At 31.4% G+C, this 134,810-nt stretch overlaps 16 protein-coding genes across 23 annotated transcripts; 9 read left to right on the top strand and 7 right to left on the bottom strand.

Moving 5' to 3' along the window:
* Positions 1-6,512: 6,512 nt before the first annotated feature.
* LOC126679911 (uncharacterized) lies at positions 6,513-8,580 on the bottom strand. Its single transcript, XM_050374932.2, has 2 exons — positions 8,307-8,580; positions 6,513-6,802 (listed from the first exon to the last, which is right to left on the bottom strand). The coding sequence occupies exons 1-2, from the start codon at positions 8,448-8,450 to the stop codon at positions 6,701-6,703; spliced, it is 246 nt and encodes an 81-aa protein (XP_050230889.1). The 5' UTR covers positions 8,451-8,580; the 3' UTR covers positions 6,513-6,700.
* Positions 8,581-14,672: 6,092 nt separating this feature from the next.
* On the top strand, positions 14,673-16,817 carry LOC126680321 (uncharacterized). The gene is made up of 3 exons (XM_050375426.2): positions 14,673-15,376; positions 15,474-15,526; positions 16,339-16,817. Exons 1-3 carry the CDS (start codon positions 14,800-14,802, stop codon positions 16,564-16,566), a joined length of 858 nt encoding a protein of 285 aa, XP_050231383.1. The 5' UTR covers positions 14,673-14,799; the 3' UTR covers positions 16,567-16,817.
* An 11,986-nt stretch (positions 16,818-28,803) lies between these two features.
* Positions 28,804-38,159, top strand: LOC126681124 (uncharacterized protein At2g33490). Of its 3 annotated transcripts, XR_007641331.2 has the most exons (12): positions 28,804-29,232; positions 30,161-30,233; positions 30,971-31,045; positions 32,060-32,121; positions 32,227-32,295; positions 33,454-33,482; positions 33,560-33,767; positions 33,867-34,103; positions 34,453-34,512; positions 34,753-35,743; positions 36,554-36,680; positions 38,069-38,159. XR_007641331.2 is itself a non-coding variant. In XM_050376521.2 (11 exons), exons 1-11 carry the CDS (start codon positions 29,119-29,121, stop codon positions 36,562-36,564), a joined length of 1,929 nt encoding a protein of 642 aa, XP_050232478.1. In that variant the 5' UTR covers positions 28,804-29,118; the 3' UTR covers positions 36,565-36,813. The 3 variants fall into 3 exon arrangements, 2 of the variants coding, with proteins under 2 accessions (XP_050232478.1, XP_050232479.1); XM_050376521.2 differs by lacking the exon at positions 38,069-38,159 and having other exon boundaries at positions 36,554-36,813; XM_050376522.2 differs by lacking the exons at positions 28,804-29,232; positions 30,161-30,233; positions 30,971-31,045; positions 38,069-38,159 and having other exon boundaries at positions 32,227-32,326; positions 36,554-36,813.
* Positions 38,160-39,253: 1,094 nt separating this feature from the next.
* LOC126683449 (probable inactive shikimate kinase like 1, chloroplastic) lies at positions 39,254-42,113 on the top strand. Its single transcript, XM_050379349.1, has 10 exons — positions 39,254-39,501; positions 39,600-39,640; positions 39,740-39,794; positions 40,453-40,525; positions 40,609-40,696; positions 40,861-40,943; positions 41,065-41,170; positions 41,427-41,505; positions 41,582-41,646; positions 41,876-42,113. Exons 1-10 carry the CDS (start codon positions 39,300-39,302, stop codon positions 41,942-41,944), a joined length of 861 nt encoding a protein of 286 aa, XP_050235306.1. The 5' UTR covers positions 39,254-39,299; the 3' UTR covers positions 41,945-42,113.
* Positions 42,114-45,041: 2,928 nt separating this feature from the next.
* LOC126680951 (uncharacterized) lies at positions 45,042-50,464 on the top strand. 4 transcript variants are annotated; one of them, XM_050376267.2, is made up of 6 exons: positions 45,044-45,396; positions 45,922-47,641; positions 47,759-48,007; positions 48,437-48,517; positions 49,108-49,692; positions 50,255-50,464. In XM_050376267.2, the coding sequence occupies exons 2-6, from the start codon at positions 46,361-46,363 to the stop codon at positions 50,309-50,311; spliced, it is 2,253 nt and encodes a 750-aa protein (XP_050232224.1). In that variant the 5' UTR covers positions 45,044-45,396; positions 45,922-46,360; the 3' UTR covers positions 50,312-50,464. The 4 variants fall into 4 exon arrangements, with proteins under 4 accessions (XP_050232227.1, XP_050232224.1, XP_050232225.1 ...); XM_050376268.2 differs by having other exon boundaries at positions 45,046-45,396; positions 49,111-49,692; XM_050376270.2 differs by lacking the exon at positions 48,437-48,517 and having other exon boundaries at positions 45,042-45,396; positions 49,111-49,692.
* A 3,560-nt stretch (positions 50,465-54,024) lies between these two features.
* On the top strand, positions 54,025-54,552 carry LOC126680645 (zinc finger protein KNUCKLES). Its single transcript, XM_050375795.1, has one exon. It carries the CDS (start codon positions 54,025-54,027, stop codon positions 54,550-54,552), a length of 528 nt encoding a protein of 175 aa, XP_050231752.1.
* A 2,771-nt stretch (positions 54,553-57,323) lies between these two features.
* On the bottom strand, positions 57,324-64,874 carry LOC126681340 (phytyl ester synthase 2, chloroplastic-like). The gene is made up of 14 exons (XM_050376885.2): positions 64,272-64,874; positions 63,003-63,054; positions 62,768-62,823; positions 62,466-62,621; positions 62,113-62,217; positions 61,049-61,155; positions 60,678-60,799; positions 60,266-60,374; positions 60,015-60,145; positions 59,502-59,871; positions 58,859-58,972; positions 58,630-58,715; positions 58,407-58,516; positions 57,324-57,823 (listed from the first exon to the last, which is right to left on the bottom strand). The coding sequence occupies exons 1-14, from the start codon at positions 64,732-64,734 to the stop codon at positions 57,633-57,635; spliced, it is 2,172 nt and encodes a 723-aa protein (XP_050232842.1). The 5' UTR covers positions 64,735-64,874; the 3' UTR covers positions 57,324-57,632.
* Positions 64,875-68,982: 4,108 nt separating this feature from the next.
* Positions 68,983-72,365, top strand: LOC126679886 (CASP-like protein 1F2). 2 transcript variants are annotated; one of them, XM_050374898.2, is made up of 4 exons: positions 68,983-69,426; positions 69,639-69,762; positions 70,622-70,673; positions 71,926-72,365. In XM_050374898.2, exons 1-4 carry the CDS (start codon positions 69,155-69,157, stop codon positions 72,138-72,140), a joined length of 663 nt encoding a protein of 220 aa, XP_050230855.1. In that variant the 5' UTR covers positions 68,983-69,154; the 3' UTR covers positions 72,141-72,365. The 2 variants fall into 2 exon arrangements, with proteins under 2 accessions (XP_050230855.1, XP_050230856.1); XM_050374899.2 differs by lacking the exon at positions 70,622-70,673 and having other exon boundaries at positions 68,984-69,426.
* A 487-nt stretch (positions 72,366-72,852) lies between these two features.
* LOC126680184 (uncharacterized) lies at positions 72,853-76,048 on the bottom strand. The gene is made up of 12 exons (XM_050375240.2): positions 75,867-76,048; positions 75,445-75,670; positions 75,192-75,266; positions 75,056-75,114; positions 74,832-74,967; positions 74,620-74,716; positions 74,465-74,531; positions 74,274-74,372; positions 74,084-74,173; positions 73,686-73,840; positions 73,494-73,595; positions 72,853-73,235 (listed from the first exon to the last, which is right to left on the bottom strand). Exons 1-12 carry the CDS (start codon positions 75,912-75,914, stop codon positions 73,067-73,069), a joined length of 1,323 nt encoding a protein of 440 aa, XP_050231197.1. The 5' UTR covers positions 75,915-76,048; the 3' UTR covers positions 72,853-73,066.
* A 256-nt stretch (positions 76,049-76,304) lies between these two features.
* Positions 76,305-82,901, bottom strand: LOC126683049 (zinc finger protein CONSTANS-LIKE 13-like). Of its 2 annotated transcripts, XR_007641582.2 has the most exons (5): positions 82,105-82,901; positions 81,219-81,422; positions 80,775-80,983; positions 80,493-80,665; positions 76,305-78,071 (listed from the first exon to the last, which is right to left on the bottom strand). XR_007641582.2 is itself a non-coding variant. In XM_050378866.2 (4 exons), exons 1-4 carry the CDS (start codon positions 82,831-82,833, stop codon positions 80,572-80,574), a joined length of 1,236 nt encoding a protein of 411 aa, XP_050234823.1. In that variant the 5' UTR covers positions 82,834-82,901; the 3' UTR covers positions 80,420-80,571. The 2 variants fall into 2 exon arrangements, 1 of the variants encoding a protein (XP_050234823.1); XM_050378866.2 differs by lacking the exon at positions 76,305-78,071 and having other exon boundaries at positions 80,420-80,665.
* A 641-nt stretch (positions 82,902-83,542) lies between these two features.
* On the top strand, positions 83,543-86,718 carry LOC126682851 (uncharacterized). Its single transcript, XM_056105993.1, has 5 exons — positions 83,543-83,791; positions 85,650-85,748; positions 85,833-85,941; positions 86,035-86,238; positions 86,337-86,718. Exons 1-4 carry the CDS (start codon positions 83,613-83,615, stop codon positions 86,149-86,151), a joined length of 504 nt encoding a protein of 167 aa, XP_055961968.1. The 5' UTR covers positions 83,543-83,612; the 3' UTR covers positions 86,152-86,238; positions 86,337-86,718.
* Positions 86,719-99,216: 12,498 nt separating this feature from the next.
* Positions 99,217-102,060, bottom strand: LOC126680102 (G-type lectin S-receptor-like serine/threonine-protein kinase At5g35370). The gene has a single exon (XM_050375150.2). It carries the CDS (start codon positions 101,909-101,911, stop codon positions 99,323-99,325), a length of 2,589 nt encoding a protein of 862 aa, XP_050231107.1. The 5' UTR covers positions 101,912-102,060; the 3' UTR covers positions 99,217-99,322.
* Positions 102,061-107,014: 4,954 nt separating this feature from the next.
* Positions 107,015-109,309, top strand: LOC126679771 (protein CYSTEINE-RICH TRANSMEMBRANE MODULE 11). The gene is made up of 3 exons (XM_050374748.2): positions 107,015-107,129; positions 107,233-107,518; positions 109,095-109,309. Exons 1-3 carry the CDS (start codon positions 107,087-107,089, stop codon positions 109,141-109,143), a joined length of 378 nt encoding a protein of 125 aa, XP_050230705.1. The 5' UTR covers positions 107,015-107,086; the 3' UTR covers positions 109,144-109,309.
* A 659-nt stretch (positions 109,310-109,968) lies between these two features.
* Positions 109,969-113,307, bottom strand: LOC126680852 (protein AUXIN SIGNALING F-BOX 2-like). The gene is made up of 3 exons (XM_050376091.2): positions 112,371-113,307; positions 111,018-111,513; positions 109,969-110,926 (listed from the first exon to the last, which is right to left on the bottom strand). Exons 1-3 carry the CDS (start codon positions 112,820-112,822, stop codon positions 110,159-110,161), a joined length of 1,716 nt encoding a protein of 571 aa, XP_050232048.1. The 5' UTR covers positions 112,823-113,307; the 3' UTR covers positions 109,969-110,158.
* A 12,812-nt stretch (positions 113,308-126,119) lies between these two features.
* Positions 126,120-126,926, bottom strand: LOC126679847 (uncharacterized). Its single transcript, XM_050374854.2, has one exon. It carries the CDS (start codon positions 126,850-126,852, stop codon positions 126,304-126,306), a length of 549 nt encoding a protein of 182 aa, XP_050230811.1. The 5' UTR covers positions 126,853-126,926; the 3' UTR covers positions 126,120-126,303.
* Positions 126,927-128,685: 1,759 nt separating this feature from the next.
* On the top strand, positions 128,686-133,818 carry LOC126682403 (long chain base biosynthesis protein 2a). Its single transcript, XM_050378066.2, has 12 exons — positions 128,686-129,028; positions 129,120-129,185; positions 129,805-129,893; positions 130,015-130,160; positions 130,254-130,378; positions 130,463-130,556; positions 130,750-130,913; positions 131,614-131,775; positions 132,235-132,361; positions 132,481-132,647; positions 132,739-132,846; positions 133,358-133,818. The coding sequence occupies exons 1-12, from the start codon at positions 128,900-128,902 to the stop codon at positions 133,451-133,453; spliced, it is 1,473 nt and encodes a 490-aa protein (XP_050234023.1). The 5' UTR covers positions 128,686-128,899; the 3' UTR covers positions 133,454-133,818.
* Positions 133,819-134,810: the final 992 nt, after the last annotated feature.

Raw genomic sequence — 134,810 nt, 5'->3', positions numbered from 1 at the left:
AACATGAACTAAAGATTATGGTGAGAAAAGGGGCATATATGCACATGGGTTTTGATTCTTGTACCTAATTGCAAAATTAAAAGAATTTATCTCATTGATTAAAAATATAATTCTACATATGGAATCTGTATGACTTTAAGTTGTTTCTTATTAGTAGTTTTTTTTTTACACAAGACCCCATAAACTTTTTCTTTTTTTGAGAAAATAAAACAAAAGGACTCTTTTTAGGGTTTCATGTATATATTACTTTAATTTTCATTGAAAATAACCCCAACATAATTAATGCTAAATCTTCTTCCTCCATATAAAAAAAGAGGGATTTTGGTTTTTGTTGAGAAAAGGAACAAGACAGAAATACAAAATGTATTTTCTACTAATATATTTTCAGGCTTTGGTATTGCAAACTAGTTCTCATGGGGTAGATGAGTATAAGATTCCTTGTGTCAACCAATTATAGACAAAGGAACAAATATATCTATTGTTAATTTATTTTTAAACCATTACTAATTGGGGTGCATTCAATTTGCACATAAATTTTAAAATCAAACCGATTTGAATTTAAAAGGGAATAATGATATATAACCCAACACTTTTAATTCATTTTTTGTACCGCCTGACGTGGCAATTAAAGAGTGGATTGATTAAATTCTGTTTTTTGAGATATACACTTTTAAGTGGAAATTGGACGAATGAAACCTTTCCACATAAGGTGAATTAAAAAAGTTGGGTTAAATATATGGATTATAAAGCATTTTTTTAAAAAGAATATAAAATTTGTGAAATCAATTAAATAGTTATTTCATTTTATTTTGTAGTTCTGTTTTTAGTTCGATTTGTACTAACATTTAACATAAATATTTTATTTGTAAATTATAATAAAATTCGTGATCCGATTTGCATTTAATCCTTTTTTAAAAGGCTTAATAGTGTCAAAAATCAAACTTCTCTTACTTTTTATAAATATATTTCAATTTGATAACTTCATTGCAATTTTATCTAATATTTTTTAATCAATTTAACTATTTTAATTTTTAGTTGAATTTCTATACTAATTCTTTAGTTAGCAAAATTTAACTCTTGATCTAAAAAATTAAGAAACAACGTCAAAATTTAATTTTAGATACCCTAATTTTCGATGGTTGAAACTAAAAATGAACAAAAAAGACAAATACAGATATTAACTAAGGTGAAAAATTGACACAATTAAATTAATTGAAAAACATTGAACACACCTGCAAAGAAAATTGTCAAATTGGGATAGATTTTCAAAATTTGAAATTTTTGAATAAATTTATAAAAAGTCGGAAAATTTAATATTTTGTTTTTGCACCTTTAGATTTAAAAAAATAAAATTATAAAATACAATTTTTAAAAAAATAAATAGGACATAGGAGTACATAGAATTTCCCTTTTCCTTACTTCAATATGCTTGCCCACATAACCTTTCATATAAGAGAATATGGAAAAGAGAAGAAAATAAAATAAAATCACTAGAGGAGAACAACCCTTGTAAGAGTAGAGAGAATAGGGATCAAAGTATATTTAGATATGTAGTGGAAATTGAAAGATATAAAGAATTAGAACATTTGATTAGATCATTACAGCCGTTTGATCTCCAAAATAAGGCATCCCTATTATACTATGTTTTCACAATTTGGGACCCTATCAAAAGTTCAAGAGTCAAAGACACTTCACATGTAATGTACACTCACAATATTGCAAATTAACATAATTTGATTAATTTTATGACTCATTATATATAGTAGTTTCAATTATTGGTTTGATTAAAATTATTGATCAAAATATATTTTTAATCAATCATGTCAAAAGTTTAGGGAAATGCCACCAAAATTCTGTTATGACGAAGCATTACATCTTATGTTAATATACATACATTACCTCATATAATTAGAAAAAAAAAAAACTAATCACTAAACATATCTCACATTTTTCGATCTTATTTTATTTATATCTAAACTTTTTTTTAAAAATATCAATTTTGATAGAATTTCGATAAATACAATTCAATAGTAGCCAACTAGACATATTTATATAAATAAAAAGGATACTTTTTTTTATATATTTTTAATATACGGTTCAACTTTTTTTAGCAGAAAGTTAGATACTTATCAAAATTAGAAGATCGGGCTTATTTAAAAAGAAAATTTAGTAATTGGATACGACTGAAATATACTTATCAAAGTGAGACCGAAATTGACGTTTTAAAACGATTGAGATATAAATGAAAAAAGTTAAAAAGGTGGATAAGTTTAAGTGATTAAGCCATAAAAAAAAACAACTACTACTTTTTCCTTAAAAGAAAGATATAAAGTGTTGCTAAAATTCTGCTATGCATGAATGGAATAGTGTCCCCTTTCTTTGACAATGATGAATAAAAAAAAGGTGCAATATTTATAAAACTTATTTTTCCTGAATTCCTATATATTTAAAAACCGTTTCAAATTTTAAAAAATGCTACTAAAATTGTTGAATAGCAATGATATGGAATCATATCTTGCAAAATAAAAACTTTGGTGTAAATTAATCATATTGGACACACAAAGTATAATAAAGTAGGTGTAATTTTTGTAAAGCAAAATCAATATATACTCATGTGATATTGTCAAGAGCAAAAGTCATTGGTAGCAAAGATATAATGTTTGTGTGTGGTGGAATGAGAATTGGCGGAAGTAAGTATTGGAAATTGCCGACCAGAGGTTACTTGCAGTGCAGGTTTTAGAATCATCTACTTAATCAAAGCAATGGATGTTCTTTTTTTTTCTTTGGAGGCAATGAAAATTTGGTTTTTAAGTGTATTTTGCTGACTTTAAAAGCTCTACAAAAAAATTTGGTCAATTAAAGTCATTTCTTGTAGGCCATAACTAATTCAAAAGATTAATGATTAGTGCCTTTCTTATTGTCATTGTCTAGTTAATCATTTGAAGAAATCTTGTTGAAGTATTTGAAAATGAACTATATTGTAGGTTTCACATTTGAGGGGAAAAACATCTACTTGTTTTTTTTTTATGATGAAGATTTACCCTCCCGAGCCAAGACCAAAATCACTGTCAAATCCTAAAATGTGAGCTGCGATAATTCCAGACTATAATGGTCAGCAGTTCAGTCTCAAGCATCTATTTGTATCTTTGTTTACAAGAATGAATCCAAGTCGGATTCTTTCACTCAAGAAGATGTTTTACCAAAGTGAATCCTAGTCGGATTCTTTCACTCAAGAAGATGTTTCTTCATTCACAACGAGTCGGATCCCCTCACTCAAGAATATTTGTCGGCCTCATTTGCCTGAATGGTATCATACAATACCCGACCATCTAGTTATTGGAATAAAAAAAGACGGAGGGATAAAACAACGATTTGATAACTAGCTCATTGGGATAAAGATAGAACCCCGTAGAAACTTATAAGAAGTTTTCTCCTTATACGGTTCGAGAAAAAGGATTTGTTGATGCCTAATCAACATATATGATATGGTTCTGAATAAACATATTCATTAGGTAGCATCAGAAGTAACCTTTCATATGCACATTATCATCAATTCTGTGCACTAAACTCAACATCTACCAAGTAAAGAAAAACAAATATGATGCTGTGCCTTATGTAAGAGTTTCATAGTCTTTGAAGCAACCTCATTTGAACGTAAATAAGAACGAACAGATAGGACGATAATGGAACAAACGAGGATTTCACTTGCATCGATACGCTAGAGCCATCTTTTTCTACAACTCCACCAGCATCAGCTGCAGAAGTTGAAGGTTCAGGTTCAACACATGACCTTAACACAGCTTCATTCCGAAAGAATATGAGAAGAAACACGGCATATGAGCAACTTCAAGAACTCTAAGAAAATGCAAAGGATCCCTATTGATAGACCAAACTAATAGCAGCTTATTTAAATTTCTTAAAACAATTTAATTGTCTAAAATAACAAAGAGGCAGGAAAACGCTAAAGTTTAAAATAAAAGAAAATGGCTGCAAAGGTTTAAAAGAATAGTGCTAAAGTTTAAAAGATTCGACAGAAAAGACACCCTGATAAAACCTGTTAACCTAGAGAGTTTGAGAAACAAAATTACAAAACCCTCTGTAGCATGGACACGGATATGAGAAAACGGGACACTTGAACATGAACAGGGCGAAACTTTTTTATATTAAAAATGAAGTTTCGTGTCCCAAACACTAAGCTTCCGCCACATTTCCGAAACAAGAAATGTTGATTGAATGAAGTGTTTGTGCTACTTAGACGAAATTCAGTAAGAACACAAATAAGACACAAAGTTAAATCCAGCAAAGATGCTGCTAATCGTAAGAACACAACAGCAACATAACTAATTAGGGTCGGATAAATCAAATCCCTCTCTCTAGTGCAAATGATTTACGGCTACATCCGATATCAATCAATTGAACTAATCAAAATTTGAACAAATGCTGCAATGTCTAAGTAGCTAAAAGAAATAACCACATAAAAAAAGAATTATCTAACGATTAACGCCTAGCTAGCACACACACTTCATTCAATCTACATATCCTGCTTTGATAACATTTCGAACACACAGACATTTCGTCCATGAAACTTCATTTTTTATATAGGAAACCTTAAAATGACACAGTTTCCCCGTATCTGTGTCCAAGTGCCCCATTCTCCCGTGTAAGTCCGTGCTATATAACAGTAATGTAATCTCATAATTGCAGACAAATGATAAAGCATTAATCAAAGTTATCTAATTCGACCAAAATTCAAGATAACATAGTATTAAACCCTAGCAAAAGAAGAATAAAGATTCAGGGCCTGTTTATATTAGTGTAGAATTCATTTTATTTCGTTTTGTTTCTAAATGAATTTTATTTGAAAATCATTTGAGACTGAATTTTTATATTTGGTTTTTCGAATTTTAACTATGAATTTTATATTTCGAGTGTAAATATAAATTTAAATTGTGAAAATTGATTTGAACTAAATGCATATTCTGTAGAAATTTAATAGAATTATATAAAAATTGTGAAATTCTTTTTAACCAAAAAAACCCTTAATCTTTAAGACATAAATCATGAAAATAATACAAAAAGGTATTAGAAAAATAGTTCATGAATAATATTTTTGAAGGCAAATATTCAACTTTTTATCTTTTTTCGTTGTTATTTTTGAATTCAAATAGACTAATAGAATTTGCTACTTTCATGTATGTTTTGTCAAGAAATTTTTATATATTGAATTTAATAGGTGAAATTCAGTGTCGTGTAAAACTATAATTTTTGAATTGGGATTCTCTCAAGTTCAAAATGAACTTGAGGGGGTCATGTTTATGATCTACACCGTTTATTGTAAAATGAACGGTGTAGATCAAAAAATACAATTTTAATCAAATTAATCTACATTGTTTATTTTACAACGAACGGTGTAGATCGTGAACATGACCCCTCAAGTTCATTAAACTTGAGGGAATCCCAATCCTGATTTTTAAATAGGCCAAACCCATTCTCAAGTCCCTCTACTCTTCACTTTTTTTTTTCAAAAATTCCCTCTACTTTAATTTGTCATTTTTGTGTCCTCTATTCTCATTTTCTTGGTTATAAAACCCCTATATGGACGGATTGCGGAGAGTGTGTCACAATCGCCGTTGACTCTAACAAAATGACTTTACACCTAATAAAATAATTAAACAAATGACATGTAGAGAAAGAATATAAAATACATGTAAAATTAAAGGACCTGCTAAGGAATTTTTCCCTTTCTTCTCTAAAGTCTTCAACGTCTTCATCCATTACTGGTGTCTAAATTCACATCTTCATCCATTACTTTTCCTTCTTTACCATAATCGTCTTCGCCGCTCTCATTACTGGTGCCGCTGCTGGTATCGTCTTTTTCAGCCGGCAGCCACTTTTTCCACCACCTTAATCTTTTGCCATTTCCTTCCCATCATTTCCCTTTCTTCTCTAAAGGTGGATTAAATTGTAGGTTTCACATCCCAAGGGGGAAAAACCCATCTACTTGTTCCTTTTCAAGAACGAATCCAAGACGGACTCTTTCACTCAAGAAGATATTGTCGATCTCATGGTTTCATACAATACCCGACCATCCATTTATTGGAAAAAAGAAAGACGGTGAGCTAAACAACAATTTTATAGATAGTCACCGGGATATAGACATAGAACCCCGTAGAAACATATAAGAAGTTCCTCCTTGTCCAGTTCGAGAAAAACGATTTGATGCTATAGTTGTTGATGCCTAATCAACATATGTGATATGGTTCTGAATAAACATATTCACTAGGTCGCATCATATGGATATTATCATCAATTCTGTGCACTAAACTCGGAATCTAACCAGAAAAGAGAGAAAATATGAAACTGTACCTTAAAATTAAATCGCCCATTTCTGCTAATTCGCAGTTGCATAGTCTTTGAAACAACTTCATTTTAACATAAAGAAAAAAAATGACACTACTGGAACGGTCGACGATTTCACTTGCATCCATATGTAAAGGTCGACAAAGACAAACTTGTGTTTGGAAAAATGTTAAATATATGTTCCAGTTTTATGGTATTTATCGTATAAATCTAAGGAATCCTTTTACAGTAGAGTGATTGACAAACCAAAAAACAAATTCAAAACCTAAATAGTTCTAGACAAACACAGGAACAAAACTGACTTTATGAAATTTGTCACTATTCTCACTCATTTTGCAAGTTAAGTTTGGGTGCCAGAGCCATCTTTTTCTACAACTCCACCACCGTCAGCTGCAGAAGTTGAAGGTTCTGGTTCAGCACATGACCTCAGCACAGCTTCATTCTGAAAGAATATGAGAAGAAACACAGCGTATGAGCAATACTTCAAGAACTATAAGAAAATGCTAAGGGCCACTATTGATAGACTGGAAGAATAGCAGCTTAATTAAATTTCAAATTACAATTTTTTTGTCCAAATAACAAAGAATCAACAAAGAATCAATAATAGCGCTGAAGTCTAAAAGAGAACAGCTCAATAATAGCGCTGAAGTCTAAAAGAGAACAGCTCAGTTGGTACTTCGAAAAAAACTAACAAAACATGTCAACCTAGAGTTTGAGAAACAAAATCCAATAAGAACACAAATGAGACACAAAGCTAAATCCAGCATAGATGCTGCAAATTGTAAGAGCATATCAGCAGCATAAGCAGTTGCTTCTCCTTCCACAGCGAAACTCACCTCACCTTAACACTACCTTAATTCCAAATTATTTGAGGTCAGATAAATCAACTCTCTCTCCATACTGAAAATGATTCAGGGCTGCATCTTTCGAAATTTATTTTTCAATAAAGCATTTTGAATCTGATTACAATGATTTCAGCTTAGTTATATGAAACTTGGGGTTGCTACATGCAAGATTTGACTCTTCCAAAACCCGCAGTTTCATGGCTCTCATATTAACTAACAAACAACTCTTATCAAGCTATATGAGTCAAAGTAAGCGACAGAAAATGTGCAAATAAAAGAGCAGAGCAGAAGTCTTATAAACATAGTCTCTATAGACATCCCCACTAACAAGGGCCAAACTGGTGCAACCCATGAAATGATGAAATAAATATCTATAGATAATAAAAGTAAAGAAATTCAAGAAATACAAAACAGCATAACACCAAAAAAATAGTGTTTTCTATCTCCTCACTTGGTCCTACGAGGATAAATAGAGATACTAAGCCCGCTCAGCCCTTTTAAATCTGTCTCTCCAAAAGTGAAAGTATAGCAGGTAAGCTCTCCAGTTCTCATTGTGAGTGAATATACTGTATACATAACACAGAAGCCCACAACTTAACCATGCAATCGAGTACAAATAGCCACAAGCATGAAGCCATAAACCAGTTACTCAGTCAAACTTCTCTCTGATATCGCCTCCTAAATTATTTCGAGCAAATACAAGAAAAGAGATCAAGATTATGATAGGCAAGGAAAAGGTACTCCCTGAAAGCAAACTTAAAAAGCAGAACTCAAGATAACTTTTCATCATCCAATTATACGGTTTTCTCCTACCAGAACAACATAATAATGAGATTTTCTCCTACTCGTTTAATAACACCAGTGTCACGCATTTAATAGAAAGTTCACAATCCTATGTTCTCCTTGTAGAGAGAGCATTCCCCCTTTTAATCAATTGAACTATTATTTTAAACAGAATCAAAATTTGAACAAATGCTTCAGTATCTAAGTAGCTAATGATAAAGCATTAATCAAAATGGCCAAATTTGAACAAAATTGAAAGAGAACCCTAGCAAAAGACGAGTAAAGATTCAATTAACAAAAGGGTATTGAAATTAAAACCTGCCAAACCCTAAGGAGACGTTTCTTGGCGTTGGCTTTACGAGTGGTGGTGAGTTTAATTCGTTTCCAAACTAAACCTCCTGAGTCGTGCTTCTTCACTATCTCCATTACTCTTGTTCCCCAAAATGCCCCTACGCCCGCCATCTTTCTCTTCTCTCCTGTCGTCTCCGCCTCTGGAGTCTGCTCTTCCCGCGGAGGACCTAAGAAGCCAAAAGAAACAAGGTTTTTGGCCTGGGGTTTTGCTCGTGGAAACGACGTCGTTTATTTATGATAGGCTTTTTCACATTTTATGCTGTTGTGCATTTGTCGAAATTGATAGAGTAAAGGTCAATGCTACTATTAAATTTGTGTCTCGGAAGTAAATAAGTTTATTTTAATTTTTTGGATTAGTCAAACTTAAAATAAGTTTGTTTTAACTTTTGGATCAATCAAACTCAAAACTCTCTTAATTTAGGTCAATTAATAATAAAATTATACACTTTAAAATATGGACTTATTTGATCTCGAAACACAAATTTAGGGATCACTCAAAAATTAAAATAGACTTATTTGATTTCAAAAATATAAATTTTGGATCTAATTGATAAAAAAAATTAAAATTAATTTATTTGATTCCGAGACATAAGCTTAATAGCCGCGTTGACTTTTTTGTTCAAAATGAGTATGATTGTTTTATCAATAATATTAATCATTTTTAAATCATTATTGATGGATACCGAATCCTATTCTACTTATAATGGAGCCGAGTCGCAGAAGATATATTCTCAAACGACACTAGACTCCCGCCCAAAGGGCCGAATCCACCGGATCCGCCTTGACTGGAATACATCATTCGACATCATAAAAACCGAATCCCTGAGGACTCGGACAAAGCACGTCGACCCCGGGATTCGGATAAGACCAAGATCTACGTATATTCGGAGTATCTGTCCTATTTGGATACAAATTCCAACTTAGGAAGATAGCCTCCAAATTAGGAAGACGAGACTGTTTAGGAATATCTTCCTAAATAGGACTCCTGTCTGAATAAGGAAGGACACTCCTAAACAGGGTCAAACCCTACTAAATAGGAATCACTTTCCTACTACAACTCTACAAGGTATACATTCGACTAATATAAAAGGAGCTTGAGGTATGCCTAAACACACAACTTAGAACAAATACAATTATTCTCTCTTAAGCCTAAACTGACTTAAGCATCGGAGAGCTAATCGGACAAACCGTCCGATTAGCCATCTACACTGTTTTGCAGGATTAATGCCGTCGAGATGCCGGAATCCATCAATTGGCGCCGTCTGTGGGAAAAGCTTGAAAACTTCAAAATTCAAAAGAGCTTTTCTGAACTCAAACAAATTCTCATTGAAGGATGGCATCCGACGGGACTAATTCAAAACAACAACAAATCTAATAGATCTGCTATATTGGAAGTGTCAAAAAAAAAAATCAACTGCCATCGAAATTAATTAAGCTATTAAAGAAATTAATTACGTTTATCAGTATTTGGTTGGCCGATAAAATCAAGCATGTTAAAAGGAATGGGGAAGCATGCATGAATTGGTGGCCAGGGAAGCAACTTGTACGTGATAAATAAAGTAGGCGATGAAACAAATTGGGATTGAAGCAGGCAGGTCACATTACATTAGTAATTGGCCAAATTCAAAACAACACAGGTCAAAAAACGAAAAAAGGGAGAAAGTGATTAATGGCGAAGGAAGCGGGTCGCATGTTGGCCAAATTTAAAGAAAAAATAGGATCACGTCCGACATTGACACATCAAAAATATTATCCTGCTATCAACCGGATCTAAATCACGATAAGTTTTTTTTTTAATTCGTATTTCAACTTATATTTAATCACGTTTAATATTTTTTATACTCATTGGAATGTCATAATGCATGATGAATCTTTTTATATATTCTGAAATTTTGCATGCTATATATTAAAATTTAGTTATTAATTTTGGTTTCAAAATTAAAGAAAAAATAAATCAATTATTATTTTAGTTTAATCCACACTTTTATATGACTTCAAAAATATTATGTCTTTAAAATAAAATTCAATAAATATATTATAAAATATATATATAAAAAGGAATAAGAAGGCAAATATGGCCTAATCAAGAAGGCATTGCGCCTAAAAAGGCTCGATCAAAAAATATATATTGCATGACTACAAAAGACTAATTAGCTAAGAAGGAAATAATCAAATGTAGTATATGTAATCATTAGTTTCCTTTATCAAGTAATAGATTTACTACTTGAATATACAATATCTTTATGAATAAGAAAACCGTTTAATAAAAATTTATAATTTGAGAATGGACTATATCCTACATAATTTATATGAGATCGCTTGCTATCTTGAACACAACTCTATATGATAAATTTTTATTATATTGTGAAGTCCATGCAGACATAGAAAATAAAAAAAAAGGGAGAAGAAATATTGGAGAATATACTGAAAGAAAAGACGAGATGTCCTAAACACCAGAAAACTAGGCGAACAACGCCCAACAAAAAAGGAAGAATGAAAACGGCCCAAGAGGCGAAAAACGAAGACATGATCTAAAAAATGGGCATAAATACCCTTTGAGATCGGTGTATTTGTGGGGGAGCTTGAAGGATAAAATACAAATTCCACGAAGAATGCGATCGAGAAAAGAAAAAAAAGACAAACAATTAGCGGAAGCAAATAACTCAGATCTAATGATTACAAAAACAAGAAAAAATCCAGAAAAAGGAAATAAAGCGAGAGATGGTGGCAACAGAACTCCTACAAGGAGTAAAAAAATATAGAAAGCATAACAAAAATCGGTGGCAAGAAAAGAAAAAATAAATATAAAGGCCGAAAGAAGAGAAGAAATAAGAAATCAAATGAATTTTATCCAGAACAATAATGAAGATGGAGAAAGAAATCAATAAAAAGAACACCACTTGAGATCATGAAGAACCAAGCGATGTAAAAATGAAGGAAAAGACCTCGGACAAAACGAATGAATAAACAAAGAAGGCTCCGCCAAAGAAGAATAAGCCAAAGCTTAAACAAGAAGAGACTCGCCTTAATAAGGCTCGGTCAAAAAGAATAAACAAAGAAGGCTCCGCCAAAGAAGAATAAGCCAAAGCTTAAACAAGAAGAGACTCGCCTGAATAAGGTTCGGTCAAAAAGAGTAAACCAAGAAACAACAAAAAAGAAAATAAAACTTGACAAAGAAGACTCATCAGGAAAACCCCAAGAGGGACAAAGAAAATAGATTCGTCTGAACCTTGAAAAAAAAACCAAGAGGGAAAGAAGGATGAATAAGATAGAAGTCAAAAGGCCCATCATCAAGTATAGACTTTTGGTCGTACCCGATGGTGTCAATAGCCCGTCGTCAAGTATAGATCTTTTGTCATACCCGACGGTGCCAATCGCCCATTGTCAAGTATAGACGTTTGTCATACCCAATGGTGCGAACTATCTTTAATTCATACAACGCAGCAAAGCAGACAGGAATCGGAATAAATAAAGGCGAAACGCCGAAAAACCAGAGTATAGATTTACTCTAAAATAAAGGCGAAACGCCCAAAAAACCAGAGTATAGATTTACTCTAAAATAAAGGCGAAACGCCCAAAAATCAGAGTATAGATTTACTCTAAAAATAAAAGCAAAACGCCAAAAACAGAGCGAAATATCAAAGATCAAAATCAACTCGAAGCAAAATAAAGCGAAAGACGAAAATGCCAAGAAATAGAGGAATGCGAAAGAAAGAAAAACGCCGAAAAATAAGAGAAATGCGAAAGAAAGGCAAAATGCCAATCAAAATGAATGCGAAAGATCTCAAAACAAAAGACCGAGTCTAAAATGATTCGGGTAAAAATAAGGCCAAGTGCCAAAATAAGGAGACTCACTCAAATCAAAAGAAATAAGGCTACATGCCCAAATCAACGAATCACAAACAACTCGCCCAAATCAGAGGAACAAATCTTAGTAAGGAAGGCAGTCCACCCGAAAAGAATTAAAATCAAGGAAAGTCGACGAAATAGATTGAATGACCTGATCTCAAAACGGGCATAAATACCCTATGAGATCAGTGTATTTGTGGAGGAGCTTGAAGGACTCATATCTGTCCAATGAAGAAAACAAAAGGAACAAAATGAAAAAGAATTGCAAACAAGAAGAGTCACCTCGAAAAAACAATTACTCATTAAAAGAGTAAACATCAGCTGGAATAAAAGACTTCGAGTAATGAAGATAAAGACAAGCACAAAGAACACAGAAATATTGAAATCCGAAAACCAAAAGTAAAAGATGAAATACAACAGTTTAAAGACAAAAGAAGATAGAATGAATGGACACATGTCCTACCTTCAAAAAATAACGAATAGATGAATGACACATGGCGAAAAAGGAGAAAAACTGGAATCTTGCTCGAGAAGTAAAAAGGAACGCCAAAATACAAAACGACTCGCCTCAAATAGAGCTGAAATACTCCGAGGCATAAAATACCATGACTTCAGCTCACTTGCGGGGGGGGGGGGGGGGGGGGGGGCTAATGATGGATACCGAATCCTATTCTACTTATAATGGAGCCGAGTCGCAGAAGATATATTCTCAAACGACACCAGACTCCCGCCCAAAGGGCCGAATCCACCGGATCCGCCTTGACTGGAATACATCATTCGACATCATAAAAACCGAATCCCTGAGAACTCGGACAAAGCACGTCGACCCCGGGATTCGGATAAGACCAAGATCTACGTATATTCAGAGTATCTGTCCTATTTGGATACAAATTCCAACTTAGGAAGATAGCCTCCAATTTAGGAAGACGAGACTATTTAGGAATATCTTCCTAAATAGGACTCCTGTCTGAATAAGGAAGGACACTCCTAAACAGGGTCAAACCCTACTAAATAGGAATCACTTTCCTACTACAACTCTACAAGGTATACATTCGACTTATATAAAAGGAGCTTGAGGTATGCCTAAACACACAACTTAGAACAAATACAATTATTCTCTCTTAAGCCTAAACTGACTTAAGCATCGGAGAGCTAATCGGACAAACCGTCCGATTAGCCATCTACACTGTTTTGCAGGATTAATGCCGTCGAGATGCCGGAATCCATCAATTATGTATCGTTCAACACTAATAAAAAATTGATGCTTATCAATCGAATTTGAATTAATTATCGTAGATAAATGTTAAATAACTAAATCAAAAGGTAAAAAAATATCAAAGATTCAAATTTAATTTTTTTTATTTGATGTTATGAAGTTTAAATTTTATTAATTATAGTCTGATTTGAATACTTTAATTTTAGTTATTATTAAATATTTTAATTAAATTAATCAAAATTAATTTAGTTGTGCAACGATATCGAATGATTTAAAAAGTAAATATAAAAAATTATTCAATAATTATCATGTAAGCAAGCCTAATTTGATTGATTTGATTAAATTAGACTTCTCTATTATTGAGATAATCTTTTAATTAAATAGTGATTGACAAAATTTGAATTTAATTTACGATTAAGAAAAGTGATAACTATTTTGAAGTTTTTAAGTTGTTAAATAAAAATGAATAGACTGAATATCAAATTATGCTTCAAATATCTTATACACGAAAAACATACATTTTTAATTAAACAAATAGTTTGGCCGGTCTTTCAACTTGTGACCATAGTCAAAAAATTCACTCTCAGATATTTTAATCAATTAAAAATAAAACTATGTATTTTTATATCAATTAAAAATAAAATTGTACAATATAAAAAGTTCAAAAAACCAATATAATCCAATTTTATCTTTAATTGATCTTAATATATAGAGTATCGTCTTTAATTGATTCAAAAATTAAAAAATCATCCTTAATTGATTAAAATAATTGAGAGTGTGTTATTTGATATTGAGTCACAGTTTCATGGACCAGATTGATCTTTTATTCAATTTTAATGTAACAATATTCATTTTTGGAGACGGAATAAATTAGTTTTCAATTTATTTCTTCAATGTAATTTATGTGGATAAAAGCTTGTAATCTATTAAATTGGATTAATTGCATTAGCATATACTAATATAGCAATTTTTTGTTGAACTGAAAAATGGGAAATTAAAATTAGAGACTAACAATAATTAAAAAAGCATAACCTAAGACACCAAAAATAAAAAATCTCAATTAAATGTTATTAAAATGAGACAAGTGGATAAAGTAGGCATAAACCTATGAAAAACAATTAAAATGTTGTAACGGTTTTAACTGTCATTAACTCATCATATCAATAAAACCCATCATTTCTTTAGTTCAATCCAAACCAAACCCCGTAACCTTCGTTGGATCTCTCATTTATTTTTTTCATTATAACATAATTAAGGCTATTCTTAACAACTTTAATCTTGAGTTAATTAACACTAATCTTTTCTATTTTTCTTCATCCTCCTTCCTTAGCTCCCCCATGTATTGTCCTTCACCTTCTTCAATTTTGATTTTCATGCCCTAGTTCAACTTTCTTCATGGGCTGTGGCATTTCCAAGTCAGAGCTAGAAGAGACGGGGCACGGACATCAAATACGATCCCTTCGTCGAAAGAGTATTAACATTGAAGAGAAAGAAGATGATCAATCCGATCATTCTGTCGCGAGTCGCCCTAGAAAAAGTATTTCTTCATTGGCGAGCGACGGCGGGTTCTTGAGGAGGGTTCTTGGTTCGATTGAGAAGGAACGGGGAGCGGAGAGAGACTTAATTTTAGATTCTAGCGATAATAATAATGTCGGGTTGAAAAGTATTTCGTGTTCGTCCTCTCTAACAAAGGAAATTAATAATAGCAATTCCTTCTGCTTCAAGCAAGTCGAAACTACGGAAAAGGAATGCGCTACGGAGAAAGAAACGACGACGGAAGAGAGCATTGTCGCTAATAATAATAATAAAGAAGTGGAGAAACATGAAGAGATTAATTATGGTCGTAAGGAGGAATTTATAATTAGGCCAAGTAATTATAAAGAGGAAGCTAGCATAATGTTTGGTCCTGGTTCTCCTAGTTTCAGGGTATATTGTGCCCATGATGAGTTCATGGATACATCATTTCAAGAAGGTGATTTTTATTTTGGATTAATTGTATATTTGAAATATTTAATTATTTTAGGCAATTTTGTTTTTCAATTTAATTGATGAATGATTGATTTTTGTAGATATTGGTGATGAAGAAAGAGAAGAGATCAAATCAACAAAAGAAATTGAGAAGGTAGGCTTATATTCCAATGTAGGTTTATATATCATTTCTAAAATAATTCTTAAACAATTCAAAGAAATTATGAAATATTTTTTAGCATGGAGTTGATTCGGGTTGAAACCTTACAAATATCTAAATAACTTCAATACCAATTCAATTGATCTTTTTATTAGGTTTAATTGATCAGAACAACCAACATTCCAACTTTTTATAGTTACACTAAAGGCTATTAAAATTTTATAATTTTAGTTCAATTTCAAACATTTGCATCGATTTTAGTCGGTTAGCCCCTATCGATCTAATAGCGTATCTAATCCTACGCAATATACACGCTGTCAAAAAAATCATGCCAACATGAGGTTTATTGGTAAAAGGTTGAAAAAATTGAATTTTTTGATTCATTAGACCTTAAATGCCGACATAAGTTTTGGTTAACAACATTTTATTGATAATGTAACATGTTAAATGATCGTAGTATATAAATAGAAAAATGCTTTCCTACTCCCAGTTTATAACTATGACTATATTCCGAATAATTAAATAGATGGATTTCAAGTAAAACAGTTAAATAAATTAGCATTAAATAATTATGTGTCAATCATCAAACCTCGAAATGTCAAAACGACCTGAGAACAAAAAAAGATATTTTTTTAATCTAGAAGTGGTTTATATTTAATTATCTATAATGAGATGGTAAATGTATAGGAATAATTGTTTTACGTACTTTGCACATGTAGCTCGTAATTTGATCAGCCAAAACATATATGTAGAACTTTCTAATGCACTCCGTGATCGTATGTATTATCTTTTTTAATTTAATGCAGGGATCAGCGACACGAGCGGTGGTGAAAAGAGGACGGAGAGCGAGACAATTTAGGAACGCAATGCACATGGCCGGTGGATCGGCACTTGGTCTGAAAAGTGTATTTGTGCAAAGGGGCGGATCAGTTTTAGGAAGGAAAAATAATATAGTTAACGGGTTATGCAGAAGTCACAACCAGACAGCTTCAATTGATGATACAAATACCTTAATTCCCAAACCTGCTGTCTAATCATAATTATCATTATTATGATAATTAATTTAATTATTAAGGAAGCATTTCTTGAGCTTTCTAATCTTTTTTCCCTCTAAAATTATATGACGTGCTCAGTTTTTTCTCAGGCCTTTTGTACTAAATATATTATGATGGTGCAATTACTGCAAGAGTTTTATAACTCTCTGCATAATTACAATTTTCAGGACTTAATGTAAAGCTAATTGTTATTTATATGTATGAATTCTATTCCTCCTCTCTTTTTTTTCCTGCTAATCATATGTTTAATATGTTAGAGATAATGAAATTATAATTAGAATCGCTTCACTTTAATCTTTTGAGTTAATTGTTATTTGTCTTGGTGTGAATCAGATCTTGTATTATTAAAAAATGAATAATTATCTCGCATGGCATGAGATTTTATATTATTCGAAGGTCGATCGGTGAGATAAATATAATAAAATTATAGTTAGAGCTTCATGTGCGAGTGTGTTAAAAATAATTTGTCACATTTCATTTGTGTAACTAACATTGGTAATCGATTACGAGAGAGTATACATGATTATGGATCGAGCTTGAGCGGACTCATGCCAGTCTTGAACGTGTTTGACATTTTTAAACGCAACACCAAGTCTGTTACGGCTTGATTCAGGCCTAATATGTATTTCTCAAGTACATCCCTTACAATATTGTTTTAGACTTGGAATGGGTCTGGACGGACCTACATTTAAATGATATAAGCTCATGCAGGTTTAGATTCGAACCGGGTGTTGGATATGGCTCATTTTAGACTTGTCCCACATTGTTTAGAAAAGGGACTTGTAATTGTTGAGCTATATACATATAGTGTAGAAATCCCACATTGTTTAGGAGTGGAAGGGTGAGGACTTCCTTAGCCTATAAAAGGGAGTCTCCTCTACCCATTGAAACTCATCCCACAACAAGCCTTATTAACTCCTAAGGCTTAGTTGGTTCTCTCTCGAGTTTGTATTTTGTTACAAACAATTAGTGGAGTATTTTGGGCAGTGCCCGAGGATGTAAGCCGGTCATTTCTGGCTGAACCTCGTTAAAAAGTTGGTGTTCTCTTTATTGTTTATTTATTAGCTAACGCTCAGGCTAGTTGGAGTTATATATTGTGAAGTTATTTATATCGTGTGAAATTCTGTCTAAGGAGTTTGGTACTTAAGTGGTCCGCCTGTGACCCACCATTCTTTCCTGGGAATTTTCCGGTATGATTATTTAGCACAATACGTGATTCGCTAGCGTAATCGATTGAGCTTCCGCAACAATTGGTATCGGAGCTAAGGTTCTATCCTTGGCATATCGGTTAGCTATTAAATAAAAGTTGGAGCAGAAATGTCTGGAAGCAAAAGTCTATCCATGTTGATAGCTTCTTCTTCGGAAAGAATGGCAATGTCAAATGCAAGAATTGCGGTGGAGATTTTTGATGGTACAGGACATTTCGGCATGTGGCAAAGTGAGCTTCTAGACGCTTTATTTCAGCAAGGTCTAGATGTCGCTATTGAAAAAGAGAAACCAGCAGATGTTGATGAGAGAGAATGGAGTAGCATCAATCGTTTAGCATGTGGTACCATTCGGTCATGTCTTTCCAGAGAGCAGAAATATCCTTTCTCAAAGGAAACATCTGCAAGTAGTTTGTGGAAAGCATTGGAGGAGAAATTCTTGAAAAAGAACAGTCAGAATAAGCTTCACATGAAGAAAAGGCTGTTTCGGTTCACGTATCTCCCAGGTACTACTATGAATGAGCACATCACAAATTTCAACCAATTAGTAGCCGATTTGTTGAATTTGGATGTGACGTTTGATGATGAAGATTTGGCTTTGATGTTGTTGGGATCACTTCCTGAAGAGTTTGAGTTTCTTGAAACTACTCTACTTCATGGGAAGGTTGGTGTGTCTCTTAGCGAAGTTTGCGCTGCATTATATAGTTATGAATTGAGAAGAAAAGATAAGAAAGAAAATACTAGTAGTGCAGCAGAAGCTTTGATTGTTAGAGGCCGTTTGAAAAGCCAAACAATTGGAAAGGAAGGGAGATCAAAGTCCCGACCAGAGAAAGATGAATGTGCCTTTTGTCGAGAGAAAGGGCATTGGAAAAAGGATTGTCCCAAATTGAAGAATAAAGGTAAGACTGATAAAGAAAAAGCTGAGTTTGCTTCGAATGTAGCTGAGTGTGACGACGAAGATTCAGATCTTTCATTGGTTGTTGTGTCATCGGTAAATACTCCTATTGAATGGCTTCTAGATTCGGGTTGTTGTCATCATATGTGTCCCAATCGGGAATTGTTTGTTGACTTCAAAGAGCTAGAAGGTGGAGTTGTTTACACAGCAAGTGGCAATCCTTGTTTGACCAAAGGAATTGGTTCAATTCACTTGAGGAACCATGATGGGTCAATAAGGATTCTGGAAGATGTTCGCTATGTACCGAGTTTGACGAAGAAGCTCATTTCTGTAGGAGTCCTAGAATCAAAGGGCTTTGTTGTGACTGCAGTAAATGGAGTTATGAAGGTATTCTCGGGTGCACAGGTTGTCATGAAAGGAATTCGGAAGAACAATAACTTGTATTACTATCAGGGTAATGCAATTATTGGGTCAGCTATAGTTGCTTCTAGTGATAATAATGAGCTAGAAGAAATCAGTCTTTGGCATTGGCGTTTGGGGCATGATGGTGGAAAATTCTTGATGGTTCTTGCAACTCAAGGATTATTGGAGGGACTACGTCCCTGTAATTGGATATATGAAGAAGGATTTCCGAACAAGAATGATATTGGCTATAAGGCAAAGTTGGTAGCTAAAAGCTACGTTTGGACGGAAGGAATTGAGGCTATCTCTCGAGTTGTTAAACATTCTTCCATTAGAATTTTGTTGGCCTTAGTAGCAAATTTGAATATGGAACTAGTTCAATTGGACGTAAAAACAGTGTTTTTACATGGATTCTTGGATGGGGAAATCAATTCGACTCAGCCAGATGGACTCAAGGTGGCTGGAGATGAAAATTGGATTCTACAGTATACTTTGAATACTGTGGATATTGGTCTAATATTTGGGCAGGACAAGAAAGATGGTCAATATGTAGTTGGGTATAATGATTCGGACTACGTTGATAAACGACGATCGACTATGGGCTATGTGTTTACACTAGCAAAGGCGTCGTTTAGTTGGAAGTCTACCTTGCAGCCAATAGTTGCTTTGTCTACCATGGAGGTAGAGTACATGGCAAGTGCAGAAGCTGTTAAGGAAGCAATTTGGCTTCATGGGTTGTTTGGTGAATTGGAAATTGAAGAGAAGGACCAAGTTCATCATGCAAGGACGAAGCACATTGATGTTCGATATCATTTGGTGCCAGAGGTTATTGAAGAAGGTGGAGTCCTACTTCGGAAGATTTTGACCATGGAAACTCCTGCTCATATGATGACAAAGATTGTGAAAGCAGTCAAGTTCAAACATTGTTTGAATTTGATTAGTGTTCTCAATATTTGAGATTTGAATGTGGCCCGGCCCACGCGATGCGTGAGGGGGGATTGGTTGCTCTGCTCGGTCATGCTATGCGTGAGGGAGAGCGTTGAAGTGGGATCATCCCACATTGGTACTTGACTGTTACAGTTGAGAGTTGGCGCTTTTGAAGCGCAGTTGAAGGTACTATTGAAGATAGTCCGAGATGGTAGAGAGAAAATTCGCCAAGGTGAAGATTTGTTGGATATGGCTCATTTTAGACTTGTCCCACATTGTTTAGAAAAGGGACTTGTAATTGTTGAGCTATATACATATAGTGTAGAAATCCCACATTGTTTAGGAGTGGAAGGGTGAGGATTTCCTTAGCCTATAAAAGGGAGTCTCCTCTACCCATTGAAACTCATCCCACAACAAGCCTTATTAACTCCTAAGGCTTAGTTGGTTCTCTCTCGAGTTTGTATTTTGTTACAAACAATTAGTGGAGTATTTTGGGCAGTGCCCGAGGATGTAAGCCGGTCATTTCTGGCTGAACCTCGTTAAAAGGTTGGTGTTCTCTTTATTGTTTATTTATTAGCTAACGCTCAGGCTAGTTGGAGTTATATATTGTGAAGTTATTTATATCGTGTGAAATTCTGTCTAAGGAGTTTGGTACTTAAGTGGTCCGCCTGTGACCCACCATTCTTTCCTGGGAATTTTCCGGTATGATTATTTAGCACAATACGTGATTCGCTAGCGTAATCGATTGAGCTTCCGCAACACCGGGCTTAACGCTGATTCGGGCTTGAATTGGACTTCTCGCAGGCTCGGGCTTGGACCTGACTTCATGTAAAAATGAAATATTCAAGTCCGGTCCAGATTATCCGGGCCTAATCGAGTCGGACGGATTTCCGACTCAATGATCATGTATATGAAAGAATCACTAAGTTTTTCGATTATTTTATTTTTATCATCAAATTTTGATTTGTTTCATTTTTTTTGTAAAATTTAATTTAATTTCAATTGAACATTTTTTAAAGAAATTATGTGTATGCAGTCACGGTGTTTGTTTGTTTATGTGAAATTAAACTTCATTATTTTATATAAATACATTTTTTTTATATAATTGGAGAGGAAAACGCTTGTGGGAGGAATTGAACCCACAACCTTAACAATTTATTATTCAGCGCTTATACTATTTGAGTTACAGTCCGCTGTTATTTTATGTAGACACTTAATCGGCCAAGAATCAATTCGATATATATTTATAGTGGATCCGTCTTTAATGCAATGACATAGATTGCAATTTGATGATAAAAAATTAGTTTGCAGTAGACAGTTGGTGTTGTTGCCTGGCCCTTTAATTCTGCCACCGGCTGAGAGTATATGGATCCTTCTGCACAATTTGTATTTCAAATGGCGGCTTTGAGTTTGAATTTATTGCCACTCTGAGATTCATCATCTTCCATATCTTATACTTCAAGAAACGCGCAATTTTGACCTTATAATTATTGCAACAATTAACATTTAAAACGTTGTTGCCTCCTTTTCCTTTTAATTCAATAAAATATTACAATTATTGATTTTCAAATTTTAAACTATATAGTAACGACATTATGTTATGTTGAAATAAATAATTACATTCCATTGTTTAGCATAAGAGAATAGTTTAAGGCCATAAAAGTCATGGTCGAATGATATTAAAATACTTTATATTTTTAATCAAGTAAAATACTTACATTATAAGATAAAGATTACATAGTTTCAGTACTACTATTTGGGGACGATTTGTACACAAAATAAAATTATACTATTTTTGTTCTATTTTGAAATTATTATCTTTATCTAGATTCTCCATAACAGCCTTTTTGAAAAGAAAAATAGAACTAAATATTTGTTAATATTAAATCAAATATATTTTCTAGTAGGTTGTGTAATAATTTCAACCATCGTGTATTTTCTCTATTCAATTTCAAAATATTAAAAATGTTGATGTAAAAAAATCGAATTATTTTCCACTTTAGCCAAATATTTTAATATTATCAGGTGTAGTATGATTTGAAAGATTTTATTTCAATTGACACGTATTTTGATTGAATAAGTTGGGCATTAATTCTATCTTTATTCTGAACTCGTCATTCTACAAAATTATACGCATAAAACTATTTGAATATTTTACTAATACATATTTTATTTTTAATTTTTTTACAAAATTAAATTTAGTTGAATCTCATATTTTATTTTTTATAGCATCAAAAAGTTTTGATGTTTAATTTTCAAATTGCTACAAAAAAACATAGAATGTTATTAATACTTTGAGTGATTCTTTATGTGTGAATTAAATATTTAATAAATTAATAGAACGAGAAAAGGGATTTATATCTAAAATGATAAAAACAAGTATTAATGTATCATAAATAAACAAAATTTTCTAGTTTGTATCCATTAATTCCTTCAATTATATCCAAACAACAAATAAAAAAAATAAGAGTACAATTAATAAAAATATATTTATTCTAATCCCTTAACTAATTTTTTTTTGGGCTTTTTACATAGTTACGCCTTTTAGTGGAGTGCCATGCATTCATACGCTTTGACTTAAATATTAACATCTTTACTCTTTTTATACTGTTAACTCTGCAGATATACGCTTTTTATATTAATCCAACTCATTCCATAAAATGCATGCAGTCTTTTCTCTTAGGCCAAATGTCGTAAAAAAGCCAAACCTTTCATAAAAGTTTCACAAAAGTCTCGACCTTTCAATTTTGTCGATTTTGGCCAAAAACAAATTATTTGGTTTCAATTGTGACCAACTCTCAATTTGATTTCAATTTGCCTATGTGACGCCTATGTGGCGCCTATATGGCATATCAAATATTGAAAGGTCGGGACTTTTGTGAAATCAAATAATCCATTTTTGGCCAAAATCGACACAATGGAAAGGTCAGGACTTTTGTGAAACCAAATAATCAGTTTTTGGCCAAAATCGATAAAATTAAAAGGTCAGGACTTTTGTGAAACTTTTGTGAAAGGTTTGGCCTTTTTACAACATTTGGCCTTTCTCTTATAATGCATTCAAAACACGTCACTATCATATTAAGGTATTAAAAAAAGTTATCATAATTCTCATTAGTGATGTGTTTTTTATAATTAATAAATTTATTTACATTTACAAAACATTTGTCATATCTTATTTTTTTAACTTTTTTTACATGTGAACACTTATCTTATATATATTAAAACAATTATTATTTTATATTATTAACTTTTGTCTATTTAATATTTTATTATTATTTTATCAAATTATCATGCATTGATATTTTTTTATCTAATTTTACACTTGTCATTAAATATGATCTCTTTTATTTTTTATTATTTTTTATTAAATATTTTTTATCAAATAAAAAAATTTAAATAGTAATATTTTCAAAATATGTACTACTCATTTACATTATACATATATGCAACGATTTTGAAAGGAATACATTGACATGAATATTTATCTTTTAATTTCTTGCTCTTTAGTAATTTTTCATTTGTTTATGTCGTTTTTTATAAATCATTGTAGTCATATTTTCGTCTATGTTTCACATAAGAAAAGACCTAATCATGAACATCATTTTAAAGTTAGAGTACAAAATGTTTTTATATCCCTTTATGTCTTTAAAAAAAAAAATTATATTATATTATAACTGAAGATATAAATTTTACAGATTGTTGTAGTTAAGAGTGTTAAGAATTCATGTTAATATTAGACTGGGACAATTTTATCTGGCATTGCCTTTTTTTATATGAATAGAAGTGCATTATATGATAATAATTAAGAGAAAAGTGTATGAGTTCAAAAGTGCCTTTCAACCAATATTATGTAGTTATTTATCTCATTTTATTTTTTATTCAGGTACAGAGAAATTATAAGGATCATTTGTCATTTTAAATGAATATATAAAGTTAGTTGGTAATAGCAACCAAATAAAATAGAGTCAAAAATATCTCATATAATGATCAATCATCGAGCAACAAAAGAGCAACTAACGAGCTACAAAAGAGCAACCAACGAGCTATAAAAGAGCAACAAACTAGCAACCAATGAAAAGGGATAATAAAAATAGATAAATTATTCAAGAATTACAAGGATCCGCTATATTTGTAATTCCTTCAGCAAGTTCATTAGAGAACTCGTCTGCTATTAATTGTGATGTAAATATATAAAAATATTTAAATTAAAAAAAAATCAGCAATAATTAATTAACTTATAAAAGTTTATTATTAAGATTTGAGTTTTTTTAATATTTTTTTACTTTAAAGCTCAAATATACAAAAAAGCTATAAAAAAAAGTAAAATTCCAATATAGGGAGTCAACAATATGAATAAAAATTGCAAAGCTTTTTGAAAATGAATAGAAGAAGATCATGGTAAGGGTATAATAGCAAAAACGTAATTAACAGTGCTTATATTTTTGTTGTGCCTATACTTTCTTGCTTGATAAATTCAAAATTAAAAAGTGTAGCAAGCAACAAGAAGCAAAACCGACAAAACCGACAAAACCGCTAGTTAAATCTGAATTATTATCTTTTTATAAGAGATTACATTCAAACTCTTAATAAACAAATAAAATTGTGAATTGTATTTTTATTTTTTATTATAATAAAAGAAAAGAGAAGAAGAAACAATTGACATAGTCAAGAGATAAGAAAATGGGAAAGAACATGACACAAAACTGGTAACATGGAAAAAGGAGTAAAAATGAAAAGAGAAAGATAAAAAAAGCGCACGCTTGACAAATGGAACTTTAATAGAGTGTTATTGTAATAATTTGAAAAAAGAGGGTACACCATGTTATTTCCTCTTTTTTTTTTACAAATAAGCCCATAATTAGTGTGTTGGGGGTTGGGTTGGGGGGGGGGGACGATTTAGAAAAAAATAATAAACACTAATTTCTTATGAAAATATATTTAAGATATTAAATATATTTATCCTTTTAATTTGTTTATTAGATATAACTAACATGATTTTATTCATAACTTTTTTATCAATTTTATCATATTTGTAGATAATTTATCCATCTTCCTAGTTAAAACTATATAATCCTAATTATAATTATTTATAGAAACAAAACACTATTTTATTAGAACAATTCCTTTTTTCTATCCATATGCCAATGGCATTGAGGTATAACTCAAATGATATAAACAATGGACACCAAACAGCTAGGTTGGTGGTTTATTTTTTTTACAACACTCTTACCAATTATTAAAAAATAAAATGGCATGGTATGATAAATAATTGCAACATGTGAATATTTTTTTAAAACGAAATTATCTCAAATCCTACCATACCATAAATTCTTAAAATATTCCAATGATATTTTTAAGATAAAGAATACATTTTATAAAGAAAGAGTGTATTTTACATCAAAAATACAACATTTAAATTAAGTTTAACAAATAGCGCTTCGTTTTTTCTTGTTTCTATAAATATTAAATAAAATTTATTTATTTCTTGTACTTTAATTTCTATTATTTTATATATTATAAATGAAAAGTCTACATCTCAAAAAAATAAATAGTCAATTTATAATATTATTGATTAAATATGGGGTAGAGAGTAAAATAAATATTTATATACGGAGAGTTAAACCAATTTTTAATTTTTAATTTATATGGAAAAAAATATATGAAATTTTTAATTTGTTAGTAATTTATTAAAAATTAGTTTTATTCTTTTATTTAATTCATTAAAGATATTCTTGCGAGTTATAATCATTCTCCGACCGCGATAAATCGACGATTTAAATATAAAATAAAAAAATATAAATTTAAATTCTCTATAATTGACTGAACATAATATATCATGTTCAATCAATTTATACCATTCTTTATCAAATAAATAGTACAAATTGAAAAAGGTTGTTTTAAATTAAATCAATTCATATTATTTATTTCATTAAAAATGATATATATCGATTAAATATAATAGGTTAGAATATCATAATAATTGAAGACATTATTAAAGAGATATATTTAGGAGTGTTTGGGTCAAAATTGTCATGTGTAAGAATTAAATGGGGAATGCTTACTCGAGATTTAAGCTAGTTGAAGGGAAAGAAATCTTTGAAGGCTAGCAATGCTGGTCTGGCCTAACTTCTGATGCTTCAAGAAGCAAAACTAAGGACATGTATTTGGTATTCAATTTCTTGGGATGGAATAACATTCCATTTTATCTTCAGTTAATATATACTATTTTTTATTTTTATTTTTGGAAAAGTTAAATATTTAAAATATTAGCATCAATAACACTTATATATTAATCTTATTTTAAGAAAAGTAAATTAATTAGTATAAAATTGAAATAAAAAATCTTTTAATTATGATTTCAATTTTATTTGATGGTTTAAATAAGATAATATAATTGTAAGTATAACTATATAATTTTAATTAATTATAATTTCATAGCACACAATGACACAAATGATGTTTTAAATTATTATTTTTATTGATTTTTTGTTATAATTGTTGGTTTAAATGTGTCCTTTAAAATTGTATGATTGTTATATTATTGATGTTTTGGATAATATTGGTTGAATTTTTCCATTGTACTTTAATATTTTGTTTCTTTGGATAATTAGTACATATTTTAAAAGATCATTATTAGACATATATTTTAAAAGTTGTACAATTTATATACATCCGTTTAAGTCAAGTTTGTGTTAGAGTTCTGTGTTCGTCTAACTGCTAAAGGAGCTAAACTTATATTCATTTATTTAGGTATAAACAAGTCCGACTACGAGTTCGACTAGTTTAACAACTGAATTAACGAGCGTAAAGTGAATACAAACTGAAAGTAGAGACTATAATTTTTAGAGACGCCAAACATAAACACATCGTTCAAAGTTTGAATGAATATGAATCAAACATGAACACACCTCATTCATGTAACGAGTTGAACACAAACACTTCGAAATTCCATTTGAATCGGTTCATTTACAACCATATTTTTGATAAAATATTATACACAAAATAATACTATCAGCATAATCTCTTTAATATTTGCATTAAACTGTAGTACATTATTTTGTGTTTATTTAGCTGTTATAATCTATAATCACTATAAATATTTAATGGATTTAACATATATTTAATTTATTCTTAAGTGGTAACTTTATCATTTCTTATGTATTTTCAGATTTATAATACTCCTTAATACTTCTTTGAGATAGAAATCATAACATAAATATGTCTAATTCTTCTTTTCAATTGTAACATTTTTATATAAATCTCTTTACTACACTATTCATGAACAAAGTCGATAATTTTTCCGAAAAAAATTGTGTCACACGCATGTGACACATACTCGTAAAACATATTTAAAAAACTACAGCTCAACATTAATATATAAATTGGTAAAATGATATACAAGTTATTCGATTTCCTACACATTCATTCTCCCTTATAAGCAAGCCTTGGATCTATTATTTATTGATTATCTCGTTCTTTTTTTATGTCGATTTAAATGTCAAAATAAACTAATAAGATCTTTTTTAGATATTCTCGTAAATTTTGTTCATCTTTAAACGGATGCAGACCGACATATAGAGCTCTTCAATTACTTAGTAATTTATCAGAAAGCATTTGAATTCTAAATAAGAATGAGAAATGGATTACGCAAATTGGTCTATTTCTAATTTAAATTAGTAATGGATTAAGAAAATCCATCGGTCCTCAACATAAATAAATTTTACAATATAAATGAATAGAGGGGTGAATTGAAAAATACTAAAAAATAATTGGACCCACCAGAATTATATCGCATAATCGGGTCAAAGTTTAAGATATTGTAAAACTTTGGGGGTTTCCAATTCTTGAACAACCTTCCCATGTCATCACCTCAATATCTGACTTTGACTGTCCTTGGCCAACTATACACTCTCAGTATCCACGTGTCACTGTCCTATAACCAACTGTACTTGCCAAATCATACTGCCCTGAACTTTTACGAATTTGCAATTTTACGGCTAATGGATGGGCATAGAAACTATTTTTTTTATTTTAATATTAAATTTTAAATTTATTTTAAATGATTTTTTGTATTAAAATGCATACAAGCCAGCCAGATTCTAACACATGGCATATGTATAATTTGCAACATATGTATAATTTTTCTTTTGGTGACGTGGAAACTCCATCAGATTTCGATCATCTGGATAAATTCTCGGAAAAGCTAGCCTTGACAATTGACCGTCCAGTTCTTCCATTTAATTTATTGGAAGCTCCAACAAATTCCATATGAGATATAAGATTTGAATTACTGACATGTCATTTGTCCCATGCTTAATTTACGTTTGAAACCAACTTCCAATAATTTCATTTTGAATAAGATTTTTAAGTTCGATTATTCATATATAACAAGTTTTCAAATAAAAATAAGAGAAAATCCGGCAGTCACTTAAATATTATTGCACGGAAAATCTCTCGTTGATAAAATTAAAGTTTAATAATGAAAAATTTAAAATTTGATCACTATAGTAAAAAAAACGACAATTTGGATACTCATACGATTAATGACAGGCGATTTCACCCAAAAAGCACCACGTGTCAACTCATAGCGGCACAGCATCCCCCTTTATTAGACAAAAAAATGTTCTACATTTGAATGTTTATCGCATACATTACTTGTGCATATATATATATATATATATATATATATATATATAATAGTCAATCTTTTTATTATTAAATATTTTGGCAATTTGTTAGACGAATGACATAACACAACGATTTTTCTCTCCCACTCTTTCGATTTTCTCTTCTCATTCTATTTTTCTTAAATAGAAATTATTTTTTTGTAATTGATCTGTTACGAGTCGTTTTTGACCCAAAAGCAATGTCGTTGAAACTATCGAGTTGAAATTCCACTTTCCATTTTCTCTTCTATAATTTCACACTCCAAGCCTCCAATTCTCAGTCATTTCTCGAGCTCCGGTTCAACTTCCGGCGAAGTGCGAGACAGAAGGAAATTAATAAACTTATAAACTAACGGAAAAACTAGTCAGGGAAGCGGTTTCAGTTATCTATTTGCTCTCTGTGTGTGTTTTGGTGTTAATTTAGGGTTTTGGAGAGATGAAATCGCCGCTTAGTAAGTTCAGAGGATTTAAGCTTCATAAAAGCGATGCTAAGGATAAAAGAGATTTTTCACCTCCTGCTCAGTTAGATGAGCTCGCTCAGGCTGCTGAGGTAATTTTTTGTGTTTTTTATCTTAAATTTTGAGCTTAATTGTGTGTTTATTTCACTATGTACTCTGTTTTATTTTTTGAAATGTTTAATAATTAACGTATATATGTTATTCATTTTTGCATCAAGCTACACCTGATCACCATTAGATCGGTGTTATTATAGATTGATTAAGTGGAGGAATACAATTTTAAGTGGATTTAGATATTATTTTTGCTGCTTGAGAGGTTAGAAGTTAAATTGTTATAAATTTTGTGTGGTGGAACTGTGCACTGTGCTTGTTTCGTTGATTGATATGCTGAGATTAGCGAAGATACGAAATCAATTGTGGAAAAATTATACAAAACTTAGGTGAATCGTGTGGATGTACAAAGTTTTAGTCGAGTTTGATATAGGACCAGTCACTCTTTGGATGTCTAGTACCAAACGTTTTAGCATTCTGCAGTGGTTTTCTATTAAGGTTCTTTATTTAGTAATTATCAATTAGGCTCCATGAATTGTTTGGAAAAAAATTTATTCTGTGCAAGAATTCAGTTTAATAGAAGTCTTGCAAACTCCTCTTGCGTCTATCATCTACACTTCTTTGTGCAAAGAGTTGATCCTAGCAACTTAAGAGGTTTGCTAACACAAGGATTGAGTAGATAGAGTGGAAAACAATTGAAGTCTTGCAAACTCATGTTGCGTATCTATCATTTACACTTCTCTGTGTAAAGAATATAATTCTAGCAACTTATGAGGTTTGCTAACACGAGGATTGAGTGGATAGAGTGGAAAACTATTGAATTGGATCTTGCATTTGACACTTTCCAAACAATGTGTTGATTAATTCGGAGAAACTTTGTGGTTTGTAATGTAGTTTATTTTTGAATGAACTTTTCGCCACTTGATGAAGATCATTATTCGGTCTTATTTGATTCTTTTATTCTCATAGGACATGCAAGACATGAGAAATTGCTATGATAGCTTACTTGCTGCTGCTGCTGCAACAGCAAATAGTGCATATGGTAAATGAATTTCCCTCCTTCCTTTGTATCATTTTTGTTTTCTTGATCTTTCATATTGTAGCATTGCTGATCATAAAATAAGCTTTTATCAGGTAGAACTTGGACTGTTCTGGTTCCGATGATTTTTTTCTTCTTTTTGGTTTGCTTTTTTCCCCTGTAGACTGACAGATTTCAATGAATAACCTCTACTAAAATTAATGGGATGAAAACTTTGAAGTTGATATATTTTGACCTTGACGACAGCCTGTTTGGATCTTTTTATATCAATATGCTACCAATAGTTACTTTTCGTTTCTGAAATTGAATTTATGGTCTAATGTGTTTGAGGTGCCCCTATTAAGACTCACATACTTGTGAATCCTTGCTTAAACTAGGGGAACAACCTTCTCACAACGGAAGATGATGTATTTTGTAACCCTTTAAATGGCTGTTATGTGGGAGGACACATGTGTTTTTGGGATGCTCCCTTTACATTAATTTGCAGTATTCCGAACTTTAAAGTCTGATCATCATGTTTAAATTTTGGGAGTGTTATTTCTTTTCTGTTGTCCACTACATACTTATTATATAATTCATAGTATGTACTCCGTAAATGGTCAAGCTGGAATGATTGGACACTGATATGTGCATTTCGATGCTATAAATATTGTATTACTTATCTCAGTCCTCAGAATCTTCAAACTCTTTCTCTTTATGCTATAAAAATTCTTCCATTTAACTCCTATCTTCATTTCCAGAATTCTCAGAGTCTCTGCAGGAAATGGGTGCTTGTCTAATGGAGAAAACAAAATTACATGACGACGAAGAATGTGGTACGTGAACAAAAAATTTGTCCAGTTCCTTTATTTGACTGTTCAGTTGAAATGTTCGACTTCATCACGATGAGATAAGTATTTTCTTTTTGGAAATGGTAGTTGTTGAGTGCAATATGGGATCAAATGGGGTCTACATTTATTTTAATAGGAAAGATTGTTTATGCAGTATTAGACTGTTCCCAGTTATGATTATCAAATTTTAAAGTTTAGGCCCGTATAGACATGAAGACTTCTGAATTGTTTAGTCATGAAGGGGTTTAGAGTTGCACTCATAAAGTTATGTTCTATGACTATCTATCTTCTAATAGATTTTCTATCTTTTTCTCATGATCTCCTTCTTTTCCATTTTTTTTTTGAAAATTTTATAGGTAATAATGTTTTTTTCTCTTTCATTGCAAAATAGAGTGGTCCACATTCCCCTTATAGCACTTTCTGTGAAAATTTGTAAAGTCTGGTAACCATTCAATTTGGGTTTATTAGTTATATTTCTAGCTATTATTGGAAGCTTGTGTTGCTAGAACTCGGGGTTCTGCTACTTACATTTCAAAATCCATGGTGGAACAATGAAAAAATGGATAACTGTAATTTTCTTCCAATTTTTATTTTTTATACAACACAGGTTTCAGTAAACAGGATATATGATTCAGTAGCAGGTTTCACCGTTTCAGTAAACAGGATAACTGAATCAGTAGGCATTATATAATGGTACTTTAGTTGGAAAACATTTCTTTGCCTTGGTTTCCAGTTTTGAGAAGTTTATAGTTTAGTTTCCTGAATACTTTGGCCATCTTTCTTAGAGGGGTTTTAAGGTACATATATGTACTGTGCAGATAACATAATTTGAAGTAGTCTTATTAAATAATAACACTTTGGATAATGTTTTAGGTAAAGGACAGAGAAGAGAGAGAGAGTGCACTCTTCATTGTTGTTTTATTTATAACTTTGAATATCATCACACTTGTATTCCTAATATGATTATTTAACTGCTCTTGAGTTGCTATATATCTGCAGGCAAACTTTTGCTAACGTTGGGAAAAGTGCAGTTAGAACTTCAGAAACTTGTCGATAGCTATGTGAGTGCTAACTGTTTTCTTGTACTTGTAGCATCCATTTGACACCTTTATGAACTATTGCCTAGAATTCAAATTGGTTCTAACTTTCACCTTATGTTAAATCAGCGGTCTCATATATTCTTAACTATTACAAACCCATCAGAGTCTCTTCTCAATGAACTTCGAACAGTTGAGGTTTGCTGTTACTAATCCCTTGTTATCTTATGTAAGGTTTGTTTTATGTGATTTCTTCTAAGTTTCCCAGTGTATATGATTGTGAATTTCCATGAGTTGTAATAGTTATGAAGTCTCTACAGATACATGTGCATCTTAGTTGTTATCTTGGATTTTTGGTAATGGAATCTTTAATATTACTAATTTGGGAGGGCTGTGCACCTTGTCATAACTCACCTTTATTTTTAGCTCTTCCTTCTGTTGATACAATACCTCAGATGCTGTTCATGGCTTTAAAAATAGCTTCTGACTTTCTTTATCCTCCAACTATAATCAGCTGAGTTCAACCCCTTACCTTTGATCTTATGTCTTTTGTTAAACGTAATGGCATCTATTACTCCCATCACAACATCATATAATATTTTGGTTGCTGAATCTTTCCTGCATTAGTGAGTCTCATTTCACAATGCCGAAATGGAAAATTTGGCAAGAGAGCCTTAGTACAGTGGGTAGATTACTCTGTTAATATTTGAATCATGAGTTTGAACTATAGGTATGTTTCAAAATCCAAGAAGGCTGTTTACCTTTGCTCCTCTCCAGATTGCACAGTACAGAAAGCCTGATATAGGATACTTTTTTCTGATAGGGTGCTTCTGCAGCCTTGATAATAATTCTGGTTCTAGGTTTGATGCATAAGCAATTTTTTTTAAGAACAAGCTTTTGGAACTAGGCTTGTGTAAATCAGCCTCATTGGTATTAGCTTACAAGCTAGGTTCATACAACTTTTATTGAGATAGTATATCTGTATTTTTATGTACTAACCTTGCTTTTTTAACATCTTCACTGAAAAACATCTTTATTACACTTCAAAGTAATTTTTTAATTACTTTTAGAAGAAGGCAGATGAATTGTTGCTTCTTTAAGTAGCAGTGTTATAATAATGAATGGAATGTGCTTCATGCCTATCTGTTAGACATTGCCTTTGATCAAAGTCCCTCCTAGGTGTAAAACATATTGTATTAATTTAATTGGAAAAGTTTCTCCTCTTCTCTTCATGGAGAAGTGAGATTTATTGCCTTGCTGATTAAGGTTTCTTATACCTAGATGCATTCAATACACTAATAAGTTATTATTTTGCTAAGAATTCTATTCAATAGATTCCCTTGCTCTCTTATGCAGGATATGAAACGACAATGTGACGAAAAAAGGTCCGTCCTTGTTCATATACTTCTGCTATTATTTGGTAGAAGGAAAGTTTCTGATACTGATGGTTTATGATGTTCAGAAGTGTCTATGAATATACGGTGGCACAACATAAAGAGAAGGGAAAGTCAAAAAGTGGCAAAGGTGAAAGTTCTACATTGCAGCAACTGCGAACAGCTCATGATGCATACGATGAAGAGGCAACCCTGTGTGTTTTCCGGTTAAAATCTCTGAAACAAGGGCAGTCTCGAAGTCTTCTCACGCAAGCAGCTCGCCACCATGCAGCCCAGGTTTTCCTTATGTTCCATAACAAGTTTCCAAAGACAAGTTTATGGGTTTTCTCAGTATTTTAATAATTGTATGATATTCTTTTTTTGCTTCAATTGCAGTTGAATTTTTTCCGGAAGGGACTCAAATCACTTGAGGCCGTTAATGATGATGTAAAATATGTTGCAGAACATCAACATATAGATTACCAATTTTGTGGACTTGAAGATGATGGCAGGGAGGAGGGTGGAGACGATGATGATTTCGACGATACAAATGAAGGGAGGGAACTGAGTTTTGACTACAGAGCATATAGGCAGGGGCATGATGCTGTTCCCGCATCAATGAATTCAATGGAGGTTAAGTTGATTGATAAAAAATATGTTAAAAACTACTGCATACAGTTTGTGTCTAGTTTGAGAGTTGTAAATTGTTATGGAGGTATTCTATTTTATATCTGGACTTACTTTACTGATACGAGTATATCATGAGCCGTATCATAGTTGTGATAGACTCATTTTATGGAGTATGGAAAGTGGTGAGAAAGTAGTGTGAAAGAAAAAATGTCTTTCTTAAGCATGCATGTCACTCAGAAATTTTACCTGAAGTTTAAAAGTCAAATTTCTATTTAAATGGCGTAATTAGTAATCATGCAGTCTTACACTATACCACCTGTATTGTTGATTGACATGTTTGCTTAATCTCCAGGTGGATGACGAGGACCTCTCATTTCCCCAAGCTTCTACAACTACAGCAGAAAATGCTGAGGTATAAACTCTAGATTTGGTTTTGGTTGGTAGATGAAACTTAGTTACCATACTAGGAATACTTAACTGAACTCTGCAGAGTAGTATAAACTTCACAGCCTTTAACTTTGCCATCAAGTTGCAGTTATTTGTACGAGGATTTGATTTTTGTTTTTGGCTTACTTTGAAATGCCTATTGTTATATGCTGGCTTTAGGTTAGATCTGGAAATTGGTTGTCAACTGAAATTTTCTATCCTCCAGGCTCCATTTAGAGAACCTCTACCAGGTAGCCATTCTGCTCCGCTATTGCCAGAAAGAAAGTCTGATCCAATTGAAAGGATAAGACAGATGCAATCATCAGCAAGGAAGTCCAACACATACGTGCTGCCAACACCTATTGATGCAAAGAGTTCAATCTCGTCAAAAACAAATGCTTCAGTTGGCCACGCAAGGCCCACAGACCTCAGCGGACGCTCCCACAACTTGTGGCATTCCTCCCCATTGGAACAGAAGAAGCATGAGAAAGATCCTGGTGATGGTCACTTGTCAGAGTTAAAAGTACGTCCCACACATAAAGGGAGCAACAATAACAGCCATCCTCCCCTCATGCCCCCTCGTTTAGCGGAAGGAGTTCCTTTTACACATCTGGATATGTACAATGTATCAGACAACAAAAAAATTAAACGGCAATCATTTTCTGGTCCAATAACTAGTAAGCCATGGTCATCAAAGCCTGCTTTATCTGGCAGTGGTTCCATCTCCTCTAATGAACCTTCCCAACAAGTTTTCGGTGTACCTTCTCGTGTGATGATTCCTCAAACTACATCTCCAAAAGTATCCCCGACTGCTTCACCTCCTCTTGCATCTTCACCTAGAATAAGTGAGCTTCATGAGCTTCCGAGGCCACCAGGTAGTTTTGTCACCAAACCAGCAAAATCATCGGCAGCAATTGGCCACTCAGCTCCACTTGTTAGAAATCCTGAGCATTCCGGAACAATAAAGATTTCTTCTGGAGCAGCAAATCTGGCATCACCTCTTCCAGTTCCGCCTTTGGTGGTCCCTCGGAGTTACTCAATACCCTCCAGTAGTCAGAGAGGAATGATTATACATGTATCCAAGTCCGTGGAGTCTCTGCAAGTCCCAAACAAGGCTGAAGAAGTTGACTCTCCCCCACTGACACCGATTTCTCTTGCAAACCTTAAACAAGCTTCTATACTATCTGAATTGGTTCCTCGTTCTAGTCAAATTAGAGGTAACTGGATCTCTTCTTTTTTTTATCATAATTCCTAATTGAACAATTATTTCTTTTTAAACAGGCATCAATCAAGCTTAACTCATCATATACCTTGACTTTATATTGAGAATATCACGGATTACTGACAAGTCTTCATATTAGGTTGCAAAGAAAAAAAAACTGTCGGTTTCACTTTGAATCAAAACTGACATTGCATGAACATGTGATGCTTGTTGAGGCCCAATTATTTGGTGCCCTAATGAACAAAGACAAGGTGTCATTGTACCCTCACTTGCCGATAGCATATGTTGCATGGAGGCTAGCCTCTTCTTAGCATGTTTGTTTGAACTACGGAGCGTGGACCTATGTCACATTTCATATCAGCATTTGCATGAATCTATTTCATAAATCATATTCAGAGTCGGGTCTTTTCACTTTGATTTAGGTTTTTCGAGCATGGATTGAGAATAGCAGTCTAATATCTTATACACTGCTTATAGTCTCAACAAAAGGTTCACTTCAACTTGGCACAAAAGATCGAAAGTGTCCAAATTGGTGGGTTTTGACAAATAAATCCACAACTTGGCAAAAATTGGATCATTTTACCCTGAACTTTCTAAATTTTTAGAAAGTTTAGAGTATAATGATCCAATTTTGCCAAGTTATGTGTTCATTTGTCCAAAATCACAAATTGGACACTTTTGATATTTTGTACCAACTTGGAGGGTGAAACGAACCAAAATCATGTTCAAAGGCTTATAAATATGGATTTTGTCAGTGCTTGATACAATTATGTTTCTGATTGCAAATAGCTTCACTAATATGCAGGTGGAGGCTGATATATGGTTCAGAGTTAGATGAAATCGCTGATAGATTTTTTTTTCTGAGACTACTACTTGACGCTATTTTTTTCGGGTCACATCATCTTCAAGCCGGGCACTGTAAATATTATCTTGTAAGAATTGTTTAGTTTCTCATCAATTTTTGTTGATCGCTTGATTTATTATGATGAGAATTAATCTCTACATAATTGTGCATTATCACACATCTTGTATATCTCCCATTGAAAAATTTTGTTTCTGGTTCCACTTTTTTAATTTTTTTTTTCCACAAGATAATAGCCAATCATTTGTTATATTTTTGTTACTAGGACAGCTATTATTTATAGAAAATGTCTTTTATGTCGGATCCTTGTCTAGAATAATCACTTCAGCTATTCTTTTATAAGTTAGGCTGCCTATTTTTTTGTCATTTACAATAAGAACTACAAATAGCATCATATTATTCGATGACAATTAAATAAAACTAAACTAAACTCAATTGAAAATTTGCAGGTTGTTCATGTCGTTGGTTGACCATAGGAAAACTTGAATATTTGTATATATTAATTGTCGTCGGTTGACCATAGGAGAAGTATAACTTGAACAGTTGTATATATTAATTTGAAGATAAATTATTCATAAGAAACAGTATCAAAAAGGCTAAAATTTCATCTTTATTATACAAAATTATATATTCTAATACTATATCTAATGTTTAAATTTGAAGTTTGATCAATGAATAAGGTGAATCTATTTGTATCAATGAGCTATAGCTCAAATTCCGGCAAAAAAAAAAACTATAACTCAAATGGTAAAACATCGATAGTATTCTGCTAAGGGCAGCACTAAAAATTCTCTCTTCAATGATAAAAAGAAAAAGTGAACCTATTAGTAATGAAGACCCTTAGATTATTTAACTACTCTTAGTTACCACCATTGTTATGAAACATGATTTGCCATATCCTCTAAGCAGTGGTTGTGTGGATTTTTATTTGTCTTTTTCTCAAAAGGTTCTAAATTAAGTAGAAACTGCCAAGATTTTCTTTGTTTAACTTGAAAATTAAACAACTATACAAATGCTTGTTGCCTATAAATTTGTGCAAATTAGCATAGGTTAAAAACACAAGTGAGTGAGAAAGAGAGAAGAAATGTTGAAGCCAACTACAACCACCATTTTCTTCATCTCTTGTATTGTTCTATTAGGTCTATCATCCCTTGTTCATGCTCAAGGTACATTTTCATGTCTTTAGCGTTTTTTGCAATTTCAACTCAGCCGTTTAAAGCACGAACTACTATTTTTTTATAATTTGCAACAACAAACATTTTTTTAATAAAAAATACCGATGTTGACGTTGAAAGAGTAGCATGGTAATTATATTATAGTGTCTACATCAGTATTTTTATGTTAAAAGATTATCTAGTGATCCGAACAGAAAAAAAACTAATAATTTGTGTTTTAAATTGTTAATTATTATGTAATTGGCTCCTTTCTTAACACATATTTTTAATGTTTATGTGAAAGGTTATCCGGAGGATTTAAAATGGTGTTCAAAGAAGGACAATTTTGTTGGGCATGATTGTGGAAGTGATGGGAATTACCAGTGTTTGCTCGACTTCTTGGGAAGGTTTGGAGCAAGCAGTATGCCAAAGAATTGCCGTTGTCAAAATTTGGGTCATAACCAAAGAACCTGCGCTTGTCAAGTTGTTTGTCATCAATCTGAAAATTCAGTGCTTAATTAGCCTTTGCTTCTGTTTCTAAATTTCATGGATGTGATGTGTTTGTAACCAAATGAGAAGTGTTATGAAATATCAATAAATTAATAAATGATCTTCAAGTTCGACTTCAGATGATATGTGTTATACAATACTTATTGTATTCAATAGATAAAAATTGTCACACATATTTGACAAAACTATCCATGGGCATATCAAGCTTTAACAGTTTTTTAGACATAATGCATATTTGGAGTACCGTAATTGTTTTATTTTTAGCTTTGGAGTTCTCTATTTTTATTTGTCAATATTAAATTTTTATATTTTATATTTTATTGGTATTAGATCCATCCGTCATAAAAGAATATTAACGGTGTCACTTCACACTAAAAAAATAAAAATTAATATCAACAATAATAAAAATGAAAGGACAAAATTTTAGTAGAGTTTAACCAAAAAATTTATCTCCAGTGTACTAACAACGTTTGAAGTACATGTACTTTATTTTCATGATGGGAGGATGTAACGTTCACAAAATTTAAATTATAAAGACTCTTTGTTTATATATATTAAATTTTTGAGCAGAAAGAGTTCCTAATAACAAAAGAATGTTGATAGAAACTTAAAAGTTCATAATTGTAAATAATATTAATTGTATAGTTTGATAGGAAGAAAATGTAAATTTTAAAATTATATAAAAACGGTTTACTAATCGTAATAAAATGATATTTGATATAAGCGTTAGACAACAAACTGCTAGGTTGTGGGTTTGATTCCTCCTACAAGCGCTCTCCCCTTTCTAATTATCAAAAAAAAAATGAAAACTAAATATGAAAACTTAAGCGATTAATATGATAATCAAAATTTTTAGGCAGTCGATATTTTGTCATCAAAAAAATAAAAAAAATCTGGAAAACGTGATGGGCTAGGCCCATATGTAAATAAAGCCCAAATGCAAGCTAATCCAAAACAGTAGATATTGTTGATACAGAAACTCAAACAGTTTTGAAGCAAACAAATAACTAACCCATCATCAATCAATGGCGGCAACGACAGCAACCGTAGCACCACCACTCCGACCACTGTCGCCGTTAACCGCCACCTACTTACACCACAAATTCCTTAAAATTCGTTCCATATCATCCCACTCCTTTTCTTCTTGCATCAAACACAAACCTCAGTATCACAGACCTTCAATTTCCACTACCTGCTCACTTTCTGACGGAACTACTACAACTTCAGGTACGTAATTACATTTATTCATTAATGGATTTTGTTCAATTTAGTCCCTAATGTTTTGTTTATTAACTATTAAGCTTCTGTGCTTTTTTTGTGTGCAGCTACAAATGTTGCTGTTGCTGATTCTTCTCTAGCTGTGAAGGTGAGTTAGGGATTTAACTTGGACTTGATTGCTTTATTGTATTTTAATTTTGGGTTAAAAGTGATAAGTTTCAATGTTAAATTGTTTTTAAAATTCCAGAAAAGAGCAGCTGATCTTTCTCCAGAACTTAAAGGAACTTCAATTTTTCTTGTTGGTGAGTGTTTCATTTTGAGGGTTAATTGCAAACTTTTAGCAGGTTTTGCAATTTTAACACGAAATTTCAACTTTTTGACTTAAACACAGACTATTAATTTATAGCTTAATTGCTTTAAAACTTGCGAACTTTAGTGTGTTTTGCAATTTGAATACAAACTTTTAATTTTGGCAATCCGGACACCAATTTTCAAACTTTTTCAATTCGGAACAACGCATAAGCATTTTTTTTTTATGGAAAATTGCTCGATATTTTGAATTGCAAAAAAAATGATAGTTCATATTGTTAAAGTGCCAAAATTTAAAGTTAATGGGCTAAAATTCATGATTTTTTAAGCAATTAAGTCTTAATTTATTACTAATAATTTCCCAATAAAAAAATGCTGATGTAGAACGCCGGAGTATATATCATCATGTTCCTGCATCCAAATCAGTATTTTTTTAAAAATGCTTGTTGTTTCAAATTTCATGTTTAAATTGTCAAAGTTTAATGTTCGTGTTAAAATTATAAACACCTTAAAGTTTATTTGTTTTGCAATTACCCTTTCATTTTACTTATTTACTACACATGTATCAATATTTTGGTGACTAAAATGATGATATGATTTTTTTGGATGTATAGTACTTTCATGGTGACAATTTTTTACCATGTGAAATAGGAATGAATTGTTCTATCAAGACCAATTTGGGAAAATATCTAGCAGATAATTTAAGATATTATTATTTTGACAGGTTCGACTTTGTAATAATTGTTACAAAATTTCTTGTTTGGATGGTTTGAAAATCGAATTTATTCATTGTCATTTGCTTCTCAGTGATAGTTTGGTTGAGGAAGCAGCCGGCAGTGCATCTGCTGCCAAGTCTTTTAAGGAAGCTGATGAAAAAGGTTTTCGAGAGTCTGAGGTGAATTTTTAACAACCTATTTGTTGTTCGTCCTGTTTTCCACATTCTTGAGGCTGATATAGACCTCAAGGGTTAGAATTTTGCAGAACTTTTAGTGCAATCTGTGTTTTTTTTACTGATTTGGATATTCATTAGCTTATTTTGAAGTTGTATTGATGCTACAGACAGAAGTATTGAGGCAGTTATCATCAATGGGTCGGTTGGTGGTTTGTGCCGGAGATGGTGCAGTTCAGAATTCCACTAACCTGTACGAATATGAACATTGATTGCCCTAGTGTGTGAATTCTCTGCCTCCATTTTATGTGAATAGTGTTTAATTACTGTTCTATTATTTTTGTTTTAAACCCGGCTTCTTTGTGATCTTAAAGCGGACTCCTGAGACATGGAATCTCACTATGGATTGATGTACCCTTGGACATGGTTGCCCAAGGTATGCCTGAAGACCAGAGTCAACTTCCTGAATCCGATTCAGAGGTATATTCTTATCTCAAATTGTCATCTATTTAAACTGAGGTAACTGATTTTTGTCTATTTTGTACGGAAACAGAAACCCTAAAATGATTTTGTTTTACTAGAATATGCTGTAAATATAATATTCAGTGTTTCGAAACATAGGACTTGGATTAGTTTCCGTACAACATAGATGATAGATTGTTGTTAAACCGACAAACTTTTTCCCTGCTTTACTGAGTCCTTCTGACTCCTAATGAATGTGATAAACCATAACCAGGTGTTAACTCAGTTAGTTGCTACATATGAACAAATGAGAGGAGGTTATGCTACAGCTGATGCCACAATATCCCTGCAGAGTACATAATCGTCTAACTCATCACTCGTTAATTATATTTTTGCCATTTTTTCCTTATCATTTCTTGTTTTAAGCAGAAGTAGCTGTCCAATTAGGCTACGATGAGCTGGATTCAGTGACCACAGAGGATATGACATTGGAGGTAAAAAAAAATTCCACGTGATTTAAAGAGAAAGGCTGCATAGTTCTCAAGTTCTCTCTACCAAACTATTCTTTTATCATTTCAATCGAACCAAAGCAAATTTTTCAGTTCAGTTTATTCGGGTTGGTTCGGTTTTTGCATACTCGCATGCGTCGGTAAGTGTATCCCGCTTGTTAAAAGTAATTTGATAGACTGAAAATGGGGTTCTTTGTGTTCTATTGTTACTCAGGTTCTTAAGGAGTTGGAGAAACTGACAAGAGTAAAAAAGATGATGCAAGAAGCTGCAAGACCCTTTTAGCAAACCACATCAAATTACCAAATTTCACTGAAAGTGTGAGTCAAGTTGAGATCTGTCTCGGGTATGATTTTGTTATTGCAAGTATATATATATCAGCATCATACACTGCTGTAATTGGTTGTATCCAAAAGATTAAATGTTACATGATCCTAAGACGTGGTTTTGATCATCTTTCTTCTGATTAAAGAACCCGACTGACTTTCAAAAAAAAAAAAAAAACCCGACTGGTCGGTTGAACTGGCAACAGCCAGCTGTCCGGTCTAAATAACACAAAATATCAGAAATCTGGTCTAACCGAATTGGACCGGATAAAATTGGCAGTTGAACCACCAATTGAACCGATTGAGTCGTTGATAGGGAATTACCAACGGACAAATCCGTTGGTAAGTATCCAAAATCTATTGCTAATTCTCCAATGTTTTTGTTAAACTCAACCCGGTTCAGCCGGCGGTTGATCCGGTTAAACTGGTTTTTAAAAGTCTGCATCTTTACATATGATTATGAGTAGGTAAGGCGCGTATTCGGTTCAAACCGAACCAATTACACCACCTTTTCAAAATTGATCTTGATCTTGTGGCACATGATTACTAACATGTAAGAGTGTGTATTCTGATAAATATTTTATTGATGTGGATGCCGAAATACTATTTATTCCCGTGTTCACATTAATTGTTTTACTAGAAAATTGTATAGCGTTTCAAATTGCAAAAAAATAAATAAATTATTGAATACAATTAGTGTCTCTAACTGAGTACATGTGATCTATGAAACGGCCAAAAAGCATGAAGAGAATATGCAATGATAGTGGTTTGGGTGTGATTGCACATTTTGAGAGGGTCAAAAGTTACTCCAAATACTGATGATAGGCATGCTATCATTTGCGGCTGCCTTTATTTCAAGTGTTTCACAACCCGGACCGGTATTAGAACCGTGGCCACCGGTTGAATCAATTCAACCGGTAGTGTAATTTTTGTAGTAGTAAAAAATGCTTTCACTTTAATACAAAATTTTAAAAATAAACAATTTATAATTAGTTAATTAAAAATTGATCGGCTTTACGGTTCATCGATTATGAGGGATTTTTCCGTATTGAACTGATTTTTAAAATTTTAACAGGAATCAAACCGGACTGACCACCAATTCACAATCAAATTGGTTAAACTGGACGGTCTGGTTCTTGAAATAGTGTTAGTATTTGTTTAGTTTCGGGTATTAGAGTATAGATTTCACTAAGTTTAAAAATGAGTATTGTACTTTATTTTGTTTCTTGGTTATTATTTTGTTTCACCGTGAGATGATCTACCAGAAAGTTATTTTTAAAATTTCAGATTTAAATTCAAAAAAGTCATCAAATTATAAATTTCATTTTAAAAAATATACGAAACTATAAATTTTGTTTCTAAAAGAGTACAAACATTTGTAACAAAAAAGAAACAAAATGATTACTTGACATATATTTCCGGCAAGTGATATCCGGCGAAATGAAATGATAATATTGGTAATAAAAAAACAAAAGAAGTATAATATTTATTTTGAAATTTAGTGAATGTTCACTGACCTACGGAGTTTAATATCCATTTAGTGTCCTTCAAAAATTAGATTTAAAAAAGAAAAGCACCAAATATCACAATACATAGCTAGACTGATATCAATTGCCTGCGTCTAGAATGCTTCCTCTAGAAATAGAAACATATTTCGCTTTCATAAATCGGGCGCACAAGAATTTTAAATTATATTGCAGTCTCTACATTTTCTTCACAAGAAAGGTGAAATTGAAACAATTAAGATTCCGGAAACTCAATTATTTCAATTTAACCAATGGACTTTATTTTTTATTGAAATTGTAAATCCACCAAAATTGACTGGTAATAAAATGAAGTTCATTGCAGAACATCTTTGGAAGGAGAAAATAATCCATAATATAAAATAGATTAATGAACAAAAGATCACTTCACCTCCAGAATTTGACATAAAAGATAAAAAAAATTATTTTAAAGCAAAAGTGGATTATTTTAATCCAAATATTGGAGGAATCAGATCAATTTTACCCTTGTGACAAAAAGAGAGAATAAAATTCTTAATTATACCTAGTTAACACTAATTAGCACCTAATTAAAAGTCTAATTAGTTCTCATTAATAAAATTTTAACTAAACTTAACTAAAATTAATTAAATCTAAGTAGACTTAAGAAACCTAATTAGCCTTGGTCTACCAAATTAACCTTACTCTTAAAAACTGTTCTCACACCTCAAATTGTTGCTGCTGCTGCTGTACAACGTCGTTCGTCTTCCAACTGAAGAGAAGCCGCTGCCACTCAACATCGTTCGTCTTCCATCGAGCCAACGATGAACCAACAGTTCGTTGTTTCGTCGACAACCCGACTATTAAATTATAAAGATGAAGTAACTTCTTGAAAATACCAAATGAGCCATTTCAAAATCAAATGATAAGAACTAGTAAAATAATTAATTCATTAGGACAATTTTAGCCATAAAATAGGTTATCTAATTAAATTGTATCAACTTTTGAAATTTAATTAACTAAAACTGAGAATGTTTAAATAAAATATTCACTAAGACTATTCTAATAGCGGAAGAATTTATTTTGATAAGTATTTAATAATCTCCTTCAAAAATTTGACGGTGATAGTCACTACAATTATTTTTAATATTCCAATAAAACATCAAACTTTAGGCAAGAAAAAATATATAATTTTATAACATAATAATATATATAGTAATCTCAAACTTTTTTCAATGTAATTTTATTTTTAAATTTTAATATAAATTTATTCTTCCTATAAAAATTAAATAATTTTTTTACTATATGAAAATTTATTATTAAGTATATCTAATTATACCAAATCAAACATTTTATAGTCTTAGTTATTTTTAAATCTTTGCACTATTAGTAAAATTTATTTGTAATCTCTTCAAATTTTAGTTTCAAAATTTTAAATTAAATTAAATTTAAAAAAATTTAAAAAAAAATTGAAAAGAAAGGGAGAGGAAGAAAGAGAGATTCATAAAAAGAAAGAAAAGGTAAAAGAGAGAAGGACAATAAATTAAAAACAAAATTAGAGCAAAGAAGAAAAATAAATAAGGTACCAAAAAAAAGAGGTGGGGATGATGATGAGGATTGTATTATTTTGGGATTATAAACACTGTTTTTTGCACTTCAACATGTCCCTCTCTTTTTCTTCTACAATCTCACCGCCTCACCACCCACCTTCATTTCCATCCCTACCCATCTCATACTTCAAGCCCCAAAAATTATTATTTTTATTATTGTTTTTCAACAATTTACACATACCCTTTTGATTTTTATTTATGTTTCTAAGGTTTTGATTGCTCAATTGTTGTTATTAGCGAGTTTGATGATCTGGGTGTTGATTCAAATGGAAAATCAATCACTTTTGAAATGAATTGTGTTCAGGATTATTTTATAATTGGTGGGTGCATTTGATCAGATTGAATTTAGTTTTCATATTTGGTTATTCATTTTGTCATTGGATTTGTGTTATTTCTGTGGGTTTTTGCTAAGATTATTTATTTTTGCTGAAATTAACGAACAAATTAAAAAATTGTAGCTATGAATGTGTTGCGTACAAGCAAACCTTGGTGGTGCTTTTTGTATGTTTGTTGTTGATCGGTTTAAGGAATCTGTTAGCTTACTTTACAGTGTTTTGTTGGTTTTGCTTTGCTGTTTTTAAGATAATTTATGGGTAGTTGACATATTTTGGCTTCTATTAGATAGTTTATTACAGTTTCAGTTGACATTTAGGATTGTTCATTTGATGCTCATGGTGATTTATAATCAATCAAGGGTGCTGTGTTTTATGAGAAGAGTTGGAAGTGAATTGTGTTTGGCTCAGTTGAAAACGTTGATCAGAAGTTAATTAGAATATAATGCTTTTCGATGTTAGCTTTCGTGAGGTTGCACAACTAATTGTGAGTTTTGTTTTGAACTTTATCAGGCAGCTGTGTCTATTCTGCCTGCAACCATGAATTCTAGCTGCTTCGTTGTTTGCTGGTTTCGCGGTCAGAGAATTTGTGCTGCACGTTATTGCTGGGTAATTAATATGTGTTCGTCTGTGTCTTTTCAATCTCGTGAAGTGTTTGTTGATCGAATGTGGACTCCTTTGGTGGATACGTAGTGTTTGCTTCTTTGTAGATTTGGAAACGTTGTTTGCGAGATTCATCTACATTTTGATTTGGCTTATGTAGTGGGGTCTATTGGGTTTTCACTTTGATTTAATCATGTCGTTAGGATTAGAATAGTGCTGCTTATGTTAGGAGAAATAAGCAGGAATTAGTGACTGTTATGAAAAGAAAAGTTGATTGGATTCTCTTAGAAAAACAAAAGAGCAGAATATAGCTTATTCAGTTTGACAGGGTAATCAGTTATTTTTCTACATGGGTTTACCGCAAGTTTCCTCCAGTGAAGCTACTAACGGAGATGCTGCCGCATCATGGGGCTCATTTTTGCAAAGCCCAACGCAATTTGCTGGTGTGAGCACCTGTGATTTGGATGGATTGGACACAGGAAATGCAAGCCGAACATTAGGAGATACTCTAAGTTCTTCGTTGGGGGATTTTCAGAGGAAAACCTCTTTGGAGCTTTCAAACTTTGCGGACAATTCATTAAGATTGGATGGGTCGGCAGATGTTACTTCCAATGTTCATGGGTTGAAAACCGGTTCTCTGGGTAAAACTGGTCTAATTACTCCTAGAAGTGGCAAGAGCGTACAACACCCTGCTTCTAGGATTGTTGGGTTTGCATCACGCGGAACAAGCTGTCTAAATAATGGGGTTGAGGAGTTCTCTGCAAATCGAATTTATTCTTCATCTCTTACTAGCCAAGCAGTTAATGGTACCGAACAGTGCGGGTCACTTGTTAGAAAAAGGTTATTGTCACCTCTAAGCAGCATACTTTCTGCAGAACAATTTAATGGCGATCCTCTGAATATTGGATGCCATGCTTCACAGATGAATTCTGCTCCTCTGCCTACTAATTTAAATCTTTCAGCACTACATGATCATAAAAAAGCAAATGTCGGAAGCAATTTCAGTTTCACTACATCATCCTGCTCCTTTTCCAGTTGGTCAGATAAAAGGGATTTGTTATATGACAAGAAAACAAGCTCATCTCTATTTCTTACTGATGGGCCTTTATTGGAAAATGAGCGCCCGCAGACTCACAAGACTTGTTTTGACTCCTCTGGGCATTTCATAGAATCAAGAGAAGAAAGATCTCGAAGCAGGGCAATATCGTTATCCCCGAAAAAAGCAATTGCATGTCCTCTGTCATTATCTCCTTTGGGTCCTAAGCTATCTGAAAGAATGAAATCAGGAGGACACAAGGATTCGAAGACCCACTTAGAGGACTGCTGTTCAAACTTGGGGAACAGAAAACACTCACTTAACAAAAACAACTCAGGAATTGTCTTAATTCCTGAAGCAGAAGATTGCAGAATTACTGGCAGATCATTTGAAGACATTGATATCTTTCACAGAGAGTTCCGTCCATCTTCCTATGAAGGTGCAGCTGACAGCTGGTTGTTGCAAGAATCAGCTCCTTCCCAAAGTGCAAGATTCGTTAGAAGTTTGAGTGGCCTTTCTGTTCGTAGATCCTTGGTTGGTTCATTTGAGGAATCACTGTTGTCTGGGAGGTTCTTATCTGGAACATGCACCAAGGTTTGTGATAATACGATGGTGCATTAATTCTGCTTTTGACTTGTAATTTGAATCTTGCAATTGTTTTTAGCAAAAATGTATTGCTTACTTTGTTTCGTTGACATGTTGTTTTGGCAGAAAATAGATGGTTTTCTTGCTGTATTAAGCATTACAGGAGGAAATTTTTCACCACAGTCGCAGAAGCTTCCATTTTCAGTAACCAGTGTGGATGGAGATTGTTATTTGCTGTATTATGCATCCGTAGATCTTGCAGGAAACTCATCAAAGAAGATTAGAGGGCAAAAATCAAAAAAAGGCCCTAGTAATGACGATTCACAGGCAATAAGGAGCTGCTTGCGTGTTCCTATGAAAGGACGTGTGCAACTGGTAATTGCTTTTCTTCAAAGTGACTGGTCGTGTGTAGCTCTTTTGGCAGATTACTGTGAGCTTTTCATTTCAGAAGTTTGAGTTTTTATACTGTACTTTGTATTTTCTTCTACTATATGGTGTTTAGTTCTTTTGGAATGGGCCACTCTTGCTACTCATGACATTGATTTCTTCTTTCTCAGTTAGAAAAAGAGTTCGATAACTGTAATTTGTTTTCTATTAAACAAATTACCCATTGTTCAATACTTGCTAGTGAAGGATCACTTGGTCATTAGTTACTGTGTTTGACTTGTCATTAGGAGTTAAGAGACATGCTTTTTTTGGATATTATCTGAAAATACTATTGTCTACGGGTTGAAGTTAAAACTCAAATATGATCGATGAATGACTTAACTTCTATTCACAATGAAAATTATCTGCTGGCTGCAGGTTCTTAGCAATCCAGAAAAAACGCCTCTCCACACCTTTCTATGCAACTATGATTTAAGTGACATGCCTGCCGGTACCAAAGTAAGATGGATTGTCATTTTCATTGCTTCTTTTGTTTACTGGGCTCGTTATATGGATGCTGATTATTCTTGGGTATTTTTTTATATTTAAATAAACTTTAAAAGTAGCTGGCGTTCAGCTTCCTGAGGTTTAAACACTGGAATACCATTAAATTTTAATCACGAGTTAATGACATTTGTGAATTTATTTTTGAATGAATTAGGGAGTTATTTTCTATTTAAAAGCAGCCTAAAACAATCTTATACATGTTTTCCGTTACCAATGTAGCATTCTGGCGGTAGAGATTTCAGAATGCTAAAAACTAGAGATGGTGTATGTGAAAGTCAAAGTGAGAAGGGTGGATTCTTTTTTTTCTGGACCTAGTTGAGAGCAGCTTTTATTGTCACATGTCCAAAATCAAGAAGCAGCAGCTATATGTCTTCCTCACCTTGTTGCATATATTGATTTTACGAACATATGTTTTGTGTTTGTCTAGCTGTTCATTCAGGCAATGTTAGATGTGTTAGCCGCCATTAGTCTGTGGCATGCATTCTTGAAGTTTGTAATTACGATATTTAATTAATTTGCTTCCTTTTCTGTTAAATTTAAAGCAGACATTCTTGCGGCAGAAGGTCACTTTAGCTTCTTCTGGAACATCTTCCTCAGAGCTGAAGCACGGACAGACTGGTTTGGACACAAAAGTGAAGGATAAGGTGGCTTCTCTACCACAGAAGGATAATCATTTAGTAAATCCAGTTACCGCTCTTAGTGAAAACAGTGAGGTCAATGGAAACAAATGCAACGAATTGTCAAATTCTTTGGACACACAGAATTTACCCAAACAACCACAAACTGTGGAAAAGGTGGGTGTTGAATCATTTCTGTGCGAGAATGACTCAGGTGATAATAATTGCCAGGGTACTACTGAGGTGGAGTACACTGGGTTGGATATTAGGAGCACTGGAATCGACAGGAAGGCCAATGAAACTGTCCATAGTGGTGCTCTACGATATGCACTTCATCTCCGTTTTATATGCCCAGCGCCTAAAAAGTCATCTAGGTCAGTTCTAAGATGTAAATCTGATCCTACATCTGTACCTCAAAAGAGCCCTGCAGATGTGGATAGGAAATTCTATTTATATAATGACATGCGGGTCGTGTTCCCTCAACGCCATTCCGACGCTGATGAAGGCAAGGTACGTGATTAATGATGCATTGTTGTTATAGTTTTGTGGGTTACTGTCATATAAGTTCACAAAATACACGTTTTTGCAATTTAGTCACTTTTAATAAAAGTTGGTAACTATATGCATCATTAGAAAATTGATACACTTATAGAAAATTCAGTGAAAATGATGATGTGAAAGCTGCAGTTGGCCACATCATTCGCACATCAAAATAGTGCGTTTTTAAAATCCAGCTTCAACATCATCAATTTTCACTAGATTTTCAATAGATGTATTGATTTGTCACAAAATAGTAGTTGGTATATATATTTATCAACTTTTATAAAATGTGATTAAATTGCAAAAGTCATATATTGTTCAGTCAATATATACAGCATTAACCCTTGTTCTGTTAGATGCTTAGCATTAGCAAGTTTACTTCTTTGTTTTATCTGCAAGTTTAGAAGTTATGGATTGTAGCATATGCACTTATAAACTTACACCTATCAAATAATTGGAATGTTAAAAATATTAAGGGCATCTGCTATGTTGTCGACTAGTCTGATGACAGTCGTTGCTTTTCCTTTGGCAGTTGCACGCGGAATATCATTTCCCGGACGATCCAAGATATTTCGATATCAGCAACTGAAATGTATGATCATATACCTCAGTCGAGAGCCGGCTTCTTTACTGACACTGTACATATTCTATCCGTGTTTCTTTATCGTCTCATCTCGAAATGGCAGTAATACCTCAACATGTAAATACTCAATTTAATAAAATTTGACTGGTTAAAGCTCTATACTTGCTCTCTCAATGGTTCGTTGGTTGCAAAATTTTACTTGCTCTAAATTTTGGTTGGGGGCTAACTAAGACCAATGAGTCTGTCGAGGGTTTTAGGTTAGATTTGAGCAAAATCTGATCTGAAGTGTTGGACCTAACAAGCATTTAAAATGGAGTCATATAAAATACTTCTTCAAAAGGGTATAATTGTTGCAGTATTATTCTTTTCTCTTCTGATATGGAACATTCTACTTATGCAATTTTCTTGGATTTGGGGTTGCTAAATTTGTACAAAGTGGTAATTTTAGAGTTAGGGGTGTGCTTTTGTATTTCTTCAAAATCAACCATTTTGAAGAAAAAATCAAATCAAATTAAAGGGGTAAGATTTGGTTCGGTTTCATTGAAATACAAGAGCAATTTTAAAAAGAAAAGAAAATTAAAGATAAAAAATTTACGGGTCGCGAACCAAGTTTTGGTTAGATTCTTCTGGGAAAAAAAAAGTTTTGGTTAGATTGTATATACTCATTTGAACACATAAGAAAAATATATTATTTTTATATTACTTTTCAAAAAAATTATATTATATATTAAACTAAATTAATTTTTTTTTTAAACTTAATATATAAACTGTATTGTTCAATTTTTGGTTGGATTCGGTTAATTTTTTTGGTCAGTTTGATTTGGTGGACATCCTTAGGTTGTATGCAATCACAATGTCATATATCATCATGTTAAGTCTTCTTGCAGTTCAATGCAGTCTGGTGCATAATAAACAGGCAGAACAGAACTAGATTTAATTTATAATGGCAAGTTTTAACTAGATTTCTACGTTTTCTATGACAATATTTTTAACCTAATTGAGAAACAATTGAAGACCCAAAATCCTTCCATATCTTTAGAAATGGGTGCAACATTACCAAACTTTGATGATGTAGTTGAAGCAAGTTTAAGGAGATGCTTGTCAAGAAAAGGAAAAAATGTATTCACTAATTCTAGAAAAATGTTTGCATATTCCAATGCAAATGGTAATGCTTTTAAGATCTTCAATAAACCTAGATCTAACCCATTTGAGGAAACTTCTCTTAAAAACCCTACAACTATTACAAACTCATAACAATACCCATCAAACAAACCCATTTACCTATCCTTTCATGTTTTAAACTAACTTAATGGGAAGGGTCCCTCGAACCAATCAATTTTGACATTTTCATTATCCACTTTCATATTATATATTAATTATTAAATTAATCTTTAAAATTATAAAGATTATGCGAGTAAATGACATGTAGGTTCTATCATATTAATACAAAAAAAGTGAGTTAAACAAGTTCGTGTGTTAATCTACAACGCAATATATTTCAAGCTATATCATAAATGAATTGATTTTCGGCAAAAAAAAAATGAATTGATTTCCGGTAAAAAAATTGAATTGATTTACTTATAATACATACATGTTTCAAACTTCAGTTGTAACTAGAGTTGTTCAACGGGTCGGCTAGTCGCCCGACCTACCTAGGTCTGACTTGCGTAGGTCGGGTTTTGACACTTGATTTTTTCTCGAGTCCAACTCATATATATTCACTTTTTGGCACATGGATTTTATTTTTCAATTTTAATTTTAATTAAAATTATATATAGATAAAAAAGATCGATTCGAGTTCAGCCATCCTCGAGTAATACATTATAGGCTTATAGCTTTGTAATATAGTTAGATTTGCATGTAAAAGTGTCAAAATTGGTTAGATATGATCTGAAATCCGTTTTATAATTAAATATAACTTTTATTTTTCCGTGTTAGTCGAATCGTATTCGTCTTGCTCCCAAACTCAAGGGTGAGACCTAGCTAGCTAGCACATTATAACATGGTTCCTATTAGACTAAAAAGACCTAACCAATGAGGGAACCCAACCCTAGAAGTATGTCACATATATAAATTGTATATCACGATCAAATGAGTAAATAGTAGAGGTCTAGTTGACGTGGCCTTTCATTTTTATTCCCTAATGCATATAAGAGAAGAATCTCAACTTTATTCTGTGTGCGTTGTCATTTTGTAATTGGTTCATCATATTCAGTTTTTATGTAACACAAAACGTGTCCTCCTTCAAATTTTGAGTGAAATAGTAACAGAAAAGAGAGATAAATTTGCTGATTTCGGCTGACTCACTGAGGTAAGTGTTTTGTTGTCCTTTAATCTTTTAATTCCAATTATACCCTTTTTATTTTTGTAATCATTTATATTCATATCCTCAACCCTAGAGTACCTACATACAATAATCTTTATGGCATACCATATTGTTTTTTGGTTAGTTGTTATGTGGTGATTGGATAAACAGATCTTTCCTATGTGAATCAAAATAATGTAGCCAGGCCGTACACGTGTCAAATCATGTTGCTTGCATGGAAGCCAACCATAGAATAATAATAATAAAGTATATATTATAATATCTTATAGATTAAATAAATGAAGTCCATACCCATAACTCCATTCAGCAAGGCAAAGTAGTTATATCTAAGTACTAGCAGTAGAGTACTTCGTTCGGCAGTAGTACTATTTTTCATTAACGTTTACACATTCGTTTGGTCATCTAACTATTAAATAATTAATAGTGTCATCTAAAAAAAAAAGTCTGTTTAACCAAAAATCTTGATTCCAACTCTTATTATAGAGCAACTTTTAAGACTTTCTAAATGAATTTTGTCTCCTTAATGGGCACTAACCAGCTTGGTTCCAATTAGTTGGGAAAGTGACTCGGTTCCAGTTAGTCGAGACAGTAACTTCAGATATCGGACGATATTTATACCAAAAAGAATTAATTAACATTAAATCTTATGGAAGACTTATAGAAACTAATTTCTTAATATTGCATGTATATTTTGTTAATATGTTGTTATATATAAAAGATTTAAATGCAAAAAAATAAAATTAATATTAAGAAATATTGAATTTTAATATGATTAAAATATAAATTTTCATTTTCTTTACAATTTTAATTACCATACGGAAAATTTGATTAGTTGCAATGATTAAAAAGAATACCGGAACAAAAAACAAAAAGACGGTAACATGAATTATGACGTCCTCATAGACATCAAGTAATCAAATTTTCATTCGGTGATTATATTAAAAACTATAAAAATTAAAAGTTGCATGTAATGAAATTATAACGAATGCTATTGTTTATGCTTTTATTTACAATTAATCTTATAGATTATAAAAATGTTATATATATATATATATAGTGATAATATTGATAAACTAAAACTAATAAAAAGTTTTGTATTTTTTGAATTTCCCACCCAATCTCACTCTTATTATATGTGGAGTCTTTCACCAAAAATTCAAGTACTATTAATCCAATTGATAAAAAAACCCTAAAGATTTGAGTTTCCACCATTAGTAAAGAAATCAAAATAAACAGAAAAGGGCAAAATTGTCCAGAAAAGCAGAAAGTAATAACAAACCTGCAACAGAGCACCTTCACGTAAAAACAAAAGCTTAAACCCCATATAAACCCCACACAAGCCCACCTTTTTTTCACTCACTCACTCGTCTTCTTCCTTTATCTCTCTACAAAAATGGCAGACCCAGCCATCTTCAACTTCCTCAACGACCACCAACACAACAACACCAAACCCTTTACTTCTAAACCCCCAAGAAAGTCCAATATTACAACTCACCCACCACCCCAATCCTCCTCCCGTCTCTTCCAATGCCTTTACTGCCCTCGCAAATTCTACACCTCCCAAGCTCTCGGCGGCCACCAAAACGCCCACAAGCGTGAACGCGCCGCCGCTCATCGTAACCTATCCCTCGACCCACCACCGCCGCCGCCAATGCCTCGACTAGGTCATCATCATCACCAGTATTTTGCTTCGGATTCTCTTGGTGTTGGAGCTCATTCGCCATTTGATGAACATTCGCAGTGCTATTGGCTCGACCCGAACCAGACTCAGTTTAATCCTGCTGAGTTCTATGGTGAGCCGGTTAGTAATACTTATGATGGTGGTGATGTTAATGCTGATGATTCTTTGTCTTTATTTGGTCTTCGTGATGTTGATGGCGCTGATCCTCCTGTTAATCTCGATCTTTCGCTTCATTTATGAGCTTTTTACACTATATTTTATATTTAAAATGCTATTAGGGTTTGTTAATCTCGATCTTTCTCTTCATGTATGAGCTTTTTAGCACGATTCCACACTATATTTTATGTTTAAAATGCTATTAGGGTTTTATTATCTATGAAGTTGTTCCATTAAACTGATTATAGTTGCTGTTTAGTTCATCAACTTTCTTGTTTTTTTTTATATTTATTGAGTTGATGCATATACCGAAAATACCCTTCTGATCACCGGACTGGCCATGGAATGTGCAGGCTGAGGGGCAGTTTGGGTCAGTACTATATAGTCTGATCAGTCATGTCTCTGTGTTCTTTGGCATTATGTTTAAATCTGAAAACATAAACACATCACTCACAGTGCCTTTGGATTTGCTGAGTAATGAGATTATTAGTTACTTTTTAAAATAAAATGAACTGAGAAATTATAAAACTCAATTTTCATCATTTTTTAGTGTTAAATCTTGTTTGTTGTTCATCATTAGTAGAATTTTTTTAATGATGAATGAAGATGAAGTCTACTTAAGAAAACCCTAAATATTTTTGAACCAGGACATTAATTATTTAACATGCAAACTTATTTTCCTGTATTTTATTTTTATTTCATTCTAGCGTTATTGTATTTTAATCTGTTTGAATTTGGTGACTAAAACATAATTTATTTTAACAAGAAGAAATTTTTTGTTATTGAAAAGACAATGCTGAGTTGATTTTTTGTTGATTATCTATGTGTATAAAATATTAGATATAATTTGACTGTTAAAAAAATTTGCAAAGAGTTAACTTTTTCGTTGATTATGTGTACATAAAATATAAGGTGTAATTTGGCTATTGAACCAAAAAATGCTCGAGTTAACTTTTTGTTGATTATGTTTTACATAAAATATAAAGTATATTTGCTCATTGAAAAGAAAATGTTGAATTGATCTTTTTATTAATTATGTGTTTATGTATACGGATAATTCAAGCGAAAATCACTATAAATTTGTGATGTCACTTAAATGAAAATTCAGTTATTAAATATAAGTGGAACAATGGTGACAACTATAACTTGGATCCGTACCATTTTGGCCATAGCTAGAAATCTGCACATAATTCAATTTATAAATTAATGGTTTCATATAGGTTATGTGTTAGCACAAGAAATCTTTCCGGTATACTATGTTTGCGAGACATTATTTGATATCAGAATTTATTCAATAGCTTGGGTGTAAAAAAACTGAATTAAACCTTCAATTCAGTATAAAAAAAACAATTGATTCTTCTATTCTACTCTAGTAATGGCGTTCAAGTTTGATAGGTATAAGTTGAAACTGATTTGATACTAATAAGAGCTAAATAATTGTTGAACAAAAATGAATTATTTGTATATAAAATCTCAACTTTTAGCGTTTTTTTGCTATTTAAGCACATTATTCAAAACGTGACATCCTATATCTCAATCTTTTATTTTTTTTTTATATAAACAAGCCCAACTTTTCTTTTTTAGCATTTTTAGCCCAAATATCTTATCTGATGTCATTTTAGTCATACAAACACGGCCAAAACGACATCGTTTTTTACAGAAAAAACATTTAAAATGACACTGGATTATATAGAATGAAAAGTTTTAAAAAGTTGAGATATAAGGTGTGCCACTTCTTAAATAATATGTTTAAATCACAAAAAACTTAAAAAGTAAAGATTTCTTTATACAAATAACCCAAAAAAAAAACAAATTTAGGAACATGATAATGAATTTAAGTTGATAAGCTATACAAAATACGAGCATGCTGATGCTCTACTTGTATGCCATTCAAGGGTAAGCATGGCTTGGTTTAGTAAAATTTCAAATCAAACATACTTTAAGGAATAAAATAAAAATCAAATCATATTGAAATTTATCTAAAACTTCAATTTGGTTAACTAGTTTAGTTCAATTTTGTTAAACGTATATTTAAATAAAATTATACATGATAACAAAGTTAAATTTGTACAATATTATATATATATATATATATATATAAGCAGAATGTTCTTCAATACCATAATTATATCTCGTTTGCGAAATATACTATGATGCTAAAACTTTGTCAGGTTAATTCATCATCTTTTTAAATGTTGTCAAATATATATCCATGTTAGTTTTTAGATGTCATGACATGAAGTTATATATGTCAAATATGATAGGTCTTGTACACGTGAAAATATAATATTGAGCCATCATCTGTAAACAGGTTGTGGATATATTTGAGAAAAATTGAAAAAATAATGTGGATCAAAACGGCAAAATTTTGAAATCATGCAAATTTTGCCAAACGAGCAATAATTGTGGGTTAATAAAAATATTTTGCGTATATATTATTTATATATATATTAATAAAACGATATCATTTTAAAACTTTTATTTTTCAGTTCAATTATCCAATGATAAAAAATAAACTAAAACAGAAAATCATATTTTTCAATTATTCACATTTAAACTAATATTTTTTTAATTGTTTTAAACAATTCAAAATACATTTCAATTTTGTCTGGTTCTTATTTATAGTTTGGCTTGATTGTTGCTCTGCTCTATACATGTCTACTTTCTTGACAAAGCAGTTTGAATGCTTTTCCCAATTTTCAAATAGAAAAAAAATCTCCATTTGTAACCAAAAGTGCCAAATGTAAAGGTCCAAAATCAATCACAACATTGTCCACCACATCCACTACCAGTGAAGAAAGCCCATCAGATCACTCAACAGGTTAGAGGAATCCTTATAAAGCAATGAATCAACCTTATTAATAATACTACATGACCTTATTATCAATACAATGTGGAGTATCACATAAATTTACAGACACATAAAATACATTCATGTGCTCTTCCTATGGCTGTGGGTGCACCAACTAGGTATGATAATTACTTGGTCAAAACCCTAACCATTTTATATTTTGTGATCTATATCATCTATGTAAGAACTAAAGTGCATTATCGGCACCTTCAGGTTCTATTCCAAACAGTTATCGAAGTTCCGAGTTAGTAATTGACAACATACTCTGAGTCCGAGGCCCCTTTTATCTCGGCTAATTTGAATTAGGACACAATCAAAGTTCAAAAGTTGGAATTTCGGAAGGAAAACCATGTGTAGCCTGGTAAGCTAGTCGAGTTAACAGGTTCCGGTAAGGATCACTTTCTCGTTTCTCCTTCAAGAAAGCGAGACAATTCTCGACTTCGGACTTGACTTGCATGTACAATTCATGTGCTTTCTCCTTGTCCCTTAATTCCTTTTTCCTGCCTTCAGAACATCATTAATAATTCACAGTTAAATCTTCTTGCATTAATTTGTTGCTGATCGAGCACAAATATCTTAGTGAAAATACTTAGATTCATCATCACGAGGTTTGAACAAATTAGATGCCAAAGGAACACATTTATTATGACAATTAAATTTTGATGCAACTCCAAGCAGATTTTTCTCACTTGCAGTTACAGTGCTACTTGCTAGATTTTCACGAATACTGTTTTGTTAGCGACTTAATATTGCTTAAAAATACTCGACCTTCTGGAATTTTTTCATCTATGACACAATATTTCAAAAATATAAATTTTGGCTTAATTTGGTTAAAGTACGTTTCACATGTAGCCAACTACTCATTTTTTTTAAATACCAAACATTTTCGATTTTCTTCATTTATGACTAAACCTTTTTAATATCTTCAATTGTAGGCTAATTTTGATAAGCATCTTTCCATTGAAAAGAGTTAGGTTAATTCAAAAATGAAAAAAATAGATAAAATTTTACTTTTTTTTGATAAATATGTCCAGTTGACGTTTTTGAGTTGAATATTATTTGAGTGATTAGGCCTTTGTTAGCATACCTTCTGTTTCAATTGGTTTCCCAAAATAATAGTAGAATCTTCCAGGAAATTTTGGCAGCACTCCAGGAAGGTGCATATCTTGGTTACTGACTTCCCCATTTGCTTCAGTTCTATCATCGCCAGAGATCAAACAGAGAAACAAAAAGAATGAAATAAGAATATGCAAATTCTCTACGAGATTTAGTAGAAACCAGCAGTCGAACACAAGATTACTTGATCATACCTCACACTCTTAGATTGTTCTGCAATCTTTGTTATGTAATCCCTAAGGAAAGGAACCTTCATTTGGTCATCATAATCAAAAACTACCTGAAACAAGAACATATTATCAGTTATTCCATCAAGAGTCAGAGACTAGAGATGAGCTCCAAATCAGTGTTAGTCAAAAAAATGAACCCAAAATAGGGCACAACTCCAGCAACGAAATAAAGAAAGAAATCCTCTGGACTTACTTCAAATAAATCGTCTTCCCCGACAACGCCAAATGGCACAATTTTGGTTCCGAACCTAGCTGCCATCCTGATAAACTCTGACTGTTCAGGCCAGAATAACTTGTACTCTTCACCCTGAAAGACATGTAGAGTTGAGTCCAGCGGAACTACTTCAATAATTTCAGCAAAGAACACATCTCATATTGATGGCCAAATGATACAAAACATAAATAAATTCAAACAAAAACCATTCTTGAATTAAGTAAATGCTAGACCACAATTGAATTTCCCTTGGATATTTTCCCTTGTAACCACAAAAAGATCCACTGTTAAGGTGTAGTAGTGTTTATCCATACTTGTCCTTAAGCTGTATAAACAGAAAGATGAAGATCCTAGAAAAAATTTAGAATCAAAGAAGGGGGAGATTTGTTTAATCATTTTGGATAATATAGTGGACAACATGTCACGTTTTTGCTTTAGTTTTCCTTTAAGCAGTTTTCTTCTATAAGGTCAGCTGGCCACTGGTAAAGTGATCTCTCACTGTATTACAGATTCTTAATCACTATAATTGCATATTTTAGTTAAAAAGAATGATAAAAGTTCTACTTCCTTTCTATGTGATATTGCAATTAGTATAGCAAAAAAATTGTAAAGTATTACATACCTTCCGATGACAAGCCTCGCGCACTCCTCCTGGGTACAACAACACGTGAGACTTCGAGGACAGAAGCTGGTAAAAAAGTTTTCCTGAAACAGGAACTGCACCCATTGCTCTGAATGTGTCAAATTCTGATAAAGAAGGTAGCATCCCTTCTTTCAATCTCCTAAACATTGATGGATGTGCAATCCCTCTCATAAGAATATTTCTTTCGATCAAAAATTGGGTAACCATCGGAGTTAATTCAAATCCCAGTAACATGTGATAACCAACATATAAGACAGGTCCTTCTGAAGGAATTCCTGCAAGACCTCTGACTATCTTCCCATCTTCTAAAGTTGAGAGCAGCACCGGGCTTGTTGCTTGCACAATGAGCCTAAAACATCAAATCAGGATAGAAAAATTAAAAAAAAAATCAATTAATAACAAATACTTACAGAAGTAATCAATTTTACTCAATGTTTGTTCCTGTCAGTCAGAGAAAAAAAAATTGTGCCTGTAAGATAGCAAAATAGTTACCTGTTTGATTCATATATCTTTCTGAATTCAGGAGGAGATGGTAGCAGGTAATCAGAGATATAGTCATGGTTTGCTCCACGACGATAGAAACTAGTCCCCTTGATAATAGTCACTATATCAATTTCATTTTCCTGCCATACGTTCATAGCTGTAATACATATCAAACAAGAACTCAAAACAGCTTAAGCAATCAATTTATGAATTTAATAAAAGGAAGAGAAGATAGGGAAGTAGGTATTGAGTTATCCTACCAGGAACAGAAAATGGCCGCTATCCTGAAACGAACGATTCTCACAATTAGGCAATGTATCATAAAGTCTTTGACCTTCCGCTTGACTTGGTAGCAGCTGATCTTTGCCACTGAGAAACGCAAAGTATGAAAGCAAGACTGATCATTTTGGATAGAATCACACTTAAAGCAGCAAAGCTACTACCGGATGACATTGGAAAATTGTTTTTCAGTAAAATGAGATTCTCTAATTAAACTAGGGTGACAAGTGCAAGAGAGAAAATTCTACAAAGAGGTTTGTGTGCATTTTCCATAAATAACATGAAAAATGCACATGGAAATGCCAATCATTATTTTTGGCTGAAGCTTCCAAATTAACATTGAAACTATCTATTTAGCACTTAGGATATCCTAACATAGCCAACAAGACTTACCTGCAAAGTACAAGTGTTTGAGCCTTTACGGCGTGTAGGCGAGAATTGGCATATGCTGAAGCTGACTTAAGCAACTGTAGCTTCCAGAGAAGTGTTTCTCTAGGTAAGATGTCGCTGAGAACCTGAGAAGTGTGTCACAAAATTATTTTCTCAAGATAGACAACACATGACATTGTGAGATATCAAGTTAGCAAACATAAAAATAGACACTAGAGTTGGCATAATCTCTCAATACGAACTTCCAACAACTATCTAGCATGACAGTTTTTCTCTTTAATAGTTCTAACACATGTACACTGATATAGTCACTTGGTGCAATGTTTAGACTGCATTTTTTACTACTATAATCATAGCCAATAACCAAATCTCACAGAGAGGTAAGATGACATTGCAGTGACATCCTGTGATAGAGCTCCAAATATCTGCTGTAGAGGAAATCCCTTTATCACATTAGCCATCGCCTCCTTCAATGGATCACCTAAATGAATAATGGAAAAACATTATGTTGTGCTGACTATTTCTATCTTATTGAGTAAAATGAAAAATGAAGACACAAAACAATCAGGTTTGATTTCCTATAATCATTACTTAGTAGCATGTTTGATCAGAAGACAATATCAGTACTCATCACTTCCAGCTTCAGAAGTAGCAGCTATAAAATTCAAATGCAATCTCAAGATGTATTTTCTAAAGAAAGAAGCTTATTGACTTCTCCTGTTCTCCATCAGGTAAAAGAAATCAGTAATACAAAATTAAGTTGAGATCATCTCCTAGCTTGAATGAACTTTTGAATTGATTTGTTAATCACTATGGTCTCCAAATCTCTTAACCAAGAAATCTAAAGAGGTCTTCATGTCATAAATTAAATACATTATTCCGGGATATAATCTCTGTTGCGCATTGCATGGTGAAAAAGTAAAATCGACTGATTTATCAATTAAAGAACTAATTTCATACCAGTTTAAATCGTACAGATCCTTACTTTACAACTGTTAAATAATCAAATTACCCAAAAGTTCAATGCCCAATGCCCATTGAACTTGAAGTGTGAACAAGTGATACCATGTCAAATAACCAATTCATATGAAAGCTCAAACTGTCAGGTGAGGTTACATGGTTATACTATTATCTCTAACAGCGACTATCCCAAGGTTTCTGTGTTATGCAAGTGAGCATATCTTTTCATAAGTCAAAACAAAATTACATTTTCTATTAACAATTACCAAAAATATTTTAAAATGTATGTCCATGCAAATCTTAGGCGCATATCAATTTTATGTATTTGCTATAAGCAAGCAGGTTGAGGGTGGTGGGTGTACACATGAACCCAACCAAAGCTAGCATGTTATGCTTTTACTCCACGCAAAGGCTGCATCTAAATGAACCAGCAAAATCAGAATATACATCTTTGAATTGAACTACAAGAGAAATGTACCTGTCATCAAGCTCAGCATATAAGGAAGACCAAGCTGGAGTTGATCAGGTATAATTTCCAATACTGGTATTAGAGGTTCCAACTGTGACTTCTTAAAAGATGTTCCTACAATAAAAGCAGCAGCTAACGATTAGATGGAGTCAATATATGCATTATCAGTGATGACCATCTGCTAAGAGCTTGGGTCGAAGCTAAATGAACCTGAGTATTTTTCCCAATATTTATAAGAAATAACTGCAGTACATTAGCGCTTTGTTTATCAATTTAACTGCCCATACCCCAAATCCATAGATACAGGGAGAATCCAGAAAGGTTAGCCCCTAGGAACGGCTCATAAAGACGCAACTTATTACCTGGATTAGCCAAAATTAATGAAAGGTCAATATCAGGGTTACGGGCTGCAACAGCTAGTGCAAGGCATGCCCCCAGAGATTCCCCAACAAGATATATTGGTCTAGTTGAGTGATTACTCTCTGTTCTAACTGTTCCTTCGACCAGCTTGACTAAACCTGAACCATATAATTTTTTGGCAAAAAATAGAAAAGAAAAACATAAAGACCACAATGAGTTCACTCTTATTCTCTATCTCAATCACTTCGGCACATCTAATATGCACCAAAAAGAAACGATAAAGAAACATGATATTGCAAAGCACCTGTAAATGATGTTCTATCCTTAACTGGTATATGCAAGCACCATATGTCAAACATCCTAGCATCAAAACAAGGAAAGAGAAAAGAGCACAATTCTACATTAGGTATTAAGCAAAACTCTAGTGTATAATATGATTATGAAAACGCTTACAAGATTCAAATAAATCAGGTTACTATTCTAATTACTCAGACACAATTAGTACATGGAGTAAAAGATGGCATATAGCTTATACTTACTTTCCAAGGCTGCATTGTTGCCGAACCAGCCCCAGTCCAACACCATCAATCCCTACAAAAGAAGATTTGAGATAAAGCTCAAAATCAATTTTACAAATCAAAATTTCAATCGAAATATTTTTTAAAATTAGAATCCAATTAATATAAGCTTGAACAAGCTTGAGTTCTGTGTTCAAACTACTATACAATTAATGGTTAATTGCAAATTAATTCACAAACTTTAACATGATTTGCAATTACATCACAAAATTTTAAACTTGTAAATTTGGGTATCAACTTTCACTTTTGGATAAATCGAGACACTGTTTGTTTTCCGTTTTCCGATGTAAAATTGCTGAGTTGGAAGCCGAAATTGCCATGTACATGCTCACACATTGGATTTCAATAATTGCCATGTAGGCTAACGCTTAGCAAATTAAATTGCAAACTTTAGCGTAATTTGCAATTGAAACATGAACTTTAAACCTTGGCAAAATCAGCCACCAACTTTCACTTTTTGGTATATCGAAGCACCATTTATTTTCCAACATGTCAGCCTACGTGGCAATTCCGGCTCTCAACTCAGCAAATTTGTATCTGAAATAAACGGTGTTTCGATTTGCCAAAAAGTGAAGTTAAATATTAAAATTTATCTAAAGTTTGTAATTTAATATACAATTAACCCTATAATTAGTCGTATATCATATTAAATAAAATTCAACGTTATAGTAAATTAAATCCAAAACTTTGTGGGTAGTTGCAATTTTATCCATAACTTTTTATTTTTGTAATAATAGCCTAATTTAATATTTTGTTGCAATTTTAGCCATTTTTTCAATCAATTTAATTTTATCAATTTTTCACCTGGTCTTCAAATTCTTTTTTCTTTTTAATATTAGAACTTAAATTTCGAATCCTATAATATGGGATTTGCTAATTACGGAGTTAATTTATCAATTCAACTAAAAATTGGTACAATTCAATTGATTTGAGAAAAATTGGCTAAAATTGCAACAAAATGTTGAAATTAGACTATTATTAAAAAAATTACAAAAGTTTTGCAACAACTCGTATTGAATTTATTTTACAATTAGACCGTAAAATTCAGAGATCATAAGTGGTTAAAAAATCAGAAAGTCAAGATGCAACAACTAAAATAAATTCCGACAGGAAATGGATTTATAGAAAATATTAAAGAAATGGATACATTCAAATTATGATTCATTTAATCTAATCCAATTACTATAAAAAATAACGAAATCAAAAACTGGAAATAAATAAAGCGGTTACCGGGAAGATATAGAAGCAGAGGAGAATCTTCCAACCGCGACGAACACTCTAACGGCGAAAACCACCTCGGCGGACCACCGCAGCCACCTCCTTCCGATCTATTAAAACATTTCGATTCTTCAAAATAATCTTTCAGGCTCTTCCTGTACTTCACTAAGCTTGCTGCTTCTTCCAACTCCAAACGGAAGGGATTTTTTATATTCTCCACTGCTTCTTCTTCATCTAGTTGTTTTACTTTTAACCTCAGATTATCTAAAAAACTACCCGTCGTTTTCGTCGTCGTCGTTGAAGATGTCGACGGTGATATAGGTTCTTCACTAGTAACTGCATATTGCTGAATCGGATTATAAACCGAACTCGAGTTCAGGTTAAGTTTTCCGGATGACGGTGATAAGCAAGAACGGACAGCTGGTGACGGTGTAAATCCGGCTGAAAAAAAGTATGCGCCGGTTACCGCTGCCATAGTGTGTGGGAAGTGTGTTTGTCTTTGGTGCGAATGGGCGGTATTCGAGAGATTTTAAAGGATATTTTAATTATTTTTTACATAATTTATTTCTTAAACAATGATTTTTTTCTTTATTTGTATCATTCATTAGGATATCATAAGATCATATCCACCTAATTACTTATTTTATGGCTTCCTCAATTATTAAGTTATAAGAGATTGATGTCATTGCTAGCTTTTCTGTAGGTACAAAGATGGTGAAAAAAATTATAAAAAGTAGTAATAATTTAAATCAATGGTTATGCCACGCCGAACTATTATTTCTTAGTTTTTATTAATACATAAAAATGTTAAAAATTTATTTTAATAATTGAGAAAGAGAGTGTTTGTGAAGTAATTGAACCCACAATTTTATTAGTTTTTTTACTGAGCACTTGTTGCATTTGAGTTGTAGCATGTTGATTAAAAATGTTGAAATTAATATTTTTTTTTTTTTTAGTAAAGGTCAATTCAGTTCAAATATATGTCTTATTTTTAGTCAGTTATGTCTCACGCGCATTACTATTCGACTTCATATTTTAAACTAAATAAAAAAACAGAATGGAGAATAAATGAGTGTTTGCTCATTTTTAATAATTAAGTATTTTTTAATTAGAATTTAATTGTTATCAAATTAGATATAGCAATTTATTTACAAATAAATTTCATTTAATTATTTACAAAGAAAACCCATGTAGTACATGACATACCTACAATTGCATTAAATGTGAGCTATAGATCCACACAACTCTAACTTAACAATAAAAACAAACTATGTTATTTTAAATATTAACGCGGCACGATATATACTTGGTATCATGTTTAAATTGTTGTTATTCACAATTGGAGAAATATTTAAATCTCATCAAAACTTCTAAATTTGATACGTTTTTATATCATTAAATTATTCTTATGGGTACACTTGATTTGTAACTTAATTTGACTAACATGGACTTAATTTTTAAATTTAATTAATTTCTTTTTATATGATAAATGTTTTTGATATAATTAATCAAAAAGTGAAATATATTTGATGAAATTCATGACTTACTGCTTATTTTAAATGAAAAAATAATAATCATTAAAAAATATTCCACTTTTTAGACTTTTTTTAATTATGTCTACAACTTTTAAAATTTTCAATTTTAATCCATTTTTAATTTCTCAATTTCAATTGTAGACGTCTTTTAAATTATAGTAGGAAAAAGTTCAAATATGTCCTTCAAATTTAAAAATTTTGATGGTAAAAAGACAATTTTTTATTAAAGGCTAGTAAAAAAACAAATTGAAACAATATAAAGGACATATATGAGTTTGTATTTACTCTAATTTGAATAATGGCTACATTTGAAATTGAAAATTGAGAAATGAGTTAAAATTGCAATTTAAAAAATTTAAACCATAAATTAAAAATTGAAAAGGTTAGATATTTTGAGATGACTAGACCGATTAAAATTTGTAATTAATTAACAAAAACAAAAGGAAGAATCACACTTCAATAAAGAAGCTCCTATTTTTGTCAAATTTGGTCATTGCATTAGACTTGTGATTGAAAAGTGGTGATGAGAGTGACAATTACACAAACATATGTTATAGTACGTCTAAACAAATTAAATTTTGCTCACAAGATAAAATAATGTTTTTGGAATATGTTAAAAGAAATAAAATTTATTCAGGCTTCTAATCATAAGTCAACATCTGGACAGGATGGGCCAATAAGAACACTGACTGGTCAAAATTGACCGCTGTTTGTTGGTTTTGTATGGACTGTTTGGCCAATATAAAGTTTCATTTAAATTTATAATTTTTAGATTTAAACACATTTTTGTATGGACTGTTTGGTTTTAAAGTTTTTTAAATTTATAAATTTATAAATTTTAAATTCATGAGACGTTCATAAATTTATAAATTTTACTGTTGAAATTGAATATAAAAATCATAAACTTATATAAATATTTTTAATATAATAAAATTTTAAAACAATCGGTCATTCTTAAATTATGATGAATTTAACTTTCCAACTTAAAAGTGTAATTTCAATTAAAAATTATAGAGGGAGAAATTTTTAAAATTTATGAAGTTTTATAAATTATTTTTACCAAAGATTTCAGTATATTTTATAAATTTATTCATTTAAATTTTTCATTTTAAATGGTGTCTTAACTATCTTAGTTATATAACAAATGTTAATTAACTACATTTAAAATTTTACCATTAATTTATATATATATATATACATGTTCAATTATTTATATATATTTTATCTATTTTGTCATTGGATGAACATCAAATCGTGTATGAGAAAGCATACTGTCTATGTTTAGACCATAACTGTCTTAAGGACATTGATATTTAAAAATACTTTTAATTGGTTAACCTACCTCTTTTAAAGTTTTACTTAATGGTTTCAATTAAGAACCATTTGAGAAAGGCTTTAAGCTTCTATAAATACATTATACATAATTGACCTAATCCAATTTTTAGTTACAAAATCAAGTCAAGATCTTGCACTGAGGTTATTTTATTTTGCCACCCAATTTTCTCTTCCTTGTTTCACACTTACTTTTCAAAGAATAAAGAACTAAAAAAGTAGAGAGCATATTTGGAATTGATGTTTAGGGTCGGAAATATAATTTTCAAAATTTTGAAATCAATTAATTTTTTATTTTCTAAATAACTACTCTAAATTTAATTTTTGAGAAGCAGACCAACAATTTTTCAAAATTTTAAAGATTAATAAAAATACTTTTTGAAGAAACAATTTTTTTTTCTACCACATTCTAAACACAGCTTAAATAAAAAGTTATATTTTCTTCCATAATCAAGATAAAGAAGACTTCATTGACGTCGTTAAACAAAAAATTAAACAATATAAGATAACATTGATGCTCAACAAATTGATCTATCAATTTAATAATAAATTAACTATTTAATAACTTACGTTAATGATATAATCTTATATATATATATATACACCTTCTATTAGATCGTATTTAATCATCAAAGGGTATCAAATATTAATTAACAAAAAAAGAATAATAGTCAAAATTTCAATCATTGTTGGAATAAGATCTTCGATCAGTGTTCTTTTTTAATAATAAATAATCTTGATATAAAAAAATAGACGCAAAAAATTCAATAGAAGTTGTTTTAACAAACGGAATTGGCTGTGTTATATTTAAAGTAAATAAATCATTGCGTCCAAATGTTATATGAACCAAGATCGATCTAAACTCCAATGAATTTGTAGGGGAACTTAAAACAATAACGCATAAAATATAAGAAGTGCTTTGGATATAGATGAAATCTAAATCGTATTTAATCATCAAACAATACCAAACATTAATTAACAAAAACAAAAAATAAACAAAATTTCAATTATTATCAGAATAAGATCTTCAATCAATGCCGATTTTTTTTATGATAGATGATTTTGATATAAAATAAATATAGACATAAAATTTCAACAGAAGCTGTTCTGACGAACATAATTCACCGTGTTATACTTATAAAGTAAATAAATCATTGCGTCCAAATGTTCTATGAACCAAGAACGATCTAAACCCTAATGAATTTGTTGGGGAATTTAAAGCAATAAGGCATAAAATATTAGAAGCCTTATGGGCATGGAAGAAATACATTCAAAAGAAGAATATTGGAGTTGAGACACAAAGAAAGGAAGACAATCCTTCTTTAAACCTCATTTATTACTTCTATCTACGTGTGACATTATTAGGTTAGGTTTCTTCAAGTGTTGTGTAAAATCAAACCAAATTAAACCAACCCAACAAATTTGGTTCAATTTGGTCTGATATTATATATAAAAAATAATTGGTTGGATCAGTTACAGAACTAGAATCTTTTTCGGTCTGGGCTTAACTTCTAATTCACCTGTGATTTATCAGCAGTCTGGACTTAAGCACCATCCCCCCTTGAATTACAATAAATCTATCTCTATTTAAAAAAGAAGAATTAATAGCAGCCGCGACAGGAGTCTGCCCTAATCTAAAAGTAGTTACGCGGTCTGGGCTGGACATAAAAGAAGTTTAATTAAGTTATAACCGAATTGAAATATTGGTTTGGTTCGATTCTATTAAAAAAACTTGACTTTTTTAAAATGTTGGGTTCGGTTCGATCTTAAAATAATAATAAAAAAATTTGATTTGATTTGATTTGATTCGGTTTGGTTCAAACATGGTTTTCCTTCTTTATTACTCCTTCATCTCTCTTCTTTCTTCTCCTCAATAGCTACCTAGATTTTTCTACTTAACTTCTTGACAAGTGCTCGCCATTCATTTCTCTCTACAAAATCCCCCAATATCCAATCTCCTGCAAAACATTAGCCCACTTTTTAGTTTTTCTGTTACTTTAAAACTCTATAAAACATACACAGATTTCAATGGCGGCCATTTCTACCACTGATTCAACAGCTACTGTCGTGAAAGAAATGAACGATTCTGATTCTGCTCCTTTTGAAGTGGCTAAATCTTTAGGGTTCATTCCTTACCCGAGTCAGCCCAAAAGAACTCGCTTCATGGCTCAGCTCCTGTTTAGGGTTTTAGCCATTGCTTTTACAGTTGCTTCCATTTCTGTTATGGTTACAAGTGACCAGACTATCTTAATCTTCGGAATCACCACTCAAGCTCGTTACAGTTACTCTTCTGCCTTCAGGTAATTCAACTTTATTCATTTGCACGTAACACGGACACTTCATTCCATCAGTTTATCTCGTTTCAGAAACGTTTCGAACACTTGACTTTTCAGACACACAGAACTTCACAATAACACTGTTTCGTCGTGTCTGTTTTCAAGTGTTTCCGTTTTCTGTGTCCATGTCCATGTTAATTTCAAATCTTGATTTTTTGGTTTGAGTTTTCTTTCAGGTTCTTGGTCGGAGCAGAAGCTGTGGTGTGCGGCTTCTCTGTACTGTCACTAAGTTTGCTTTGCCTAATGAGTAGGTCAGAGGCAATACTTAGGAAAAATTTCTATCTGTTCTTACATGATATGGTAAGCTAAGCTTGTTTTGTCTATTTCTTGTTTTTTTGTTTTACTTTAATAATTAACTAAACTGGCAATAATTAGTTACTTCAGAGTTGAAATTAATTTTGTCACCTAACTACTAACTCATTTAATCCTTTTACCAACTAACTTATCAAGACAGTACTTGTTTTCAAAATAAGAAGAATAGGATTATATATTCTCTAGTAATTTTACAATTTATGCCAATTATATCCAAAATGTCAATTGGGAAAAAGAGAGACAAATTGATAAATAAAATAATAATTTAATTTTTTATTTATTTTATGATAAAGTAATGCATAACTGAGACATTCAAAAGAAAATTTCAAAAATAAATAAACTATCAAATTAGCTCGCAAGTAATTCTTTTAATAACGACATATTATTTTGAAATTATTATTTTTATCGAATATTTGTACAAAGTTAACTAAAATTTCTTAATTTCTAAAATAGTATTAAAATAATTATTTGATAATAAATCTATAAGATAATAAGTATTGTATTTTGATTTATGGAAATAAATAAATAAAATAAAAGTCTTTAAAAAAGAATCAAATATGTTTGTCCAATATACTAAATACATACCTTCCATCCAGACACATTTTTTATTTCGAAAACATGTCAAAAATTTGATATTTTAAATAATTTTTTCATCTTTTAGCATAAAAAGTCTTAAAATAATATTGTTTCACCGTATCAGCATCTTAGATATTTTATTTTTCCGTATCCGTATACGTGCTCCTTTAAGCCTGTAGTAAATTGTTTCAGCAAAGATCTTCATAAGTTACTCTTGGATTTATTAGTTTTTTTGTTTCTTTGGACAACTTTTGAACTCTTGATGATTCAGCTAAACCAATCATGGGGCAACTCCAGGATTAAAGTTGCCATCTCTCTTTTTGGTGAGAATTTATTGATGGTGGTCCTGAATTTACCATATTTTCTTAACAAAAAAAGAACTTTTATATCCAGATAGAATATGTATAGTGTTTAATACACCAACCAACAGTTAAATTATGAAATAATTATAAGTATCAAATAATAGAAAATTGAAGGAAAAATTACATTTTCAAACCTTATATTTCAGTTTCTAAACTTTTAATTTATTTTATATTGGTATTTCAATCTTTTAAAATATGCCGAACAAGTGTTTTTAGTCATTTTTCGGTCACCGATGTGCTAAAAAATAAAAATTGCTCCCACTTTCACTTAAATTTACATCATATTAGTTAAAAAAAAAAGATGATTCTGTGTGCAATTATACATCTGTATATATAGAAATATTAATAAAATGACAACTAGTTCAGCAAATTAAGTTATTTTTGACCTTTTTAATAGTTTGATGATCAGAATATGGAGGATAATATTCATTTTATATATTTTTAAAAGCTAAAACACTAATAAGAAAAAAAAAATTCAGACGCTAAAATAGAAGATTTAAAAAATCCAGACAGCAGTGATGTAATTTATCCAAAATGGAACTTTACATCTAACATACTGGTACAATTAATACTCAGTGTAGTCAATTAGAATTTTTCTTTCTTGATAGATTGGGAAAGTTCATACTATCATTTTATTTGTGTCAAACGCTCAACTATATTCATTTATTACTGAATACATGTTCAGAATTGTACATTTCATATTTTTCTATAAATAAATTCCAATTTCAAAATTTCTTTTATAAAAACATCCCAAAACTCCTATAAATATTACAACTGTTATGATTCAACAATTATATCAAGATGTATTTAAATTTCATTATCAGTCTTCAAATCATTTTTATGACTCCAAGTTCATGAATTAGAATCCGAATCGAAAACAAAAAATTAAAATTATAGCATGAATATTCTGTCGCTAAAAACAGTCAGTAATAATATGAAAAAAAAATCATAATACTTTCCAAAAAAACTTGTTAATTTTTTTTAAAAAAAAACTGTTTTCTATGCTTAAAATATATATATACTTTTATTTTCCCCTATAAAAAGTACATCGCAAATACAAAAATATACCGCTGATATCTAATACATAATGTATAAAATGGAAACATAAAGCGTGTAATAATATATAATTCTTAAACACTTTTTTTGAATAAATTGATCGGTTTTTGGGCATTTTTGTAAATTTTCCTAGTTATATTGTTTATACGAATTGCAGGCGATGATGGTGGTGATGGTATCGGGATGTGCAGCAGCAACGGCGATAGGTTACGTGGGTCGATACGGAGAAAAAGAGATAACGTGGGCGGCGGTATGCGATTATATAGACAAATTTTGCAACCAAACATTGGTGTCAATTGTGCTAGCCTACCTTGCTTTCTTTTGCTATCTTGCACTCACTACACTCTCTGCCCATCAACTTATGTCTACTAATGAGTAGTACTTAATTTAGTCTCTATTACAGACAGATCCATGAAGATGAAGAAGACATTATAAGTTATAACATTAATTATGACCAAACTATATATATAGTCTGCTGATGAATTTAAGGATCTAGAAGAAAGTTTACTTATGTACCAATCTCAATACTATAGAGGACAAGGACTGTCAATTTTTAAATGTTTTATGTTATCATATATAGTTAGGAGATTTCAGTTATTTTATGTAGTGTATTAGTATTACTTAAATCTGGCTTGATTAGGTTTATTAGGTAAAGTGAGGTGACATCAATGAATATGGTTTTCATGCATGAATTGATGTAGTAAAGATACTATATATATCAGTGATTATGTTTTGACTTTTTATTTCTTATTGATGCACTGAGTAATTTGTGTGTGTGTGTGTGATTTTATTTTAGGGCAGAAACAAAAAGAGAAAATAAGTATTTTTCCTAATTTATATTATTTCCTAATTTTTGTATCATCGCGCTTTTTTTTTTGTTACAAACACATATTTAATGTTTCAAAAATTTAAAAATGACTGAAATTAGATAAATAACAATTTAAATAGTATAAGCGTTGGTTCAATTCTTACAAGCGCTTTTCCTCTATGATAATAATAATAAAAAAACAAATTAGATAAATAGATATACAAATCTTCAAAAAGAAAAATGGATCTCACTCCAAAATAAAAGTTGAAAAACAAGTGATCAAGGATGCAACAATTCATATTAAACTCAATAAAGCTGGATTTACATTAGACTTTTGCAATACATTTTTTTTTGACAATACATAAAAGATGAGTCGATGACTTCTTGTTGCCATCATCTTCCATTAATATTAGTAATAATGTAGTAATATATATATTAGTAATTAGCTAAACTACATAATATATAGAAGAGTTTCATACAAATGGTATCATTAAGTTTCAATTTGATCATCTTCAATATCTTTAAGGTGTTCCTTTAAGGAATGCCTTTGTATTTCCCACCTTTCTTTATCCCATGCCTCATCTACTTCCGGCAATATATACTCGTCCGGCCTTAAAGATAGTTGGAATTCCGGAAGCTCGGGCAATGCTTGTAGACCCCTGAACAATCAAACATTACAAACAAGTCCATTTACTATTTCAAATTCATCATCTTAAATTCATGCATAATAGCAACACTAACTCGGTAACAGTTTTAAAATGTTATGGTTGTTGCAAAAACAATGGTTGCATTAGGAATCAAACACTTATTGCAGTAAATTCAATATTATCGCGATAGATTTAAATAACGGTATTAACATATTCAGCAATGGTTCGTCGCTGATGTTGTAAGTCATTTATGTAGTAGCGAGAGCTTACTTTTCTTCTTCTAATAGGTATCCGTACATCTGAGATTTCCTTGACGCGACTTCAGGAATTTTCTGATGCAAGTGCTTCATGACACCCCATAGTGGAGGAGATCTTCTTGTCAGAAAGTTGTAAACATATCAGTATACAGGCATAAAAATTGCATTGTGTGACTATTAAGATAAATTTTGAGTCCTGACCAACCTGGTAACAGGAGCTGAAAGGCAAAAACTTAAGCAGGCCTTTTTGCTTTCTTGCAGAAGTTGTTCTGCGGCAAGGAAACAACACACGGCACTAACATGTAAGGCCGGTTCAGTTCCCTTGTCTAGGATCAAGCCATGGTAGTAGTATGCTGCTGCCTGATTAAGTCAAATGGGCCAATTAGAATTAGTATTGCAAGGAACTTACTATGTTGCACGGATATAGAAATGTTGAAGTAAAAAATGGCGAAATAATACTTTTTTTCTATTAGAATAGATTATAAAGTTACGGAGTTTCAAAAGTATTTTTGGAAATGGAAATGAAAGATGAAATTTGTAGAGCTCGATAAGTTTTTGTGCAACATAGGGTTTTTATATATTTGAAAAGTGATTGCAATGAACCTTTGATTCGAGGAACTTCCACTTGATAAACCAGAGATGCTTCTTTCCATTTTCATAATTCATGTCGCATTCTGACAGGCAATTATAAGCCTGACCAAGACCGTATTGTTAAACCGTTAAAACAGAACATCATGGGAAAAGTTGGCAAGTTCATTGCTGAGATATGAAGAATTAGAAAATTATTGCATACCTGACCAAAGTATATTAATTGCTCACAAGCCAACCTCCTCTTTACAGATAATGTTGCTTTCTGGCTTTCAACAGCTAATCCAAGCTGAATTTCAGTTCCCTGAATTTGTCAATAATATATCAGTTTCCACAGAAATGAACGCGGAAATGTAGAACTCTGATAAGTTTCCGCGCAACATAGGTGATAAGTACCTGGCCTAGTGCTTGAATGGACATAGCCTCCAGTACACCATCTTGCAAATCTTTTGGAAATTTTATCCTGTGAACAACACATAATTAACAAGAAAAGTTAGCTTCAGTGATTCAAACTTGCAAAATGAATTTTGCAAATCATATTTCTTACATACTTAATATCTGGTGGAATCCGAACCAATACTTCCCGAACACAGAATTCTAAGTATCCTGCTGCCTTAAGCAGTAAATCAACTGCATCCCTCTTACAATCTGTATACATGTACAATCACAGTCAACAAAGATGTATCAAACAAATCTTTAAATTTTCAAGAAAACATTCAATATCAGACATATATATGGAAGCATTATAGAGAAGAAAATGAACCTGTAGATAAAACTCTTATGCCGGAACCAGACTGATCCTTGGGGATCATCAATGAGTTAGCCTCTGATAAAGTCAGAATTGCCATCATATGAACAACAGACAGTAACTCAAACCAGGAGTTTGCCACAGAATGTTCCTACTCAGTTCCAATTATCAAACAGTTTCAGAAACATTTCAAATGCATTGCAATAATAACAAAAGATTCACACTATTGATAATCTTACTTGCTGCCCATCTTCTAAATTTTTCCACTTGAATTCCACAGAATCTTCAAGACCATTCTCTGCAACATATATGGATTTCATTAAAGATAAATTCAGACAAGAGACTAACATATAGACTAAAGTAAGAGTCTATTACCTTTCTTAGCAAGTCCAACAAGAAGAAACAAAAACTCCTCTAATGCTCGCCGCAATTCCGCTATTGCAGATCCACCTGCAGTAACCAGAATTAGCAATGTTTCACGGAAACAGAACCGTTTTTTGAAACGGAAATGCTAAAATGTAGGACTCGCTGAGTTTCGGTGCAACATATGTTATCCTATCAATATAATCATCAAGCAAGTTATTAGAATCAACGAAACAAGTGAAGATTAAGGATTATGAGATTAAACCGGTATCTTCTGCTACTAATCGAATCTGATTCCGAAGACAGACCAATCTATCAAGAAGATCTTGAGGAATCAACCCTTTAAGTGCCCTGTGAAGATCAGATTGTGCTGGAATGCGCATTGTCGGAAAATAAACTACAATTTCTGATATACTTGTCATCTTCTTTCTTCTCCCAATTGCATACACAGAACCACTGCACCCCATTGTTTCTTGTTCCAATTTAACATCCTACAGAAAATGTACAAAATACTTTATACTGCATGATTAGCATTAAAGAGAAAGAAAAATACAGAAACATTTCAAATAAAATAATAAAATAATAGGAGTATTAAATGAGAAGTACACATAAATAAATTGAAAAATGGAAATAATTTAATCCATTAATCTTTCTGTAATTGAAGAACAAAGAAATTAAGTATCTTACTGGATGTAGATAGAAAATGATATGGAAAATGAAGCTTCTGAGATGCATATTTTTAGGAATCTGAGTATAGTAAGCTCAGTGACCGAGACATAGCTCACATGGAGGAGTTACGTAGTTGAAGGGGGATTTTATTTGAAAAATATATTCATCAACTTGTTAAACTAATCATTTTTTTAATATAGATTAGCATTGTGATAATGATAAAATTAGTTAGTGTAGTTCTAATTTTAAATATTAAACTTCATTTGCTAACAAATGCATTGTTTTTGCACTGTTTAGTTTTGATTTTGGAAAGCAGCAGCACATGGCTTTGGATTTCAGAATATGATACTAGTACTACTATTTTTCTTGGGTGTGATAATATTAGTTAGTGCTCAAATTAAGGCTAATAATAATGTTGACAAATTGCTGGGCAATAATTGAAATAATTCCGATCTATGTAGCACGTAAACAGAAACTTTGTAATAAAAAAATAACGAAACGAGAAACGACAAAACCATTCTTATATTTTTTACAAAGAATAAATTGTAAAAATAGAATTTAGGATTCAAATTGAGTATGCAGATTGGTTTGGAGTTAGATGCAGAAGCCTGTGATGTGCCACCAATCACGCAGAGGGTTTGTAATAAATATAGCCAGCTGACTCTCTGCAGAATGAATTCACCACCTTGTTACAGGACAGCCTGGTTCATGAATAATTAGTTCAATAGTCCATGTTCTTCAGCCAATTGTACCTGTCCAACTGTCAACTAGAGTAATTATCTGAGGTTTTGCATACTCTTTGCTTAGTTTTCAAGTTTAGCAGGTCCTGAATACGGAGTTAATACATAGCACGGAAACAAAAATACCGAAATAAAAAATAGAGAAACTCCATTTTTTATAAAAATATATGGATTTAAGAGTTTTTTTTAAGTATTTTTGAAAATGAAAATGAAATACTATTAAAACGTATTATTCGACAAGTTGTATAATATAATCGGGTTACATTACTTACAAAAGATTATAATAATAAGCATATTCCTGCTATGCAAATTTTATAGTTTATTATCAGAGACAGGTTATGGCCTAATCTTGAGGAGTATAAAACCATCTCTGCTTTTAGTAGTGTCATGAGTGAAGAGTATGATTCAGATTTCAGACCATTCTGAACGTGTTTGGAATAAGTTTTATTTTTTTATTTCTATATCCATATAATAAATAAAATGATTCAATTCTAGAGTAAAATTGAGCTAAATAAAGAATAGCCAGTTGTGATCCTTGCACGTGTAGTGTTGCAAGATCAAGATTAAATCTATAAAAAAATGATTATCTATAAGAATGAGATTCAACTTGAAACTGAATTAAAGTTGAGTAGGTGATGAAACATTTATACTTGTCCATGCTGCATTTACACATTACACTGCAAAACTGTACAAGAATGGAGAAATTAGGGGATATGTATTCTACTCTTTTTCCAAGGTCAAACTTCTCCAGTCACTCCTTCACTTCACCTCCATAAATAATTAAGTTACTTTTATAAATATTTATTGAAGTTTTGTCTTTCCCATCCTTCTACTTCCACAGTTTTTGGAAGAATAGACCTTTTTTGTTACTTAGTTTTTAAGCAAGTAAACTGAATTAGTTTTCACAGCAAGCCATTCTATAGAGTTTGTAAAACCATAAACCATTAGTAACTATGAATTTAACTGCCCTGATTTATGCTTGTTTCTTATATCAGCAACTAAATAGGTATATACAATTAGCCTTTAGACCAAAGCGATCAGCTTGGTGAAAAGTCACCCTGTATTCCATGTTAGTCAGTTGACTTCAATTAGACCATATTGACCTAGAGTCTAGAGAGGAACATGCCCGCGAGGGCATCACCGGATGTTGTAGGCGAACCTACTTACTAAAAATGAGGTTGAGTATCTCATAGCCAATCATCACCATGTGCGCGAATGGCGTACTATTTAGTCAAGTAGAAGGGCCAGCCCGAAAGCGAGGGAAACTATAGGATGGGCCTGAAATTTAAAATTCGAAGACCAAGTCAGAGACTACTAGAAGTCTGAGAGAGCGACTCCCAACGAGGTATAAAACGACTGTAGAGACTTTCCGGAAAAAAAATACTTTTTGGCTAATTCCGCCTTTACTAAAGATCAAGGAGTACATTTGTACTAATCCAGGGAAATACATTCTTGTTTACAGATTTGTTGCAAATATTACATACTAGTACGAAACCCTCGCGTTGCTTCAGGCAAAGCCGTTTTTTTTAAAAAAGACAACTCAAACACTATAGTAATTATTTACGCAGTCTTCGAATATTAAAACACAAATGTTTTTGATATAATTATTATTATAATTATAATTAAAGTTTGTAACATTCTGTTGAGACAATTGTTCAAACTAAATACTACTTTCAAAGGAGATCCATCACCAATATGTTGAAGAGATCGATAGAATTCATAAAATGTTGCTGGAAGAAGCCGGTTACAGTTAAAAAACTTAAAATTGCAAAGGAACTGGATTCGGAGTGTCTTTCTTGCTAATTCTGAAATTTTTAAAAGATGAAATTGCGCATTGTGGCCAGGCTATAACAATTCGGATATAGTCTTTCGGTTCTCGTTTCTTTATGTTTCTGAATCTTAAAGAAGTGATTCTGTACCAATCACTTGAAACTCATAAAGTGGTTTAGGCAAATGAAATAGAATATGTAATAAACGTGTTAATTATATAGTAAAAAAATAAATATTATTAATCTTCATATTTATAATTCATAATTTGTAATTATTGCAAGACCTAATAAATATAGAACCAAAAATACAAAAAAAAAACTTAAAAAGAAATAAAAAAAAATTTGATGCTAGATTAAACATACTAATGAACAATAAAATAACATTTATTATAATTAAAACTAAAACCAAATTTATTTTGAATTGTTTCTAAAGACTATAAAAATTTTAGAAATAAATTGTGTAGTGGAAACAAATATTAAAGTGAGTGTATATAGTAAAAAATAGAGTTGTTTTATTACCGTTATGTATCCGTTAAATATTTTAAATTTTGTTAAATTTGTTAGATAAAAAAAAGTATTGAAGTTAGTTAAATAAAAGTCACAACATTACTTATTAAATTATCTATATTATCTTAATGAAAATTATTAAAATGACCTAAGTTCATAATTAAAATGATCAGTGATTTACTATTGTATGAAAAATACAAATGGTATTTTTTTCAAAGTTTAAAAAATAATGTCATATACAGTAATTGATTTTATAAAATTATACTATTTTAGTGTACCATTTGTACCCAACTGATATTTAGTGATGAAAATAATATAGAGCATAATCCTTTATATATAAATTACTATAAATTTTTTGATTAGTAAACATAAGTGGGTTTCTTAATTATAAATAAATAAAAATATATAACCAACAATATAAAGGAAGTTGTTTTGGGCAAGAAAACGATTGCCATTTTCTAATATTTATATGGAAAGCCGCTTATACAAAAATTCAAATTTAATAACTATATTTTTCAAAAATAAAAATTAGAGGAGTTTTCGAAAGAAAAAAATAGGCGGTGACCAATTTTATACAAATTCAAACCTAATAATCAATCTTATTTTATAAAACATTACATTAAAAGAATATTTCTATAATAAAAGCAAAGAAAGGTAATAGGTTGTATTGTTTTTTTTTAAATACCACCTATTATAAGAATTAATTATATTTAAAAGACATTACATGAATATAGTTTAAAAAAAATTGATTTTTAAATATATTTCATTTTAAAATGTTATATAATAATTTATTATTTATATTTAATATCTCTAATTTAATACAAAATTTGATATATAGTTATCATGTAATCATAAAATAATTTTAATTTTTATATTTAAAATGACCCTCCAAATACTAAATTATGTATCATAGTAATTGTTATTTTAGAAGGTTTTGAACAAATATAACAATGCAATATAACATAAATGAGATTTTAACATTAATCAAACAATTAGAAAAATAATTATAACTAAATTTAATTTCAACTTTTTTATGTATATTGTATAATTTTATATCGATAAATTAAATGATTAATACTTTAATTTAACAAAAACAATTTTCCAACATAAACAAAAATGTTTTAATCTTAAATTAAATTTAAATTTGAAAATACTATAATTATCATTAGTTTATATATTAGTACTAACATTAATTACTAAGAGGTTATTTACATTGGCAAAATTAATTAACTTAGTGGCAGTTTTGTAAATAGAAAAGCAAAGGTAATGATTATGTAAAGACAAAATTGTAAAAAATGGTAAATATACATTGGTTTTTTGGAAATTAAACATAGAAGATATGGGCATTTATATGAGACATGCTTGGAAATTACTAAAATGGACAACACAAATATGAAGAAGAAGGACAAATAGAAGGACATAATAGAGAAGTGAAATTACTGTACAATGTACAGTGTTTTTCACTTCAACTTTATATGTTTTATATTTATATGAGACATGCTTGGAAATTACTAAAATGGACAACACAAATATGAAGAAGAAGGACAAATAGAAGGACATAATAGAGAAGTGAAATTACTGTACAATGTACAGTGTTTTTCACTTCAACTTTATATGTTTTATATAGATAGTGAATACAGGACAAATATTGTTATGAGACTTTACTATCACAATAATAAACATATGAACATTAATTAAGAACTTTCACTAATTTTCACTTGCCTTCACAAACCGACCTTTTACCCGCTCCCTTGTATCAGCTCTCGCCTTCCTTGATTCGTAGCGTATGTGCTTATCATATCTGTTCATCACATCATTCGAATGATACACATTGAGTTGCTTACTGTTTTGAAGGCACTGATAGAAACTAATACATATAACACTAAATAAATGTTATAAAGATAGTGTACCTTCTGTTTTTTTTCTTCTCCATGTAACGCAACATTGCATTGCCTCTGTTTTGTGCAAAAATTTCCATATCGGTCGTATCATGATAAGGGTTCTCCACCACCTGAACAAGTCTCGGGCTATCGCTTATTTTGGCCTCAATCAGTAGGGATTCTGATGATGTACTTTCTTCGGCTTTTGCATTCTTCGAAAATTGTTGATTGGAGGAGCTCTGCAATTGAATGATCAGTACATAAACGACAACTGATCAAACACACTATAGTAATACCAATTCACGCGGAACTTAGGAACCAGACAAGTTTCCGTGTAATATAATTCATGGTTCATAAGATACAAGGTAAAAAGGACTTTAATCGTCTCATTTAGTTCCAGAATTGTATGCATTCTAATCAATACCATGAGGCAATATCACATTCCATCACTAAGTCTGCAAAACAATGACTTACATTTCTTAAAAGTGCATCATCAGATAGTGTTGTAGAGCAGCTCATTGAATTTGCATCATCCAACACTTCTATTATATTGAAGGCAGCTGTTTTACGGCTGCGATGATTCTTGATTTTAAAACCGGGATCAGTTGTATCACGGCCCACCTCTTGTGAATTAGGTTCTGGACAATGTTTTGTTTTTTCATATTCAAAATCCCATACCTGAAGAAGCCAATAACAACAAATCAAAAGCTGAAAATTTTCTTTCAAAACTCAAAATATAGAACTGCATTTGATTGTAAAAGCTAAGTTAGTAATTATAGTCCAAACATTTTATTTAAAAACAGAACTCTTTGATACCATATTAAGTAACCACTAACTCACAAAACCCTCTCAACTAGAGCATTCATTCATCTATCAGCTCAGGCTTCAACCACACAACACATGAATTTGCTATATTTTCCATGCCAATTAGCAATTCAAGTGCTAGTTGAAACTTACCTAATAAATCTTAAAGTTATATGTATATAAAATCTCCACCATTAGTGTTTGTAGCGGTTTAAGCACATCATTCAAAACGTGGCCCTTTCTAAATTTTGTAGCCCATCACCGTTTTCCGGCTGTTGGAAGCATACATAAGGTTTGGGGGTACAAGTTGCCAAAATTTAAATCGATGTGCTTAAATCGCTACAAACGCGAAAAGTCATGATTTAATATGAGAATAATCGTGTCGCTGAGTTGACTTATGCAATACCAAGTTTAAAAAATTGTGATGTGGGATGCCACATTTTAAAAAATTTACTTAAATCGCTAGAAATGCTAGATCGGAATTTTATTTACAAATAACCCTAAAACTTATTGCAAAACATAAAACTTCAAAATCAAGAAAATGTTAGAACCAAACCTGAGCACCCTGATATGAAGGATTACAGTCCCATAAAAGATCTCCATCAGCTACACCGTCACAATCTCCCCTAACTTCAAGATCCGGAAACATAAGCAACGAAGTAAACGCCATTTTCCGGTCAAAAAAACCTTCCTCGTTTCCATTCTCCATTTCCATACCCTCAAATTTTCCGCTCTGCGCACATCTACTCGGCGGTGTCTCCGGCCCCATATCCGCCACCATATCCCTCTTACCCAACTCCACCAACTGCTTACACATCTCTCGCCTACACTTCCCACCAGACCTCAAAAAAACAGACGAAACCCCACTCGGAACCACCGAATCTTGCATGTTTACCAGTTCTTGATCATGCAAACAAGACTCAGAATCTAACTCAAATCCAAATATCTCACCAAGCTCAGTTACATCAGGACAACCCGTGAACCCGTACACAGGAGCTTGGTTAACAAACGACACAGAATGAGATTCACAATCTTGACAAAAAACGTTAATATTACTATTATTACCAGTGCTTGAGCATTGAACTGAAGCTGGTTGAGCTCCACAGTTATCACAGTTAAGTGACCTGAAATGACTGAGAGACAAAGCATTAGCAGAGTGAACTTCTAGGTCACAGAACAGACATAGCTTAGCAGAATCAGCACTACAGTACAAAACAGCACCGTTTGAGCTGCAAAAATCGCATAACAAACTGGTTTTTGAAGCGGATTTTGAATAATCCTCCATTGCTGAACTTGGAAAAATGATATGTTCTTTATGATTTGGATTAATGAAGATATTTGTAGCACATGAAAAGCATGGAGTTAATGAAGAAGAAGATATGAAATGAGAGATAGGGGTGGCAGAAGTAGGCCATGTGGGATCCACGTGTGATAAATATCTATACTTTTTGTGTGAGTTGGCAAGAAAGTGCATGTGCGTCGTTCTCTAGAGTTAGATATTTAGCTTTGTCATGTCGTGGTCGTTTCTTGCTGGATTTCTGATAACATTTGGGTATTATTGTGGCCCACTGGCCCAGTATTATATATATGTGGGCTTTATAGCCATCCAATAAGTTGACAAATTTTGACAAAAATTTAGAAAATTAAACTATACTTTTATAAAAGTTAAAAGTCATTATCTAGTTTGTAAATTAAAAAAAAAAACATATAATTATAGATATTAGCAATGTTTATCGATAAATATTTTAATTGATAAATAGTGTAATATGTAAAATAAAATGTGATTTTTCCTCTAAAAAACTCAACATTTGCTTAAAAATGTCCCATTTTTTATTTATACAAATTCCAAAGAAAGAAAATTATGTGTAAAAATACAATTTGAAATTAAAACATTTTTGTCATAAGCTGGGCCATATCAGCGGCATAACACATAAACGGCGTCGCATCGACATCATAAAAGATCTAAAATAAATACAATTTACATGAACCTCACAACTTTTTTTTCATCGACAAATAAATCTGAGAATCGAAATCCACTGCCTGGTTACACCACACTGATTCAATATGGCAAAGAATCAGATAATCAGCTGTTTATTGGTAGTAGCTCTTTTATTTGTCTCATCGGCGCTTGCTAGCTCCGATGTTCCGTTTATCGTGGTTTCCAAGAAAGCCAGCCTCAATCGCCTCAAATCCGGCTCCGAACGCGTCGCCGTTTCCATTGATATCTATAACCAGGGAACTTCGTGAGTTCTTTTGTTCTTGAATTAATTTTGTAGTTTCATTGATTAAACTTTGAATTTGTAGAATTATATGATCTGATCTAACATTTCTTTAGTTTTGTTCATAGATCTGATTAATTTAGCTCTCGAGATTTGAATTTCATGTTTGTTTGTCGCGATTAAGGATTTATTTTATTGGTTGAGATTAAGGAATTGTTTTATTTAGTTTAGATCTAAGCAGGTAGTCAACTCCTTATTAGACTTTTGCGAGTGAAACTGATGGATTTGATTACAGATTGATCGAGAAGTGATGTTCACTTTGTAGTTAATTTGATGCTGCTAATTTGTAGTTAAAAAAATTATTAATATGAACCGTTTCATGCGGCCAATTATTTTAGGATAAGATAAAACCTATAGGATGCAAACTTAGGTATTTTTCGAAAGCGTTGATTTCTGGAAATATTTTTTATGGAAGAGAATTGAATGGAATTGGAAAAAGAGACAACAGAAATAAGAAATAGGATTCGAGGAGTACATAATGACCATAGCTTTGTTAAATCTCTTAGGTGCACTTATGCATGTATATGCTACACTCTATTGCTAAATGAAGTAATGCGGATGTGTTTTTCATATCAAGTGGAAAAGCACTCCCAAAATGATTCACAGAGTAGTGATTTTACCATAGAATTATCTGAATTGTTACAGAATAGTGTCATTTCATGTATGAAGATGACAATTAGAGCATAGAGCGATGTAGTTCAGCAAATATGATTTAGATTGATATTTGTGACTAGTAGAATTTCTTTGCATTTTGTATCTCTAGATTCAATTTATTTATAAATGTATACAAGCTGTTTCATTTTCATAAAATCGACTTCATATCACTAGAGCCTTGCTATTCTAAATTTTCGTCTTGTTTGAAATTAAGAGTGACATTGTTTTTAATTTGATGTATCCATATTAATGATTATATTGGAGGAGCCAAATTAATGCATCTAAAGACCATGAGGAAATGACACCCAGTAGAAAAGATTTGACGAAATACTATTGGTCACAACTTTGAAGTTTTGTGTATCTGAGGAAAAACTTGTATGCAAAATGGTTGCTCTTGAGAGTTTTATTAATGATTGGCCTTTTGGTAAACTTACATGGCTATCGCACTCAAAGTTGTAGTAGGCTAAATTATATTCTGGTTGATAATTTTGCTTCATGACAGAAGCTAAACTGATACTACTGAAAATCATGATTCGATTCCAAGGAATGTAACAGAACTTTGCTTAATATTTAGTTTGATCAGTATTTCCTTTTTTTTATATGTATGATACCCTTTTATTGCAAGGACTTGGATGTGCTAAAGGCTTTGTAAATTATTCTTAGTGTTTAGACAAGATTTGTCTGAATCCTAAGTTATCTGATGATATGCTAACTGTTAACATCTAATTAATTTATGGTAAAGTACATGAATCTGTCTTGTAGTTTATGTAAAAACTCTAGAGGTACCCTAAATTGTTTCTTGAAATACACACTTCAGCCTGTATTACGATATCATCTGAAAAACTCTTACCTATCAAAATGTTTGTTTGATTGCCCGATGGACAGATGGAGGAAAAAATAGTAAAAACTATAAGAACCATTGACATTTTGTACATGCTTAGTTACACATAATTACACCTGATTATACTTGCAAGAAATGTTTACAAATAATGAAATTTTATTTTGAGTCATGTCATAGCCCATGGGTTAAAAAAAAAGGCGGGTGCCAGGCCTTTCACAAAAACAGGGCCACTTTTATGAATATTTTCATTGAATGTTGTTTTCCTCAGGTGAACATGTATGTTTTCTGTTTTATATTTATGTTGTTCTTTCCAATTTGTTTTGGCAGGACTGCATATGATGTAAGTCTTGTTGATGATCGCTGGCCTCAAGATTTATTTGATGTCATCTCTGGAAACACTTCGCAATCATGGGAAAGACTTGATGCGTCAGTGTCAATTTTCATAAATTCCGTTGAATTTCGTATTCGACTTTTTTTATTGGTTCTATAACTTTACACTACATTTTTCAGTGGCGGTATTCTATCACACTCTTATGAATTGGAGGGCAAAGTGAAAGGACCATTTTTTGGTTCTCCAGCAGTCGTTACTTTCCGTATCCCCACTAAGGCTGCTCTTCAGGTTTTACATCCGTGCCGTTCTATTTTTTGTCTCTTTATTTCTACTTTGAGCTCTTTAGTTTTAATTTTTTAATCTTTCTATTGTTGCCTATAGGAGGCCTTGTCAACTCCCATCCTTCCCTTAGATATTCTTGCCGACAGACCTCCTGAAAAGAAGTTTGAGTGGGTAAGCTTCTCATTCAAGCGTATGCATCTGAGGTTCTATGCTTGAGTGCCTACTTTTATTAGTTGACTGATTCTTTTCTTTTTTCCTTTTTCTTTTTCACCTTGGGCGTGGGCCAAACTTTTGCAGGCTAAGGTATGAGTTTTCTTCTATTTCTCCGGGTTCAGATTTATTTCCGAGGATGTTTGAATCCTGGTTATTTGTTCTTATCTCATAATCTTGTTTTTCTGCAGAGGCTATTGGCAAAATATGGGTCGCTAGTTTCTGTCATCTCTATTATGGTTTTGTTCGTGTTATTGGTCGCATCCCCATCCAAATCCAGTGCTGCAAAAGCAGGCAAGAAGAGGCGTTAAGGCATTAATCTTTACTCATTGGATTTTCTATAAATCTCTCTGCAGTTAAATTTCTAGAGTCACGAGCTTAATGCAGTTGCTAGTTAAATTTTCATTTCACCTAGGATTGAGGACGGCTTTTTCTCGAAAAAATTAGTTACATGGTAGTTAAAGAGCATGTGCAATATGAATCCAAGTGATTCCTATTGTTTTACGGGTTTTATCATAATCATCGACTCTGTACATTTTAAGGTGACCGGCTGTATCAATTTTGTTTCCAGTAGACTTTTAGTTTGTTCCTGGAGATCATGTTTCATTTTTGATTTAATTATGTCCTAAACTTTTATCAGAAGGACCTTTTTTAACCGAAACAGAGGTTTAAATACAACTAGACTATCTTGTTCGAATTATATAAAAATAAGAAAAAATAAATTTACAATATCCATAATCGTAGTGCATTTATCTAATATATATAATGAAATAGAGTTTTTAGAGAGAAGTGAGAGAAATAAATTTTATTGTTTGATCCAATAATTTTATAATCTATACTAATTATTTTAACAAGACAAATTTAAAAAAAAGAGTGTAAACTAAAATAAAATTTAATCTTTTGTTTCTTAAGGTTCATTAATCTAGAATTTGAGATAACTCATCAATTCTTTTAAGAAATTTTTTTGTACAATTTTATCAATGATATTAATGTTGTCTTTAATTTTATGATTTTTTAGAATTTTGATTAATTTATCATAAATATAACTTAAGTTACTAAAGTATACCTTATTTCTATCTATTAGAGCAATTTTTTAATTTGTGTTTTAGATATAATTAATAAAATGTCAAGTTTCTCGATCGAAATATCAATTTTTTTTTTGGTTTAGAATATATTTGTCAAATTTATTATAGTTCTTCTAGTTGTGCATTCAATTCAAATCAAACTGAACCATAGTGTGTTTTTAAAGTCAAATCAAAATCCCAAGGCGTAGATGAGTTGGTAAGGCGCTCTTCTAGTTTAAGTGAGGTCGCGGGTTCGAACCGTATTCATGTATGCAGCCGTTTAAAACTTGGGGTCAGAGATTTGCCTCCCGCAAGGGACCTACCCAGTTCGAGTGGGGATTAGTCTGAATGTGGAAGGTTTAAAGGTGTCGTTTCATAGTTGGAACCCGTTCAGGACACCTCATGATCAGATAAAAAAAAAGTCAAATCAAATTATAATTTCAAGGAACTAAATTTTTTCAAATAGAACCAAACTAGTCGGTTCAGTCAATTTTTATTGGTTGATTTTGTTATCCGGTTTGGTTTGTACTAAAAAATTAAAAAAAAATTATATCAAAAAGCAAATTGAACTAAAAAATTAAATTTTTTATGGCATCAAACCATACCGAGCTAAATTTGTCGGCTCAGTTATTTGGTTTTGATATTGCACACCCTTTTTTTTTATAATTGAGGAGGGGGGAGCGCTTGTGGGAGGATTTGAATCCACGACTTTGGCATTTGCTGCCCAGCACTTATATCATTTGAGTTACAGCTCGTTGGTTATTGCACACCCTTAATAGTTTGTGGATATATAATTCATTTTTTCAAAAGAAAAATAGAAAAATTCATATTTTATTATACAACATGAGACTTTTTAAAATTTTCATCTCAATACGTGTCAGAGACTGTTTTAATTAGAAAAATAACAAAATTTGTGCTATTAATATTCAGTTTTTTGATCTTCTGAAGAGCAGATCTCATAATAAGTAATGCAATCTTCAACCTTTATTGCATTGGAATCATAGAGAGAGTGGTTTCAGAGAAAAAAAGAAAGAGAAAGAGGACCCTAGAGAGGAGAAATTATAAGGGAGGTTATATATTTTTGACTCTTTAGTAGTCATTTGTTTCTTTGTTACCTAGCCATATTTATTTATTTTTACAATAAGAAAATATATTTGAGATTATGGTCTCTAATACTCATTCTAATTCACAAAAAAAATGAGTGTATGGTCTCTATTTCGAAGAGATTCAAAACCTTAATGTTACATTGGAAACTAGTTTTCTATTAGACACATAATTATGCGATTTACTAAGAATAAGCACGACTTTTAAATTTTAAATCACTTGTGAATATGGAACAATTAATTTATTTGCGAATAATTATGTGACTTACTAAGAATAAATACGACTTTTAAGCTATAAATCACTTGCCAAAAATAAAATGTGGCTATAATGTGAAACGCCGAAAAATAAAAAGCTACCTATTTATTGTTGATATAATTTGACCTGCTAATTTTAGTTTCAGATTGTGTCTTTATAAATTATAATAATAAATTATTAGAGACAATTGTAAGTTTCTTGGTGAAATCTGAATATTGTGTTGTTTATATATGAGCAATTAGTCAACTTAGCTAGCTTAAATAAAATCCAATATTTTCTCTTTACTAATTTTCATGTTCTTTTTGTAAATTTTTACTTTTCATTGCCCTTTTCAACTATGTATATAAATAAACGTTTTTATTTGTCTAAATCTCTTATATTTATGATTTATGTATAATACCATATATAAAACTTATTTGTCGTGACGTGGAATGATTCAGCAATTTTTTTTTTCAAAAGTAATAAATTTTTTAATTGGAATATAAAAAATTTCTTATATCTATCATATCAAGAAATTGTATGTAATACTTGTTAGATACATAGCTTATACAAAGAGATTGATCTTCCAATTTTTACTAGATCTAACTTATTTTCACTTCAATCACTCCAGGGTATTGATCGAACTTATAAAGAGCAAGAATTGAGAAACTTCAAGATTAACAAAATCTCACATTCTCCATCAAACTTTGTCAAAACATCACTAAATAAAGCATGGAAACAACAATAAACTGAAAAGGTTGGAAAATCATTAGATGAGCCTAATTTGTTGGTTCATATTTATTATTCGGATTTATTTGGTTTCTGCACACCTCTTATAGTTGTGATACAATAATTCATTTTGCCAATAAACAATATGAAAACTCATAATATATTAAGCTACAGGTAATTTGTTTTTTATAATTACTTCAACGTGTGTGAGAACTGTCTTTTAATTTAAAAAATTACAAAATCTGTGCTATAAATTTTATGTTTTGGCACTTATGAAGAGCAGATACCATAATAAGTAATGCAATCTTCAACCTTTATTGTATCTTTTTTTAACAGAGATAGATTAATTTAAACTAACTACATCTACGACATTACAAATATATACAAATTATACGCCATTCACGCCATCCACGCCGTGTTACGTTGAATACATCGCTTTACGGGACTCGCCATTGTGGCGGGACGATGCCGCATCCGTCGCTTCTAACGCTTGTAGCCTTCTCCATAAATCTTCAATAATCTTCATCTTCTTTGTCCACAAAGGGATTTGAACCCACGCCCCTTGAGATTTGATGCCTCACTCTTAACCAACTGAGTTAGAGATCATTGGCCTTTATTGCATTGAAATCATAGAAAGAGTGTTTTGAGAGGAAAAATTAAGAGAAAGAAAAACTCAAGAGAGGAGAAAGTATGAGAGAGAGGCTATGCACTAGTTTTGGACTCTTTAGTAGTACGTAATTGTTTTTCTTAGTTACCTAATCATGTTTTTGTTTTGTTTTTTAATTTATTATAATAAACAAAATGAGTCATATATACTATTTGAAGAAAGGATCGACGCGTCTCCTGAACTTGTGGCACAAAATGATTTAATCCAACTTTTACTTTTTTGAGCAATTAACCCCAAGACTCTTCATTTTTGGGTCAGATGACCTCATAATTGTATTTTTAAAACGCGTGAAATACAAATCGGAAGTGAAGGATGTGAAAAATAAATTAGAAAGTTCACTAATTATTGCGATAAAATTATTTTAAACTTATTTTTTAAAATAAAAATATAAATTATGGGGTTATCTGACTTAAAAATGAAGAGTTTTGGGATTAGTTGTTCAAAAAATAAAAACTGGATTAAATAACCTTGTGTTATAAGTTTAGGGGGCGCATTGACCCTTTGCTCTATACTATTTTACCTTTACTACAATATATGTATAAAACTTATTTGTCGTGACGTGAGATGGTTCGACAAACTTTCATTTCTTTTTTCTTTCAAATAGTACTAAATTTAAAAATTGGAATGTAAAAAATTTCTTATATCTAGGAAAAAATTGAAAGTCAAATCAATAAATTATACTTGTTATTTGCTAGATATATAACTTTTACAAGAGATTAATGTTCAAATGTTTACTAGATCTAACTTATTTTCACTTCAATCACTCCAGGCTCTTGATCGACCTTATAAAGAGCACGAATTAAGAAACTTCAGGACTAACAAAATCCCGCATTCATCATCAAAATTTGTCTCATTATTAAGATTAAAATCGTCAACTCTCAGACAACCATAAAAGAAAAAGAAAAAAAGAAGTAAACAAAATATTTCTGCTAAATTGAAACTAAAAAAAAAGATTGAATAAAAATTAGAGATAGTTTACCAAGTTGGATCCGAAATAAAAATTTAAATAAAAATATATGATAAAATAAAATAAAACTATTGCTTGAAAATATCAAATCAACTCCAAATTTTTACATTGATTCTCACGTTTATGTCGTTGCGCCACGCATATCTTTATAGTGCCTCATTAGTGTGCACCCGACCTACATCTACATATAAAAAATATTGAAATTGATTCAAAAAAATTGAGCGGAGTTTGGGCTCGAGCTATTAGAGTTTCACCTCGAATCGAGCTAGAATAATATTAATTACAGAGACTCGTAAAACTTGCAAACCTAAACAGACCCTTTTATGAATATAAAATAATAATTTTACTTTTATTATATTAATTTTTTATACTTTCAAATTTACATGTATCATATTAATTAGTTTTTAAAAAAAATATTAAAAACAATTATCATATTAATTAGTTTGGTTATATATTTTATAGTAAAAAATAAATAAAAAATATTAAAAATGGTAATTTCAAATACTTTTTTATTTTATTGAACTCAAGCTTAAACTCGAACAACTCAAATATTGTTCGAAATCGAACTCAAATTTGAGAATTTAAGTCCATTCAAATTTGAGTTCAAGCTTATATAACACACAAGTTCTCGAGCTTGATCCCATTCAAACTCGGCTCTGCCTGTTTACACCCATGGTTCAAACTTATCATTTGAAAAGTTTAGAGTCGATTTTAGAGGGAAAGTAAATAAACATTACTTTAAAGTTTAGAGTTCGATTTTAGCTCCAGAGATTTTACGATTATTGATCTCTTTCAAAACATACACAACTAAAGAGATAACGACTTGTTTTTTCAAAAGACCATTTCGAGGTTTAATTTAGCGAATATTTTTATAAGTTTTAAGTGAATAATAGTGTAATACGCGCGGGTGTTTAATGCATACGGTAGATGATGAAACAAACATAGTATTTCTGATGTTGACACTTCCGCGTAATCATACTCTCGCGACATTTCTCAATCGTCGTTTCTACTTCCACCATTACAACAAATTTTGAATAACTATTCTATTTTATGGACTAAACATGTTCGAAGAAATTGCCTACTTGAACGACATTTCCTCCACTAATATCCATCTCTTCCACTAGCAGTTCCGAAAAATTCACTGAGTTTAATAGTTTTAGAATTTTCATCCAAAGAATAATTTATTAATGAATATTATTTAAAGTTGTGAAATTTTATAAATTAATATAATATTAAAAAGATAAAATAATTAATAAATGGTAAATATATATCTATAACATGTGTGACTTTAACTAATTAATAGCAAAAATTACCACCACTTTTTTCAAATGGCTTCACTCATGACTATATAAAATTGTGTCTTATCTAAGACTACACATTTATAAAAATTACACTAACTCTCTTAATCATATTATTTGTGTGGATAGAATCAATAATATAATACCTCCATATATTACTAAACGAGTGTCAACGATATAATTTAATCAATTAATGTTTTTTCATATTTAATACTATATTATTATGTAATTGACTATGTTTATAGATGACGTGGTGAACAAAATACATTTTAAAAAAATTGTGTAAGATATATATTTAATATTTATTAATTGTTTTAAATAATTTTTCGTGGTGAACTAATTATATATGAAAAGAAATGTTCGCCAATAATATATGTTTTTTTTCGAATTTGGTTGTATTAATATTAATCTATTAATTTGTTCAAAATAATCTATAGCCAATTATTTATCCTGAATTATTTTAATTGCGTTTATATCAACCATTTATCTAAAAAAGTTATTTTAATTGCAGCAGATTGATAAAAGAAAGGGAGAGGGGAAAAAAGGAAACAAAATGTTGAGTTAAAATTGAATGGTGCTGATCTATCCATTCCTTGGCCAATTCTCTACCGTAGATTGTAATCATGTTTAAATCTAGTTCGTCCTTTCATGGGCTAGCTGCAGTCTGCACTGCAGAGGCGGAATTAAAGTTCAAGTCCCCCAAATTTTTATAAATTACAAATACTTATAATTTATGAGTTCTTTTATCCCACTAAAGCTAATTCCAACAATTAGTCCTTAGTCCCTAACCAATATTTAATTAAGTTCCATTTTAAGTTTGGATTTACTATTTTACTCACAACTTACCCATTCTTAACATTGTTTTTCAAAAATAAAGTGTAGACTACAACCAATTTTTGTTTTTTCTTCAAAATACTAGCAATATTGTGCCTATGTTAATATCTATATTATCTTGTACAATAATATTATTTCTATAGCTAAAATAGTTTATTTTTTATATAATTGGACCTGCTAATTTCAGTTTCTGAAGAGTTATCATCAGTGATAGTTGTAAATATTTTGGTACCAGAATCTGCATACTGTGTTTTTATTAGAAATTAGACAGCCCAGCTCACTTAAACAAAATCCGAAATTTTGTTTTTATTTATTTTCATATTCTTTTTTTAAATTTTTTACTTTTTATTACCTTTTATGTTGCGTACGGAAACAAACTGTCTCACCTGTCTAAATCTCTAATCTAATAGTTAAATGCCATATATATATTTTTACCTTTATGAATTATGTATAATACCATTTATAAAATTTATTTGTCGTGACGTATGGTTCAACAACTTGCCTTTTTTTTCAAAAAGTAATAAAATTTAAAAAATTGAAATGTAAATCATTTCTTAAATCTAGAAAAAAAAATGAAATTCATATCAATAAATTGTATGTAATGTTTCACTTCAATCACTCTATTTTTTTAATTGAATATCTAAATTTGCACTTACAATCTCATAACCTAGAGATGACTTCAGTATTACTTCGTGTTGCTTCACTCAAACTAAAGGTATAAAAAAGAGTCTAATAGTCTAAAAATTCCTTTTCTTTTTACAATTTTAGCTCATAATCTAAGTAATTTTGCTAATTCTTCTTTGACATGTTTCTTCATATATTTTCACTTAGTTTTTTCAATTTTACGCATATTATTTCTATAAAAATAATAAATCACGCCGCGTGTTATTTAAGTAACTTTTAAAATTATATCAGAATATGTTGAGCTAAAATTACTGAATTTTTTAAATTTTGGTATCATTTTCAAAGAGAATAAAAAAGAGTTACCCGAGTTGTTACTTACAAAAATACCAACAAACTCAGAATAATACAAAGTGAGTCAAGAAAGTAACCCCCAAGGCCTCAGATTTTAGCTATAAATAAACCCCACCTCCTCCTCATTTCTCACACTGCTCTCTTCTTCTTCCTCCTCATAATTATATCATCTTCTTCCCAAGTCATTCGAGATGGCTTTCAACTGCGATACGATGGTGCAAGCTCTGTGGTATTTCCTGCTCAGCAGTCCCGAAACCTCCGTTCCTTTCCCATGGGAACGCTGCTTCGATGTTAGGGCTTTTTCTCTTTCTTTTTCTTGATAATTTTATATATATATGCATTTTTCTTTTTTGATAATCGGAAAGGAGGAGTGTTGGTGAGATGATTTGAATTCACAATCTAATAGTTTGCTTCTTAGCGTTTATACCAACTGAGCTATAGCTATAGCTCATTGGTTACGTATGTGTTTTATTCATTTCGTTTTGTAATTCCAAGTGGTTTTTGCAGGGTGAGATTCTTTTTTACAGGAACCCGATAAACGGATCAATGGTTCTTGATCTCCGCAGCAGAATCAACCTCGGAGGTGGTTTGTTTCACTTCAGCAGCATGTGGCATGATCTCACCGGTCGCCGGGGCAGCGGCAGCCAGCATTTCCCGGTGTTCCCTGAGCATGAAGAGTACGAGCAGGACCCTCCGTTTCTCATTGCTGCTTCTTGCTGTGGACCTGTGATGTATCTGCTTGTTCCTGAGATGATTTCTCTGTGCCCTATCTGTAATTGTCAAATCTGTTATTTCTCTTGATTCATCTATCAGATATGAATCCATTATCTATATTATTATAATCAATAATAAACTAGCTATAGCTAGCCAGATCTTAAGTTTATTTTTCTTCTGCGATTGTGTTTTTGATTGAAATTTCGTGTCGAGATTGTGAAAAAAGTTTATGGATTAAGATCTTGGTTGATAGATGTAAGAGCGCGCAATTGATATACAAATTCTAGTTTTCATAGATTAATTTCATGCAAACATGTTGGAAAAACCGTAAAACTACCGAAAAAATCCCTTAATTTTTAAATATATTCGATAAACCCAAAAAAATAATATTTATCTAAAAAGCGAAAATATTAAGTATTAAGTGAAAACATATAGCGCATTAAAATGAATTTTAAAAAGAATATAGAATTATTAAAAAATTAACCGGTTTTAGATCATATTTTATATTTTCCCCCTTTTTACACTAATTGATAAAAAATGGATCAACTATATATTAGGGAATCCAGTAACTTATATTTTAATGAAGGGTCTAATTGATACAAGTAAAATTATTATTTTAATTTATTTTTATGATAATTTAGTCCATAGCTGGAGAGAATTCATAAAATTTTAAGAAATTATTTATGTAGTTTACTGAAAATTAATTTTATATTAATATTAAAGAGAGACAATACATTATATAAATAAATAAATAATATAAAAGTAAATTAATATAAAAATGACTTCAAAAAATAGGTGGACGGTTATAGAATAATTATCTAAATATACTATTTTTATCTCGCATTGTAGTTGTTGTTTCCGTTGTTGGCGTATGCAATTGGCTTTTGTTTTATTATACTAAAATTTACCTTTTTAGTATATTTTAAGTTTATTTAAAGTTAATTATAAGAAATAATATCATTAGCTAAATTTACCTTTTTAATGATATTGATTAGAGAATTAATGTTTAATACTTTGATTTTATGCAATTTGAATGAACCCCCTTATTACGAAATTAACTGAGGGATTCATAATAAAAAAAAAACAAATTAACTAAGGGAATGTTTAATTATTTAAACCCAAGTTCATAAATTTAGAAATCTTCGATAGATTTTGAAAAATATTAGCTCTTTAAATTTAAAGAGTTTAATAATAAAATTATAAAACTCTAATAGACTCTTTAGTATTAGTTTAGAGTTGAAAACGAGTTTAACTCTAAACATTTGAATAAAATTAAAAATAATTAAGTCTACTTTGTAAATTTTTAAAAATAAAAATCATTTAAATGAAAATATAAATAAAAATATATAAATATATTATTTAATTAAAGATAAACAAAAAATAAAAACTGAATTATATTACATTTTATATGAATCCAATAAAATAAACAATAAATAAAAATTAAAAAAATTCAATAAATAAAAATTAAAATAGAATAAAATAAAGCTCAAATACTAAATAAATCAAATAAAAATATTTATCCTTTTGACATTTTTGATATTTAAAAGAAAAAGAATTCTATGAGTAGCCCAAGAAGGCCGCTTCCTGTTTCGGGTCTTTGCTAGGGCCAGACTCGATGGACTTCCACATCTTAGATTGGACAAAGGAGACAATAGGTTCAAAGCCCAAATCTATTAATTGGATTTCGAAGTTAATCAAAGCATTGCCATGGAGATCTCCAACCCACTCTAAAAATGAGATGGATCACTATTTAGAATTAACAACATATTAATATTTATTTAATTTTATATAGTAAAATATATTATTATGTAATATAAATGTTTATTTAAATTTTCTTGTTTCAATATTGATAGAAATTATATATTTCTATTTTTAGGATGGATATATAAAAAAAGTTTCAATTTAAGTTAAGTCGTTAAAATAATAATCTAGTGTGGTTTTAAAATATTCTATTACAGTTAGAGGTAAAGTTTGTGGTTGAATAAAAACTCATTTAGAGTTAGAAATAGTGTTTGTGGTTAGAAAAGAACTTACTTTATCTCTTAAAAAATAGAGTTTTAAACTCATAGTGCGCTGAAGATGGCCTTAGAGAATTTAGGAAGTGAATCTAACATCTTCCCATCAAAAAAAAATATCTCCCCATCAAAAAAAAAAAATATTTTCAGATAGACCTGTTTGTTGGCCGAGTTTGTATGAATTCAGGCCGGATCCCATGCTTGATTAATTTAAGTTTATTTGTTAAAAATACTTTTTCAAAAACAATATTTGAAAAAAAAAAATTATCAATTTAAATTTTTTTATTCCAGAAACTCATAAATATAATCTTTCTTTAGAAATTGTTATAGAAATGGTTTAGAAAGGTGTTTTTAGAAACTGTTTAAAATCATATTAAAATCTTTTGAAAGTATATAAGAACCGATTTTTAAAAAATATTTGCAAATTATATTTTTAAAAACCATTTGAAACAATGACGAAGTCATGCCGTAATCTGAGATAAGGCGTAATTAATTAAAAATAAAATAATATATTATACTACAAAACATAGACATAATTTTTTTTAATTTGAGTTAGGGAATTGTATAAAAAATTGATTTAATTATTTTAAAGGTAACTTAAAAAAATTGAGATAGGAAGTCTGGCCCTAATCTAGCTTCGTGACTAATTTGAAATCATTTGAAACTCATTTAAAAATTGTTTAGAAAACAGTTTTTAAAATGGTTTCAAATTGTATTTTAAAAAAAATTATTTAAAACTGTAGAGTAAACAAAATAAAAATTGAGATGCGTCGAGGTATGCAATTTGCGGTTAAGGCTTACAAATATATTTTTTTAACTATTTTTGTAAATATCCCTCAATTTTATTACAATTCTGAGTATGGTTAGGCCTCTTCTTTGCTATTCAAATTCAGCTTATAAATAATATTTATATAGGTTCATATTAAATTTTAAAAATTAACGTTTCAATATCAAAAAAGATTCAAATATATGAAGTTCAATAAGCTACCTCATTAACAGCTTGTTTAGTTTGGGATCATTTGTAGTTACTAGTTATATAGCTTGTAGCGGTTAGTTGATAGATATATTTATTTGATCAAATTTAATTAGTTGTTTATAGATATGTCAAATAACTTTCAAAAGTATTGATAGAGTCTACTTTCTAATTCTGTGGATGGGGCCTGCAAAATAAGGTAGAAGATAATCGGACGGTGGCTGTCCGATTAACTCTCAAATGCTAAAATCAGTTTAGAGCTTTAAGCAGCGTTTTGAGTATATTAATGTTGTTGTGTTTTTAGGCAATACCTCATGTTCCTTTTATAGTAGATGATTGCATATCTGTTGTAGTAGGAAAATGAATCCTATTTTATATGAATTGACCTTGATTATGAGTGATCTTTTTTATTCAGACATGAGTCATATTTAGAAACGTCTTCCTAAATAGTCTTATCTTTCTAAATTAGAACTTATCTTCCTAAGTTGGAGTTTGTATCAAATAACAGAGATATTTCAAGATTATATAGTAGATCTGGTAATCTATCCGAATTTCGGGGTCAATGCGCTTTGTCCTAGTCCTCAGAAATTCAGTCTTTATCTTGTTGAATGGTATCATGGCGGATCCTGTGAATTCGGCCATCTTTCTTATATATTTGGTTATTCTGGCGGGCGTCCGATATCGTCTGAGAGTGGATTTCCTGCGATTCGGCTCCATTGTAGTTAAAATAGGATTCGGTATCCATCAAGTATATTATTTTATTATTTTTATATAATAATGATTATATTATATTTAATGGAAAACAATTAATTTTGAAAAGAGATATTTTTCAATTTAAAAATTATAAAAAAATTAATAAATTAACTCATCACAAACAACTATGATATACAATATAATTATAATTAATTGATCATTTAATAATACTTTAAACAATTTTATATATTATAAAATTCATTTATTTAAATATGATTAATTTTGTTTAAATTATCAATAAAATTGTTAATTTTTTAAAGCATTCTAAGTGTATAAAATGAAATCGGACTTTTGCTTGCGATCTCGCAAGGTGATGGTGTGATTATTACTTAATGATAAAATAATAACAAAAGAATCATTCAAAATTCAAAAGACAGCCAAAAACAGTAATCAAAATTTGGCTGTGCATTGTTAGTTATGACTTAGGAGTCTTATGACCTCACAGTATATATATATATATATATATATATATATATATATATATATATATATATATATATATATATATATTCTTATTTTAAAATAATAATAATAATAATATTAATATTATCAGCTAGGTCAACTGCCAGCAACTCTTTTCGATCATGTCAGCCACTTCCAATATTTTGCATTATTTTAACTAACCTTTATTATTAATTAAAACAAAATTTATCTATTTTATATCGAAATTTGAATCAATATTAATTAATAAACGTGTGATTTTCTCCAAATTAAATGATCACACCAAACTCAATAAACGTGTAATTCTCTAAACTTTGCACAAATTTCTTTAAGGATTAATGGTAAATTTAACACACAAATATTATGTGAATATACTATACATGAACCGCATAATTTGAACCATCAAAAACTATCTTGGTCCGGATACCTCTTGCGAAGAGATGTACGAAAAACAAGCTTGATAATCACTTGCACTCGATGCCGAATTACTTGCTCCGGGGAACAACACAATGTTGCTATGTTCATTACCATCCTCCAACATCGAAGCCTCCGTAAATCTCCGCCCATAAAACCGCAAGAAATTCAGCAACTCGACTTTCGGCTGAACGAAAGCTATACCGCCTTCCAACATCCCAACAACACTAACCATGTTAGGTCTCAATGATGGCTCCTCGTGCACACAACATAGAGCAATGCACACTAATTTCTCAACCTCTTCACGTTTTACCCTCCCCTCTAGCCTCGGATCAGCTAGCTCTAGGTATTTCCCTTGCTCGTGCATCTCTAACGCAAACAACGGGAAATAACTCAATTCCGATACCAACGAAGATGTCGATCCACCGCCACTGTGACTGTTGTCTTTGCTATGGCTTTGCGATCGGGTTAAGCAATTTTTTCTTCCGCTCACGAGCTCAAGAAGCACCATTCCGAAGCTGTAAACGTCGGTTTTCTCCGAAATAGCTGAGTTCGTTAGCCATTCCGGAGCGAGATAGCCGCGAGTGCCTCTCATTGTCGTGAATAAACTCGACTCTTCGGGGCTTAAAAGCTTCGATAGGCCGAAATCCGATAACTTAGCCTGAAAATGGTCGTGCAAAAGAATATTCTCCGGTTTAACATCACAATGGATGATTTTATGGTCGCACCCGGTATGCAAATACGAGAGCCCGCGTGCAGTTCCGAGTGCTATATCGAACCTCTCTTGCCATTCTAAGATCGGACCATTACCAAACAGGGTCCTATCCAACGAGCCACGGTTCATGTACTCGTAAACCAAGAGCCGTTGTCTACCTTGTGCACAAAAGCCTCTCAATTTCACTAGATTGACATGGTGAATACTTCCAATAATAGCAATTTCAGTGCAGAAATCTTTTTTGCCTTGTACTCCTAAATTGGTCAGTTTCTTGACCGCTACGATTGATTTATCAGGAAATATTCCTTTATATACAGAACCAAAGCCACCTGATCCAATCTTGGTTTTAAAGTTTTCAGTAGCCAATTCGAGTTCTTCATAATCAAACCGTTGGGGTAAACCAGGAATATGAAAGCTATCTAGATCTATAGAAGAACGTGAGCTTACCTGACCAAATTTTAGCACCTTCTTCTTAGAAATTCTCCGTCTTCTCCACCAGAAAAAACCAAAAGCAACCGCAACGAGAAAAACTGTTGAAGGTAACAGAATCTGAGCAATCACCGGAAACTGTTCATTTTCACTGGTGTTACCGCCGTCCGAAGCTGAGCTAGCTATAACTTTAATGAACCCCAAAAGATCATTCTGATCATCAAGTGCGGTGGTTGATATGATAGAACCCAAATCATTTTCAATTCCATAGCAAGAACCTGATGAATTCTCATGAAAAATCCCCAAACAAGAACAGTCTGACGTGCATAATCCTTGACAAACTGATAAGTTTACGCTGTATCTTATAGGTTGAGAGAATTGAATAGAGAAATAATTCATATCATAACCAAGTTTGATATATGAAATATCAGAGGAATTATTTGAAATATCACCTTTTTTGGTCAGATTATTACAAGCTTGTGGGAATGAAGAACCGTCACTTGGCATGCAAGTACTCGAATGTTTTTGAAAACCTTGCGGACATGAACACGATGTTCTTTTCGACGTATTTTCAGTACACAATCCGATTTTTCCGCAGACAAGTGGAATTTTACAGCCATCAGTTGGCCCGACAAATTCCTGTTCCATCTTGGCACCGGAAATTAGTCTGCTGATGATGAACTGACCTGAAGGATCCAAGCGGGCAATTTGGAAATCGGACGGGGACAAACTCATCTGCATTACTACAGCCAAACCGCTCCGACCGAATAAGAACATACCAGAACTGTTCATTGCCATATATTCAACAATAAAATTAGAGTTTCTATTAGCCCTTGTCTCCATTGACAATCTCCAATATGTCTGCCCTCGCCACTGTAAAATCGCATCCGAATCTGTGATCGCGAGCCTGTAATCACCGGCCGATAAGTTATCATCTGATACACCACTCGTTAGAACTTTCCCCTGAGGTAAGCTTTGTGCGATGACAATCGTATCCGTTGGCTCGTCAAAACTCTGCCAAAGAGAATTATTAAGTTGGTCTAACAAAACAAGATTGCCCATCTCAGTTAGCTGTAACGCCTGAACGGAAGATTTCAACGCCGGAGTTGACCATTTGAGAGTGTTACCTTCGTAAATATGGATTCCTTGGGGTGTAAGTTCCATGTTTCCCGACGTCGGGATCGGAGCATTACGATTAGCGGACCATATGATAGTGTGGGACGTTACGTGTATCACACACAAGTAGAAATTTGACTGCTCTCCGGGATTAAAGATAGAAACCTTAAATGTTTGATTACGAGATAACAGAAAAGTTCCTTGATTGTCGATGAATCGGAAGTTCGAAGCACTGAAATTTGGATATAAGAATTCTGTGAACATTGCACCCGAAACCAAAGAACAAAATAAAAAAATAATAGTCAATGAAAATAAAGTTTTCATGTAGAGGTTTGTTAGAGTTCGAGTTTGAGTTTGAGTTCGAGATTAAATTCGGATGATGAAAAAAGAAATTAGTAATCAGTTTGCTGATAAATATTTGGCACTAGTATTGGAAATTTGGAATTGGTTTTTTCATTTCTGTTCTCAATTTCATATGGTTATCGAAATAATGTATTATTATATTGATTTGAGAGTGATATAAAGATTAAAATAAAGATTTGGTTGATGATGCTTGGCCTAACAAAACAACTTGGCTGATGAAATTTGATAAAAATATTAGCAACTATCAATTATTATAACATTTAAATATTAATTAGTGTTTAAAATGAAAGTGGACTTTTGGTTGGAAGAAGTTAGTAAGGTGGTGATGTGAGATTATTATATGATGATAAAATAATAGTACTATTAAAGAATCATTCAAATTTCAAAGACAGCTAAACAGTAAACAAATTGGACTGTGCATTCTTAGGTATGACCTAACAGTCTGGAAGAAAATAAATATACCAGTTAAATAATTATTATTATTACATTTATTATTATTATTATTATTATTATTATTATTATTATAATATTATTTTAACAACACTCAGGTCAACTGCCTGCACCTCTTCGCAATCATGTCAGCCACTTCCATTTTTTTTATGTTTTTTAAATATTTTTAAACAATTATTTGAATGAAAATTAAAAAATAAGATAGAATTAATGATTTTTAAGATTAAATATAAATGAAAAAAATTAAAAGTAAAATAAAATATTTTTGGATGATCAAAATATTGATTGTATTTTTTTACAAAACTCGTTTGTTCGCGATGTCTTTGGTTCAAGTTCATGATAGTCCGGCTACGTCAAAGAAAATAATAAAACAAGCTTAAAATTTTATGTGTAATATCACATATTATTATTAGTGAGTGAATTGTAAAAGTAAATATGCAAAAACATTGGTGATCTACTCAGGCTAACTAGATCATTAAATGTATTTCAGTGGATCGGAGAGTGCAGCGGCTAGAAACAAGATGGTTTATTAATGTCTATGTGAAGTGAAAAGCCAAGATCTTAAACCTGCATTTCTTGAAATTGCTAAATGATCCAAGTTCGTCAGCAAGATTTGAAACATTCCACAAGGTGAGGCAAATTCCTAATTATTTATTTATCCCTTCCTCGGTTAAAACAGTTTATAATTAAAAAAAAATGTTATCAATAAACTCCCCGGAGCATTTCGTCGCTTACTATGCCCCTTTCTCGTCTCTTCATTTTTTTTAACAATTGTACTACCATTTATTCAATAAAAGTAAGCGGTAAAGGCATGTGAGGTGTGGCCCGGTGGGGACACTCATAATTGCACTTCTCAGAGGGCAGAGGGCAGGGGTTCGACCCTTCTTCTACCAGCCAGTGGGTTGTTTACTACCATAATTAACCCGCTAATCTCCGCTAACAATTAGAATAGGTCCATTTTTGCTAAAAAATAAAAAAAAAGCGGTAAAGATTTTTAATCCAGTCGGATAAGATTTGGATGAATATTCATACAAATACCCGTGAGATCTAGACAAATATTTTTTTATGAATATAATTCAATGAAAGTTCATTTTCGAGAAATTTTTAGGTAGACTCAGTCCACCACGTTATTCGTGAACTAAATTTATCACATTATGACACGTCATTAAAATATGGGAAAAGGGTCATTTATGCCCTTAAGGTTTGCCTATAGGATCAAGCAAGCCCTCAATGTCCGGAAAGGTTCAAATATGCCCCCAACGTCTTGAACAATGAACAATCAAGCCCTCCAATTTTGACAATCAGGTCCCCATCGTTTCATTTATAAGTCAAAATGGGGGCCTGGTTGTTCACTTTTTAAGACGTTGGGGGCGTATTTGAACCTTTCTAAACGTTGAGGGCTTGCTTGATCCTTGAGGCAAACGTTAGGGGCATAAATGACCCTTTTCCCTTAAAATAACGTACTATCGTAATATTACTATTCAAAAGTGTAAACAAGTAATAAACAAAATTACGATAGTGCCACTATTTTAATGACGTGTCATAATATATTAGATTAGTTCACGGATGATGTGGTAGACTGAATCTACTTAAAAATCTCTCGTTAATTTCCTCTCTTCAATTTGGTGGAAGATATCAAATAAGGTCAAACCTAAAGAAAGAGGTAAATCTTTTTTACTTTTAATCATCGTTTATAAGATCTGCATAAAATTCATTTATAAACATCATTCTAATTTTCTAAAACTAAAGAAAGAGGGATTTTTGAAAAAAAAAAATGGGTGATTTATACAAACTTTTGATTTTTTTGGGTGATTTGGTGTAATTTTCTCTAAAAAATAACTGATCACTTTCATCTAAAGGAGCAAAGTTTAATTGGGCCTGGTCCACACCCATTTAAAACTGGCCCATGAACAAATATGTACTGGATTGTGAAACAATTCAATCTAAATACAATTTGATTTGAAAATCTCTTATGGAAGTTGAAAATCGATCAAAATTTGATTGTAAGTTTAATATTTGTTATTGAAATTCAGTTTATAAATGAATTTTATACAGATTAAGATTATATTTTTTGGCTCTATAATACATAAATTAATCAATAATTTTAATTTAATAGCTCCATTAAATGTTTAAACTTCTATAATGAACCAACTATAATGATAATTTTTGTTTTGAGCAGCGTGAATTAAAGAGGAGATCTTCCAAAAGTAGCACAATATGACATGCACGAAACTAGAGTTTTAGAGGAAGAAGCTTGCAAGTATATCGAAGGTTTGATTTGCAAAACATGGAAGAATATAAATGAAAAACACTACAATTTTCATGCTTAATTGGAGATTCCTTTGGTACTCAAAACACTCGTACTTAATTACTTAGCTCTTTCTCTTGACAACACGAAAAATTAGAAAAAAATATAATATTGTTATTTAGATTATTATAGCTTGATTGTATTGTTGAAACTAGATTGTGTGTTATGAATACATTGATTTTTAAAATAAAAATACACATATATGATCATTTAAATTTATATACATCACTTGTTTTGCTTTTATATGCAATTTTATTCTATACCAATAGTGAATTTTATATGTATTATCCGAAATTCTCTTTCACATATAAATATACGATCAAATATTGTATGTAAATAAGAACTATTGATCTCGATGAATGTACGATCAAATATTGTATGCAAATATTCTCGAGGCTAGTGTAGGTCAATTTCTCTCACGAGTGTTTCCCTTTTTAATTATTAAAAAAATAATTATTAATTTAATTTAATTGATTTTCTTTTCTCATTGGTTCCACCTCGAGCATGGAATTATGATTTTCTCCGGCCACATTTTACATGTAGTGTGGCACAATATTAATAAAATTTCATACAACCTGGCATGAAATATCCATTTTATCTAAATGAGTAAAAGTAGCATGTTATGCCCTCCACACCAAGATAAATGTGATCTCTCACAAAAACATTTTCAATCTTAGATCAGATCTTACACTATAAACAAACAGAAAACATAACATTAACGAAATTGATTGATCATCAATAATCATCCAACGGCTACAAAAGCAAACTTATGAAATACAGAAATATTAAAATCCCCATAGTATTAATACATACTCTTTAAAGAATAATAGAAGATCAACTCGGTCTTCGAATTTATGTTTCGAGTCAGTTTTAATATTTTTTTTCAATCAATTAGATTTTCAAATTTGTATTTTGAGATCAAATAGATCACTTAGGTGGCGTTTGATAAAACTGAAAATTAAATGCTGAAAATTAAGTGCTGAATTTTAAGTGCTGAATATAATAATTGCTGAATTTTTTAAGTGCTGAATGGATTAAGTCCGTTTGATAACTATGATTGTTAAAAAGTACAAAAAATATTAAATTTATCTATTTAACCTTTTAACATTAATTATCATAAATTTAAATTAAACATATGATATAAATGATTTTAACACATAAAAGTAGAACTAATAATATATGAACAATAATTATCATAAATAAAATTATAAATAAATATTATAAACTTGTCATAATATTATAAAGTACTAATGTTTAAAAAAAAGATACAACAAACTTTTTATTATTATAATAAATATCTAAACTCTCCTATTCATCAACTCATTTGCAATTTATTCTCTTAAATTCGTCATAAACATTTGATTTGCTTGTCGATGTGTGCCTTCTTACATAACATTTTTGTTCGATCCTTGAAAAATCATCTCCTCCGTATCAAAAAATTAATTTACAGAACATTGCACTAAAAAAGATGAGTTCATGATCATTATCAATTTGCTTAATCCAAAAAATAATCTAATAATTTTAATCACTAGTACTCCTCTAAACAGTACCCAAATCTCATATTTTGTCGCGAATCTAATAATTTCAGTTATAGAATGTTCTGCTATAGCTTTCCATTATTGATCTTAAAAACCCGGATGAAAGAAAAAGACAATTTAAAAGAACAAAAATACAGAAAATTTAATTAGATTAAAACATGATTATGAACATCAAGCATACCTTTCTGGGACCAAATAATTCCTACTCTGCTCCTAGATTCACCGATTTGTAATGTCTATGAAATTTAGAAATAAGGTTTAATGCGTGAAAGAGGAAGATGCAATATAGGTGAGTAATAATATGATAACAATAAGGACACAAAAGTCAATTTAATAAAATTCTTCCTACTTAGCGTGTTAAGTAGAAATAATAAGTCAAAAATTAGAACTTATTATTTTAAGCAGTTTTTGACTTAACTGAATAAGTTAAGTTGGCAAATTTTAGGTTATCAAACCAACTTAAAATAATTAAGTGCTGAAAAAATTAATTTAAGTAATAAGTTGGGTTATCAAACACCCCCTTAGATCGTCATATAAATTACGCATTTAAAGTATACAAATTAAGAATTGCTCGACCTAAATAAAGAGAGTTGGTGATCTGATTGACTAAAAAAGTTGAAAGCGATTTATTGGACTTCAAAATACAAGTTAAAAAATCTAATTGAATACAAAATATTACAAATGATTTATTTAATTTTTGGACAAAAATTTGAGGACCGAATTGACCCTTTTCTCTTAAAAGAAAAGAAACTACTAGTATCTGTCATCTTTATCATTATTAAGCCAAGAAATTTCCTAAAAATTTAAATTTCTCAATTTCTTGATCTTCAATCAAAAAACATGAGTTATCAAAAAATTTCTCACGAACACTACCCTCCTCCAGGTAATTAATTTCAATTCATAACTTATCTAGTTTTAAATATCTTTTTGGGTACATTTTGATCTAATTCTTGATTTTTCTTGAATTTGTTTTGATATGATAACAGGGTATTCACCACCGTATCCACCGCCAGGATACCCGCCATCAGCACCACCGCCACCGCAGCCTTACGAAGGGTATCCACCTCCAGGACCAGCAGGGTATCCAGGTTATCCACCGCCTCCACCTGGGCCACGTCAGCAGTACGACGGCTATCAAGGGTATTTTGCTGGCGGTGAAGGTTACCCGCCACCGCCACCGCGCCCTGGTCATCCTCAGTACGAGCGTTATCACTATGAACATCACCATTATCAAGATGATTCTGCTGGCTGTACTTCATTTTTACATGGATGGTAATGTTTGTTCCTTAACTTATATAAATAGTCACTTGTTTAAGTATTGTTGCTATATACGGTTTAAAATTAATTTTTATTTTGGAGTTCTGATTATTTCATTAGTTGAGAATTAAAGAATATGATATCTATTGATCTTTAAGTGAATCTTTTGGAGAAAAATAAACATCTTTGTCTAATTTTGTTTGTCTAGCTTAGTTGTAGTATGACGTGATATTATAGACAATTGCTATGTTAGTCGATTCCGCTATAACAAACCCCCTATGATAATAATGTCGCTCAAATGGCGGGAGGGATTAAGCAATGTATATAACATGTGTAATTTTTCACTGGTTTGTAAGTTGGAAGTGTAAATTATTAGTCTTAATCAGTAGAGTGAGTCGTGTGACTAGGTGAATACACATAAATGGAATTAATGATGTTGATAAGAGCATATTAAGACTAGGGATTCAAATTACATACCTCATGTGTATTTAGGTGACATACACCTTTCTCCAGGGGCTTAAGAAGCCTAATTAGGTTGGGCCTCTCCTAGCAATCTCCATCTTTGAGATTATGAAAGTTGTGTAACTAAAGCATGTTTATTGTTAGTAAATTTGAACATACGATTAGATTATAAGTTCTCCAGTGAATGGCTCTTTGATAGTTCACAGCGAGTATAACTTAATTGGATTTTTGTTCTCCATTTACCTAAAGATTTATGCTCACCTTTGTATGCATGTGTGTGATTGCATAGGATATGAGATATACCAAAAAAAACAGATCAATAAGAGTTGTAGGCCTGAGTATAGAAATTGAGGTTGAAAGTTGAAACCAAGCTCAAGCTTTCCATGATATTAAAGAGAATAATCTGATTCAACCTAGTTGTTTTTGAAAATCCAAATGCCTAGTCTTTTGAACAATTCAGCATGTCTTTTGCTTGAATGTAATTCAGCATGTCCTTTGCTTGAATGTAATTCAGCATGTCTTTTGCTTGAATGTAATGATGTCAATAGTTGAGCAATATTACATTGCGGATTATTTTTATAATATTAGAGCAAGTTTTCGTGGCATGGATAACAGGAATTGTCGCAAATGATTTGATGACAAAAGATAATTATTTGCACGGCATGGCCAATGTTGTTGAGTTAATAGCTGTTGTTTAGCCTCTACTGGCAATATTCTCATAGAGATCTTGAAAACTACTATTAAGCGTGTGCCTGATTCGAAGACCATACATTATGTTGATCATATAATCGGTTTATCCCATATCAGTGACTACTACTATTTCTGTGAACTTGTGAAGCACTACTGAACATAATCTCTTTATTCTGTTCCTGTTGGTTTTACATTTAGTTCCTTACTTATATGCTTATCAGGCAGTGAATGAACAAATAAATATTTTGCTTCATTTTAATAGTTTAATTAGCCATGGATCAAGAGTTCCTTTCCAGTGAACTTCCATTGATGAATGCCTTTAATGCTAGATAATTTTTAGTAAAGAAACTGCTTATATGCAGTTGAACACAAAATTTGATACCTATGTTCTCTAACTATTAATTTGACCGCCCGTCATTTTTTCTTTTTTCATGTGCAGCTTGGCCGCGCTTTGTTGCTGCTGTGTGTTGGACGAGTGCTGCTTCTAAAGTTTGAACTGCTTTGGTGATGTTTGGGAGGTCTTGTAATTTCTGTTTGTATTCCCGATGTCCAGTTATAGTATTACGATACGCAGCGTGCAAAATTAAACTCAATTGTGATTAAATTTCTTGAAGCATACACATCACAATTACAACGATATGTTGTTTTCTTTCATTTAAGTGTTGATTCTTGAATGTGAGCTTGTGTGTTTTATTGAAAGAGAATGCTTATAATCTATCCTTGCTAATGAAGGAGCCTAAATGTTAATTGTATATTATGTACAAAGTATACGGGTTTGAGTCTAATAAAAAAATCTGTGAAAAACATAATTAATATTAATTATGTTTCAAGTGAAGTTTGCATAAAAGGAGTAGTCAAGTCTGATTTGAGTGCACCATTTAAGTATGTGTTTTGTGCCTTAAAAATTCTTACTAAAACCTACTTACATTGATTAATTATTTAACCAACCAAGATATATGCTACCCAACCCAACCTTAGCCTGCTAATCAGCCTCGAGCCTTGCTACATCATGAGCGTTCTTCAGAGTAAGAATTATAGCAGTAGGACAATGGCTAGGAGAATTCGAAAGGCATTATGATATTAAGATTGATGTAGCCTTATTATAAGTCATAATTCATCGATAAAAAGCATTAAATTCAATTTAAACATCATTTAATTGATTAATTTCATTTTATAATAACATGATTCAAACAGTTAATAGATATAATATAATCCTATGTAATAAATTAGATTTATGATTTGCAAAGCAAAATACCAGGCTGGAGAAGCAGGCAGCACTTTTGACCTACATATGATTTAGCATGTTCAGTTGCTTCAGAAACATGGTCAACGTAGTTCTATTTATAATAACAAAGATTACAAATAGCAAGTCCCTGATAAAATAAACAGTAGCATACAAACAGCCTAAACATAAGTCCATCAAATCAGCCCTAAACAAAGTACTAATCAATAGGAAAGAAAATATTACATGACAGACAAGATAAGATCAGACTCCAGATTCCCCTACAAAGTCCACACAAATTCCGGCGCATCTTCCCGGGGACCTACAAGGGTCCGATATAGGTACATCTTGTCAACTTTACGCGTATCATCACCACTAAAATCCGCCTGCTCATTTTCATTCATAATCTCAACATTGAGCCGTGGCATCCCCCTCGCAAGGGTCTTGCAGCCTCCAAGAGAAATTTCACAGGACGACATCCAAAGGGATCGCATTGTTTCATACTTCCCCACGTCCATTAGAAGCGCTGCATTACCAAAAGGGCTATCCCTGATCTCGAGTTTGCGAAGTTTCTTGCAACCATTTAGAACATACTGCATTCCCTTGTCGCTATCTCCGGCAAATGCAATGGAAAGCATCTCAAGCTGCTCCGCGTACATCCCGATGTAAAGAAAAACTTGGTCAGTCAAAAGACCAGAAAGTGATAACCGCGTTAGGCCCCTGCAAGAATGAACAATGGCCCCGAAACCTTCATCCAATGGCTGCATGGTCACAGCGTCCGGTTTTGTGGGGTCAAGAATACACAACCTGAAGCGGGTGAAATTGGGGCAGTTCTTGGCTACCGTTATGAGTGCTGCATTGGTCATCTGCTGACAGAAGTATAAGATCGAATGAAGCTTTGGGCAACCGCTGGAAATAGCAACCAGGCCTTCTTCTGTCACTGCTGCATTTCCAACATAGAGCTCGGAAGGAAAAACTCGCAATTCCTGTAAATCCTTACAAGTGGAAGCCACTACTTCTAGTCCTTTATCCCCGATACAGTCCAATATCTGCAATCGTAAACAATACAATATTGTAATAACTACAGGACATACAAGTGAACTTCAATTTACAGGGGAAAAAAAGGTAAACAGGTCATACCCACAAGCGCTGAAGTTTCCTACAATGGCGAATTAGTTTCATAAGCTCGCTACCTTGAATTCCTGGAGCATAACTTAAGTTCAAAGAGGTCAGGTTTGCACAAATCAGATGAAAGGCTGATAGGCAAGGAGGAGCGACATCCAAAAATCCTGACAAACTCCTGATTGATTTACACTTTTGAATCGCAATCGCTAAACTAATGTAGGACTCAGAATTTGGATCATTTACATAAGATCCTACACCCAAGTCGACTAGTTGAGGTGCTCGCATCAATATCTTTTGAAGTGTATCGAGTGGAACTGCACGATTTAATCTCAAACTCTTGATATTTGGAGATCTTGCTACAAGCCTCTCTAGAACTCCTAAATTAATATCTCCTTTGAGGCAAGCAAAATTAAGTGATACAAGAGACGTGGAGCTTTCGGGAAAACAGCTAAGCCAATGGCCTCTATGATCATCAACTTCATTCTCTTGCAGGTCCAGCTCCCTAAGATACCTAGTGGAACATGATGAAAGGCTCAGTATAAGCTGTAGCAAAAATACCACTAACTCGTCATCAAATCTTTATAACAACCAACTGATTTCACTCCTATTTTATATCGGAGTTTACCCTTCAGAGTTTTTAAGAACATTAGATTAAAGATTCATTTTGACATGCATGCAGATATATAATAATCAATTGACACTAGTAATGTGCATATTGGTAAGATACATGGAAAATTCTCGGAACCTCAAAGGAAACAGTTCTCTGATGGAAGCAACGTGCCACTGACACCCAACGTATGACGGTAACCAACAGCGCTGACAAAAATCTAGAAACAGAAAATAACATGCAAATGCGGAATGACAAAAAATATACATTAAACACTGATTGAAAAAAAAATAGCAACAAGAAAAGATAAATTTATGATCATGTAATCTTCTAGTCCTCCAAAACAACTGCTACACCTTTCTGTTTTCACCCTAACACAAAGGTTCAGCACAAATTTAACTAGATGAACTGCTAACCAAGTAATTTGAACAATAACTTGCCTAACAAACAGGATATTTCATTCAAGGATATCAAACATAAGCACAAGCTCTTTCTAATTCTACATATAACTTCACTCTCTACCTCTCTATAAGCAATAACCAGTAAGCACTTCTATTCACAACAACCATATTCAAAGACAATTTCATGAAAAAATGTCTGGAAAATAAGATTTTTTTTAACTACACAAATGGGAACCAACTGCATCTATTAAAAGTGATACACTGATAATAATTAGATAGCACAAGCCATATCAGACAGACAACAAAAAACACCATAAAATCTTCTAAATTTTTAGGTTTTGACTGATTTTTTTGTCTTACCTACAATTAGCAGCAACAGCAGCAAGTCCATCAGTGGTAAAACCTTCACAACTAACAAGAACTAAGGACTTAAAATTCACAAAAGATCTCGAAAGCAGCTCCAAACTCTCATCAGAAACCACCATCCTCTTCAACCGAAGCTCCTCCAACCCGACTTTATGACGGGCAAAAGCTTCAATCCAAGGCGAAACCAAACCGCCCCAATCATGAGGAACCAAATTAAAATCAGCAAAATGAGGCTTTCCTTTCAAAGTAATAGACTTCAGATCAGGAAATCTCCGAACCACTCTCTCCGGACTGATTGCATAACAATTTCCTATGAAAATCTTCTGCCTACTATTACTCTCGATTCTGTACCATGATTTACATACTTGAGACACTGAATTCCTGTCTCTATGTGATGTTACAAAATCAAAAACATGCTCTAAGACCTCATCTGGAAAATAGTTCATAATTTTACTAAAATAATACTTAAAGATTCAATCTTTAACACTCCACAGAAAAAACCCACTAAAAATAAAGAGATTTTTTTGATTTTAAAAACAGCCCGGATCTAAAAGTTTAAGTTACAGATCTGGGAATGCAAAAAAATAGAGAAAGAAAATAAAAACTGAAAATTTTCCCGAGAAAGTGATGGAAAATGGAATTTTGTCTGAGGGTTATGAGTTATGAGTGATCATATTTGAATCATAAACTGATGATTACATAGAGATTTTATTAGATAACTAAAAAAACAGATCAAAAAACAGAAAACAGAGAGAGATCTAAGAATCTGAAACTTCTACGAATGGAATTTGTTAAACTAAAAATCAAAATCTAATGATAAAGTAATAATAATACTAAAATTAGAAACTACTAACTAAGAAATAGAGAGAGACCCATGAACTGATTTCTTTCTTTTTTTCTCTCATTGTTCTCTCAGTTTTTTGAGTTCAGCTCCGAGAGAATAGAACCAGTTTAAGCTTTCGAACCATAGTTAAGTATTGGCCAAAATCATCATGAAGCCCCTATATTTTTATTGTTTTATTGATACAGTCTTTTTCTAAAATTTTATATTCGTTGGGTCTCTGTATTTTTACGTATGTGATTTAATAGGTCCTTTTTGAACGGAATTATTACGCGTTTTTTCAGTTACCGTGAAAAATAAGAAAATTGATTTGAATTAATGAGCTAAATTTTTTATTCGACCTATATTTGTAAATTTTGTTCATTTGGTCTTTGTACCTTTAATTTTTTAAATTTGATTTTTCTACAAATTCGTTTTCACGCGTATTTCATGACTGACGCTTCTTTTCCAATCTAGAAAAGGACTTACAAATTTAAAATGAACTCACCATATATTGACTTAATTAGTATCAAGTGTCAACAGTAACATAAGAGTAATGAATATCACAGTTTTGAATCACATATCTCATGAAATGAGACTTATTATAAGCATTTGTGGATGAATTGTTGAAAGACTCATACTAAGCAGGAGGCATGGATGCTAGTATATCGGGACGCTACGGCGTTTATCCAGATGATCGTGTTCTGCCATGGTTCCCTTGTCACAAAGAAAAAATACAAAATAAAGTAAAAAATAAGGATTAAATAAAGACTGGATTTTAAAAAAGGATCAAATAAGAAAGTTGATAAAAGTGGAGGGGCCTCAACACGAATTTGGCCTTAAGTATTATTTCTAACCATGGTTAACGTTGTTGTGGGGTTATTGAAATCTAACGGCGAATATGATTTGATGAAAAAGTTAAGAGAATGTAAACCGTTGATTAGTGTGACATGCATGTGTCCTTATCTCTCGTTTCGAAGTGATCTATTGTTTCTCTCTCTGCTACTGCTAAAGTCCTTTGTTAAAGAGAAACCAGTACTGTAATGTCAGATATATGCCACTGGTATTCAACATTTTTACGATGTTGCCATTGGGAGGATAAGGTTTATCGCCTGTACACTCGCGAGAGTGTTGAGTACTCGCTTTATCTGCCGTAGACATTACCATGTGGGGCATCTTAATGCCCTTTGTTTTATTAGGCTTGGGAAAGAATAAGGAGAGTAGAGTAATTTTTGTACTTGTGAGAAAGTTTTAACTTTGTTTTAAAAAAAATTAGCAATTTTGAAAAAAGAAAATTACTAATTGAAGATATAGATTTATTTCTCCCCACAGTTTTATTAAAGAAAATTACATGTTAATATTTAAAATTAAAATTATTGTTTTTGAAAGAATCTCGAATATAGATTGGAATTTCCTCAAACAGTCTATACCTATAAATAAAAAAATATATAATTTTAATCAAATTAATCTATACCGTTTTTTTTTTACAATAAAAACGGTGTATATCGTGAACGTGATCCTCTCAAATTCAAATGAACTTGAGAAAATTCCAATACAATATATATATATATATATATATATATATATATATATATATATATATATATATATATATATATATATATATATATATATATATATATATATATAACACTAAAGTTAAAAAATCACAATCGGAAAAGAATAATAATGTGAATCTAAACTTATAACAATAATAATTATTATTCCTTCAAATATCACATATTTGACTAATACAATTCATTTTGAGGTTTGTTGTCAATATTTATTTTGAGGTTAAATGAAGAAAATTAAGGTTATGAATTACATGACGACGTTGAATAGATTTTATTCTATTATAGACAGTGTCTTAAAATTCCTATACGAACTTAGAAGAAAGTTCACAATTATTGTGATGATGTAAGTGGTAAGAAAGTTTATATTTTTTTCAATAAATATTTGAATTAAAATATATAAAATTTACAATTAGAAAAGTGTAATTATATTAATTTTGTTAGAAATGAAATCAAAATTAATTGGAAATTTCAATTAAGTTTTATTGCTACATTAATATTGATTAATTATTGCACATTAAGTTAATTTTGAGCCCTAAATAATGTTCTTCCCATTCATTTGTTACATTGACTAACAAACCATAAGCTTAATTATCCTCTCAGCTTTTTTCATGAGTCAAAAAGATTGAACAACCAACACTTTTCTTTGGTGGAAATGAAATGATAGATACCCCTCCTCATTGCCAAATACTTTGCTTCCAAATCTATTATCATTACAAAATTATTTCATTTTTTAGTTTATACTAAAGGTTGCTTCTAGCTTTTCATTTTTTTAACTAATAATTCAGTTATTGAACTCATAAATATTTTGTAGAGTTCTAGTAAATATTCTCTCCTTTCAATCTTGTATAATAGAGAAAAAAAATTATATATACGATTTCAAAAAATAATTAGTTACATATCATATATTATAAATACATCGTATTTCCGTGAAAAGATTTTTTTTTAAAAAGACATTAATTGAAATCTTAATCTTCCAAAAATACGATTTATTTTTTATTTTTTTCGTTTATATCTCAAATTTTTATAATCATCAATGTGATCACATTTTTCAATTTATAGTTTTAGTTATTTTCTGAAATTAAAATTTGTCCGCTTGAAAAAAAGTTCAAAATGTTTTCCATATTTGATACATAATCTCAATTTTAAAATAGTTTTAAAAATATTAAGGAGCTATAAACGCTAAGTGTCACATATCATTTGAATATTTTTCAGAATAAAGAACTTTAATATAAAAAAGATGGACACAATTGAAACTGAAAAATGAAAAATACATTAAAAATGACGATTTTGAGAATTTGTAACACATAAGGAAAAAATCGAAAATGTGGAATATTTTATGTTGATTGGAACTTAATTGAATAAAAAAAATCGAAAGGCATAAAATCTCACTATTTGCCAGTTCAGTTCCCCTTCACCTATGTAAATGGTGAGTTTTGCCCTTTTCTCTATCACTACTTCATTTCGTTTTTAAAAAAAAAATTGAGATAGACCTATTTTAGCAGAAATTAGCGGAAATTAGTATGCATTTTTTAAAAATAAAACAAGTAAACCACGGCCTGAGGAGACACAGAGTCGATTAATCCCCTAACCTCTCCATGTACAGCTGAGTGACTTGGCCAACAGGCCAAGCCCTCAATTACCACTTCATTTCGTTAGAGATAACTAATAATTTAACATTTTGAATTTGTTAGTTATTTAGCATGATATAGAATTGTTAATTTGTTACTATTAAAAACTCAAGTGCTCGGACTAACAATTTATCGTTTGTTTAGTGAAAATGTTTGAATACATATGTTAAATTTAATGGAGATTGTTTTAGAGATAGTAAAATCATAATTGGAAAGTGACCTAACAACTTAGACCATATTTGATGAAATAGTCATCTATAAATTAAATTTTTAAATTAAAAACTCACCAAAAAAACTTGAACTAGAGTGGGAAATTCATCTAAGAGTTTGAACTTATGAGTTTCACATTAATTTCATTTAGTCCCAATTGTTGGTCAGAAATAATAATCTAAATTAAGCTAAAGCCAAAAGAAACAACAAGAAACCAACCAGGCATACATATATTGAGCAATAAATAAATAAATAGCATGCAAAGGAATTAGGTATTGCTGTGTTTTTAACATTTTTCACTTTCATGACTCATCTGGGATTCTCTTTCTGACTTTTGCTGAATAAATTTAAAATATGTTTGTCATTTTGCATCTAATTGTTCATCAATTAGGTTTTACACTTCAGCTTTTTCACTTTCATACTCTTTTTTTTTTTTATCATTTCTTTTGATATCATCAATTCATTATCACCTTATGTCCACCAATACTATTTTTACTGTTTTTTTTCCCTCTAGTATATTTCTCTTTATAAATTTATATCTTAAAAACTCTACCATTTTTATATACTAAAAGGAGATTTGCGATGGTGTGTGTTTCTACAGCATCGACTCATTATATCAGTATGATTAGAGTCAAGATGAGTACTACGTACGATTTATTAATTAATCGTGTTAACATGACATGTAAATTAAACGGGTTATGTATGTCAGCATATAACTCACTTAACGTGATGGTTATATCTCATTACAACATGATCATGCGATCCATTTTTGGATTGAATATGAGTTATATACAACATGTTCAATTTTTTTATTTAAATAGGTTGAATATGAATTAACACAATACATTTTAAAAAATATACTTCAATATGTGTAACACTCAATACGACATATGCAGCATATTTTTTGATAATGTTAGAGGTATAATTTTTTGAAATTAAATCAGCCGAAAACAAGGCCTGTAAAAATTGAGGTGCGAATTCACGACTATTGAAAAATGCATGGGAGAGCCTATGATTAGGTATAATCAGTTTCAGTTCCTTGCCTTCAATTAAGTAAATCCTATCCAAAAATCTTGTGCAGTCCAAAAAGTTGAATTAACTATCATTAGGTACGTACTTAAGAAAAGCTAAAAACTTTCTACCACCAAATGTCAAATTTTTCCAATTGATTAAACCATGAATGAGAAAAATCAAACTATTGAGGAAGAGAAAAACGTGTCCACATAGAACATGTACTGAATACTATTTTTTTCATAAATTTAAAATAATATTATGAATATAATTATTTACAATATAATTTAAAAAAATTATCTTTATCAGTCTTAAATTGATTATGTTATTTATTTTATAAATTCAGTAAGAAGTATTATATTATATTTTTATTTTATGACTTTTTTTTATATATGTCACTTCTATTGGACTATCAAATAAACAAAGATAAAATATTTATCTTTAAAATCTTTGTAATAAAAAATTATACAAAGATAATATCAAATGGCTAAGAGTTGAGGTTCAAAATTTTAAAAAATAATAATCTCAAAGATAATCTCAAGTATTATAAAAAATATTCTTTTTTTTAATATTATAAAAAATACTATAAAAGTACAAATTATATTTAAAGAATAAAACTAAATTAAAAACAAAAACTACAAACATCATTTATAAAATATGTGTTCTTTGTAATGATGAAATTTGTAACTATATATAAACTATAAATGATATATGAAATTATAAATTTTTTGTCTTTTAATTAATATTTATTTTTTTATCATGTAATTTTTCACACAACTAACACATAATTAATTTGTTGTATAAATGACATAGCGCAACAATTGTCTTATAATTATCCGAATATTAAACCTAGTTTTTTTTTATCAGAAGATAGAGATTTATACTATGTTAATTGTTAGCAGGGAGTTAGTTTGCATTTTTTAAATTAAACTAGGCAAACCAAGATAGACTTACCCAAAGAGTCCCTTAAAGTCACTCCACCATCCACGCTGGCCGGTGGGTGGGGTCTCATATATTTTGTTTCTTTTTACTTTTGGAATATGCAGAGATGATTAGCAGTCTAATATGACTAAGGACCCACTTGGTTGAAATTGAAGTGGACCACTTAGCAAGTTAACATTATTTTTTCATATTTTAACCATTGTAAACTCTTTTACATATACTAAATTTTCTAAAACAGTAATTAGTGAATAATATAAGTAAAATATATGGATCAGATATTAGAATTAATTTTTAAGTATAAAAATATAAAAAAATGAATAAGTATAGTAGAAATTAAATTATAAATTTTTAAAATGACAATACAAACTTTAAATTTTAACATTACCATATAATAGAATACCAAATAAATTTTGATAAATAATGATGTGAATACTATAGTATATGATATTCTGACATTCACATCAGTATTTTTTATCGATTTTTTTAATTTTTTAAATTATATAAAATTAATACTTCGTATTATACATTGTAAAGATTTAAAATTTATATTTCAATAACAAAGCACGTCAAAATCATAATTTATTTTACAATAATCTCTAAATTAGTATCCAAATATTTTAAAATATATTTTAAAATAAGTATTCGGTAAATAAATTTTTCTATAGAAGGATTAACCTACTTTGACCAATTCTATTGATGTGGGTCACTGCGCCATGTGATGGTGGGTCTCATGTGGTGCCTTTGTGACATTATTTGATTAAGCTAAAGTTGGATGGATTACATTGGCTATTAGTTTTGGATTACATTGGCTCTTAGCTTAAACTAGTAGTTTTTAATGAAATACCCACATCAAATGGATTTAATTCAACTACAAGTAAGAATTAAAAAGGTCCATTAATTTTGTTGTTGCTAATTATGACGGGTCAAACTTCTCAACAAGTTTAGGATGAGTATATTTTTCTTTACTAGGAGTATAATTTCTTTTCAAATTTACCCATGGAAAAAGTAGCCACCTAAATAAGCCATGTGATGATATAGAACAAAAAATAATATATTAAATATACCAGTAGTTATAGCTTTAAATTTTAAAAAGGCAAAAAATTTCACTATTAAAATCGTTTAGCGGATCCTTAAAAAAAAGAAGGTTGTGTTCGAATAATGTTAATAAAAATGCAATAGATGCAAATTCTTCCTTTATGAATCAGATAGATTCATATCTGAAAGAGGTAAAATTTGTTAACGTGAAGAGTTTTTTTTTTAATTATTTAGAAATTATATAAAAAAATTAGATAGAAATAAATAAATATGGCCTCATACTGAATAAACGAGTATCCCCCTAAAAAAATTTAAATTTTATTTTCCATTTTATTTCCTTTTAAGTCAAACCCTATTCATGGCATTTATCTCTTTCTTGGATGACGGCTCAAGATCAGCCTCATGAAAACCTTAAACTTATTAATAGGCGCAATTTTGCAAAAAAGTTATATGACATCTCACAGGGTAAATCCTTAACCCAGAAAACACATCTTACCAAATTTCAATGAAGTTCCCGGGGGTGTAACTAAATTATTGAATCTTTTTTATTTTTATCGTTTGTTTCTTATTTGTTTTAGTTTAATGCAATGAAAAACCAATTTTTTTTTAATTTTTTGAAAATTTATTTAAATCTTCTAAGAATTACAAATCTATTATAATTTAATCAATTTATTGAAAATCTATATAAATTTCTAAAATCGATGAAATATTTTCAAAATTAATTTATCAAACTTTATAACATTCCAATGGGTTTTTTTTTTAGTTTAAAATTACACATTCATTTACCACCTAAGTCCATTGATTCAATTTTTTTCAAAGAAATATTTGTTTATTACAATAAAGAGAAACTTGAATCTAAAGTTCTAAATTTGAATGCAATGTTGGCATATTCTTTTTCTGGGAAATAAGAAACAATTTTTTGTTATATGTGTAGATAATGTTTTTTTTCCTTATTTTTTTAATAATGCAGATAATGTTAAGAGCAAAAGATTAGAAACTTTTTGAGGAACGACCCTTGTTATAATATAAAGTTAACAAAATCCAATTGCAATGCAACATTTGCCAACGACTTTTCTCCTCATACTTTTATGATTGGGTGTTATTGAGTCATCAATAACAATTTTAAAATACTATTTAATCCAACAATGTGTAATTCCAAAATTTGTATTAATATTTTATTTTAAGTGATATTGTTTTAAAGAAATAAACCTAACAATTATGTATTATCAAACTAACATGTGAGCAATAAGGTTATAGCAGCAAAAGAAAAAATTTGCAATTTATTAAGGAGTGGTTACACTAAACCATATTAAAAAGTATAATAATTGTAGCCTCACTTGCATATAATTACAAGAAGGAGAAGATAATAATTGAAAGTGAAAGGGCCATAAAAAGAAACAAATATAAAATTGCATATATCTATATAATATTGCCAAAAAAAGAATAATCACTCTTTATCATTTCCATTCTCATCTTCCCCATCAAACAAATAATTCAAACAAATTCAAAAAACAATTTTTTCATCACCAAATAACAATTATACAGAAGGCTGAATAATTGAAAATTACTCTATCTTTTAAAAATATTCCATTTTTTAAACTTTTCTTGTTTATGGTCCAAATTTGTACATCTTCAATTTTAGTCAATTTTTTTTTTCAATACCAATTGCAGCCATCTGTTTAAATTGAAATGAAAAAAAGTATAATATCATGTATATCACTTCATACTCAAAATTCTTAATGGTAAAAGGACAAATTAAAACAATATGAAAAGCATATTTGATCCTTTTTTAATTCCAATATGAACAAATGAATACAATTGAAATTGAAAATTAAAAATAGCTAAAATTGATGATCATAAAAGTTTAGATCATAAATAAATAAAAACGAAAAGGTGAAATATTTTTAGATGATTAGACCATTCCAAAAGGCCCTATAATATGAGATATGCTTAAATAAATGTATAATACAGTGAATTAAATTATTATTTCGGGGACTAAATTAATTCGATGTATCTACTACTAAATTCTAGTATTTTGGAAATGTACAATTGGAGCTAGAGAAATGAAAACTTTGGTAGGAAAACTCAAAATAGGCATGCGGCATTATAGGGGCATGGTGGTCCTCACAAAGCAATGGCTCATAAAGATAGAACTTTTAAGGAATAATCTATTTTTAGGTCCCTAAACTATACCTGTTTTTCTCATCCGGTCCTTAAACTATTTTTTATCTTTATCAGATCCTTCAACTTATCAAAAAATCATTTTTAAATCCCTGAACGGTGAAAACGACGTTGTTTCGTTATTTTTAAAAATACAAATTGTTACCTTAAAAGGCATCGTTTCTATCAGTTAGGGACTCGAAAATGATTTTTTGCTAAATTGAAAGACCATATAAGGACAAAAAATAGTTTAAAAATCGGATTAAAAAAACAGCTATACTTTAAGGACCTGAAAATGGATTATTCAAAACTTATAATTTGAAAGGGAGAAGTATAACAAGTTTTGCTTTTTGATCAATTCATATGGTCCTAAAAGGAATTAGTCCCACAATCATATCCTACACCACCACTCTTAGTCTTCCAAACACTAACTATAGAGCCAAGCCCTAAGCAAATGGTAGGGATGACGAAATGTTAAGGACCACATCATCCCATCTTTTTGTTTTATGATAGAACCTCTCTGTTCTCCTTACGTAGTGGAGCGTAAATGAGTTAGACTACTCGTAAATTATATATAATTGACTTAAAATATTTGAATCGAGCTCAAACTACTTGAAATTCATCTCGATCTAAACTCGAGTACTATATAAAGAGACTATAAGGCTCACAAGCCTGAATTAATTATATTTCAAATTTTATGATGAAAATATTTTAAGCGTCACATACGATGATTTTTTTTCCCTTTATTGAACTCAACCTTACTCGAATAGCTTGAGTGTCGTTCTAACTCGAGTTCAAGCTTTGAGCTCAAAGTCGACCGGTTCAGCATGTTTAGACCCCTTAGGTGACCTCACCTAGTGCAAGAGATCAGAAGTTCAGCTGATGCATTGTGATACCCGCCTTTTTCATCAACTCACAAGGTGAACCCAGTGAACCAAAATCAGTGGACCAGGTTAAGTATAATTGAACCTATGTATTTATATCTACGGACTATAGACTCCACGCCTGATCAACCATGGACCCTGCCTTAATAAAACCAGAATTAGAACATGGACCTATGTGACAATGCAAACTCTGTTTTTATTTTGACATAAACATCAATGCACTCTCAACCAGAAACACAAACAACAGATGATGATATCACAACATGCGTGCCTAATCAAGAATGTGATGATTATTATTCTCGAGAAAACAACTTGCTACCACATATGCGTAAAACAACGTTCATATCAACTGATATGAAATAATAACTTAATCAAAGATTTCGAGTTCAATGTATGCAACAGAAATAAAACTTAGTAGGAAAAGTTTAACTGTCCATGTGGTTTTGCATGACTCAAATCCTGATAAATGGGTGTTAATATAGTGATGAAATACCAGATAATTAAATAAAAAAAATCACAGTTTCGTATAAAATCATAATACCCTACCATGTTCACAGTAGCTTTTATATCATGTCCATAGACTTCATGACATTCCAGGATAAGATACCTATCTATAAAGATACCCATACAGGCAGTGAAATCTGTAAAGAATACAAGAAAAGCTTCACAGCAAAAGCTAAAACAAGACCTTCACAATCATAGGGGTTTAAAGGACCAGCACACGTATGACCTGAACAATAATTATGCACGACAAGGTAAATTGCATCGTTAGAAAATAAATATTCATAGATTTTTCCAGAAAAACAAATGATGTAACAATGGCATCAGCTTACGATGTAATAACAGCCTCAGCCACGAAGAATTAACCAAATAGTCTCGACCAGATTTGATTTTCTAAACAGAAATATTATTGATAAAAGATGGTGTTAACTAAGGCTTGAGGCAATAAGCTTTTCTGCATAGGCAACAGACTGAGACACGACAAATAAATGAGAACGTAAATAATTTGAACATCTATGGAAGAACTTGATCTGTCAAAAAAATATTGATAAGAAGTTACTTCGAAAAGAGACGATGAAGTTGTCCAGCTGAAGAAGCCTCAGACAACCATCCACCGGAAATAAAGTTAACTACGTATATAGATTCTTCAGATGTGATATCATTTGGTAAAATTGCAATTGGTGTCATTAACAAAATTATCTAAATTATTACAGGAAGATTTTATCCAATAGCCACTTCATTCTAAACAACTCTTATTCATCGACTGACTGGCAAAGCATATACTATGCAAGACACACGAGATCAATCTGAAACAGAATTGGGCCTAAACCTTAATACAGCTAATATAAGGTTGAAAAGAGGACCGAATCCTATCACAACTAATTTAAGGTCGAAACTTGACAGAATTGTCTCTAAAGAGTCATTTATGGAATGTTTGCCATTGAATTTGAGAAAATTATAATTTTTCCAATATAAAAATTTCAGCTGTCTTTAGCTTTGGAAACTGCTGTTTGAGAAAAGTAGGCAAATATATATTTCTCAAAAAAAAAAAAGATCTGTAAAGAATAGTTTCCACAATTAAATAAATCAAATAGTTATTTCAGAAAAAAATGAAAGAGCTTTGGCGATTCCAGAATATGTTCCTAGCACGATTCATACAAAAGGCAAATTGCAGCACAACTACACAAGCTCATGTGTGCTCTTCAGTTATAAACTCAAGAGCAACGCTTACTTCGCAAGCGACAAACATATGAGTATGGACATGATTCATGCAAAAGTTAACCATTGCAAAACAGTTCAACAATTAAGACCAACACTTGTCATTGGCACACAAGTGGATTCACAGGGCTCATTACTCATTAAATGACACACCAGTACAGCCCTCAATTCAAAGTTTATAGCACATGCAGTTAAAAAGAAAACAAAGCTACATGCAGAACCAAAACTACTAATCAACTATACTTCAGATTGATGGGTGCTCAATACAGCCCACAACAAATTAGGAGTTCATGATCCATAAAACTCTAAATCATATTCATGAGGAAGGAATAAAGCCAAATTCCCACTAGAATATGCCCCAGCTATTTCTTATTGCTGAATCCAAGCAAAATCTCAAAATTCCATGCAAGTTATTTGAAGCAAGAGAAGAAAGAGTAAACATAATATAAAATTGAACATTGCCTTTGTGCAGGATACTATAGAAACACATCATAATATAACTCTGTAGTAGATTCTCAAAATGTACAATATAGCTGGTGTGTTCAACTCACTTGAGTTGCAGTTTAGTCAGTAGTAGGTAATGGTTCGTCAGAAACATGCAAATGTTAACAAACATGATAAAACTTAAGTATTGCACATTTAAAGATAATATGAAATATAAAGTGTATGTACACAGAACAAGCCAGCATGTCCTCATTATGGACTTGTGACTTCCATTCTAAATTATGCAGATGAAAACTCAAAAGCTCACTACTACGACATCAAAATAGTAGATGGCAATAAGCTTCCTCAAGACTAGCTTTCCTATATGACTTCAAATCAGATGATACAGTAAAGAGGAAAGATGAAACACAGAGTTGCTTTAATTTAGGAAAATTTCAGAGGTCTGAACAGAAATGTAACCGAGTAGTTAAATATGTGGTGGGTGGATATTGCATCAATAGTATTTGCCATTTTCATTCTAAGTACCTTAAGCACCTATATGCTATCATTTACCTTATGTACAATCTAATAAAGTATTGAATATCCTCACTATTAGAGAGAGAGAAAAAATTGTAATCTTATTCATATAAGAGATCGGCATCTCCTAGGAAAGTCTAATAAACCACTTAACCCAAGTTCGGAATGCGGATCAAATCCTTTTCTAATCATGTAACAAGCTGCCATCACATTTATCTTCATATTATTGACCAAACTAGAGAAAACACTGTATTCTAACCTGCATTGAACCTCAAAATTTTGCATAATATCCCTGTACCATTAAAATGTATGATAAGGGAAGAAGAAGACCTCTCATAAAAAGACACTTGAAATAGAAGATCTGAAGAAGAGGCAGTATTCCATACATTATCTAAAAGGATAAACTTGCACTTCATTGATTGTCAAATTGCAACCTTTGCTTAGAGTATTGTTTGTTAGAGAGAAAAATTTAATTGGGATGACATTTAAATGCATTATTCATATTTCGTCTCCATGATTACAATAGACATTGTGAGCTACCTTTGCGCATGAGTCAATTTCTACTATGCGGAGGACCGCAAATTGCTTCTGGTATAGTGATTAACCTAGTGTAATCTTGCTATCTAAGAGTCTGCCGAATTCCTCCTAAGTTTGCCTAAGGATTCCCTTTTCCTTTCAAGGGACTTTGATGGATAAACAAAGCACCATATCACAAAAATTAGCATAATAGAAACAACAGTATTAAAGCATTATCAAAGGATACATACTTGTTAGAACTATTTTAGCATTCAAAACAAAGATTAAAGTTCAAGTGGGAAAATTCATGATTGACTGCAAATCAATAATCCAAGTAGATGATAAAGCCTAATCGAACTTACAATCTCCGCCCTTCCCACACTGAACCATCACAAAACCACTAACATTACTAGTTACTAGCTTAAACCCCTTCCAAGTTAAAATTAACACAATTACACTAACCTCTCCTCAGGCATCACTATCATCATCATCCTTACCGTGATTTTTACCGATAAAAACACCAGGCCGATGAGTGGACTTCCTCCGCGTCCTCGAGGGTAAAATGTTGTCCAAATCAACCTCAGCCAGAGGATCATCATCCAGCTCACTATCATCACCATCACCACCGTCCATTTCATCATCCTCATCGTCGTCGTCATCATCATCATCACTATCACCATCGTCATCTTCTTCTTCAATCATTTTCCCTTTACCTTTCCTATCAACCACCGGACTCTCTTCTTCTCCCTCATCATCATCATCATCCACGTAATCATCATCATCGTCTTCTTCTTCTACAACAGCGTTGTTGTTCTCAGTACTGTCTTCGGGATTGGAAGAGTTAGCAGCGACGCCGTTTTCATTGGAAGCCGGTAATTTTTGAGTTTTGTTAGGGTGAATCGGAAGTGAATCGGGTTTGCGTTTTGAAGGCAATGCGGCGTCGGATTTAGATAGGGTTTCTGGCATTGATGCTACTTCTTTATCTTCTTGGTGATCGAGCAGTACAGAGTCCGGCATTTTGGTGTTGTGGAAGGGGTTTACTGGAGAGTGGAGCAGATTTTAGGGCATTGCAGTAACGCTAAAACATTTCTCCTTTAAAGAATATAAAAAATTAAAATTTATCAGAAAGTCTAATGAAATTTATTTCGTTTACATATAAAATTACGACTTTTACGATTCACCGAGAAAAATATGACTTTTAAAACGTGGCAATTGAAAGCACAATCTTTCGTTTTTTTCTTTCAAATTCAACATTAGCATATTTTATGGTAAAATTTCGCTGATTTAAACACCTGATAGGTCTTGTTGTGTGTCTTGCCGTGTCAGCAAAAACGCCTTTAATGTTAAATTTGAAAATAAACAAAAGATCAGGCCTTTAACTGTTACGTTTTTAAAGTCATTTTTTTTCGCAAATCAAAATCTGGATTTTAAATGTCATTAACCTAATTTATTAATACCTCTTCGCCAGTTTACTCTTTTAATTGACTTAATTAAACAATTATTTTTTATTATAATCCCTATGCATATTTAATAAACTAAATTATGTATTCATTTCAATTTTTCCTCTACAAAATAAGAGGTTGGTAACCTTTTAACTCTCATTTTTGTTTGGAAAGTTGATGTATTTACTTATAAAAATAAAAATATTTGTAATATTTACTTCATTATGAATTTTTTTTATCTTATCATTGGAACGTTCACATATTTACCTATACAACTCAAAACCACAATTTTTGTATTAGATGAATATTTTTGTGACACGTCGTACAAACCGCTTGGTAAATTGTATTAGTATCTAATTTATATAATAACTTTAATTTACTTTTTATTTTCAGTTTAATTTCTAAGTTTATTAAATTATTATGCAGTATTCATTAGAAAAATAAAATTTTGAATTAAATTATTAGTAATATCATTTTAAAATGAATTCAATCATGATATAAATATAATTTATTAATTTTTTTTAAAAAAATTCCTGAGATCATTATGGTGAGAATCGAGAGAAATAAAAAAACACCTATCAGAACTGGTCAAAAATCAGTCAACGATTAGTCTAATCAAATTTTTAAACTTTAACACATGACTGGATCAAATTAGATCGCGGTTCCGGTTCCCGATTTAATAGACTAGTGAGGTATCTTTTTATATTGTTTTAATATTTATATTATTTTTATTTATTAATTTTTACATTTACTATAATTTATATTAATTTAGATTTAGATTTTATTATTAATAATTACAAAAAATAATAGAAAAAAAGGGTTAATTACATATAAAATCATGACCTTTGCACCAAGTTTCAAAAATAACATTACCTTTAAAACGTGTCAATTATAGACATCCCCTTTCATTTTCTTTTTTCAATTTCATCATGGGCACATTTTTTGGTGAAATTTTGCTGACTTGGACAGCCAATGGGTCTGCCACATGTCATGTCACGCCAGCAAAAATGCCACTAAAAATCGTCGATGTTATTTTTGAAAAAAATGAAAGATGGTGTCTATAATTGGCACGTTTCAAAGGTTATGTTATTTTTGAAACTTGGCGCAAAGGTCATGATTTTATATGTAATTAATCCAAAAAATAAATATAAAATAATAAAAAGAGTGAATTAATTAACAATAATAACCAATTGAATCTCTTTGAAATAGTTTCAAAAGGTATTTCAACTAGTTATTCACTTTAACTTGAAAAAAGATACTAACTAAACAATTCCAAACACTTAAGTAAATAAAAAATAAGTACATACACCAAAACATAAGATTTTAAAAAGTAGGAACATCATTGATGCAATTTTTACATAAAATTTCGACCCGGAACGAAAATGCCAGGTTGTGTCCGGCCATTGAGTCCAACAATAGAGAGCTGTCCATCAAGACTATTCAGCGGGTCGACAACTAACCCGAAGGCTGTAGATCCAATTCCGATATCAAAAATTCTCAAATCCAAAAACTTTTGATTTTTTCCACACAAAAGAAATCAAATTCTTAAATATTAAATTATCAATTTCAGATCTCCTCTCAATTCCTCTGTAAATTCAAAAGAATTTTTTCTTGTTGAGGAAATGATCGCAATACCGTACTTGACAGCTTTATCAACGTACTTTAGCTATGGATTATTATTTGCTTTCGGTCAAATCAGAGATTTCTTTCGTAAAATTCTTGATTGGTTCTACTCCAATAAGAATTTTCAGGTCTGTTAATAAGCTGCTGTTAATTAATTTATCAACTATTAATTTTGATTTGCTTTAATATTTTTGTTGTTTTATGTGTGTGATTATGCAGGGTTATGCTCCAATCTGTTTAGGACTTGAGGATTTCTATATTCGTCGTCTGTATCTTCGGATTCAGGTATTTTATTTGTTTATCTTGCTCTTTTTCTTGTTATTTGTGTGATTTTAATATTTGTAGTCGACTTTATTTGGAATAAATCATGTCGAATTTGGCATAGATTTTGTTTCTTTCAATGCATTTGTGATTATTTTTGGTTAGTTCATTAGCTGAAAAGTGAAAAGGATGGAATTGCAGCGACCGTGAGTTTTCCAAACACGAATATTGACTACATGTAGGATATGTTTGGTTCATGAAATAGGTCTGGAATAGGATAGCTATTCCGAATGACTATTCTTTGCTTTGGTTCATGAAATAGTAATTTTATAGAATTGTTATTCTATGATTTTGTGGAATAACTACTCCTCTCAAAAAATAAAAAATGCTTATTCCGTTCCTTATGGACTAGATATTCCATTCCATTCCATGCTATTCTATTACATGAATCAAACTTAGCCGTAGTTTAATTTAATTTAGTTTTTTCATTTTTAGACTTTGCAAAGAATGAAGAGAAATTGGAGTTATGATTAATGTTTTAAGGGACTTGGCGATTGAGTTTTTTGCTGAATAATTAGCTTTATAAACAAAAGACATGTTCTATAATTTTGAAAATTTCTTTTTTTTGTCACCCTTTTGGTAGGACTGCTTTGGGAGACCAATATCTAGTGCACCTGACGCTTGGTTTGACGTGGTTGAGCGTTACTCGAATGACAATAATAAGACACTAAAGTAAGATTCACATTGTTCTTTGTAAAGGCTTGAAATATCATTCTTTTTTAGGTTTTATTCAATTTTGCATTTATTAGGTCATTGTATTAAGAATCTGTATAACTGATTGCCCCTACCACAGACGAACCGAAAAAGTTAGCAGATGCCTTAACTTGGGGTCCTACAACTATCTTGGTTTTGCTGCATCCGATGAGTACTGCACTCCTCGAGTAATTGAGTCATTGAAGAAATATTCTCCTAGCACTTGTAGTACCCGGGTGGATGGAGGTGAGTTTGTGATATTGTGAAGAACTTTTTGGTGAAATGTTTTTCAAGCTTTTTTATTTCTTTCAATTGTTAATCAGATGAGTGTGTTCACAGGAACAACAGCATTGCACAATGAATTGGAGAAGCGTGTTGCAGATTTTACTGGAAAGCCAGCAGCTATAGTTTTTGGAATGGGCTATGTTACAAACTCTGCGATACTTCCAGTCCTGATGGGGAAGGTTGAGGCTAGAATTGAAGTCCTCTGTAAAATCATTGTCCTTAACGATTGCATTGTTTCTGATTGTATGATATTATCACTACAGGGTAGTCTGATTATCAGTGATTCCTTGAACCACAACTCTATTGTAAATGGTGCACGTGGATCTGGAGCTACTGTACGTGTTTTCCAACACAACAGTGAGTCTTTTTGGAATTCTTTTTACCTGTCACGAGTTCCACATTTCTGATCCTTGTATAATTTTTTTTGCCTTCTAGCTGTACTTGTCAGTGGATTCCTCATAACCTGTCTGCATCTCTGCATTCAAATGCAGATTATGTTGTCTGAAATGTATTTTCCTGCTCATATTTGTACTTTTTTTTGTTACTTAAGCACCCTATCATCTGGAAGAAGTCTTGAGAGAACAAATTGCGGATGGACAACCTAGGACTCACAGACCATGGAAGAAAATAGTTGTAATTGTGGAGGGGATATACAGCATGGAAGGCGAACTTTGCAAGCTTCCTGAGATTATAGCAATTTGCAAAAAATATAAGGTACTGTGGACAAGGTTACAGCTGTTTGACAAAGTATTTAAAATCCCATCTTAAGAAATTCCAGCCAACTAGATTTAACCATTTAATGTGTTTCTTAATTTCTTCAAAGTGCAACCAATTACACAATGGATCACTTACCTGGGCTAGGATGATGCTTGTCATTTATGCTGTGTCTCCTGCTCATGTTGGGTTATTTGTGTGTTGCATCAAGCAATTTGTTTAGGTTGCTTCATTTAGTAAAAAAAACTTATTGCTCTAATCTGTTTGGTTTTTGACTTGAGAACTCAAGAAGATATTACAAGCACAAAATTCTTTGATTTTTTCAAAAAAGAAACGAGAGACAAGAAAACATCTTTGATTATGATTAAAAGGAACAATCTAAATAGACCAAGATCCAATATCGGGTCATTTGCACATGCATTACGCTAAAGACTTCCTCATTTCTGGGTTGTCCTACTTTTTCAAGAAAGTATCCCCTGTTACTTTTTATCCATTCTCTTTCTTTCTCTTTGTTTTCTAATGGAAAGATTTTTGAGTATGTAATTCTCATGTCTATCTAGCAAATTGCAATGGAAGGGAGTTTTTTTTTTTTTCCTACTGATAACATCACTCTATCTGCAATAAATAATCAGAAAAATGATCGAGCTCCATGTTTTTCCTTCTTCCTTTAATCATTTGCATTATCTTAATATTGTTTTAGGCATATACATACTTGGATGAGGCCCATAGCATTGGAGCAGTAGGCAAAACTGGAAGAGGAGTTTGTGAGCTCCTAGGAGTGGATACTGCTGATGTGGACATCATGATGGGAACTTTTACCAAATCATTTGGCTCGTGCGGCGGATATATTGCTGGATCAAAGGTTGGTTAGTTTTCAATTTATGTACACTTTTTTAGAATTAATTTTTTGGTCTAGCAGAATTTACTTTCATTGAAATTTTGCTGATATAACTAAATTCTTCTTTTCTGGGATGGATGAAACACCAAAGCTCGAGTGTTAGCTCTTAAAAATAAGTGTAGGCATGGCAAAAGTAAAAAAATGTCACGGTCTATGCTACTTTTATAAAGAGAAAATTAGCTCTTCTATTTCTCCTTATAAGACTATCTTCATAACTTGGTCACTTGTGTTATTGGTTCTTTTAGATGTTGAAGATGACTACAATGTTTTCAACTGTCTTATCTGCAATTATAATGCGGTCTATAAAGTGATATGATCTATCATAGTTGTTTTACTTTGGCCTGGAAATTATTTTGATGTGATTGAAATGTCCTCCTTTGTTTATGTTTAACATCTGAAAAAAGCTGCTATTATTTCCTGCAGGAACTCATCCAGTACTTGAAATACACTTGTCCGGCCCATCTTTATGCAACATCAATCTCACCACCAGCAGCAGAACAAATTATATCTTCTATTAAAGTTATTCTTGGGGAAGACGGCTCAAATAGAGGTTTGGAGGGATGCTTATGTTTTATTCAATATAAACTTTCTAAAATGGATATCTCAAGAGAAAATCCTATCTAGTCAACTTAATTGTGGCTTGAATGAACTGCTTCTGTTTGCATGTAGGTGCCCAAAAACTTGCCCGCATACGTGAGAATAGTAATTTTTTTAGATCAGAATTGCAAAAGATGGGCTTTGAGGTTCTTGGAGACAATGACTCTCCTGTAATGCCAATTATGCTTTACAATCCAGCCAAAATTCCTGCCTTTTCAAGGGAGTGCCTCAAAAAGAATGTGGGTATCTGTCCATTCTGCAACATTTCATGCTCCACAATTAGCATTTTCTCACATGATAGTATATTATTTGTCTTTGATGCTGTTACAGGTGGCAGTTGTGACAGTGGCTTTTCCAGCAACGCCATTGTTGTTGGCTAGGGCACGCATATGCATATCTGCTTCTCATACCAGGGAAGATTTGATTCAAGCTTTGCAGGTATTTTACTGATTGCTTGTTCATTTTTATTTAGCATTCTACTGTTGTGGGATTTGTGTGGTCTCCTCTAGTATGGCATGCCCATGCATATGCCGTTTATGCGTGATCCATACACACAACATTTGTCTCTTTCAAAAATGCAATTACATCTGCACATGCAACATAAATGTGCTTAGACACACACATGAGCACTTGCATGTGCAAACAAACTCGAGCCAGATTGTCAGGTTGTGACTTGTGAGTAATACATGTGAGAACTCCGTCAGGAGAAGTGAATGCAAGATCGCTAATGTTATACTGCCATATCGCGTCTCTCTGCATATTTTTACTTTTAGAAACAAACAAGAGAAGTTTACATGTTGTCTGATTTGGTTATTCAACATGTGCACTTTGTCTCTCTCATTGATGAGCTGTTTTTACTATATATTCCGTCTTATCACATACGATGCATGATTTTTTCCACACCATATTAATACAATTAATCCTTATTTGATTTGTTTTCTTCTTTCAGGTCATTAGCGAAGTTGGTGATCTTGTGGGTATAAAATACTTTCCAGCAGAACCAAACAAGCATCAGGAAGATGCAAAGATTGTGAAGTTGGACTGAGTAAGAGTAACTAATATTCTTTACTTTGATTAATTTGTTGCTTGCAAGCAAGTGAATAGGAGCAAGGATTAATGAAGCTGGACTAAGTACGTTGCATTATATTTTTCTCTTGCCTCGGAACAATTGGTAGTTGACCTTAAGTATCAGCGCCTTTATCAAAAGATCCTACCATTGGACTGTTATACTTGCAGTGTAAGGTATTTTCTTTCTTTAAGTGGATCTAAGTTTTGCCTATGACCCGCCGCTTACTGGAGCTTGTATTTCCTTTAATTTTATCTTGTGATTTTGTCCTCCTTTTATGATGATATGTACATATGTAGTTGTACTCTGATTTATGATTTACATTTGAATTTGCATTTGTTTTATTTTTGATGTGTTTTTGTTCCTATTGGTTTCTTCCAATTTCTTTTTCCATCCACGATTTGTTGATCTTGGATGAGCTACCTGGAAACAGAGTTACGAGTAGTCGAAGAAGGCGTAAATTATCGATCTTGAATTATATTTTAATGTAAATGTATGCTTTTGGCTAGAGGAATTTGGTTCTTGCATAATCTAGTTTGAATTTTGCTGCTGTGCTAGTGTTCTAACTTTGTCTTACAGTTCTTGTCAATTGGAATAATGCAATCAATACTGCTCCATCTTCACCCTGAACATGTCCATACAATAGTGTGCGCTCATTATATACTAATTGCTCATCGTACAAATTTGGGAGGCAAATTCTGTAGAAAATTATTAAGATATTTTAATTATTTGAAAAATTATAAAATATACTGTAAATATATAATTTAGTTAATTCAATTGAGTTTATTTCGTACTTAAAAATAATTGAATTTAATTAACCAAATTTTTTAGAATCTGGTCATAATCAAATTTAAGAGGGTTAATTTCATAAAAAATTATGATTTTTACACGAAATTTTATTTTAATCACGACTTTTTAAAAGTTGGCATATAAAACCATGAATTTTCATTTTTTTCAAATCTATCACCAAATTAATTTTCAGTGTATTTTTGCTGACGTGGCAATCGGAATTCGACTGATTTGAAAAAAAATGAAAGGTAAAAATACACCGGAAAATAATCGGTGATAGATTTGAAAAAAAATGAAATGTCATGGTTTTATATGACAACTTTTAAAAGTCGTGATTAAAATGAAATTTTGTGTAAAGTTCGTGATTTTTTTGTGGATTTAACCCAATTTAATATCGAGTCGTCTCAAAACACTACCAAACTTGAGCTCTATTTCACTCTAAAATTTAAAATGTAAAGCTTGAAACTCTATTCAAGCTCGGCCGAATTTTATTTTAAACGCATGAAATTCAAACTCGTTTAGAATATTTAAAATTTGAGTTTGATTC

Source organism: Mercurialis annua, linkage group LG5, assembly GCF_937616625.2.
Source record: "Mercurialis annua linkage group LG5, ddMerAnnu1.2, whole genome shotgun sequence".
Taxonomy (NCBI): domain Eukaryota; kingdom Viridiplantae; phylum Streptophyta; class Magnoliopsida; order Malpighiales; family Euphorbiaceae; genus Mercurialis; species Mercurialis annua.
Note: the sequence above shows the minus strand (reverse complement) of the source record. Positions and strands in the feature narration are given on the sequence as shown.

What these genes read in the sequence shown, in the direction of transcription:
- LOC126679911 (XM_050374932.2), bottom strand. Translation starts at nt 8,450, where the DNA reads ATGGCGGGCGTAGGGGCATTTTGGGGAACAAGAGTAATGGAGATAGTG. An exon ending in GTCTCCTTAGGGTTTGGCAG is followed by an intron (nt 6,803 to 8,306) that starts GTTTTAATTTCA and finishes ATATTCTTTCAG; the next exon opens with AATGAAGCTGTGCTGAGGTC.
- LOC126680321 (XM_050375426.2), top strand. Translation starts at nt 14,800, where the DNA reads ATGGGCTGTGGCATTTCCAAGTCAGAGCTAGAAGAGACGGGGCACGGA. An exon ending in GGATACATCATTTCAAGAAG is followed by an intron (nt 15,377 to 15,473) that starts GTGATTTTTATT and finishes TGATTTTTGTAG; the next exon opens with ATATTGGTGATGAAGAAAGA. An exon ending in CAACAAAAGAAATTGAGAAG is followed by an intron (nt 15,527 to 16,338) that starts GTAGGCTTATAT and finishes AATTTAATGCAG; the next exon opens with GGATCAGCGACACGAGCGGT.
- LOC126681124 (XM_050376521.2), top strand. Translation starts at nt 29,119, where the DNA reads ATGAAATCGCCGCTTAGTAAGTTCAGAGGATTTAAGCTTCATAAAAGC. An exon ending in AGCTCGCTCAGGCTGCTGAG is followed by an intron (nt 29,233 to 30,160) that starts GTAATTTTTTGT and finishes TTATTCTCATAG; the next exon opens with GACATGCAAGACATGAGAAA. An exon ending in ATGAACTTCGAACAGTTGAG is followed by an intron (nt 32,296 to 33,453) that starts GTTTGCTGTTAC and finishes TCTCTTATGCAG; the next exon opens with GATATGAAACGACAATGTGA.
- LOC126683449 (XM_050379349.1), top strand. Translation starts at nt 39,300, where the DNA reads ATGGCGGCAACGACAGCAACCGTAGCACCACCACTCCGACCACTGTCG. An exon ending in AAGGTTTTCGAGAGTCTGAG is followed by an intron (nt 40,697 to 40,860) that starts GTGAATTTTTAA and finishes TTGATGCTACAG; the next exon opens with ACAGAAGTATTGAGGCAGTT. An exon ending in TTCCTGAATCCGATTCAGAG is followed by an intron (nt 41,171 to 41,426) that starts GTATATTCTTAT and finishes AACCATAACCAG; the next exon opens with GTGTTAACTCAGTTAGTTGC.
- LOC126680951 (XM_050376267.2), top strand. Translation starts at nt 46,361, where the DNA reads ATGGGTTTACCGCAAGTTTCCTCCAGTGAAGCTACTAACGGAGATGCT. An exon ending in TATCTGGAACATGCACCAAG is followed by an intron (nt 47,642 to 47,758) that starts GTTTGTGATAAT and finishes TTGTTTTGGCAG; the next exon opens with AAAATAGATGGTTTTCTTGC. An exon ending in CCGACGCTGATGAAGGCAAG is followed by an intron (nt 49,693 to 50,254) that starts GTACGTGATTAA and finishes TTCCTTTGGCAG; the next exon opens with TTGCACGCGGAATATCATTT.
- LOC126680645 (XM_050375795.1), top strand. Translation starts at nt 54,025, where the DNA reads ATGGCAGACCCAGCCATCTTCAACTTCCTCAACGACCACCAACACAAC.
- LOC126681340 (XM_050376885.2), bottom strand. Translation starts at nt 64,734, where the DNA reads ATGGCAGCGGTAACCGGCGCATACTTTTTTTCAGCCGGATTTACACCG. An exon ending in TCTGCTTCTATATCTTCCCG is followed by an intron (nt 63,055 to 64,271) that starts GTAACCGCTTTA and finishes CTTCTTTTGTAG; the next exon opens with GGATTGATGGTGTTGGACTG. An exon ending in GGATAGAACATCATTTACAG is followed by an intron (nt 62,622 to 62,767) that starts GTGCTTTGCAAT and finishes TATATGGTTCAG; the next exon opens with GTTTAGTCAAGCTGGTCGAA.
- LOC126679886 (XM_050374898.2), top strand. Translation starts at nt 69,155, where the DNA reads ATGGCGGCCATTTCTACCACTGATTCAACAGCTACTGTCGTGAAAGAA. An exon ending in AGTTACTCTTCTGCCTTCAG is followed by an intron (nt 69,427 to 69,638) that starts GTAATTCAACTT and finishes GTTTTCTTTCAG; the next exon opens with GTTCTTGGTCGGAGCAGAAG. An exon ending in ATCTGTTCTTACATGATATG is followed by an intron (nt 69,763 to 70,621) that starts GTAAGCTAAGCT and finishes TTGATGATTCAG; the next exon opens with CTAAACCAATCATGGGGCAA.
- LOC126680184 (XM_050375240.2), bottom strand. Translation starts at nt 75,914, where the DNA reads ATGCATCTCAGAAGCTTCATTTTCCATATCATTTTCTATCTACATCCA. An exon ending in TCATTTTCTATCTACATCCA is followed by an intron (nt 75,671 to 75,866) that starts GTAAGATACTTA and finishes CATTTTCTGTAG; the next exon opens with GATGTTAAATTGGAACAAGA. An exon ending in CGGATTCCACCAGATATTAA is followed by an intron (nt 74,532 to 74,619) that starts GTATGTAAGAAA and finishes TGTTGTTCACAG; the next exon opens with GATAAAATTTCCAAAAGATT.
- LOC126683049 (XM_050378866.2), bottom strand. Translation starts at nt 82,833, where the DNA reads ATGGAGGATTATTCAAAATCCGCTTCAAAAACCAGTTTGTTATGCGAT. An exon ending in ATGATGCACTTTTAAGAAAT is followed by an intron (nt 80,984 to 81,218) that starts GTAAGTCATTGT and finishes ATTCAATTGCAG; the next exon opens with AGCTCCTCCAATCAACAATT. An exon ending in GAGAAGAAAAAAAACAGAAG is followed by an intron (nt 80,666 to 80,774) that starts GTACACTATCTT and finishes TGTGATGAACAG; the next exon opens with ATATGATAAGCACATACGCT.
- LOC126682851 (XM_056105993.1), top strand. Translation starts at nt 83,613, where the DNA reads ATGGCAAAGAATCAGATAATCAGCTGTTTATTGGTAGTAGCTCTTTTA. An exon ending in ATCTATAACCAGGGAACTTC is followed by an intron (nt 83,792 to 85,649) that starts GTGAGTTCTTTT and finishes TTGTTTTGGCAG; the next exon opens with GACTGCATATGATGTAAGTC. An exon ending in CCACTAAGGCTGCTCTTCAG is followed by an intron (nt 85,942 to 86,034) that starts GTTTTACATCCG and finishes TGTTGCCTATAG; the next exon opens with GAGGCCTTGTCAACTCCCAT.
- LOC126680102 (XM_050375150.2), bottom strand. Translation starts at nt 101,911, where the DNA reads ATGAAAACTTTATTTTCATTGACTATTATTTTTTTATTTTGTTCTTTG.
- LOC126679771 (XM_050374748.2), top strand. Translation starts at nt 107,087, where the DNA reads ATGAGTTATCAAAAAATTTCTCACGAACACTACCCTCCTCCAG. An exon ending in CGAACACTACCCTCCTCCAG is followed by an intron (nt 107,130 to 107,232) that starts GTAATTAATTTC and finishes ATATGATAACAG; the next exon opens with GGTATTCACCACCGTATCCA. An exon ending in ACTTCATTTTTACATGGATG is followed by an intron (nt 107,519 to 109,094) that starts GTAATGTTTGTT and finishes TTTCATGTGCAG; the next exon opens with CTTGGCCGCGCTTTGTTGCT.
- LOC126680852 (XM_050376091.2), bottom strand. Translation starts at nt 112,822, where the DNA reads ATGAACTATTTTCCAGATGAGGTCTTAGAGCATGTTTTTGATTTTGTA. An exon ending in GCTGTTGCTGCTAATTGTAG is followed by an intron (nt 111,514 to 112,370) that starts GTAAGACAAAAA and finishes ATGTTCCACTAG; the next exon opens with GTATCTTAGGGAGCTGGACC. An exon ending in GGAAACTTCAGCGCTTGTGG is followed by an intron (nt 110,927 to 111,017) that starts GTATGACCTGTT and finishes TTACGATTGCAG; the next exon opens with ATATTGGACTGTATCGGGGA.
- LOC126679847 (XM_050374854.2), bottom strand. Translation starts at nt 126,852, where the DNA reads ATGCCGGACTCTGTACTGCTCGATCACCAAGAAGATAAAGAAGTAGCA.
- LOC126682403 (XM_050378066.2), top strand. Translation starts at nt 128,900, where the DNA reads ATGATCGCAATACCGTACTTGACAGCTTTATCAACGTACTTTAGCTAT. An exon ending in ACTCCAATAAGAATTTTCAG is followed by an intron (nt 129,029 to 129,119) that starts GTCTGTTAATAA and finishes GTGATTATGCAG; the next exon opens with GGTTATGCTCCAATCTGTTT. An exon ending in GACAATAATAAGACACTAAA is followed by an intron (nt 129,894 to 130,014) that starts GTAAGATTCACA and finishes CCCCTACCACAG; the next exon opens with ACGAACCGAAAAAGTTAGCA.